Source organism: Ptychodera flava, chromosome 15 (assembly GCF_041260155.1).
Source record: "Ptychodera flava strain L36383 chromosome 15, AS_Pfla_20210202, whole genome shotgun sequence".
NCBI classification, from domain to species: domain Eukaryota; kingdom Metazoa; phylum Hemichordata; class Enteropneusta; family Ptychoderidae; genus Ptychodera; species Ptychodera flava.
The window spans coordinates 39,220,456-39,364,634 of NC_091942.1; the positions used below are offsets into that span (position 1 = coordinate 39,220,456).

Consider the following 144,179-nt stretch of genomic DNA (forward strand, 5'->3'; position numbering starts at 1 on the left):
CTGTATATCAATTATAAAAGCTATCTGACCAGCGGTTATGAAGATTTCTTACTGTAAATAGCTTTTTTGAGCTAATTTTGCATATTTTTAACAATATCAAAAAACGAAAAACGTACAGTTTGTATTAATCATATTTTACATCTACACATCAAATATCACGTCTATAAGTACTGCCGTGCTCAAAATATTTGAGTGGACAGACCTCCTCACAAATGGACATACATACATATATACATACATACAGACTGACACCGGATGGATACCCATCCCAATAGTTTCTATAGGCTATACTCTATAGTAGCTAAAATCTGTTGACAACATGAAGCTCCACCTTAAATTAAAAAAGATATACTAGTATACAACAGCTTGGTTGTTGATTTACACGACACTTTATTAATAAAAAATTACTGAATATACTACAGTTTGTTTGTTGATTTAACAGAAGTTGGATTTTAATAATACTATGACAGAACCCCATGGCCGGTTAGTGCAAGCGCTCCGTACTAGCGGTATTTGCACGAGTGCTGCGGTGTATTCGGCGGCAGTCCTTTCACGAGCGAAGCGCAGCATCATTTATTTCACATTTTGAGTTTGAAATTCTTCTGAATGATCGATACAAATAACAGTTCGAAGATTTTTACAGGAAATTTAAGAGTAAGATACGGCAAACGTAACTTGTCGAACGATCAAATTTCACAGCGATCACTGTTATCATTAGCGTGTAGGACACACAAGCACAGAGTAAACTGCATGCAAAAGTGACTTTCTATTGTAAACAGGAAATGTCCGGTGAGAAAACTACTGGCAAAAACGTCTCTGAAAATGATAACTGTTTAATTGGCTCCGCTGCGTCCGCAGTTACGTGTGTTACGATGTATGATGGCCGCTGTTGTACGGCGGCCACCGTGTATCCATGGAACTTTTTACTATAACTAGCATTGAACCAAAGTGAAATGAAATCTTCTAGACGACATTTTTTGTGTTTACAAACAAAAATAGTTCCGGGTCAAAATTGGTAAATACTCATTAACATAAAGGAATGGCATAATGTTTTTGGTATTGCACTGCAGTGCAAATACCGGTAGTACGCGCGCGCTTCAATGCGAAGAAACTGTGGTACATATGTAATAAAACACTTTATTACATCCTTAGCTCGGTTATTGAACCAATCTTTTTGAGATTGGGGATTTGGCCGAGCGGTTTTGTCTGTGGCCTCTGCGCTAGGTTATTGGGTACTGTGCGTTGTGGGTTCGGGTCCGGTTGAAACCATCGTATTTATTAATAGAAAAATTCACATTATTTGTAATATATATACACCAAACCACAACTATGAATTAAAATACATTCTCATATTTCTTTCCCAGTTTTTTGTTTTCTTGTCTTGCCTTACTCTGGCTTGTTTACTTATTTTTCCAATTCTCAGATATTTTTCTTGCTTTGGCTTCTGCACTGCATTAACATCATTGGGTTTGAAATGTGTAACCCTTGCCTTTTTTCTGTCAGAACCAAGACAATGTCTGTCTCTCTTTAAGACAGTTTTGATAGGATATTTATGCCCTACGCCTTTTGGACCCAATCCTTTCTCTCTGTCCCAGCCCTTTTTTATCATCATCTGAAATCCAACATTATTTTCTGGAATAAAATATTGAGTTGGCAGTTTTGTATGTTTGCTGTTGAAAAGGTGGACTGTTGAGTGCTTATGTTCTGTCCTATTGACCTCAGGAAAATCTATCTTGCAAATTTCACACCAAAAATGTCTTTGGTCTGTTGCACTATCCCCAGCTTCACAATGCTTTTCCTGTGTCAGTTCTTGGCCTCTGTCATAGAATTTTAAAAGATGTACAACATTATGATGTCCTGCCATTTCAGCCAAATCAACAGCAGTTTGTCCCTGTGAATTTATTAGACTTCTGTCAGCACCATGCAGCAGCAGATGATGAACTATCCCACTTTGTCCACTATGTGAAGCACACATTAACGCTGTCCATGAAAAACTGTCATATGCATTGATATCACATCCTTTCTCTAAACATTTCATAAGTTCACTTAAATCTCCATTTTGTGCATTCCGAAGGAAAGCATTCACAAGTCTCTCGCTACGTCGGCCAGCTCCAAGATCATGCTTCGTGGCTCCTCGTCTTTCATGCTGCTTGCACTCTCTAACAGACGCAGATGGGCGTTGATGGTAAACAGATTGAATGTTGTCTGATGTTGCCATAGACGGTTCTGAAATTAAACTGTCATAGAAAGATTTGGCATCACATCCACTTAGGGGACTTGCTGTAAGGATATGACTGTTGTTCACATAGTTGTCTTCTGTTGTGTCTTTCTTTTCGCTAGCACTGAGAAACTGTACTGGTCTTATGTTGCTGTCTGTGAAGTTGACAATGTGAGATGCCATTCTGTATACCGTAGCTCCAAGCATTGACTGATTGTAGCACCGTCTATGATGTAAAAGGAAAAAAATACCGCAATTATATGGTGTCGCTCAAATTTGGTCAGAATTGGTGTATACCAGTATGGTTACCAAAGATCAACAATAAATATTGTTTCTATCTGTTCAGTGCAGGAAAATTCTATGTTAATGTTATGACAATGATTTCTGCACAGTACAATCAGAAAAACAACAAGAAATATTTAAACCATAAAAAAAGGACAAAAGTAAATAAGGTCTGAAACATTAGGTTCGGGAGGTCAACTTTAGCAACATGCATAGCAGAAACAGCTAGCCCCTCTTAGTTTGAGCATAGTCTTCCCCCTACCCTCTACTGTCTGTGGTTTGAGCAGGTATGTTAATAAACGATGACAGGAAATGACTCAAGGTCAGTGGAGTTAGACTGTTTCAGTCACAGGCTCTTGAGTCAATGCAGGCGAACCGCTAGCCGCCACTGATACAAAAAATTGATTTTTATTGTATCAGTGGCGGCTAGCGGTTCGCCTGCATTGACTCAAGAGCCTATGGAGTTAGACTGTTTCAGTAACTGGCATTCCATCACTCCTGCACATTTGCAGGATTTCCCTTTTTTTACCTCTTACCTCATTAGCACATTTTTGACGCTGACGTCTTCCAGAAATTATGTGTTGTCCATGCGAAGTAATATACTTGGGCTTGCTTCGTAAGCAACTGGTACACGGGGTATGCCCACCGCTTGTTGGAGTATTGGTTTCTGTTAGGGAAGTCTTCCAGAATTATGTATTGTTCATGCGAAGTTATATACATGTAGTTTGACTTGCTTCGTAAGCATCCGGTAAGGGGTACCGTGAATGTGGAGGTATTCTAATAATGTCCTGCGTTTCGGTCTATCGAACGTTGAAGATACGGACATCGAGGAGTAGCCTTGTTTCCTGGTAAGGCAGCCACGGGCTCGGTACGGCGAGACTTTGCGAGAACTGTAAGGTCAAACAAACAAACGCGATATTAGTACAATAATAAATCTATTTATAGATATATAATTAAAAAAATAGAATTTTTGGTCTCTTGCAAATAAACTTAAAGTAAATGTAACAAATTTTGCTTATGTTTTATGATTGCGCATGCGCAGTGGTTGTCAAGGGACGCTGCAGCTGGGGAAACAAAATGGACTTCAAAGAAGATTCTATGTTTGAATCTGCCCGCCTGAATTTGCTCGAGGTGATCGAAGACAGAAACAGAGCTCTGAACAAGGTGTGTAGTTCTAGCTTTCAATGCAGATGGTTTGAAGACTCTCAGAGTTGCGACTTGGTTGTACGTTATATTGCACTGCAATATCACGTGTGACCCGCACTCTATTATTAAATTTTATAAACAAACTGTTACCGTCCCTCCGTGGTGGAGGGACTGTGATACCATTTAAAATATAAACATTCATTGTATGCTTTGGTCTGGAGAGAATGTCTAGAGTGCCATGCATTGACATAGTATAGAAACATAACGAGTGTCGATCCTTTTTTAGCTCCGTGGTAGTACTCTGTAGGCGTGATGCAGTACAGTAGCTCGAGGTTTTGCCTGGGTATTTGGGTCGGACGGCAAAACCAGAGCTACAGATCCAACCATCCAGAGAGAGTGCAGGTGCCGAACGTCTGGACGTTCGGCGCGCCTTGCAAAGTTATTCGGCGAATCCGGCGTTCTTCTCCTTACCGGTTTACCTTCTAATACTATTTTGCACCTACCCGCTCAAGGATGTCTCGCTATTTATCCAAAGTACTGCCGTTCGGCAGGATTTTGTGTGCCGATCGCGGGTTACTCACTGAATGGGACGCCATGTTTGAAAGGGATGACGTCACAGTCTCGCACATCCACGTTCCTATCCTATTAGCATAACAATGCACACATTTACGTTGTACGTGTACGCTGCAGCGCTGCGCTGGTTCTTTCAGTTTTCATAACTACTGACCGGCCGAACTCCGAAATGAAGACGATTGATATTATATGATAATTTTTTATGAACAAAATTACAGAGAAATGTTATAATGTGCAAATACGTACGTGCATGTTATTCATGAAAGTGATTGTAAATGATTATTTGATCACGCTATTAAAGCCACAATACAAACGACAGCATCGACGAAACAGCAAAAGCAGACGGAAAACGAAAAGCAAACAAGGTTTTCATAAAAGTGAGGGAAGCTGCCAAGAACAAGGTAAGCAACTTTTCAAAGGCAAAAAAATAAAGTCATCTGTTGTTTCCTAAGTGGTGTTGTGTGTGATATTTCTTATCGATGTCCGAGGAGGCAAGAACGAAACCCTCCGACAACCTTTGTGTGCGATAAAGAAATCGAAATTGTCTCTAAGTGTACCCACCTTTGGTTGAATACTTTCTAAAAAATTTAAATGGGATTTAAACACTGATGCTATCTGAAGGAAGGGCGACAGCGATTTATTTTTAAGGAAACTGCTTTCCTTCATGTTTGATAGATAATCTTATCCATTACAGTGAAAGCGTTGTTTCATTCTCGCTCATCTGGTGGCTTCATCTGACAATCAAAGACATATTAACTTTACAGAATTTTATCACTTACCTTAAAATTAGAATATCAGAGAAGTCTGTCACTTTATGATCAGCTAGTACTTAGGAAAAGCCCGAGCAATTGTTAACTGTAGTAATAATATTCTGTCATATTCATCATATTCTGTTCGGAGCGACCCTCCGGTCGGCGTTTTACACTCGGGAACCTGCTTGCAGGTTAAACCGGCGCAAGTTTTTATTCATTTCCTCCATTACTTTACGGCTTTTAAATGATTTGTAAACTGTTTCATGTGTATGTTTTTGGTCACCGCTCTGTATCTATGTACTTTTTGTATATTTAATATTTTGATGTATTGTGTTTTATTCGCACTTTTTTATTGCCCATGTTTAGGATGAATAAAGCTGTACTGAGTTGAATTGAACTGAATAAACCAAAACCCGACGGCCTTTTTCCAAGGCCACCACGTCATATTAAAAGCGAACTACCGTTGAATAAACCCATTGTCCATCACCGCACACAAGACGACGTAAAGACCAACACAAACAGAAAATTTCAACAGATGAAAAAAACTGAAGTTTCTCAAACGAAGAATGAAAGAAAACCTAAACAACGTATTAAACGACACGGAACACGTAAAAGCTAATGGAAGATTAAACACAAACAAGAAAAACAAAAAAACCTTCAATATAGGAAGAGGCATAGCAATTATGAATACGAAAGATTACATTCTAAGAAAATAATAGACCGCTGAAAATTCAAACTACACATGTATTAATGTAAACCACCGTCCCTCCATTGAGGGACGGTGTGTAAACCAACGCAGCGCGACTTAAGTACACGATGGATATGGGGACAAAATTATGAGGAGGTAACTTACAGTTTCCCCGACCCCGTAACGAAAATAATACGTTCATACTCTTGTATACAAATAACGGAATGATCGGACACTCTATTATCAAAACGTTCCCAAGTTACGTGTTGTTCCAGTCAAGCATATCAAATCCTGGTATTTTTTCTATATTTTTTTTTAATTCAACGGACAATACAGTATAAACAAATCTGTGAATGGAACGTGGGCTCACCAGCAGCCTCAACAGAAATAGCTGGCATATGATTCCGTGAAACGGAGAAAATTATGTTAAATCTCCACTCCGGTCAAATATTCCGATGGAAACGTTTCAGACACGACATTTCCATGGTTTACGCTGGAAAGGGCCATGTACCTTACTTCAAATTCACATTTGAACATTCTATCGACAAAATCTCGTACCTTGACTCAGTGGTCGGACATATGACCGAGAAAGAAGGCCCGACATTAATTTTCGGTGTATTTTTTAATGATTTTGCTTCAGTGTATTTCATTTGTTTAACTTCGTTTTATTATACGCGGAGTTTTATTTCCCGAAAATTAAGTCCTCGCGTAACTTTCCATTGCACAAAATTAAATGCTTGTCCGCATTTTCCGCAAAAACTGCAACAGCGACCAGGCGAGCATGCATCAATAAAAATTGTTATAATTTCAGGCAGCAGTGTGCGATATCGCGTGTGCAGCTATATTTAGTAACAATGAAGTTACATTTATTTCCTTTCTATTGTGTACATAAAAGCAACTATGTATTAAAGAGATGCACTACCGAGCCGTCCGGTATTTATTTCGTTTAATTTTTACTTGAGTTTTGTTTAATTTTTATTTGTTTAGCTTCGTTTTAATTATACACGTACAAAGATTTTTAATTCCCGAACATGAAGTCAATCTGGCGTAACTTTTTTACATAGCGCAGCAAATATCCGATGGCGTTTTGTTGATATCGCTACAATAATGCTAATAGGATAGGAACGTGGATCTTCATTTCGGAGTTCGGCCGTCAGTAGTTATGAAAACTGAAAGAACCAGCGCAGCGCTGCAGCGTACACGTACAACGTAAATGTGTGCATTGTTATGCTAATAGGATAGGAACGTGGATGTGCGAGACTGTGACGTCATCCCTTTCAAACATGGCGTCCCATTCAGTGAGTAACCCGCGATCGGCACACAAAATCCTGCCGAACGGCAGTACTTTGGATAAATAGCGAGACATCCTTGAGCGGGTAGGTGCAAAATAGTATTAGAAGGTAAACCGGTAAGGAGAAGAACGCCGGATTCGCCGAATAACTTTGCAAGGCGCGCCGAACGTCCAGACGTTCGGCACCTGCACTCTCTCTGGATGGTTGGATCTGTAGCGCTGGTTTTGCCGTCCGACCCAAATACCCAGGCAAAACCTCGAGCTACTGTACTGCAGCAATCTGTAGGCGTGATTGTGATCGCAGTGTGTTAATCAAGCGCAACACTGTTCCGGGCCAACACAAATTCAGACAATTTTTGTCTGTACATGTGCAACTTTTTTTTTCTTCACTGCAGCATGTGGTCGAATCCCGTCATATGTGATTTCTACACATGCAGTCTCAATAAGAACATTGGTTGTAAGAAAGTAACAAGTTACCCGTTCCTGTATGAGTATGGTAATTTCTTTAAAGTCTTGTCAAAAGTTTAGAGTTAGACAAACATTTATTTTTCACTTTTGCATATCAATCATGGAACGAAGACGTCCTCATGAATCAGCCCTATTTAAACATGCACGTTTGGTATGCCTTCTGTAGATTCTGAACGCTGGCAGTAGGTGCCGCTACGCTCAGCTCTAGACCACAGTCACTCGTGAGCTATTCAGCTCTGGGACTATTCGCCCTATAGATGAGTGTACAGAAGCGAGAAACAACCCAAGTCAGGAAACCAAATTGCTATTTCCTATAGGGATTATGCCACAATGTCATCTTTGACGTTTGATTTTACTGTGAAAAGTAGCAAGTTCGTCTATCATGTAACCGTCGATCGTTCCGTATCATTCTCAAAATTCATACCTGGTACTTAATTTGCTTCAAAAACGCTCGTTTCGTGTGATTTTCGGTTGAATTTGACGGACACATCACTAAAACATAAGTGTGAGCAACATTCCGGTCACCTCTACTTTACTGACGTTGGCACCGCCTACCCATGGGGGGTGACTGGAATGTTGCTCACGCTTATGTTTTGGTGAGGTGTCTCTCGACTCTGGCCGAAAATCACACGAAACGAGCATTTTGTTAGCAGATGAAGTATCAGGTATGAATTTTCGTGTGATTTTCGGCCGATTTAGAAGACACCTCGCCAAAACATAAGGCTTGAACAACCTTCCAGTCACCCCTCATGGGTACGTGGCACTGACGTTAGTAAAGTGGAGGTGCCCAACGTTTACTGTGAGGTGACCGGAATGTTGCTCACACTTATGTTTTAGCGATGTGTATGTCAAATTCGGCCGAAAATCACACGAAACAGGCGTTTTTGAAGCAAATTAAGTACCAGGTATGAATTTTGAGAATGATAGGGAACGATCGACAGTTACATGATACATGTAGACGAACTTGCTACTTTTCACAGTAAAATCGAACGTCGAAGATGACATGGTGGCATAATCCCTATAGGAAATAGCCATTTGGTTTCCTGACTTGGGTTTTTCTCGCTTATGTACACTCGTCTATGGGGTAAATAGTCCAAGCGCTGAATAGCTCTCGAGTGACTGTGCTCTAGAATATGTGAAGTTGGGGTATAGATTTGCCATTTCTGGTTTTTGTGATAAAGGGTTCATTATAGTTGTACTTCATGGGTTGGTCCAGCTAAAATCTGTCAAGTTGGTTTTTAAATGAGTTCACTGAAACGGCTCTGACTGTAGTAGAATCAGGCAGTGTATTCCATATGTTGATGATGCGTTGAGTGAAGAAGATTCGTCTGATCTCTAGCTAGCAATGGTGTTTAACTAATTTTAGTGAGTGTCTGGTTTGATTACAGTAGCTACATGTAGATTAATTAATTTACCAGGAGACCATATTTTGAAAAATGCACTTAGAAAAAATATACAAATCAGTTCTCCATGGGCAAAATTTGTCACCTCCCATCACGTTTTGGGAAGTTACAATCACAGTCATGTTTTCAGTGCATTTAGAGTAAATTCTTATTCTCAGTTATATGTAAGAAGTTAAAACATGAGTATGAAAATCAATACTTAGAAACTTGGAAGAGAACCCTTGTCAATGATTCAAGGAAGAATGGAAGTGGTAACAAATTGCGCACTTATAGAATCTTCAAGACCAAGTTTGGTTTTGAAAAATATTTAAGAAATATTTCAGATTTCTGGTAATACGTAGAAGTTTGACAAAATATAGACTGAGTTATAATAATTTGCATGTTGAAATGGGTAGGAAATGTAAACCTCATTTACCTTTAAATGAGAGAATTTGCTTGAGATGTGATAGTAATAATAGATGATGAGTTTCACTTTTTATTCACATGCAAGTGTCATATTTCTGAGAGATCAATTTTGTGCCAGAAAAGTAGAACAGATTTCTCTATCACTATGAGTGTTGAAGAAAAAGTAGAAAACATGAAAAAGATTATGGAACAGAATTTTCTGAACCTTGCTATATTTATAAGGAATTCTGGTGTTTGCTCCAGTAGCTACCTACAGTTAGCTGGTTACAGTTAGAGTTATATGTGTACTTCAATTCAATTTACTTGGATTTTAATATCCATTTGATGGTGTTCAGTTTTGGACATGTTGTTTTTTCATCTGAAATGTACTCTACCACACTCTCTGTCAGTGTTTGTTGAGTAATAAAAGATTGATTGATTGATTAATGTACATGTAAGGGTGAAGATTTCAACTGTTATAACTTTTGTGTCATAAAGAACAGTCATAATTTTGTATAACTCCATTAAGTCACCGCGTATTCTGCAAATTCTGAGTTTGGGTAGATGTACACATGTAGACAACTTTTTAAGACAATCCTCGTAAGATAATTGGGCTAATCCAGGTTACATTTTTTGTGGCTCTACATTAGACATTTTCATGACAGTCAATGTCTTACTACCGGTAGTGTATGGGTTCCAAACACTATTGCAATACTCCAGCATATATTTAGGACGTACCAAAGCCTCGAATAGTAACTTGAATGTCTCTACATCGAGAAAACTGAAGGATTGTCTTATTATACCCACTGTTTTGTTTGCTGTATTTTTATGGTTCTGTATGTGGCTATCAACAGTTGGATTGTTGCCATTACACCAATGAGGGTGAATGTCTTTCTCATTTGCAACAACTTCTAATACAGTATTAGACCCATCCTATTGAAGCATGGTATATGGCTGTGGCTGGATACTTTATTCTTATTGTGGATTAATAAAGCTTTGCATTTGTCTGGATAAAATCTTAGCAGCCAGTCATTGCTCCAATCTACAAGACTCTCAAGGTCACATTGAATCAACTCTGAATCTGCAGACTTCTTTGATATCATGGTAAATTTTTTGTTTCATCAGCAAATAAGAAGACATTTGATGAGACAGACAGGAAGATCATGTATGAATATACATTGTAACAAATAAGATGGGGCCTAGGACAGAACCTTTAGGGATGCCACTACTAGAGTAGCTACCACTTACACAGACTCGTTGTTGGTGGTCCTTTAATAAGTCCTCAATTCATGTGCATGTATGAAGTTTGCTGATGAGATGTCTGTGAGGAACTTTGTCAAATGCCTTCATGAAGTATATAAACATGTAAACTGTATTTATTGCTCCTCCATCATCTAGAATTTTCGTCCTGTGATCTAACACTTTCATTAATTGCAACGTTGTAGATCGGCCGCTGATAAAACCAAATTGTTGGTCAGTGAATAAGTTACATTTGTTCATATGGGAAACAATCCTGCGTAGTGTGTGAAATTAACATCGGTCCGACAGTCCGAGACCAGTAGATTTCTGGTCAGACCAAGAGTTTTAGCAACATGTCTTTCCTTATGACCGACAGGGATTTGGAATAGGCCTAAATGATGAAAAGTTCTCAGTCAAGACCTGTAACAGCTTATAATGCAGATGATGACTATGAATCTGACAGGGAGAGCAAATCCACTCGCCTGATCTCACGGTTAGCAGCAGTATTTACCGCTGGCCAACAAGTATCCTGATGGGCTAGCATAAATTAGGAGATTAGCAAAGTCAATCAGCATCACACGACATGGAGAACCACAGATTGCCTGTGACAAATGTCATCAAAGCGAACACAGGGACAGTTTCTGAGCCTTAATGACATACAATTCTTCAACCAGATTCAAATTTAAAGAACATATGCAATTCTTGGCTGAAAAAAATGTAGAACTGATAAATTACGGCTGTGATTTAATTTTGAAAAAAAAAACAAAAGTTATACATGAAATAGTCAAGCATCTACGTAAAAATTCTACTGATGTGAATTCAGTACATATACTTTGTGAGTAAAAGCCTTTGCAGCATACAGAAACACAGACATTTCAAAGATCAAAAGAAAAATAATTTGGCTGTGAAATTTGTTGTAGTCACAAGTGAAATTCTTATAATAAAAAGATAATTCATTGTGACTGTGCCGTGAGAGATAAAATAGCCCATCGTTTGCCGGACTTGGGCATGGCAGCCATGGTGGATATGACAAAGAACTCTTCTATTAGGAAGAGGGGCCTAGGATTAAAAGTTAGGGAAAGAAGTTTGGCTTCACTTTCAGTTTGATCACTTAAACTTTGATTCTACATTTTTTTATCATCCTTTATTGCTGTCTTTCTTCAATAAACGTAATGAGTTTGTAAACCTTAATGAAATTTGCTCATCCCTTTCAACAAATACATGTACATGTAGTTTCCTCATCATAACATGCCATGCTTACATACAACACATGTCATCATATATTAGGCCCCCCCAAAAATTATTTGTTTCTGGTCACTGCCCGTATCACTTCAAAGTGTGTACGTCAACTCTTTTTTTTCTCCGTTTTTCATTTGCCCCTATGGAAAAAAGATAAAAATGCATCAAATTCTACCAAAAATGAAAAAATGAAAAAAAAAATTGTGTCGCCGCATCATTTTTGCCACATGTAAATGACCAGAACAAACCTATTATTTTTTGGGGGGCCTTAGTACACTGTCAACTGGAGGTGGAGTGCTGTCATCTTCAAATTGTGAAAACGCTACATAAGTATTACCAATAATCTGCTTCCCATTCTCAGTCACATGGAGTTTAGCAATTCCTGATTTAACTTTTCTTTTGGATTTCAAGTACTGCCACAAAGTTTTGCAGGTAGACTTATTTGCATATGCTACGATATCTTTGTCTCTAGCTTTTATCATATGGGGTACATGTATATTGCGAACTCATTGCAGTAAAACCCCTCTCCCTCCCCCTTCCTCTACGGAACAATAACAAAATGATGATTGTAACATGCTCCAAGCATGATAAATCACCAAAAGAGGTTGTTGAAAGTTTAACTCTTGACAGACTGTTGAACAGCAAAACATTTCATAAAATCTTAATGGTAATTGAGTGTAATGCATAGTCTATGTACAGTTTCTGCATGCCATAACCATGGCACATAATAAACAAAATACTAAATAATTAAATATTGAAATATTGAATATTGATTGTCATGTGTGTGTTTTTAATTACCCATGGTCTCTTTGGAGAGAGTGTTACACCATGGGATGCACAGAGGCACATACATGCACATGTATCCAGAGTTTTTCTCCTGGTGGTGCACTTGAATGAAAGCATAACAAGTCTCATACTTGTATGTGTATTGAGCTGGCAGAGCAAACATAGCAAACCAGGATTTAAATATTTTTCATTTTTTGGGATTGAACACACTAAATGCTAATTTCCTTCCATAGCATTTATACATTCAGATTTTAATCAGATGTATGGTAAACCATAGACTCAAAAAGTGGGTCTATGGGAAAAATTTACTGTAGAAGGTTGTAAAATCCTGTAAGAATCAATGACACTACCTTTAATATTGTAGGCCTTAATTTTGCAGACACCTCAAGTACACACACTCCAAAATGATGGTGTGAAGTTGGCATCAACTAAAGTGATGCCTGTATGTATCTCTGAGCTAATATGCTATTTACTTGTTCACACTGCGAATGACCAGACTTTCATAAAAAGAATTTGCCTTTGGTTTTGATAGCATTAGCCAGAGTAGCACTGGAAACAGTTTTGTCTCTTAATGTTTTATTTTATGACAAGCTACTGAAAATGTGTGAGCAGTCACCATAGTCAGAATATCGGTAGTGGGGTGGTGGGTGGTGGAGGCTACTCTGCACTTTGAGTAGTACCATAAATGTTGTTGCATTTGTTTAACAAATCAAATTTTTCATATTACATGTACGCCTGTCCTCTGTTGTTGACATGTAATGATGTATGATAAAACTTTCTTGCATGTTTATGCAAACCTGAGCAAGCATCATTGTCTGATACTTTGCATCCTATAACCATAGATCATACACTACCGACTTTGGTTTTTGTTTGTACAAACAAATTGAATTTTTGGTCAGGAACAACATATCTTTACATGGATGTTATTCATGATACATTTAGGATAATTGCTACAGTAATAGAATTGAAATACTTCAAGCCTTGTTTTACCAAAAATGACCCAGTTCTTGACACTCCCTGAAAATGATTCAACTGCTTTTATATCAACCTTTGCATAAATTACCCAGCTGGTGACAGGTGAAAACTACCGCACCCAAAATGCCTGTGCATAAATTACCCAGCTGGTGACAGGTGAAAACTACCGCACCCAACCTTTGCATAAATTACCCAGCTGGTGACAGGTGAAAACTACCGCACCCAAAATGGCTGTGTTCAATTTTACCTACATGTACTTCTGTGACTTGGCCTTTTACTGTCCTTAGCAATTTCTACAAACCTAGATATTGTTTAGAAACACAGTACTCTATAATGCTCTCTGTTCTGTATATTAAACACTTTCGATTGCTCTTGAATGAACCATTCCTTTTAATGTGTTTCAGAAATAAAGTTCCCAAACAAAGGAATTTTCAATCACTCAGGTTACATATCAAAATGAAAAGCTTACTGTGACTAAAAGGAAAAGTTATCGTCTGAGACAAACATACAATATGATCCATGTAATGCTAATTCATTGAGTTGCCTTTGTGTTTTATTGAGGGCCTGATGCAGAATCTCTGTAATTGTCTGTTCTGCTTTATTTTTGAACACAAGTTCTGAATACAAAAGTTTGTTGCTTTTCTGCTGTAGAGGGCGCATTTAGATTGTGACACTGTACGTGTACATGTATGTATTGCTATAGTTGTATGTGGTTGCTGAAGGTACTGAAGCAAGATTCTATATCCAAACCATACTGTATATGTACATGATACATGTCACATCTTGATACATCTCAGTAAAATACATACTCATGGTTCATCATAATGAAATTGTCAATGCTTGGCAGCTAGTCAGCATGATCATTTGCATATTATTTAATTTAAAAGTCTGCAGAAGCTTATACCATAAAAATTGCAATGTACTTTCTAAAGCCCTCCCCCACCCCCCCCCCCTACACCCCCCCCCCCCCCCCCCATCATTCAAATCTGTGGTGAGAACTTTCACATGTAACAGCCTGTGGGCATGTGAATTAAATTGTTACATGTATGCATGTCTATTAGACATCTTGTTTAGGTAAACTGTTACGCCATATATATAGAGCACATTATTCACTCTTGTGGGATATACTTTGTGTATGTGGATTGAGGATCATTTCAGAACAATGTATAACTATGATGTCATAGGTTATAAAAACCAATGAAGCAACTTGCCCGATAAAGTGTTTTGGTTGACTGGACATGTCCCATATGATGTATTTGACACAACCTGATTGTTTTGAGACTGCTGAATTCAAAACAAGCAGAAGCATCAGGATTTTTCACGAGCTTGTCAAACTAAGACATCCATAATAATTCTGATATGACATGACCTGATGACATTTGTCACAAGCAATCTTCATTGTACATGGATTTTTGGTAGTTTTTACTTGCAATGGTACAATGGTACAGTTTGGTGCTATCTGAGAGGTGTTTTCAATTTGTTTTTTAACTCCTATTTGTCCATATAAATGACAATGGGGAGTTATAGGTTGGAAAAAAGTCTGTATGTATGTATGTATGTATGTATGTATGTATGTACATGTATGTATGTACCGTATGTATGTATGTATGTATGTATGTATGTCCGTCCACTCAACAAATAGGGTGAAACAATAGGGTGAAATTTTTAAGATAGGATTTTGGGACATTCTTTCCAATTTTTGGTCAAAATATTTTCCTTTGAAAATATGTGTCTTTCCATCTTTAAAGTTGACATACAGGTCCCTTGAGATGATACCAATTCATTTTTAAAGTTGACATATACAGTAGATCCCTTTTAGGATGATACCAATTTGGTGTTTTTTGAAATATATGATGATATTGGCAAAATTGTAATTTTAGGGCAACTTTGAGTATTTTTTGTAAAGAAATCATTGTAGTCTTAATCATCCTATCTGATTGCTGTGGATTTGGTCAACAGATTCCCAAACGAGATGGGGAATGAAATTGTACGAATGTTACATGTAACATTTTTTATTTTTAGACAATACCAGTACTCAAGATGATAATTACTGTCAGACTTTCTGTAAAGGACAATATAGAAATGCTGGAATTGAGCATGTTTGGTGCTAGAGGGTGGACCATTTGTTATCTTGTGTGTGGGGGGGGGGGGGGGGAAGGTGTCCAGAAGATTTTTGAAAAAAAATTCCCAGCAAATGTCAATGAAAAAATTCAGCCAGAGAAGGCTTGACATAAAAAAGGTGGGAGAGTGGGAAAAAATAATGTACAACGGATCATGTGAAAAAATAATGCTACCTCATTAATCTTCCAGACACCCCTACATGTAAGTATATCAAATGGTCCACCCCTAGTTACAAAAAGAGTTTGCTTTACTTTGCCTCAAGTTTTATTGAGGGATATAATACTTGGGATCCCTGCTATGAAAATGAATTCTCATTTGTTTAGTGTCTATGACAACAAGGAGTTATATGTATAGTCTAGTTCTGAGATATCTGAGACTGTATTTATGCATTTACATATGAAAGTATACTTTGATATTTAGAGTGAAGATGTGTTATGAGTCGAAGATCGAACTTTGTTCTTTTGTCTTAGAAAACACTTGCCCTATTGCTTGGAAATTTTGGTATACAAATAATGATCTGACCCTTTGAGCGCCAAAGTCAGTTTTTATCACCTTTATAAAATATATCCTAGTCAATTTTTTTCAGAATTTTGCCAAAATTTTGATAAAAATCTGTAGCCTATGAAATATGATGTCCATTTTCTCAAAATTATCAAAAAAAATTACAGAAAAATTCTTAAAAAATTGGTAAAATGTTGCACTATAATTTTGGCGGGAAAGATTACAGCACTGAAAGGGTTAATACATGTAGGCATCTAAATTGATGTAAAATGCAAAATGCAAATGCCTATGTCATCATTAATCCTGTAACTGGTCCTGTAACTTCCTGTTTTAACTGATTTTGTAGTGAATAATCTCTGCCAAAAAATGCTTTGAATGGAAAGCAAGAAATGGATCTATTTAAACTGATTTTATAGCTGCAAAATTTTTCTGTCAGAAAGTACCTGCATGTATTATGATTTTCAAGAAATCTGTGATAATGAACTTTATCACTGTTGCGATCTGTTTGTAAATTCACCACTCAGCACATCACCTACACTGAAAGTAATGCTACACACACCCTCTATATTAACAATATGCAACACATGATAAACTTTTGGCCAGTTATTTCAACTTTCAGTGACAGCAACAATCTATGAAACAGAGTATATTAGAAAATACAAGCAGCTATAAAAGAACACTCAGAGAAGACAACTCGTTTAAGAGCACTGAAAGAACACAGCAAAATGTAAAAAGGCAACAAAATAACAATTGTGAAATGAAAAGGCAACATGAAAGAAAAGTACAAAAAAGCTACAAGCAAATTGTATGACAAAACACTGACTTAAGATAGCAAGACCTGGCCTGTTTTAAGAAATTTGAAAAAGCCAAGCTAAGGACACACATTATGAAATTAAGAAAAGATCAAGATTTCAGGGAAAAAAATCTATCTAGGTCTTTCTTAGGTCACACAACAAAATCCTGAGTTTTGGGAAAAGAGAAAGTGCAAAGCACATGTTTACTTGAAAACATTGAGACATAATTCACAATACAGAGTCTGAATGTGCAAAACTAAGAACACGTACACACATAAAGACATTTTGTCAAAATCCATATTTAGACATAGGGAGAAAAGAAAGTAACAGGCCTACTGTCAAAGTTTATGAAACAATTCACAGTACAAAAATGCTGAGACTATAAAGTTACAGAAATGTATTAAATTTCTGTGAAATTCCAGAATTTCGAGATAATGAAAAAAAAAGCAAATAAAGGCTTTATCGAAAATCACAGAGAGAGCATAAAATTAACAACAACAGAAAACTGAAGAGAAGTACAAAGTATGCAAGACTGGATAGAGCAACAAAAAATAATACTGCATGCAGCAGTGCTAAAAACATTATTAGTCTACATTCTACAGTAATGTAGTGGCCACAATGAATCACTGCAATACTGCATTGCTCCCTTTAGCAGGCAAACAACATCAGAAGGGCCTATTTATGTGTGTACAATATGTTACCAAATTCGTTTAGCAAGTCAATCAGGAAAGCTGTAAATATGGCCAAACAATTTTCTGATGTTGTATCTCAGTGTTTGACTTGGTTTATTTCTGTCAATGACATCGAATGGGCATGAAATACTTGTTATATTTCTATATCTGATGGTAAAATTCCTGAATTTGCTATTGCAAACAACATGAATTTCCCTGTAATACCACAACAATTATACCAGCATCAATTGGAAGAGATTGATTCCATTAAGGATTCCATTTATGCAATTTTTTTGCCATTTGCCTCAGGGAGGTTAAAGGTCACTATCAGGTCCGTTGTGAATATTCTGATAGATCTTACTCCTACAGTGAATGCACATACCAAGAATGTTAGATGACTCTGTGACTACGCCTGTAAAACTGGCTCTGAAAACGGGGAAAAATATGGAATGTTGATGTGGAAGATAATTGTATTCGTAATACGGTAGTGTGTGTTTTCCCCAGTCATAGTTCAATGCAAATCTCAGCCCAAAATATATCCCAGTCTTTACATCAACAACCAGCAAAACATGTGACATGCAAGAACAGCCATTTTCCCATGGCATGATGCATCTGTTAGCAATGTATAATATTTATCATTATGTGACTTATACTATGTGGTGTATATACCGGTATATATATATATATATATATATATATATATATATATATATATATATATATATATATATATATATATATATATATATATATATATATATATATATATATATATATAAACACACACACACACACACATATATATGAGTAACCCCCTTCTTTCTCTCCATATTTTGAGCACCCCTTGTAGCTTTCAGTGTTTTGAGTTACCCCCTCAGATTCCTCCGACCCCCCTCCATGACTGAATTTGTTTTTTGTTTGAAGTTCTTTGTATTAACCCTCATTACTCAGAACAATTTGACAGTTACCCCTTTGCAATGTATCGGCCATTCCAATAATATACCAATACACTTACCATGGCAACTATTGTCAAATCTTCGGTTAGGTTACTGTGTCTTTATAACTCATCCTTTTTCATGTGTATTGTGTTGACATCTTTGTACGATGACAAAAGAGATTCTTACATTGTACGTTTTGTCAATTGCAAGCAACTTACAGTTACTGAGTAGAATTTTTAGAATCTGTTCTCAGCCCCTGACATTATCAGTTAAACTAAAAGAAGAAGATTTATATTTGTACACTTGTATGTTTTTAATTCACTTTCATGATTACTACTGTGTTCTTTCTGTGCATATGAGTTGTCAAACATTGTGTGCATGTGAGTTGTCAAACATTGTGTGCATATGAGTTGTCAAACATTGTGTGCATGTGAGTTGTCAAACATTCAGCATCAGTGTATAACACAGTTGATCATTCAATCTCATTTTAGAAGAATTTCTAAATTACCATAAATAGAAAATGCTATCCCAATATACTTCATAAAACATAGGTCTGTTCTGTCATACCATAGTAATGTTTAAAAGATAATGATATGGATTACATGTGTTTTTCATGTCAATGCAGGTTCTAATGAATGATGAAGATCGGTGTAATTACTAACTGGTCAGATATGTGCAGTATTGTAATTTTGTATTTTCATTGAGCTATCTACACAGTTACAAGAAGTTCATGTGCAGTTACGTCTGCTCATTATTTGACAGTAAATGTATGCAACAAGCCAACATGTATTCAAAGTGACAGTTTTCCTTGACAACCAAGGCAGGGTATCAGAATCATTGCCACCATTCAAAAAACCTCTTTCTGGATTTAAGCTTAAACATGTTATTCTACTTTAGATCCGATGGTACATGTATTTATGAAGGATACCAATATCAATAATATCAGTAACAAATTTACAGCACTAAAGGAAGCTGCAAACGTATTCTACGGTATTTACTGCACATAGTGGTACACTGTATGTACTAGTACTATATTTCTGGTAACATTTTTAGTACAAAGACAGTGACAGCCTTGACTTTGAAGTGGATCGGATTATAAATGTTTTTCTTACACAATATCAAACATTACAATAAGAATACCTTTACTACTGAGATCAAAAATACTTTGACACAAAAAATATTATTCCCTGGATGGTTGAAATTCTAAGCTTTGTTGGATTAACACTGACATACTGCCCTTTCAAATGTGCTTGAACAATGCCAAATCTGACTTGATAATCAACTCAAGTCAAATAGAAAACACCTGCCAGCTTGAAGCAAACAAATCAGCTGAAAAAATATTTCTGTAGAAGCCATGTTTTACCTGACAAAGCTCTGTTGGCATTTTTGGCACATGTTAAAAACACCATAATATGGGTGTATGAGTAACAGTGTGTTAAACGTTTCTAGATACTAATTGAGAGCTACATCTACTAATGACAACCTACATTTGCTCTGAATCAACAACTTAAATTCCCACTTACCTGGTTTTTTTTTCAGTATATCTCATTTAAAAAGTACGCTCACTTGTCATAATGCTAGAAACGTTGCACTAAAAGTGTTGCCTCCAAACATGCAGGGAGCTTTCAGAATAAGACGGATAAGAACACAACGACAACCAAACACCTGGATGTAGGTATTATACTAAAATGACACTCTAATTTGAATGCAGGGCATATTCAGATTACTGGATTATTAAATACGATGGGGAATTTGGAATTTTAAACATATGCAGAAACCCTACCTGCATTGGATGTACAATGTAGGTTCAAAACAAGTCTTCTTTTGTCAATCACTTTCACAAAAAAACCGTTGTATTCCATTTGAATGAGCTTTGGAGACCTCTCAATTTTATAGTAGGGTTGTTAAGATATTCTTTTTCATATAAGTGAGTGGGGTATTTTAAGTGTCTTTATTCAGAGTCCAAGGCTTTTGTGTTGGTGATGTCAGTATTTGTTCCATGCCTAGCCAATCAGGGAATGTCTTTGTTGTTTGCATAGCAACCAGGCTAGACTCATTGCAAATTACTGAAAAGGGTAGATCATAGTGTCATTGATGTCATGAGTACTGTATTCAAATTGACTTCAGAGGTGACAGTCTGGTAAGCAATACAAACTAGACTGATCTGTTGTGTTACTCTCTGAGTCTGTTACGAAGACTACCAAATAAAGACTTGGATCAGAACGATATTGTACAAAGGGAACGTTGATTCTGAGTGAGTGCCTGTACTGGAATTATTCATCAGAAGACATATTTTTTCTGTGGACACTGTAAGCTATGGATTACTATGCAGACACAAATGATGACACAGTTAAGAAAAAACGTTCCAACTGGAAACCTATCAGCGGACTGGAATGGCCTGGTGATAATATGCTAGAGTTAGCATTGAAGAAAATACAACATCTGGATCCTGATCGGGTATACCTTCATTTTGTATGATTTAGAAAATATAGTAGAGCTCATTGCCAATGTTCCACTTTAAACTGCTGTTACACCATTTAAATATTGCAACTTATGCCCGCTAATGAATTGCACTACCACTAATGATGTCATAATGTACACAGATCAATAATGATATTTAATGATATTGATATTTTGTTTGTTCTGAAAACAAAGTCATTTATCAGTTTCTTTGCCTTTTATCTTTTGAACAGTTCTTGAGCCACGTAATGGAATTGACATGCATTAATAAAACAATAATTCCTTGTCAGAAAATTCAGATTATTGCATAGAATTTGCATATCTACATGATAGAATAAAAAATCTAGTAATTAATACATTTGGTAAATTTAAAGAGACTCATAGTTTTATTACATGTACCTGTAGATAAGAGTTATCTACATGTATAAGAGTTTTAGGAATACTAGTTCAGTCTCTCATTTTATGGAAAAGTAACAAAACTTACTTTTAACTGCTTTGTGGTCTCACCATCATTAACAAAATGTGTATAGTATTTGAACTGTAAACAGTAATGTACATTGTAATTCGACTGAAGGCCAACTCTTTCAAAGATATGTCACATTTTATGATCTAATAGGAGTTCAAATATACAATATACTTCAATTGGTATTAATTTGTAACCTAAGTATAATGGTGATAAGATAGCGTAACATGAAATATTAGCTGACATATACTGTGAATACATAATTAGCAATGATGTCTTATGTTGTATATCATAACAATTCCAGATCCTCAAATCAGTCATTTAATGAAAACAGTAGTCCTTACAAAGGTAAATGTATATTAATGTAGAGTGATCCTTGGAGATAGATATTCAGGAGCTCAAACTTTTGCAAGTATTTTGATTTATCACTTGTGAGGATTCATTTAGAACCTCATTGAGTATGTATTTTTCACCAGCTTGATTATTTTTCATTATTTTTATTTTGTATGCAAGTTGCAGGTTATTCTACTCCCAAGAGAATGTAGATACATGCACCCAATATTTAACTTGTTAACATAGCATCTATATGTGAAAATGAACTGTTGTTGTTTACATTTGAATTCTAGTCATGACCAGAATTTATTTATCGACAATATCAACACAGTTTACAGTACATGTATGTACAGGCTGAGTTGACAAGCTGAATACTGTGTTATATCAACATGCTTTTGGGAGTAGAACAAGGAATTACAGTGGACATTAAAAAACAGAAGTATGTAATGATCATCAAAAGTTAGCATTACTGGCCCATTAATGAAAATGGAAAATTTCATTTTTTCCTTAAAGTGTTGACACAAGATGGGCAGCCATTTTTATTTCAAGTGTCAGTAAATAGTGGATAATTTGTTTCTTAAATTTTGCAGGGTGACTCCTGATTTTTTATTCCTGATTATGAAAAGAAAAGGTGTAAGTTTCCTAACAGAAAGTTTGAGCAAAAATTGTTCTTGCAATTTCGAGGTGCATACTTCCTTTATTACAACAATGTTTATGGTTAAGTATTGCTAGCAAGGTACATGTTTGCAATAAATGATACTTTGTGACAGCTTATTACATGAATTTTAAAAATGTCAGCATTTAATTATTCACCTATATTCTCCACCTTAGTCATTGCATCATTTAATGAGTAATTAATGTTTGGCGGTTCAGATTTATTGGTGATGTTTTCATGAGGTGTTTTTGTTGTACATTGTGATTCATGACAAGACCATAGTAATAAGACAATATATACTGTACATGTAGATGTGACATTCACAAGACATGAAACATGCATTAATAACTATAGAGACATCAGTCACTCATATTTTGCTTCAAACATTTTTCATCAAACAACACTTCCTGCTGGTCATTTATCAATGTGTGTTACCATGACAATGCATTGTCATGATATACATGTAAAATGTATGGCTGTTCTATAATAAAATCCCATTTTGTGTGCCGGCAAATTGCCTAATCCCAGAAAATACAGGAACAATGGCCATGTTTGTTACAGATATTTCATTTGTTATGGCAACAGAAACTATGGGGATTACATATAAGAACAAATATTTGCACTTGTCAAAGGTCACTTGAGGACATACATGGCATAGATTATCATTCATGACCTTGACATTTGTGTTTTGTAATTGTATCTCAGGACAAGACATGTTACTTTGATTGATAGATAATTTCATATCACATCAAATTTCATAACCAAGTATAGCTTTAGGATTGCTGCTGTTGACAGTGCACAATAAAATTTAAGAAAAGAGTAGAACAATCCAACCTTTATATAAATATTTTATATGCAAGTGAAATAGAATGGTTTCTGGGAAGGTTTCTGCAACATTACCCACTCTGTGTCATTAACACAACTGTCCTGTTTGTTTTATTCACCTATACACCTAATTTTTTATCTCTCAAATTATGAGATTTTGTAACATACTAATACTTTATTCAGCTGTTGTGCAATAAACAATGCCAGTAAACAATGTCAGAATTGAATTGCATTTAAACATGGACATTATAGGTGAACATTTTAAATTGAAAAATTCAGGAACTTCTTTGACCATTTTATCCCCTGTGTAGCGGTCCAACTTTACCATAGAAAACAATGGGGTTGGGTAAAACTATGGTTGAGAAATGGTTAAACTGAAAACTGTGTTTCCTTTCCTTATAAAGTAAACTGATAGATACCTGTACACATTTTTGAATCATGGTGAATACTATTAACATGTACAAGCCTGCTTGTTGTATTTGTACAGTCATATGAATTACCTTTGTATAATATTGTGACAATGACATTTCTCTTGTTTGCTGTATTCAAGAACTGTATTTATGTTGCTAGAGACATATCCTCTTACTGGCACTGTAAGCCCCAATCCTACAGCATATTGACTTTCTGATATGTAAATTTCAGCTTTGTACTAAAAATCCTACATTTTTTCATCTGCTTTATTTATCTGCATAGCAATACCTCCCTAAGACTCTGTAAGCACTGTTAAACAAAACCTTTGACCTGCTATGTGATATATGCTCTTGAAAAAGGTCTACAATGTAGTGTCTGTTTCCCTAGCAACAGAATCATTTATAATAAGATCATTTGTGTACAGGACAGCCATTTTGTACATTTTAAGTATAATGTGATATGTAATTGCTTTTAATTGCTCAGTAATATTAAATGGCAGACTTTGTCAAGAGTACTATTGAAGCACATTTCCTACACACAGTGCAGAACAGCAGGCAATTTAGTTTATAGCCTTTGTTCAGTACATGTGAGTTAGGACTTAAAAAGTCATACTCTTGTATCTCAGTTTTTCATGCCATCTTAATAATTTCCATGATTTTGTCAAAGGGCCACTAAGCTGACGACTTTATGTGTAAAGTGACACCTTGCACAGAAGTAAGATTGAATTATTAAAACCAGGAATTTCCCTCAGTGTGTTTTACAAAGTATCATTGCTTTGAAATATGATAGTTTTGTTAAAGACAAGGAAACAGTCTTATAATTTGATAATTGAAAATATTTAATGTAGTCATTTGTCATGGTCAAAGAATGGAATATTAATATATGTATGACCTATGACTGAGATATATTTTTATAAATACTAATCATATGCCGCAATTTGTTTTCAAACAAGTATTTTCACAAAAAATCTCATATTAACTGATTTGATATCATGAATGATACAACAGAATAGACTTATATTCACAGAATGTTCTTATAGTCACATTTCTTAAACTATTGCAGCAGTTATGCAGTCATGCCACTTAGGGAAAATTCCTTTACTGGAACCCTGTCAATATGGGGTATTATCATATACCTCAAGCCACATTCCTATGTAACACTACATGGGGAAAAAAGCCCTTACATTTGTGTAATAATTTGTCATATTATGCCCAGGCATACTTTTTCCAAATATGAACAAGTATGTGCATTTCAGAACTTAGATTTATTCTGTTACTACATGCATTGCAATAAACAAAGCCAGAGCATATTTAACAATGTGTCCTCATTCTGATTGTAGGCCTGACAGTGTAGTAAGTGAAATCAGCTGATATTCCTATTGAAATGAGTGTTAACTGAGCATGTTTTACCTTGAAATTATTTACATAGGTAGCATACTTCCAACCATAACACAATTCAAAACCTTTGAAGACTGACACTTAAAACTTTTGTGGTCTGTACATAAAAGGTGACTTTTGGAATCGTGCAATCCATATTCTGTATAGAAAGTGTTTTGTACTGATGAATTGTACTTTGGAAAGATAATATATCAGATAAGTACTAAGGAACGTTTGAGTGTCACATTTAAAAGCTAAAATTGCTAAAAATGAAAACATTCTGTTTCATTGACATAATAACACCATAGAGATATGTGTTCCTAATATTCTCATTTCTTTGTGTGAATTACATGCAACAGAACTGTTCTGATAAATATTTAATGAAGCAGGCTGACATATATTCTTTTCACATCATAGCAACATGCCTTTGGATTCTTGAATATTTAATGTATGTCAGATAATTGAAATGTGTGACTATAACCAATGTTGATGTTGGTGACTTTAGTTCCTCATCAACTTACATGTGCACATTCATGACTGGAAGAGAACAAAAATTAGGTTTAACCCTTTGCACCCGGACCCCCTGGTACTCTATGACGTCATCGGACATTTCTGTCCGAGCCAGGTTCATTGTATAATATTGTATTGAGTAGTCTAAATTCCTATGCTGAATTATCATTTTTTGTTTTATTTTGTTTTTCAGAAAGCATTACTGCACAGATTAGTGTATATTGCCAAACTTGGACCTGAATTAAATGATAAAAGAGACCTAGGAAGTAAGTGTCATCTTAGTTGTCTCCTCATTTGGTACAAAGTGTAAAAATGGCTAACTTCAGTAAAACATAGTGAAAGCTTGTAAACATCGTGTTCAGTATCTTTATCTTTAATAACAATCATTTACTTCAGAAAATTTAATCAAAATTACCTTTCACAACCAATTCTTTCATCTTGTGCTGGTAAAATCTATTTCTTAATATATTATACATGGACTGAAAGGTAAAAAATAATGAACAATCTTCTAAAGTTAGAATATACTAACTGTAGAGGAACTTTCTATCAAACTGTTGGTGTAAATTATTCCTGTATCTGATATTCAAATGATATCATGTTTGATGTTGTTGTAAAGTGGCTTCATCTTTTTAGCTCCCAATATGTGACTGTATACATACAATTGGGAACTGACGGAATCAGGGGTGTCTTATACTTGATATTGTGGTCTACAGCATGTCCAATATAGTATAGTTATATGAAAAGGGAAGGCAGCCAGCTTCCTTTCATGTCTGTGAAAACCTTTTGTTTCACTTGCTGTCATGAACTTGTTCGCTGAATCTCCAACACAGGACTGATGGTTGATTACATGGACGTCCAATCTACTGTACCTTTGATCCTTCTTGAAAGCTGCCCTGTCACTGTTGAAATGTAGTGCTGAGTCTTAAAATTCAGTTTCTTAAATGAATGGCAGCTAATGGGGCATCTGGAAATCTCAGTAAAACTTCAAATTTTTCCGCTTCCATTTGCATATTAATGTGAATTGTTACAGGCTGACACCAAAGAACTGTAAAACAGTTAGGGTCCATTAATGTCTGACGTGACCTTATTGATTTTAGACATGGGAGAGGTAAATATTTCCATCCTCCCACATACAGGTTGTATGTAGAATATTAAAATAGTAATTCAATGTCATTTATTGATAATATTGATATTTCATAATTATAAAATTAATGTTATATTTCTTAGACTATCTATTCCTAGTTCACATATGTAGTAATCAGTTCTATATGAATGATTCATTTGTTCATTCATTTGTCCTCAACTTTTCTTGTCGATGTCATCTGACGATCATTCCATCATGTGTTTTATGACCAGGTTATTATGAGAAGCAGTTCAAACAATGGCAGAACCAACACCAAGGTGAAGGAGTTACAGGAATGCTGCTTGTTTATCCAAGTTATTATGTTCATCTTGTAGAAGTAAGTATCAGATTCTTATGAAAGTGAATAAGTATTGCTTGGATAATATCATGATGTAATTGGAGATAGAAAAGTGCAAGAGTTGTTATTTCTAAAAATGCTGCATTGAGAAGTATATGCAACACAATATGTCTAATATTTGATCTACCAAAGTCTCAGATCTACACATGCTGTAATGGCAGAGAATCTGGGTCAAAATAATTGTTATAATCATCATATATAATCTATTGATTGTAGCTACAAGTCAAATGACCATGTATTGTGCTGGATGGAAGAGGATCTTGCTTTTCCAACTAATTAAAAAATGTTTTTCCACATATTTTGTTTAAATACACGGGATGAAAGTTTTATTTTCAGTTAGCTGACATTGCATTTGCATGTTGTTACTTCTTTTATAAGTGCATGTGGTTACAGTAGACTGAAAGATTCCGTCGCGTGCGGGCGCTCCGGCGCACAGCGACCTATGACCTACGACCCTTTAAAAAGGGTCGTAGGTCACTGTGCGCCGGAGCGCCCGCACGCGACGGAATCTTTCAGTCAAGTGTTACAGTTTCAGTGAGGAAAGCAGGAATTAGCCTTTTGTTGACTGTGTATAAACCAACTAATATTAAAATGCATACGTTGAGGAGTTACTTCAGTGAAAGACTACATACTACAAATGAAGGAACATCTTAAGTGGCTGTATTGAGTTGTATTTGCTGATACAGATGAAATGTTCCATGTGTTATAGCGCCCTCGCTAGTTCATTTTCAAACTTTACATCGGTTGAAGTACTTGCACATGCACAGGATACTCTAAATAGAGTGTATATTCTATTGTTGAGTATATATTATTAACCTTAAAGTTCACCACTTTGTTTTCTATGATCTCATAAATATCCTGATGAGAATCTTGTTACAAGGGTTGCTAAAGTGAGGAGCAGTGTCTTATTATATAAACAATGAAAATCATAAGGTTTGTTGCTGCCTACAAAGGCACTGTTGATTTTGCTCTAGGAACACTACATGGACATAACATTCAAAGTAAATCACAGCAAATGAAATGAACTTTGAGCAAAGTATTTATCAAAATTTGTTTTGCTGTGAATGGTGATGTACAGTGCATGCTGTTTTAACAATGATGCTCGTGGGCAATGAGTCAAGACAATTCAAAATGATGAATTATGCTTACTTTACTGATAATCTTATTCCCTAACAGAGAGAGTTACCATTGCCATCTTATATAGAAAGCAGATTTTATTGCATGTAATATGTAACAATGCAAGTGTTAAACCTTCTTGTTTACGTCAGTTCAGTCACATTTTGATCTGACCCAAGGCCAATTCCAACCTTACCTTAATTCTTACCTTACTTTGTGCATGGTGATAGGACTGTGCCTTATGCCATGTATACATCTACATCTATAAAGTCCTATCATTTGCACTACCAATTTCCGTTCATTTTATTTTCTGAACAACAATTGTCAGAATCTTGAACTAGCATTATACATACCAGAACAAATTTGCAAGAAATATTTGTATGTTGTGAAATATGATAAATCTTCAGATTCATGATAATTCTAATTTTGAGAATTATACATTATTCACGCTCTGTAAGAGAAATGTCAAATATTGATTGCTGGAAATATTAAGGTACTTTTACATACAGTGTTTGTTACAGGTAAAGTTATAAGGTCTTAGGAGTCTGTCTTTGTTGAGCATGCTCCGTGCCCCAGATACTACATTCTCTTATGTTGGGGGCAGTGGATGAAGTATTGAAGATGCTTTGCTGGCAAAAAACCTGATGTGTAATTTTTAGTAAGCTGTGCTACTCCCAGATTACATGATTTACATGTCAAACATGAACACCGATGAGTGTCTACTTCATTTCATTTGATAAAATGATGAAAGACAAGATTGCAAACTATATCACTGTATTGCAACTATATCACTGTATTGCAACTATATCACTGTATTGCAACTATATCACTGTATTGCAACTATATCACTGTACTGCAACTATATCACTGTACTGCAACTATATCACTGTACTGCAACTATATCACTGTACTGCAACTATATCACTGTATTGCATACTGCAACTATATCACTGTACTGCAACTATATCACTGTATTGCAACTATATCACTGTATTGCAACTATATCACTGTATTGCAACTATATCACTGTACTGCAACTATATCACTGTACTGCAACTATATCACTGTATTGCAACTATATCACTGTATTGCAACTATATCACTGTACTGCAACTATATCACTGTATTGCATACTGCAACTATATCACTGTATTGCAACTATATCACTGTATTGCAACTATATCACTGTACTGCAACTATATCACTGTATTGCAACTATATCACTGTACTGCAACTATATCACTGTACTGCAACTATATCACTGTACTGCAACTATATCACTGTACTGCAACTATATCACTGTATTGCAACTATATCACTGTATTGCAACTATATCACTGTATTGCAACTATATCACTGTATTGCAACTATATCACTGTACTGCAACTATATCACTGTACTGCAACTATATCACTGTATTACAACTATATCACTGTATTGAATGAAATGTAACTTTTCATCATAAAAACACCGAAACTATTACTGTTTTGCTGAATAATTAATTTGTTTTGTATCTGATAGTCCTCACAGGAAGTGTTGATGGCACTCATCCGTGATTTGAAGAGTATGGAAGAGACAAGTGACACCCTGATCACTCTGTCTAAGATCCTGGTAGTATCAGGAAATGTACCAACCAGGCTTTTCAATCAGTGGAATTCAAGAGTATTGAATCTTCCAGCATCAAGGTTGGAGTTGTATGAGACAAATGAAGCAGTGGAAAATCTTGTAAGTAGTAGTGTCAGCAGGAAGACTTATTGATATCGCATTCTACAAGTGTCATTCACTCATCGGACATTGCATCATACATGTGATATCGCATTCTACAAGTGTCATTCACTCATCAGACATTGCATCATACATGTGATATCGCATTCTACAAGTCTCATTCACTCATCAGACATTGCATCATACATGTGATATCGCATTCTACAAGTGTCATTCACTCATCAGACATTGCATCATACATGTGATATCGCATTCTACAAGTGTCATTCACTCATCAGACATTGCATCATACATGTGATATCGCATTCTACAAGTGTCATTCACTCATCGGACATTGCATCATACATGTGATATCGCATTCTACAAGTGTCATTCACTCATCGGACATTGCATCATACATGTGATATCGCATTCTACAAGTGTCATTCACTCATCGGACATTGCATCATACATGTGATATCGCATTCTACAAGTGTCATTCACTCATCGGACATTGCATCATACATGTGATATCGCATTCTACAAGTGTCATTCACTCATCAGACATTGCATCATACATGTGATATCGCATTCTACAAGTGTCATTCACTCATCAGACATTGCATCATACATGTGATATCGCATTCTACAAGTCTCATTCACTCATCAGACATTGCATCATACATGTGATATCGCATTCTACAAGTGTCATTCACTCATCAGACATTGCATCATACATGTGATATCGCATTCTACAAGTGTCATTCACTCATCAGACATTGCATCATACATGTGATATCGCATTCTACAAGTGTCATTCACTCATCAGACATTGCATCATACATATGATATTGCATTCTACAAGTGTCATTCACTCATCAGACATTGCATCATACATGTGATATCGCATTCTACATACATGTGATATCGCATTCTACAAGTGTCATTCACTCATCGGACATTGCATCATACATGTGATATCGCATTCTACAAGTGTCATTCACTCATCGGACATTGCATCATACATGTGATATCGCATTCTACAAGTGTCATTCACTCATCAGACATTGCATCATACATGTGATATCGCATTCTACAAGTGTCATGTGATATCGCATTCTACAAGTATCATTCACTCATCAGACATTGCATCATACATGTGATATCGCATTCTACAAGTGTCATTCACTCATCAGACATTGCATCATACATGTGATATCGCATTCTACAAGTGTCATTCACTCATCAGACATTGCATCATACATGTGATATCGCATTCTACAAGTGTCATTCACTCATCAGACATTGCATCATACATGTGATATCGCATTCTACAAGTGTCCATCACTCATCAGACATTGCATCATACATGTGATATCGCATTCTACAAGTCTCACACACTCATCAGACATTGCATCATACATGTGATATCGCATTCTACAAGTCTCACACACTCATCAGACATTGCATCATACATGTGATATCGCATTCTACAAGTGTCATTCACTCATCAGACATTGCATCATACATGTGATATCGCATTCTACAAGTGTCATTCACTCATCAGACATTGCATCATACATGTGATATCGCATTCTACAAGTCTCATTCACTCATCTGACAGACATTGCATCATACATGTGATATCGCATTCTACAAGTCTCATACACTCATCAGACATTGCATCATACATGTTATATTTTACTCTATACAATTTAAAGTGACCAATGCCTTACCACATATATATCCTACATTTTCACTTATTTTGTCAAATGTCTTTATTTAGATATATATTTATCTGATGTGAAACTTTAAATTATGTTTCCAAGCTTTCAAACAAAACTCACTTAAATACATGTGGTCTGTTTGGAGATTAAGGTAACACAGTTTCTGTTTCAGTCTATATTGGAACACCAGAGGAATTTCCCAGTCTGTATATTATATAGTTACATTAACATCATACTTACCATCCTCAGCAAATGATACTTCCACACAAATTATTGACATTATTCCTAATTTGATTGATCCACAGGTTTCAGAATCTTTAACACAGCTGCTAAAACTGGGTGCATATCTGGCAAAACAACCAAAGGTTAGTGAAAAAAACCACTGCACTGTCTGCCCTAGGGGCCGTGGATAATTAAAACCTGCGCATGGCAAACACAATTAATTGTGTTTGGCTTCAACCCTCCCCTCTTAAAGGGTTAAGTTTGGAAGTGTGAAAATCTAACCAAGCCTCATTCTGTATCAGCATACCTACAGTTATGTGGCTATGAAATCACGCATACACGACCACTGCCCCTGGTATACCCCCTGGCATCCAATCAATCTTTCTTCAGCCCCAGCTGGACAATAATGCAGCCACTAGAAAGAAATGAATTATAACAGTGTATCCAAAATGATTGTTACTTTCTTTTACATGTGTACCAAACCACATGTATGTCAAAAGAATGCTGGTGTACAGCTGGTGCCGCAATGGCCTGGTACACACCAAACATTAATAGCAATACTTTGTGATTTAAAAAATGTGTAGCGAGATGTTGCGATATAAAAACATGTAGTGCGATAAATGTACACAATAATCAAAATAAAGCCAAACCCCCTTCCCCACTAAGAGCAGAAATTGTGTTTATTGTGTCCATGTTTTAATTATCCACAGCCCCTCAGCTCATCAAATTTCATCTATAAAATCTGAGATTTTACAACAACAATGCAGTTTTTTTGAAAATAGATTCACATCTGTATACCATTGACTATGTGTTCAAAGGTGATAATCCTAGAACATCATAGGATCATAAAGTTCCAGTGAAGATTTAGTATTTGCAATCGAAAAATTTTTCCATGTATGGTATAGAGTAACAGTAGCAGCAAGATTCCATGAAACCTGTCTGTAGCATTTAGAAGACAATTCCAAGTATCCTTCTTACACAGGTACTTTTCTATTAATACTGACTGTGCAACATGGTTTCTAAAATCTTTCACAAATAGACAAGAATCTATAAAGAGTTATCTTAAAAGTTACAGGATTTTTATCATTTAGGCCAAGTATGTGAAGGGAACATGGTCAAACTGCTTTTTTTGGTCATTTCTGGTCATCGGTATGTGACAAAATAGTCATTACACAATATGGCCTGTTTTTATATGACATATCAGCACTTGTGTCATTTGTACATACACTGCGAGACAAACACAGCACAAATGATACTCACTAGAATATCTTGTCAAAACCTATAATTATCAACAAATGAAAAGTTTAAACTATTTTATTGAGTCAATTAAGGCATGAGAAAGTTATTGTTGTGATCTTTAATGATATGCAGAAATGAATTGACAAAATCAATCTGAAATCTGATTTGTTTGATTTCTAGTTAAGTCTCAAGAATGTTATGGACACATTACATGATAAAGTTCCTGAGTTGTTGATACCACAAGGTGAGTCAGAAATTAATATGCAAAAATATAGTACAGCAACTGTATAATCAGCTTCTACTTCATGTATCATGGATACATGTACACACCTACACATATACATGTACTATACTCATCGATCATAACATGCTGCTTGATTGTGAGGACCTCCGTCAAATACCAAGAGATACCTTTTTGCTCTTCTCTCATTTGGCTGTCCGATGAGAAAATTCTGCATCAAAATGTTCTTAGCTTTTAATGATCATGTTTTTTCTCTTATTTATCTTCTGTACCGTCTCACTTACTTTGGACTAAACTGAGAGAATCTTTGCAAAAGGAGAAAAACTGGCAGTAGTATTTGATGACTATGGCATTACTCAGCTGAATTATATGAATTTTGTTACAGATGGATCAGTGTAAAAAGTCAGCTTTATTTTTCATAATGTAATGTGTATCATAACATTTCTATATTGTTTTCATTTCTTTCCTTTCCTTTCCCCCAGACTTGATTGGTTATCTTCTCCAATCTCCTGAGCTTCTCTCTCCACAGATGTACCTTGAACAATATGACAAACCATTTGATGTCGTCTTGGATAATGGTAAGTCAATAGTCGTTAGAGACTTTTCAGTTTCAAATCCCCCCTCCCCCACCTCTGGGAATTTTTTGTGGACATCAAAAAGTGGCTTAACAACACCCCTACCCCGTTCACTACTATAGAGAGAACAGCAGTATTAGACTGTTGTGCCAGCCATCAAGTTAATTGGTCATGAAACCATGCTTTGCTCACTGAAAGTCTGTTAAATTAAACACACATCGCTCATGATAGTTTTTTTCCTCTGTATAAATTTTACTACAATATTTCCAGAGTTCAATGACACACATATCAATGCTTGAATTGCCACTCTGCACAAAACAAACCAAGGATATGTGTATTCATTGGATATAGTATGAAATGAAGATTTGTCTTTTTCAATTTTTTTTTATCTTTAACCATATATTGTAGCATGCCAATGAATGTCTTGGTTTATACTTAGTTCAAAATATTTAGATTTACAAACTATATCTACAGTTCTTTTCTGTTTACCCTTGATTCAAGTTTTTCTCTTTCATTTCAGAATTGGTGTGGCCATTACCGACAAAAACATTCCCATTGAGCTAAAAATTGATCAATCAATGACATGATGAAGACTAAGAAGACAAAGGCTTCATATCACATACATTCACTCTGCAGTACCACCGACTGTGAATTTTTAATGAACGCAGCATAAATAAATTATGTATGCTGAGTATTGGCCTCCAATACACAGAAAAACTGTCATTTATATTTTAGCAAGTATCCTGTTTACAAACTTCAAACTTTCTCTGCATTGTTAGGATCTATCTTACAAATTATTATCTTATAAATTGAAACATATTTTTTGAATTTTTAAGATACTGTGAAAATTGTCATTTGCATTTGAATCTATCATTTGTTTGAACAGAGATTCAATAGATGGTTTTGCAGCAATAAGTCTTCATATCTCACTCAGTGTGCTTTGCTCATTCAAACATTGATAGTTACATTGCTGATGATTTACGGTCACACGGTATGCACTGTTTTGATGCTGATATATGCAAATAGCCAGTTTAATACTGTTCAACAGTTTAGACCACTGTTAACTGGGTAAGTTTGAATGTGTCATGTGCTCATTTTAGAGTGTGTAACAGAATATGGCCTTGTTGTCTGCCACCAAGTGTGTGTGGTAGCCATATTTGAATAACAGCATATGGTTTTTTTCTTTGGCCTTAGAGCTGCACTAAATACCAGAAGTCTGTTTCCTTAGACGGATAGCTTCATGAAATAGACTGATTTAGGACAACTGCTAAGCCCCCAAGGAAATAAATGTATGCTGTAACCGGAATATGGCCAGTCTATGTGTAGATATTATAATTTTCATGTTCTATTCAGTTGCAGATGTCACCTGTCATCTTAAATTTATGTAAATTATCAGTCAAATTTTAATATTTTTTTGGCAAGGAAGTAAATTTAGATAAAATGAAATTGAGAAGTCTAGTTGAGGGAAACAACTGAAACTTTCATGTCTTCTAATTGAATAAACTTTCCACATAAAAACGATCAAAGGTTAAATACAGTTAGGTTGATGTAGTTCTAACAATGCAGAAAGCAAAAAAGGCATATGTTAATCAGAGTGTGCGCATACAGAAATACCATTCTTAAACATGACTCATTTCAAACAAAGTTTTAATATAACCTATCCTGCTGGTGTTTATAAATTTCACTTTCATTCGCATAGTTTTATTCCTAAAGAACTATTAAACCATATTTATCAATTGTCATTGGAACCCGTCCAAATTTTGTACAATTTATAAGTCTTAATTTTAATTTGTATATATACATTTGAAGTTAAAGTCAATAAAGGTTTGTTTCTCTTAAAATATTGTATGTATTTTCCCCTGGTGTTTCTTATCATATTTACACATATACATAGATATTATGTCTTCAACTGACAAAGCAAAGTGCAGAGTTGTAAATAACCATTCCCCAACACAGAGCTACTGTAGTTATTTCTACTCCATGATGTGACACGCAATAGGGCCGTTCACATTTACGTCACTGTTCTCTCATTAATATGCAAAAATAAATATTTGTCCGCATTTTTAGATTACGCCTTGAAAATTACACATGCAAGAACGACGAAAATACATCTCAGTGGGCGACTGCTAGTGTAACAGTGAATACTAAAAAACATATTCACGACTCAGAGTACAAGCTGCAAAAACAGCCACGCATGCAACATTGATAAAATTTGTCCGCATTTCAAGCTGCGTGTCCGATGTCGCGCGCGTACAGCTATATTTAGTAACAAACCTGTAACCGTGAATAGCGCAATTTGTGGTAATGCCTTCAACCGTTGCCATGGAGAGGTAGCGGTTTACTTTAATGTGACAATGTTACTGATAGTGCAAGTCATCAATGAAACATGGGGTGACTGTACTCCGTACCCAACAACTGTAGACAGTGCATGAGTAATGGCATCAAAATATGCGTTCTGAGCAAATTTAGTATTTTGACATGATACATGAAAAATCAATGAGACTCAAGTTTTGAACTTACCTCAATTCAATACCTGCTAAGGATGTTTAACATCAATACCTCAGTCACACTGACTGGCCTCAAACGAATTATGTTATAGGTCTATTAGCCGAAATAGATAATTAGCAAGGACAGTGTTGAAGTCTTTATATGAGCCAATTATTGCTTTTATGTAGTAAACATCTTCAGAAGAATAAGGGAATTATCATTGTGAATGGCCTAGTGTATATGTTCACGCGCACACACACACACACATATACACTGCTGCAGAACAGGCTGTCTTTCTTGTAACTTCTTTCCATTCATTCATTCATTCATTCATGTCTTATGCTATCTTTATATTGATTTCATTGATCATTTGGTCATCATCTTTTTTGTGTGAATTGCTATGTGAAATACTTCTAGCAGTACTCCCTGTAGCTTTGTGTTGTATCCCCTCCCCCCCAACAGTATAAAAAGACCAATTCCTTAAAATGATTGGCAGATCATAATGGAATCCATATAAAATTCTACTGGCCACCCATATAGCACTTGTAAGCGTCAATGGTTACCCCTGTCCTATCCTTTGTTCATTTGGCATCATTGCTGGCTATATCACAGATATTGGTCAACAGTTCAATCTACATATTTCACAGGTATTGTGCCAGGTGAGTATTACATATATCTATAGGATACAATGATTACTTTGATTACATTTTCTAATATCAAAGGCGTAATCTCCAAGATGTGTAGAGTTTTTGTGGCAAATTTTGAAATCTTCTCACTGCACATCTGTGGTGAGACTACGAGCTAAATAGGACAATTTGATAACAAATAGTTGACAATATGTATTGGATTTCATGTTACATGTTTTTAAAGCTGATTTTACTGATGTTAATACACAACCATTTGATGTTGGCCTCTGGAGTCAAAGTCCTGTAAAATGTTTTAGTTTTTTAATGCGCATCATTGTGAAGGGGTGAAACGAAAACTCCATGATTTGGTGTGATCCATTATATCGATGAAGTTTTTGGTCTGCAATTTACACACCTACACAAAGGTAAAAGTTAGGATATTGATCATTTTTTAAAATGTTCATTTTAAACCTTGAATTCCATGGAATGTTTACCAATCATACTCCTCTTCAATGAAAATAAAGTAGCTGTTATATTCCACATTGATTTTGTAGTGTACAACAAGAATTACTTTGGATGTTTACCTAAGAGTCTACAGCGATAGAAGGACAATCCAATAGCCCTAGCTGTGTCAACGGCCAGAAAAAAAGTTTACTTTGGTCACAGTCCATCATGGTAAACGACGTGCCTCTTTACGGCAACAGCTTAGCGCTTGATTTTTGCATAGGTCAGCGGAGCGGAAATTATGCTCTGGCTCTCGAGAATGGTCACTGTCATGACAGTCCCTCCATCACGGAGAAACTGTGCTCAGGTGTTGGCAAACATGATTCAGTAAACATTAAGATGCTAGCTCTGATTTTGAGATCCGAGCAGAATATAAAATCGCAAGTCAACAAAAATATTTCCGTTGAAAAGATTGATAAAAATGAAATGCATTAAAAGATACGTCGTACATTAATCTTTGTGCATTATGTACATTTAGCTATTAACACGATTGGAACTAATTTGGGATAATTGGATAGTGTATTAATGTAAGCTCATCTGCTTTTCTTTTCTTGCAATTCACTTGCTTTTATGGGTTATTTGGAATATTGCAACTTTCAGCTTTAGGTCATCTAAAACACTTTTGATAAATCTGAACAATTAAACTATCCAATTATCCCAAATGAGTTCCGATGGTGTTTATTTGTGTATGCGTCTGCTTACCCATTGCAAGACATGATATCATCATCGGAATAGTTGGTTTTTACAATGCTCGATAATATATAGGAAAAGTCGTCTACCATTGATCGTGAATCTTGAACATCGTGATATCAAATTTTCGAGCGTACAGACCCATCTGTGGCGATTGACAACACATGACTCATAACTGTAGATCGATGACGGCCTTTGCAACAATCGTGATCAATCACTATAACTGTAGTAATACATGTATAGATTTTGCCTTGCCGACGCAGTTCCGATGATCAGAGCATTATTAAACATTGGAAGTATGTACTGAACTCACATTTTAACTCAAATTTTCTATGGACAAAAGCACCAATTGTCTTAAAATAAGGTGTTACAACCAAACACAGTCCCTCTACTATAAAAGAGGGACCGTGAACTAAACAATGTTAAATGAAATGTGAAATAAACTGTTTGCATAGTTTTATGAACATGAAATTGGAAGAGAAGGGTTTGATGAAAAATTCAGCGTCTAACCCTTACTGATGGGATAAATTCAACGGATCACTTCATAGTAACTGTACATCACAAGAAAGTGCAAATTATATTGATTTAAAATCAAAGACAATCTTTAGGTTGAGCTTGATATAAATTTGACCGACAAGAAATAGCGAATATCCAGGAGAAGAAAGAAACCAGCGTGAAACATGAAATGGCAAATACAGAAGGAATTTAAAATATAGTGTCATCTTTTTGAAAAATTTCATTCGCAAATACAGATTTGAGTATTACATCAAGTTGCTTTATATCTGCTGCATCTCTTTCACTCAGAGGCACTGAAGACCACCGTTCGTTTTGTTCTGGTTAATTCGACTCGCATACATCGGTAACTTCAAATGTAAAGTTTGCATTCACGAAATGATTCTCACGTTTGCTGCAACCGTTACTAGCTGTATAGATAATAGCACACACAGACACATATGTATATAGAAGTATGTATACACACACACACACACACACATATATATATATATATATATATATATATATATATATATATATATATATTGCCTATATATATATATATATATATATATATATATATATATATATATATATATATATATATATATATATATATATATATATATATATATATATATATATATAGTGCGTATTACAAGTTCTCCGGAAAGTACTCAATATATTCAGTAGAAATAGAAATAAAAAGACTCCGAAGATGTACGATATCATTTTCTCGAGTTCCCGTTATAATCGCTTGTGAGTTTATTATTAAACTGGATTAATGGGCCTATCAATAATTTCTTGAGCTGAATTTTGAAAGTCTCGAAAGGTAAATGATGTCTCAATTGCGAGACTTTCTGAACTGTCTGGAAATCTGTTCTCCATCATCAGCCTGTGAAAATCGACATCCAGTAGTATAGGTCCTACACCAGAAATGAAATCCTCCAACAAAAGTGTAGCTCATGCTGTCCTTATAAACTGAGGACAGAGAGAGTGCCGTAGAATTGTGATGTATACTACCATATATATTTGGCATGCATACAATGAAATAAAGGAAAGCAATGTCTCGAGACTTGTCAAAGAGTTTGTAAACAAACACCTGATTCTCAATGGTGACATCAATCACAAGAATTGCAGCATCTGTACATTTTTACTCACTTTTTTAAAATGAGAGACTCCGAGTCAATATCAAGGTGATATCTTACAAACGCACGGCCATCGTTAGAACAACACGTGTCATCTATGAACCTGTAGCAATCATGGAATCTTTGGGCTCTTTATAACTATTAGTGAACCTATCTACCAACAAAGTACCGTTCATAATTATACTACTACAGATTAATTGGCCCAAAACGATGCAGGCTTTATACTAAATAGAATATCAATTATTTGATTGGGCAATGTGTTGCCAACCTATCTTCAAAATGAAATGTCTTGGTGAAATTAAGTCGCTGTGTCTCGTTTCTTCATCCAGAATTCCCTTAAGGAGGATACACTTATGGTTTTCTTTTAGTACCACCTTTGAATACAATATGTGACACACACACTGTGCTGTGTTCTTATTAATCTATATGTACATTTTTGTCATCTGCAACTCAAGTTTGACGCATTCATGCGATATCAGGTAGTGCCTGTCAGAGCATGAAACTTCAGCTAAGGAAATTAAGATTCAAAGATTTGAATTTCCCCCCTGCAGTTTTGCTAGTGATTTGATATTTCCTCCGGCACCCAATGAAACAGAAACATGAATTTACGGAGTCACCTGCTGCATTTGATTGTCAACTGTATCATCACTCACAAGGAACAGAAGGATCCACTTTGAGCTATTTGAAGCTTCAAAGCATGGTTTTAAGACCTTTCCTGAACAATACAAGGGGACCCGGTGTTGAATCAAGTGATGGGTTTTTTGTGATTATGCTGAATGTCATCACTATCCATAAAGACTGACGCAGATGTGCCATGTCACTATTTACCTTTGTTTATTTTATTATCCCTTGTCTTGTTTATATCAGTGATCTTATGTGCGATTAATGCAGCAGCTTTAACTGTTTATCTAACTTCTTCAATGTCTAGATGTCTAGGGACACTAATAGATATTCCATAGGTCAGTGTGAGATATTCCATACATGTAACAACAGGAAAGTTTTTAGTCAATATTTTCTCTCTTCTTGTATTTTTAGAGATTATATTTTCATTTGACAACATGGGAATCGGGAGTAGCTGTATGCAATGTGATATAAAGCATTATTACGGCAGGGAACGAGAAGAGAGCATTTTTGACACCAGGAAATTACTTTCGGAGCTGATAACTTTACAAACCGCCGTTTTGCTTAAGGAGAATGTTGACTCCCCCTTGGCATACTCCAACTCCGGAAAAAGTATTGACCAGCAAAATGTAGGATTTGGACAAATTTTTGATGTCACACGTATAACAAGAACTGTTCGGTCCTCCCATGGCAGTGATGGTCCGCTAGATGCTGTTACAGTGTCTCATCGACACTATTCATCTGCTAATGCGAAAAGACCCTGGCCAATGCCGAGTATACCTGAAATGTCTGATTGTCATAGTACAGAATAATAGCGTGATATGGACTGAGAATGAAGATCTCAAGAAACTTCTTTACCATATATGCCTGAAACTATTGTACTCTTTTAAAAGTTGTGTACTTTTCGTGAAAATCTATTTTCTTTTATTTTTTCACAAACCTGTCCATCGGGAGATTCCCAACTGGACTTGATGATTATGGTCATCTGGATCACATTATGCTGAAACATTCTCGCCTAGTATTGGTGAAATATTTTTACCATGCCAGTTTATAGCAATTAGCTAATAGAAAAAAAAAACTAATAGTCTTCTAGACACAATGCAAAGTAATCTGAACTGTCGGTTTCAGTTCTTTAGATACATCATGATTGTCCGTGCCATCAAAAGGATAATGATAATATCGATACCTTTAGACTGTGGAGGTTTACTCAAATTCCTGAAGTGAAACAATGTTGTTGTGTTACCTGGACAGTGCCTATGGGTGTTTTGACAGACCTTTCCTTTTCACAGTGTTATAATAAATTCATACCTGGAATGCCGATAATTATGTACAGTCGCAGATACCTTCAGATGCAGCTGAGTACGAAAAAAAATGAAAATTGAATTCAAACACCAATTAGATCAACAATAAATACACTGGCAGCTAATGTGTCAAATCAGAGTGAGAATTCTGTGTGATATTTTTATTTTGGTATGGTGAAATTCAATGATGAGGTGGAACGCATATTTTGACTATGCCGAGGAAACTTCTTTCAGAGGAAAAGAGTTTAAAATGTCACCTTCATAGAAATATAAGACTTGATAAATAAAGAAAATGACGTTCGACCATATCAACCCTTTATCAATGTAATTATCCAGCCACTCCGATAATATGTACAACAAACTTTGACGAGACAGGTGAGAAAGCCGATTAAATTAGCAGGCAACAACAACCTTGTAGTGTAGACAATTTTATGAGATGTTAAGGGAGCATTCGTTTTTTACAGGGAGGGTCGGGTCGGTGGAACTTGAGCAACAAATGAAATATAAAAAGCGACCCCCCTCCAAATCAAATTTCTAAAATTTGACCCCCCTCCCAAATTCATCAAACGTAAAATGTGACCCCCTCCCCCCCCAAAAATCATCAGATTTGATTCATTAACCCTTCGCACCGTATGGCCCTGGGCTGAAAAATTAGGCCCTTCAAAAGTGTTTGCAAGAAAAAGAGTTACCCACCCCAATTTTCATGCTCAAAAAACAGCGACCCTCCCCCAGATGTCACAGTCCGTATCAATAATATCTTAATTGACTTATAATTTCCCATTAGACCTTTGAACTTTCAAAGAATCCTTTTTGAACTTTACAAATAATCACTGGGTGAAATTCCAATATCATATTGTTTTTTCAGATCTGCTCTTTCAAATATAATATTCCCGTCATGTACATTACTATCAATTGTCAAACTTTTTAAAAGCACAGATTTTAATAGCTAGTTTTGTATTGTAAAAATATATTCAAAGTTACCTCACATACCACAATGTATTCCAAAATCAAATTTCTTTCACACACATGCACCGGTAACTACCTTAGTCTGATCAAGTACATTAATATCAATAATCAAGAGTCTATAAATACACAGATTTAGCTAGTTTTGTATTTAAAAGAAATTATTCATAGCTTCTTATAGACTACTCATAGATTATGTATGGAGGACCAAGCAACATTTCAGTGAAATTCCAAAGTCAATTTTTTTTCCATATCTCCATACAAACCTTTGTAAAATTTGACCCCCCTTCCAATCATTGATTGTAAAATTTGACCCCCTTAAAAAGACGGTTTCGTAAAAGTCACCCCCCCCTGATTTCCACCGACCCCCCTCCCTGTAAATAGCGAATGCTCCCTAAAACCAACACTTTATTAGCAATGCAAAACCATGAAAACTGTAATGTAAACCGATCCATCTAAATAAATGCCTTTCCTACAAGTGTGTTTACTGATAAAGATTAACTTTGCCTCATTCTACATTTGATATGCATTTGTTCATTTGTTCTAGTTTTGGCAGACTAATTCTTTAGCCAGCAAGCATCTCAACTGGTGTACAAGTACACATTCGTTTGGAGAGCTATTCAGCGCTGGGACTATTCGCCCCATAGACGAGTGTGCAGAAGCGAGAAATACTCGCTTCTGCACACTCGTCTATGGGGCGAATAGTCCCAGCGCTGAATAGCTCTCCAAGCGACTGGTGTACAAGTACACATTCGTTCAGATTTGGTTGTGGTGCATATCGATACAATTTTATAGTTTTGGTTGCTTCATCCTAGTTATTGCTAAATTGTGACGAATAATTACAGTATGTGTGGTGGTGCCGTTACTTTGGGATAAGATTATTTATTATTGGAATAGTTCAGGGTTAAGGCTGAAAATTTATTCCTTCAGATTGTCATTCCAAGAATAATGGTCACTCTGAGTCCGGGCTCTGAGTGGCCAGCAGTGAAGGACGCTGGACCACAGGCGTGATGTTTTCTTGGTAGTTTCTATTCTTGACCGCGGACATCCGGGAACTTGCGGATTTTTACGTCATTTTTGCGTCACACTGCCGTGAGAACAAAATATGAAGTGTGGATTTTTCAACATTTACAACAGTATTCAAAGTTTCAACATTATGTCGGTAATAAACACTAAGTTCTGTACTTAGTCACATAATTTCTGCATTGTTCACTGTCCTGTATAGTCAAATCCCAATTCACCTCACTCGCGTGCGTGAGGTGAAAGTGGACGTCACTCCGCGGTCAAGAATAAGTGTAGTTTATGCTACGTTCCGACGTTCTCTTCCGTAGCCTAATCACTGATTAGGTGATTAGGCTACGGAAGAGAGCGTCGGAACGTAGCATAAACTACACTTATACTACTACCCAGAAAACATCACGCCTGTGCGCTGGACCTGCAAAAAGTCAAGCACACCCTCGAGCACAGGTGTCCGGAGTTGCCGGTGTACATGCATAGAGAGAATGGCCCATTCTGTCTATGCATGTACACCGGCAACTCCGGACACCTGTGCCCTCGAGCCTCTTCATGCTTGTGAATATTGGTGTTGACATTGAAAGTTGGGTTGATATGATAACTTTTGAAGTGTTTTCCCCGGGTATTCTCAAGTTTCGTCTACCCGAAAGGGTTATAAATGTCCATTTTGAAGTTCTGACTGTGATATTCATTCGAATCCGAAAGAGTATCCTATGCTGAAACCACGTACGTGTTCACAACGAATGTTGTAGTAGTGCTACACACACGTGCACGCGATCGGGATCCCACGTTTCAAGTGCTCGTGAAAATGTCACATCAGAGAATCCGGCGAATGAAACCTCAGAGGGGAGGGCGTGAGGAGTAAAGAAGAATGGCAGTTTATTGGGAGTAGCGGCAGTGAAAGTATCACAAGATGTCGAACGAACAAAATGGAAACGTGTGTCACGGAGGTGACTCTGTTGAGCTCGCAAATGCACTGCAACAACTTCAAGTAGAAGAGTTGATGTTGAACCAAAACAGTCATGACAGCGCGCAGCATTCTGAGTGCACTCAATATAAAATGGGGTCGTGCAATCTCTCTGAACCGTGCGGCCAGGGTCACCATCATCGGCACATTGAATATCCCTCTGGATCAAAGTGGGAAACGCATCATATTCAAAGGCTTCGCTTCGAGTGTTATCACTTCAACATGCAAGTGTTGCATAGACCTCAGCATCGGAGTGGTTTGTGTGATGATGATCAGGTTGAGATAATTTCAAATTGGCTTTTTTCCAGTGAAGAGCAAATGGACCGTCGCATGATCACCAATAAATCCCAGTTTTCTGTAGATGAATATGCAGCTCTGTTGCGCATAGCATTTGGACGTCACGACAACATCCCTACTGCGGTGAAGAGCGATTTAAAAGGTGAGTTCTCGCGTTTCCGCTTTTAATATACAAACACATTGAAGGTAGCACAGACACTTTTTGTCGCATTTTAATATAAACTGGACATGTAGCGATGGTTGCACAGGGGATACTAGACAGGAAACATCTCTTTTAGGGTTATTAGGGACGAAACCAAATATGTGATATTTACAATGCTTGTTTTAGTAATAGTAATAATAATATTGCTTGCTTGTAAATATAGCATTTACAATACATTTGTGGCAGTAAAAGTGTGATATAAAAATAAGTTCAAATATTTCTCCAATAAAGATAAAGTAATACAGTATAATAATAGCAGCTAATAATAAATATAATGAGGTATTTCTTTGTTTATATTAAGTAAAAATATAATCTGCAAGCTAATAATAAATATAATGAGGTATTTCTTTGTTTATATTAAGTAAAAATATAATCTGCAAGTTGTTCATTAAAAGATAACTCTTGTTTTGTTAGTAGAGAAATAAACTGATTTTCAGTTGTATGGTTCGGAAAATTTATTTTACTGAAAAAGTTCTTTCTTTGGACTTTGTATTTCTGACAGTCTAATAAAATGTGTGTTTCATCTTCAATACTGTTGGTGTTACACTGATCTTTCAGTAATTGGGGTTTTTGGAACAGTGTGTCTCCCTTTTTCAATTGCTAGATCATGATTGCTAATGCGAAGTTTGGTGAGTAATTTTCTTTTCTCATCTTGTAACTGTGTTAAGTAGGGTTCTAATCTATTGTTTTATTTTGGCGTACATTCTTAGTTTACTTTTCATCAGTGATCAAATTTTTCCAAAAGACTTCATAATTGTTTGTTAAATTTGTTTTCATTAATCCAGTTATAACTTAAGTGTTTAAGTGATGGAGCTTTATCAAGGAGAAAGTCCATTCCATTTTCTTTAATTAAAGCACTTAAACAGTTAAACCAGGATCTATTGTTAGTGTTGTTTAACTCCATTTGCTCCAGAAACGCTTTTTTAGCAAGATTACAATGTGGAAGTTGTACAGTGAAGCCAGTATATTTAACAATATTAAGTTTTATCTCAAGTAGAAGTGGGAATTGTCCTAGTTCACCCCTCACAGTGGCATTACAAGCTTGTCTATCACGCTATAAAGTGTTCTTACAAAATTTGAGGCGAGTTTTTTCAATTGCTGATTTATCCCACTTCAAATTAGAGCAAAATGTGCAAACCTTCTGTTGAAGTAGAGATTAAGACAAGGTCATCAGCGTAAAATAATGAGTTAATTGGAGTCTTATTCAACACTAGTGGTTCATTATTTACTTTGTCTAGGCTTGTTTTCAAGTCATTGACATATAGATTGAACAGACTAGGACTTAGAACGTGTGACAGCCCTGTTTTTCTCCTTTTTCAACTTTCAGGCTGGGTGAGACAAAATTATTTGTTAAATGTTGTTTAACGAAGGAGGTTCATCGGATTGCCCAGGCCTGGCGGCCAGGGAGGCAACGCCTGCTGATTCCTTCAGTGTAGTGCGTGTGAGGCCCCGGACATCTAAGGCATCACATACCTGTTATTGCTAAATCTCATGTGGCTAAACGCCACTTGTCCCTCTAAGAAAGTTGGACGCCAACCCGGTGGGTCGCGTAACTATTTAGCAAGCGAGAGTCTCGATCGTTATCAAATAATATTGTTGTTTTATGATTATTCAATCAATGATATAGAGAATGTTGTATTTGCACGTGTACTAGCTGTGGGTCCATAGCTGTGGTGTTTTCAGACGGGATTCCTGCCTTTTACGGGCTGGTTTTGACTTTTGCGATTTTAAAAGTCAAAACTAGCCCGTAAAAAGCAGGAATCCCGTCTGAAAACACCACAGCTATGGACCCACAGCTACACGCGTACATACTATTTTATATCATGATACATGTAGATGGTTGTGTTTCCATGTATGCCCGAAACAGTTTCTGGCGACAAGTTCCAAACTGTTACCGATCAAAAGTAGCTGACAAAGCTTAGAATATCTGATCACAGCTGACAGATAGAATTAAGTAGAAGGTAAATTCCGAAAAACCTGCAAATGAAGGGTTCTGTAAGTACTTAGTAGTAATTGAGGATTAATTTCACTTTTTCATGGCATGTCCAAAATGCAATACTAACAGAGAAATTCTTTTTCTTTCATTAGTTTGAATGACTCTAGTTTTGATCATGATTTGAATGAAACAGAGAAGTTCATCTACATCTTACTCAGAGTCAGAATAGTATCTTGTACTTTCTTTCCCAATAGTATTTCATACAGCTTTGAGCTGTGCAATTTTTGCTTTACCACACTCCCTAAGTGTTGTTGAGTGTTAAAGTGATTGATTGATTGATTGATTAATTTTTCATCAAGAAATGGAAAATTCCTTCTCCAGGAATAGGGAAGGTATCTTTTATTGTGATTATGGGGTCATGGTTCCGTCAAGATCTGGAAGAAAAGTATGACTGGACAAGAAAAGGTTATACAAAACAAAATGAGCAAAAAAGTAAAATGATAATGTATTGAAGCAAAATCAATATCAAATAAAATGAAGAAAATGGAAAATGAAATGAAAATGAAACAAAAATTAATCTAATCAAAACTCAATTTCCGCCCTTTTGTGCCAATGTTATATCTTACCATTTGTTGTCAAATCATATCGTCAAACTTTTGTGACAGAACTTCCACTTTGAGGTGTCAGTTATATTTTCATTTTGTTAGAACTACAGATCATGTAAAAGCAATATTCATATAAAAACAATATTCATCTGACAGCATTGCAAGGCTAGGCTACTAGTCTATTCCATGCATCCAAACTGAAAGTCTGAATTTTTCTCACATTCATGTCATTTAGTGAGATGAGAAAGTCTGTTAGACACTGTGCAATATAGGGAACCTTTCTTTTCTATTTCTGTCTGACTCCCAACTTTGGTTTGGTGGTTGGTGACAAAACATGAATTTGGAAAGACTGATTTCTGATCTAGCTATAATTTGTAAGGCATTTTTGTGTTTGCAATAGTTGTACAGGTTTGTATTATACTGTATTGTGATGCACATATCAACTTAAATCCATGGTTTTTGATAGACTTATCAGTTACAGAGGCTGTTGTCACTTGATCAATGCTAAAATTGTACCATTCAGCTTAGCTGTAGATGGCGCTGTTCGGGAGACAAAGTTCTTGCCTATAAGTGTTCAATGGCATGTCACTATGGCTGAGAATATTGCCTATTGTTTTTATAGGCTTTTGCCAAGGATTTTAGTTGCTAGCCAAAATCCAAGCTTCTCTCCTTGTCTACCTCTTTCATAACAAGTCTAGTTCTCCTCCCGATCCTCAAGACTGCCACCTTGGACACGAGCTCTCACACCAAACACCTAGGTTGTGTTTTAGTGAGAGTATCGACAGAGGATAATATGGGTGTCATAAAGTCACAACTCTGTATTTTGTAGCACTGTATATCCTTGTGTCTTTTGTATCAGGTAAATGTTCTATAATTTACAGTCAATGTAAAGTATAGTTTAATCTGTTCACAGTTGTCTTGTCAAACTGTCACCAGCTTATGAATCATTCATCATTCATTCATGATTTTCTCTATACCCCCCTCCCCCACCCCTACCCCCCTCTTAGTCCTATTAGTGCAAGATGCGAGTATATAATGATATTCAAATATGCAGATTACACTAATGAGCATTGTTTCGGTATTAAAATTCTATGCTAATGACCCTTAATCAATGCGGAATATTCATGTACCTCGGATCTTGCATTGTATATCTTAGTCCATTAAAAGCTCTAGGGAACCAGTCAAGATATTTAAGTTTCCAAATATAGTTGTAGTTTGTTAACTTCCTCTAGCTTAACATGATTACTATGGTTGCCAAGGCTTCACATCCTATCACCTTTGCCAAGTACATTGACCTATTGTAGTGGTTATAAGTGTCTCTTTCTCTCTTAACAAACATGGGACAAGAGCCTCAATTAGTTAGAACTCACCAATTATGGCCGAAGAAATTGCACATGCACGTAATCTATGTCAGGTTTCCCTAGTGCCAATGCCAATTACTTAAACCTACAATAATCAAATTGTGATGAGAAATTAAGGTTTGTACTTTATTGTTCCCTGAGTTAGTCAGGCAGAAGTGGAAACCAGAAGTTAGGCCAATATTTAGGTCAAGGCAACTCAAAATAAATGTCCAAAGTGATAACAGGGCTTTTCAAAATGTTAGAGCCTTGATCAGTTCATCCAATTTAAAATGTATGAATATACCAGTGATTTGATATTCAGGAGGGGGTAGGGTCTAGAAGATTGATGAGGTAACATTACTTTTTACCAGATCCCTTATACATTTTTTTCCCATTCTTTATTTTTTCCCCACTCTTCCAACCTTTTCTTTTTGTCAAGCCTTCTCTGGCTAATTTTTTTGTTGACATTTGCTTATGTATGTAGGATCTGCTTGTCCTATTGCTATAGAAGTTGATGTGCATGTTCCTAAAGATGACCTCGCGTACCTAAGTTGCAGACCTTATTTGCTTTTGTCATTTTGTTTTAAATTTCTGGTTTAAATATTTCTTGAATGGACCAATTCAAACCGAATGTGAGCACACTGTCCTTGACGGTATTTTTACATATGAGGATTTTTATTTACTTTCAGGGGAAATTGACATCAAAGGGAAAAAATTTCTACAACTATTGCAGTCCCTTACTGATAAGTACAACATTGAAGATGATAAACATGAGGAACTCAGTTGGGCTATTACAAAAGTAAGTGTGTAATACACTCAGTGATGATCGGAGTGTGTTGCTGTTTCTTATCGTGAAATGATGGTTTGAAGAGCTCACTTAATTTATGTACAACAACAACAACAACAACAACAACAATAGTAATTGTAGCAACACTAACAATAATGATGAAGATGATGATGCAGATAATAATCGACTTTGTTATAATCAGTCCAATATCATCCGGCGTATTCCAAAATTGGATTGCTGCCTCAAAACCACCGGTCAGAATCCATTCATTCAGATTACAATGCCTGAGAATGATCTGATTTGTATTAAGTCAAATGATGATGAAATTTGCATTTGCCCAGTTTTGAAGAGTTAACTTTGTTTGATGTTTTGTAACTTTATTGATTAACAGGAAATATATTCATGTTTTCATTTGATTTCATTCTTGTTGTCTGGTAACTTAATTAAGTTTCAATATTTGGAACCAAAATGTGTGTCAGGATTAAGGACTATTGTCCACAGTCAAAAGTTTTTTTTCCTAAATGGTCTTCCAGTCTACTGTGCAGAGAACCTATGGGTGAATAATAAACAACCCCCTCTACTTCTATAAACACTGATTGCACTTAGTTTAATCAATTCTAATGGCAAGGCGATCCAATATTTATGTTATGATGGTGTTGCTTAGAATTTGTAGGGACCGTCCACGATTTGACCATTTTGTGGTGTGAAAGGCATGATAAGAGCATTCACTCAATTCAGGGTACAGTTGAAGAAACTCTGTTCATATGCTTAATGTTGATTTATTGTGAGGTTCACTTCATCATGAATGTCAAGTTTGTTTAATTTTGGTGTAGTAGTACATATTTAGTGATTTAAACAGTGTTTAAAAGGAAAACATGATTGGATGGATCCCAGAAATTAAGTTTGTACATTGTAATATGTTGACAGGGTCAAGAGTGAATTTTCATCCTGGCTTGAACTCGGTAAAACTGGGAATCATATAGACCATAGTATTCACAAAACCTTAAACATATAGAAAAATGCATATTCCTGTGCATGCATTTATCCACAAGTGTTTATTTGTACTGCTATAATATAACTCATTCAGTGGTCATTTAGATCACTGAATTAGTTAACCAGATTGTAACAATTTATTCTGAAGTAGGCATATTCATGACTTTGTGCAGCAAGCTAATTTCCATGTAACATCTTATGCTGACTTTCTTGCTGTCTCAGAATACCAAAGCTGCAAAGTTTTGTTCTCAAATACAATGTATGGTTCATCATAGCAATTACAGTACATAATTAAAAGTTCAATCATGTCAATTTAAATCTCACAGAATTATACCAAAGCAATTGTCAGTATATAGATCATAAAAGGGTTGTACAGTGTTGAGTTGCGTGATTACAATAAATGACCTTTGACACCATTGACACCATGTCTCTTCTCATTTGACTTTGTTCATTTGTAGCATGTGAAAGATCATTGTCCAGCACACATCACCACACTGTTAACATGGATTGATATATGCAAGCACCATGCAAGAGGTGAACTTAACAGCCATATGTTGGATGATTTATTCATGAATGTGGTATTCTCTGCAGCACATGAAACCAATATGGGAATCAGAGTTAGGTATGTCAAATAATGTTTTACAGAGAAGAGAGTGAAAGAAACATTTTCCAGAATGGATGATCTCTTTGAACCTGTCAGGTACTGTGACTCTGTCAAATCTGTGTGTTGGGTCTGCCATGCATAGAGACAGGGTCCAATGCTAAATCTACTTCACTGAACATTACAGAGCAAATCTTGTTGTAAATTATAGCAATAATTCTTATCAAAATTTTCGCTATATAAATTTACATGTCATGAAACAGAAAGATAATACATTTCAGGTGTGATTGAGCAACCTCTGACATCATCTTTTTTATTATCATTTTCTCTCAAAAACATTAATAACAGTACAAAGAGTGGATAAATTTTATATTTTAAGTGTAAAATTGATGATACACTGATAGTTAAGTTGATAAAAACACAGTTGTTAGTACTTGCTGTACAGAGCTAACAAGCTTTGTTTTACGAATGGAATGAATTGATACAGTTAAGCTTGTACAGATAACATTTGCCATTGTTCAATGCTCATTTGCTATTACAACACAATTATTAACTTTTGCAAAATAATCAGTGTGGTGAGAGTAGAAAATGATTTCATGAAATGTAACAGATTGAATGTGCCGATATCTACCATCCATTACTCTTGCCTTAGACCAATGATGATAACCGTTAGATATTAGTTGATTACCAGTATTCCCTTTCATACCACAAATCATCTGTTGAGTTGATTGTGAGTTTTCTGTCGAGCAAGTTGTATCATATTTGTGTAGGATGTGTACATTTTCATTGCATTATGTGATCAAAACTCTTTGAAAACTTCCTCTGCAACTTCATGACTGAATCATTGTGTTGCGGTTGCATATTTGAATTGGGCACTGAAAACAAACTTTATAATGTTACTCTACCTAAGGTAGATGGAATTGATGAAGATAACAAGAACAGCAGGCCTTGTAGTACTGTTGGCTACACTTGTGGTTTAGGTGCACATTTTTGAATGCGTGTACTAATTACATGTCTAGCAGTAGGCTTGATTCAGATGAGATCGCCAAAAAACAAACACCTACAGCTTGAAACTCAATGCCTGCTAATGTTTAATTCAATTCAATTCTGATAAGTTACCTTAATCATAAGGTACAAATGATGATATTTCATGCAATTTTGCTGACTAATTGTACTTAGTTGGCCATGCTCTATTTTCATTCTCTGTACACAACAATGAGAGCGCATCTGTACGTCTCAAATCTTCCAGTTACGACATATGCCTAAAAGTCCCTCCCTACATCCCTAACATAACCCCTTGTCAATAATGATCATTTGCTGGCAAAGGTGAGTGCTTTGTGGTTTAAAATGAACAACTCAGGAAACTTTTTACCTGAGCACTCCATTCATATGAAAACACTGTAAGTCTCGGTGCAAGTGTTCTGAATGCATTGCTATACATATGTTATTTACTTGATAATAGCACTTATAAATGTAATAATGTTTTTGCAATTTCAAACATGATCTCAATAACATGAAACTGGTTACACTATAATCAATTCTGTCTGCTGTAATGTCACGTTATCAATTGTCTGCATGTCTTAAAAAAGCCAATTGTAATATATAATATCACAGGAAAATGTCTGTGTGTATCCATTGTGTTGCAGGGTTCGAGAGACGACTGCCCGAAGAATAACAGTGTGTGGCTATAATTTCAGCATTGAAAGTAACATAGAAGTTATATGCTTACATGGTTTTGTCTTAGTGCAGATAGTGACATCAACAGAAGTAGGTATCTGAATGCTAATGGGTTTATAATAAAATGTTACAATTGACACTCTGTATGCCAGATGACTCTATAGCCGTACTGGTGTTAATAATCAGGTCGGCAGGTTTTGGCCGCTTATTAAGCCTCTGTCTTATGAATTTTGACAAATTTTGACGGTCAACATAATCCACGTGTTCTGCAGAATATCATGGCCGACAACGAGTCTGATATGTGAAAAAATATTCAAAATATTTATGATTCATTTCTACCCCCAGTTTATCGATTTCTCTCAAGTACCGAGAATCATTTTGTAGATGTTTGTCATGTCTATTAGAAATACTGTTTTCAAGATTATTCGTGTTGGTACGTGTATGGCATTTTGCAACAAGTAAGGGCAATGTCAGAGCTTTAAAGTGATACCTATGTTGTGGTTGTCTGAGCAAGACTGAAAATGGTACGCGATTTTGAAAATATGTTGCGTAGAGTGGCCACACAACTGTTTGACATTATGACAGATTAGGTAGAATTTTTGATCGCTGTCATCAACAATAAAAATAGGATTTTCTGAACAATCTGTGAAGGTACACAATTTATATTTCGCAGGACTTCAGGCCAGACTCCAGGGATCACAGCAATATATGGGGTTAGGTTGTCTGAGCCAGACTTAAAAATGGTACGCGATTTTGAAAATGTATGTTGACAGAATGGCCACACAACTGTTTGACATCATGACAGATTAGGTAGAATTTTTTATCGCTGCCATCTCCGATGCAAATGGGGTTTTCTGAACACAACTGTTTGACATTATGACAGATTAGGTAGAATTTTTGATCGCTGCCATCAACAATAAAAATAGGGTTTTCTGAACGATCTGTGAAGGTACACAATTTATATTTCGCAGGACTTCAAGCCAGACTCTGGGATCACAGCAGTATATAGGGTTCGGTTGTCTGAGCCAGACTTAAAAATGGTACGCGATTTTGAATATGTGTGTTGACAGAGTGGCCACACAACCGTTCTACATTATGGCAGAATACAGCGTGATTAATTGTTATTTCACAAACAACATCCGTATTCCCATGAAATGTGCAACGCCAAATGTTTTGCCAAAACCCCTCTATCACAACTTATAATATTTTTGACACAGATCAACGACAATACACGAAAAAGTTATGTGAATGGTGCAGCAGAAGAGTATACAGCAATATAGTGTTCAACACAGTATGGCGTACGTAACAATGGACGCATGCGGGGGTTGCCAGGAAATGCAGTTTTTACCTTCTCGACACGAAATCTATTTATAGATTTGAAAACCAGTATGCTGGTGTCAACTTCTACTTCTGTCTGTCAACTTCTACTTCCGTCTGTCAAGATCCGTTGAGGTCATGCCATTGTGATGGGTCATATCATAAACTGGTGGGGGTGTTCATGGTTCAGGTTGAGATGTAGGAGAACGATTTTGAGCTGTGACAAAAATCAAGGGACTTAGCGGCATAGCCACAGTGTTAAGCCTTTCTCCAAGGTTTCTTAGCAGACTACGATCTATTACAGACTACTGAGCTGATGTTAGGGGTACTCACTTTGTGTTTGCTCACTCTGTGTGCGCTAGTGTTTGGTACCATAGGGGATAGCCTATGTGTCCGTCCCCAGGGGTGGGTAGGTGTTTTGTTGTATTGCTAATAAAGGTTTATTCTACCAAACTTTGGTGTTTTGGTCTTGCACTGCCCTTGACAATCTTGCGTAAACGTTTAATCAGCATGCTGCATCTAGTATCTGACCAGTTTGATTACCTAATTCGCCAAAGCAAGCAAGGTGGTAATTTAGTCTATTATCTGATGAGGTTTAGTGCCTAATTTGCCAAAGTTAGCAAGGGTAAATTACTAATCTGTGGACGCTGTCACGAGATTATCACTGGATTAACTTTGACAAAGTCAACAACGAGCGCACCAGCAAGGTATAACTGAATAAAGGGGAGAAACTCTCAAAAGCCGTGTCCACCGAAACCTATTTTATAATAATCACTTCCCAATTTTACGAAGGCCAGCGCGTGTTTGTCAAACTGCGACCTGCGTCCTGCGTAGGGTTAGTGTTAGGGTTAGGGTTTAAGTTAGGGTTAGGGAAGTCGGACCCCCAACCAGAAGACAAGTTTTGAGCCTTGCCTCTCCCCAACGCCGCCGGCCAGGGCAACGTTAGGCCGCTGGGAGCCGACGCATCTCTGCGGCCCAACACTTAAACAATTAACACTTAAAAGTTAACTTAAACACTTTTTGCATATATTCTTTACACGGTCATGTATTTCAAGGAAAATATGCCTATTAAAAACAGCAATTTCTTCACTTTTAATTTTTTTTCAATACTATGACAATTATCAGCCACGAGGTTTTACAAACACAAGACCAGATAAGCGTTTTTCATCATTTCCATAGGACTCTTTGGAAATTCCATTAAAAACAGTTAAAAGTGACTTAAAATGTTCACTTGGTATACATTTAATTTACAGACAGCAGGTTGTGTATTTCACGTACACTCAGGTCAGCAGGGAAGTGCGTCATTACTATTTTGGACTCTTAATTCTTATTTCTGAATTGTTTAACTTTTTTTCCACATTGAACTATCTTTAGGCAGTTTATACTGTAGCTTAGAATTTCAATCATCTTTTGGGTTCTTTGGGTCCATATCCCACCTCATGCTCCTACATCATCAACCATTTGCCAACAACTCCATGCCAACAACCAATTACCTGACCTGGCCACACATTAGTGAAGGTACAGCGTCATTGACGGTATTTTTACTGATGGCGCGCTGGCCACTGATTGGCTAATGATAGGAAAAAATATAATGGTATAGCGACGCCAATTTTGGAGATGACCGGGACAGATCATGAGTTGGTATGATGGTGTCAGCTGTCTTCACAGAATCATGATGCATGTAGTGTTCTCTTCGGGATGATGAAAAGAAACTCACAAGAGAATATTCATTGCAGATACATAAATTGGAACAGTTTAGTATTGTTTAAAATCCTAAACAGAGGACAGTATTCACTAACATTGAAATATTTTAATCATGAGTTACAAGAAGAGACATGTTATTGTAACCTTTTTTGATATTTCTGTAAACTGTTTTGTCAAATATAAATACGTTTGATGTGCTTGGTGCATACGTGTACTAAAATTGCATTAAAAATGCTAATAATGAACATCTTATTTTTCCACTTTCCTAGACGAAGACACTGGGAAGTCCTCAAGATACAGAGCAATTGTTACCTCAAATAGCAAGTAGAGCTGTTGCTTGTGGAGTTTCAAGTCCATTTGGTGACAAATGTTACAAGACAGTATATCAAATATCAGTACACGTCACAAAACATCCCAATCAGAAGAATGATGAAGTGAATGTTTTTCTTGTTCGATGCCACATCTCACGCAATACTCTGAAAAATATGTCAAAGTGTCCTGTTCCTAATCCCCTCGAAAGGTCATATTTACTGCATGAAAAAATTACTTTCTGTGGAAGTATTTATGACAAAGATATCATTGCATTTGCTTACCGTGCTATAAAGAGTGTTTTTGTGCTTTTCAAAGTTGGTTTCATGTAACTTGTGCTCATCAGGCCTTTTTCATGTCAGTACAAATTACATGAATAGGTATGCCAATAATTAAATTCCTAAAATGACAGAGTATTGAAATACTGTTACAGTCCTTATTTGATTAAGGGCATTATAATATGTTTACAAGAGTGTACATTCTACACGTCGTATCTTTAAACTTTATGACTCAATTTTCACAGATAACCAAGTTCAAAGTTTTGCAAAACCAAAGATATTTATCATTTCAGCTTTGCTTCCGGTAACACATTGATTGTCACAAGTGTCGGACCCTTCAAGTAGTTTTAGGTGTATTAATGACACGTGGATTTCTGAATGATAGTGCTAGAATCATTAGACTTTACAATGAAGAGTGGAAAGCTTGAACTTGTTGTGAAACATTGCATACTGGAATAATGATGTGTATGGTGGAGAATGAAAACGTAGAAGGCATGGAGTTATCAAAACTCCACCAAGGCCAATACTTTTATTCTAGCTCAAAATTACGATGCACTTGCATACATTCAATATTAATCAGTTCTCAAACTAACCTTGTTCTAAAAATTTTCTAAAATGAAAATATTTAGCTCAATTGTACACTTTAGTCTCCCATGGGGCATTTGTACTGGTGAACTTACATGTCTTACAAAATCAAGCTCTCTTTTCAACTTTTCTGTTAGAAACACAAATTTTATGTTGTCATATACATTTATGCAACCTCCTGCTATCATGGATGATTTTAAGAGTTGTGGCCAATATTTCAAATGCTGGCCTCTTTTGCACCTCTAAGTTTGTATTTCTTAGAACATTTCGTGATATTTACAAAAAATTCTAAAAAAACATTCTTCTCAAACAGTCTTTGTATTTTTATACTGATATTCATAGAGACATTTATTTACAGTTACTTTTGTGTTTAAAGTACACTGAATACAGTTTTCAAAAAAATAGTGATAATATTTTCTCTAGTAACATTTACCTTGCTCTTTCCAATTTGATATCAAGCCTTTAAAGGAATGGATGGCATTAAACGCTATTCAGTACATGCTGATGTCCATATCTGCAGTATGTTCTCATTTATGAAATATGGCAGGTACACCGTCCCTCCACCCACGAGGGACGGTGATAGTATGTCATTTTTAACCACCATTATCATTTACCCATGCCCATATCACTCTATTCTGGTGACGTTTACCAGAAAATATCAGGCGTAGTTAACGGTAAACACATGGATATGCAGAATAAACATCAGTTTTGGAATCTTGATTCCCGAACTACATATGCAATTTGATAGTAATCAAAGGAAACAAACAAAATGGCTGCCGCTCTTCACACATAATGCGATGTTGCCAACATAAAAAATTGTTTGTTTAAAGGCATTAAGGAACAAAGATATGCCAGGTAATAAATAAATATGGGAATGATAAGTTGAATCTTGTAATGTTATCCTTGGTTATTCCATTGAAGTTCTTGAAATTTTTTGACAAACTCTAGGAAACATTCTACCATTCACACAGCAAATGTCTATATCTTTAAACAAGGCAGTGAGCTTGTGGTGTGAAAACGATGTCGCACGTGTGACACCTGTCGGCATGGCAACTCAGTGTAAATGTAAGATATTGCCGCCTCTCTCCGATCCATACGATGATCAAGTGCAATTGAAATTGGAAGAGATTTACAGCAAAGAATAGTTTTTTATTGGTTATGATTGTAATAATAACATAGTGCACCTTAAAAGTTCATCTCATGTGACTGTTTTTGTATCTCGGTATCTATCTTTCTAGTGTTCACTGAGGTACCAAGGATTTGTCGCACGTGGTATTGACATCTGCGAACACGTCATATAGCTTATGAATAAAGTCTTTTCACACAAATATTTCCATACTTATGCACAAAGCAGAATAAAAGTAAAGCCTCAAAATTTAAGATCTTTCCTTTCCTATGTAAAATTCTAAGCGGTGGTATATGATAAATTGGTTATTACCTGATGTTGCTAGTTCCTTTAGTCATACCAGCACTAGTGTCATGTGTGCTTCTGTCACACATGAGATAAAGTTGAGTGTCTGATGCAGCGCAAATGACACTCATGCTGATACGATGCAGGAACAGGCAATTCTGTCAACATTATGTGGTGCAAAGTTTGCTTTCGTCCATGATGGACCGTGAAGGGGGTACATTATTGCTATTATTTTATAGTTTTAGCAATACCAGTGAATTTGTAGATGTAGAAAATGAATATAAAAAGAAAATGTAAACTAAGTTTGAAGCCGTGCAGTGAACATCGTCTGGCATGATCAGCCCTGAATCTGTATACTATATACATTTAGGCTACACACTCTCCACACTGCACTGTACTTGCACATCTATTACATAAAAATAAGCGTTACATTCATAGACCAATTTGGAAATTAAAAGTGATGTATTTTCGAAGGAAATGAATATCAATAGCATTTCATTCAAAAAGCTGAAACACATAAAATTCCAGGCTTAAAGAAAACAATGTACATGTATCAACATCAATATTAATGCCTATTGCACATTGCGGCGGGCTGCATGGTATCAGTTGATCGATACAATCGGTGTATGATGCTTGCAGTATAACATTCAGTTAAAAACTATCAACAGATTTCAACAGTGTCATTTAATTGTCTAAATTTAATTAATAATTGTGTCTATAAATTTAAATTTTGATTGAGGAGAGCTATTGTACTTTGGGAAACGGGAAATCTCAATGTAAACGGGTGCTTGAAAGGTAAAGTTGACAAACATACTGGAAAGGCTTTGCTGGGAACTATTTGAGACCGATGATGAAAGCTGTTACAAATGATGCATCAGAAATGGGTAGCCAAGATGTTAGATCAGCGGAGAGCCCATGGTCATCATGATTGTTGGTTGTAGCTGACTGTGGACTGAGACTGAATGGTTCTGGAGTGATTCTGTAGATGCTACAGGACAATGTTGATGACAGCTGTGCTTTGTTGGCCCATTAATGGCTGGTTCAAGTAGCTTATAACGCTTGCCTCATTTACATGGCCACTAACTTACATTATACCGGTAATATGCTGTATGTCAAACCCAGCATCATCTAGGGGATTGCAAGTGTATTGAGTTGTTTCACCTATACATCAACGGAGCAGATGATGAGTGCATCTGGGAGGACTGAGCCTCAAAAAATTTGAGAAATCATACAGCAAGGCATTGTTATCAATATTGTGCACCATAATCAAGATTTATGATTTAATGTATTTCATGGTATCCCCTATAATTTCCCTCTCCTTTATTTCTTTAAAAACAAAAACCTTGTATTGTTATACTTGCTGTGGGGCCACAATGCTGCAAAACCGGATACATTATCAGTCATAGTCAGGGGATATGATGTCACAAAATTCACTGGTATTGACAAAGCTGTAATATAATATAGAAATAACGGACGACGTGCTGACCATTAACGTTTATTTATGGGCAAGGGCGAGAGGAAAGCCAAAATTAATGGGCGAGGCTTGTCAACAGCATAGAATTTACAACTGCAGCACTTTCAACTGTAGTTTACGGTGTGTAGACGTAGATAATCATTCTGAAGATGATGGTGGGAAGGAAAGACTTGTGAAGATGAAATACACTGATGATAGACCAGGAGCACCCAACCATTGGATTTCCAGAAGTTGTAACTAGTGGTGTTATAAGATGTAATAGCAATGTAAATAACAAGGATGCACGAACTGTGTGCTGTTTATTGCATTCAAGGCCCTCTAGCACTCTTTGCAAGTAGGTTACCACTGGTAATACTTAATATACATATCTTGACAAATACAAGCATTGGTAACTTACATCGTAAGTTATGCTGAAATAATCATAAAAACATAAAACCTACAGAGGTTTTACAGAGATTTTGTTATGACATATAAATTTATTAGTTTAACCCTTTACTAGCCAGACAGTATCACTTTCCCATCTTCCAAGTCCGTAAAAAGTGGTATTGAGTCAAAACCATGTGTCTTTTGTTACCCACTTGGCTTGGTATGTTATAGCATGTTTAGTCTGTAAAAATCTTGTTTAGAGTATCTCTGTTTTCATGGACCTTCAAATCTTCAAGTCTTTGTTAAAATGTACCATATGAGATATGTTTTGCTTCACTAGTTTTAACCAACTTGACATGATGGTGAAATATGACCTTTGCAGGCAAAAGGGTAGATATGTAGTACACATTAAAATTTGGAGGTGAGATTGACAACTGCTTCCACTACAATTAAACAAGTTTCCTATCAGCCTACCTTTTCTCATCTGCCTGTTAGTCACCAAGGAAACCACCCACTGGCCTTTTCCCATCCTCATCATAAAAGCTTTCCAATAACACAATTTGCCTATAGCCCCACTCCCTGACACATAATTATATCTTACCCCTTAATAAATTGCAACAAAAAACCACAGCCCACTTTGTTTTCTGCCTTTAAACCATTGAATATAACCTCTTTTTAAACAAATCAAATTCAGTTAGTACTAAATAGCATTGTCGTGATTATATTATTTATCTTCTCTTCATAGCATCATGCTTAACTTTGACCCTTTTCATTTCAGTTGTGTTGCTCCTGTTTGAAAGTAATTGATAATTATTGTCATTACAGTAATGTGCATAGCATATCAAATGAAATGAAACTTAGTCAAAAATCAAAATTTGTCCATATCAAAAGTTCATATTTGTAAGAAGAGATATCGGTCGGCATTTGCACAGAGAAATATCTTCACAGTAACACATGCAGCTATTGCTGTAAAGATACCTGTGGTTAATCTAAAGAGCTAAACTTCACAATTTCTTAAAGTGGAATGAATGCAGGACAAATAGAATGCAGTGGGCTTTTTGAACACTTTATGTATCAGTGTATGACTATGTGATGCACGAACTTGTAAAGAACCTATAATTTAGGATTCAACTTTGACCTTTATGGTTTGACAAGAATAACGCCTGTTTGATTATTTGCATTTCTATGATCATTGATGTGACCTGAATGAAAAACGGGGTTAGCTAACACATTTGAATTTATGGGCTAATTTGCATCTTATATACAGGCAAAATTTAGTTGGTTTCCAAAAACTGGCATGACGAGCATCAGAAAAGATTGAGGAAAACCTTCATCATAATCTGCAAGTTCTTTCTCTTTACTTTTGATTTGGGGAACTTGTGGAATAAAATTGAAATATTAGTTTGAAACTTAAAATTACTTCAGTAATGCACATATTGTATCAAATGAAACAGAACTTTGACAATTCTGACTTGCACTTGGCACAGCGTATAAAAATGGAAATGTATTGGCAACATAAATTCTTAATTGTATGAGGTGAAATTAGCATTTAGACTCAGTTTTCCAATGCCCTCCTAAAAGATAAACGATTTCCCTTTAAACTGACATATTAAGTTTTTCTGTCAAAAACCCTTTCACTGGCCAAAACGGAGTCAATTTTGACCATTAAGCCAAAAGAGGATAAGATGCCAGTTTTCGTCTCCTGATATAGAATTTCAGAACAGTCAAAAGGCAGATACCTTACAGATTATTTCATTTCTACCTTGTTAACCAATCTGTAGAGTTTGATTGATCTGGGCTTGTATTTTGTAGAGAAATCAGCAAAATATTGACAGCATTTTGTGATGTTGAGGGCACCCTTTCAGCTGCAGGGAGCTCAGGAACCAGCCGGTGAATCCAAATGAGAGGGTACCCAAAGTAAGGGACCGTTGATAATAAAAAGCTGACGCACAATAAACGCAATTTACTTTGTTTTACTTGAAACCCCCTTCCTCCCCCCCTCAAAACGAAAGTATAATATGCAAAATCAATTTCGTATTATCATGCCCTTTCTGACAAATCCACACGCACCTATCCGATCTGCATGGCCATGAAAAAATACCGGAAGTGCACGTTAATTAATAAACCTCCACTTAACGCATTTCACGGCAATTTACTTTGTTCTACTTGAAACCCCCTTCCTCCCCCCTCAAAACGAAAGTATAATATGCAAAATCAATTTCGTATTATCATGCCCTTTCTGACAAATCCACACGCACCTATCCGATCCGCATGGCCATGAAAAAATACCGGAAGTGCACATTAATTAATAAACCTCCACTTAACGCATTTCACTTTTTAAGACACAGAACATTTTAATGTATTTCGCACATAGGAAAATGTTTCACGTACATGTTTCACGTTGAAAAAGCATACAAGTTTTTATTTCATACGTCTTTTTGTTGTCTTTTTTGTCTCCGCATATTGTGGTCATTTTGTTCTCGATGAACGCGAAGGTACTATTACGTTCTCGCAGCAAAGTTGCACTTCAAAAATCATAGACAAAAATCCTTATGCGATTTTGACGGACACAAAACGAAAGAATTACTTTTGTCATGTGTCAGCTTTTATTATCGACGGCCCCTAAGGGAGACAGAATGTTATAAAAGCGGGATTCTCTTGTTACATAATCATGCAAGGTTGACACTCAAATTGCATGTTGAATTTTTCCTTTTTATATCGTAATAGGACTTAGTGGACAGAGGTTGGGCAGATCTGATAAATGACTTGATATGACTTGCTAGATTCATTGGCCAAAATACTCTGCGTATTTCATGTCATCTTCCACGTTTGATTTTACTGAAAATGAGCAAGTTCATTTATCACTTAATTGTCAATCCTTCGCCTTCATACTCAAAATTCACACCTCATACTTCATTTGCTTCAAAATTACTTGTTTCATGTAATCTTTGGCTGTATTCGACAGACACATTGCCAAAACATAACCATGAGCAACATTCTAGTCACCTCTACTTTATTGACGTTGGTGCCACCTACTATGTAGGGTGACCAGAATGTTGCTTACACTATGTTTTGGCAGTGTGTATCTCTAACTCGGCCGAAAATCATCACAGAAGTAAGCTTGCAGGGAATTTTATTAGATTGGTAAATTGAATATAGTTTGATAAAGAATATATCTATGACTAAATATGACTATGGTTGGAATTGGTCTTCTAGCAATTCTTGGCTATAGCATAGGACCAAACATACAGAGCACATACAGCAATACTGTGGCTATCAAAGCTTGTCTGAACTTTATTTTTTGATACAACATAAAACGGTTACACTTTAATTTGGATTATTAAACTAAGGGTGACAATACAAAGCTTCTCATTTCCATATGTTACATATAAGTATTAATTTATTTGTTAATGTAAGTCTAGCTGTCTTTAGTGATGGGAATCTACAGCTAGTTGTGAAACGCCTCTCATGATGATGAAAGCCTCAAGATACTAGTGTACCTGCTAGGATGGATTCTATGAATTATGCTAATACATAAGTCAATGACTCAAATATAAAAATTTATGCTAATGGTTTGCAATCCATAAAGATGCTTGCATCAGCTAACTTCATTGAGTTGAGGAGAGTGCATCATGTGCAATCATGCTATCCAAATCTATTTTGCATCAAATATCCAATCTGAAAATTAGATCTTACAACAGTGGGTGTGAAATTCTATGAAAAGATATTCACTAAAACTATGGTAATTTGACTTATGACATCTTTTGATAGTGATAATTTCAGTAAAGTGTACGGTGAAACCATATTGATAACTCTGTTGTATTCTAGGCTATACTCAGGTTGATACAATCCTTCATCAATATACAATTAAAATCTATGAACAAGATATCTATACTATCCATGGTATATGACGCATCAACAGACATAATTACTGATGATCATATGACAAAAGAAAGTCAAAAAATATACTGACCTAAAAGAAGGCCACTGTTAGTTAAGGTTGCATGAATTGTACAATCTAAAATTATCAGGAAAAGTTCTTTCAATACCATCAACTCAGTGTCAACGAGTATTCTAGGACAGAATACAAACTGTTTTAAAATGTCAAAATGAAACAAATGCAGAAATTTCCACCTGGGTTGAAGGGGTATCAGTAAAAGCAATTACATAAACATTTTAACAGATGCATAATTACCTATGATGAAGTTTCAGAGCATCAACATATTTATCATTTCTGTACACTGTATCTTAGATAGCAATTTGAAATGGAATTTTTCATTTCACAAATGAGTGGTAAAGAACAAATAAAGCACAGAAATTCTTGGATAACTAAATGGAAGAACAAATGTTAAGGATAGGATTCACTTGGTGACTTAACTCTGCAAAAGTTCACTGCCAACTGGCTCCACCTATTCCTCCACTTTCTGTTTTCCAACTTTTCCGTTCAGCTACAGTTTTTGAAACAACCAGTAAAAGTTCACAGTCTTTAGCTCTGATCTGGGCTTTCAGGAAAGATTTCAGTGCTTCCTTGTCTCCAATGACTTCTGGATTTTTGAATTTTGAATCCAGGTTGTAGAAAACATTGTCCAATTCTCTCACTGCTACCCAATGTTTTCTTTTGATAGGTAGACTGACAGGACCCCACTGAAGAGGTGACGGCATATTCAGTATAAATCCAAGTACATTGTCTGCATTCAACATGTCAAGATTTCTGGAAAGGAAGGAAGGAGGTATGAAAAGGATTTAGCAATATTCATTTGTACCATGACTTGCAACATTAGAAAGCAATATCTTACAATCCCAATAACTGACATAACTGAATCATAATTGATAATCCTTCAAGAATTCAATAAAATACTGATAATATTCCGTGACTACCATGTGATATTTACTCTTAGTGTAAACTCTATCAATCACCGCTAGATTTATTTTTGAGTCAAGTTGGTAAACTGTGTGTTACAGTAATATTGATAACATACTTTCTCTTGTCCCACCAGATTGCTTCACAGTCTTTGAGCTGGAGTGCCGCCATGATAACATTGACATCATAGTTACCCAATCCAAGTACACTTCTGTGAGGGTTAACCATGGAACTGGGTGCTAGGCTAGTCAAATAAAAATTAACAAAGAGAAAGTCAATAATGTGAACATTCAGAAATCTAACCTACCGGTACAATGTAAAAGTTATCAGCAGTTGGTTTTGTGTGATACCAAATCCTTGATCATTGAAAGGTGTTTTTGAACTAATCATATGGATTAGACTAATAGTATAATAAATTCAGAGATCGCAAAAGCTAACTACTGGTTTGGCAAATGTTATTGTCAAGGCGCTAAAAAGTGAAATGACTAGTCATGAATGCAAAATGTGTCCTCTTGGTGGAAACTCTCCAAGCAAATTGGCTAGATCACTTCAAAACGCTACTGGCTTAACGATACTTCATCTGCAACTCAAGGCAAAACTTATACATATTTTATTCAAGATAACCTTTTGACTGAAATACAAGTGATTTGGAATTCTATCAATCTCAAATAAAGATTGGCCATGCCATTTTCTGATCTTTGCATTTGTTAATGCATCTTTTTACCTCATAAACATGTATTTTTGGTAAAATGCAAGAGATCCAAGAACACATCTTTGCTTTCTTTGACTGTTCTTTCTGTAAGCATTGCTGACAGTATTTATTCATGACAACTTTTTCAAAGTAGTTTTTATGGCTCTGACTTATATAACTAATGAAGTATTATGGGACAAAGTATACACAGCCAGTTTTTGGTCAACAAAGGAAGATAATTCACACGGATGGATAGGTCAATAGCTTGCAAATGATTGCAAATGATTGTCTGATTTTTTTAGCTACTATAGACTACAGTCTATAGAAGCTATTGAATGGGTATCCGTCCGGCGTCAGTCTGTATGTATGTATGTATGTATGTACATGTATGTATGTATGTATGTATGTCCGTTTGTGAGGCATCCGTCCACTCAAATATCTTGAGAACCGCAGTACTTACTGATTTGATATTTGTTGTGTAGATGAAAAATATGATTTTGAGACACTATTTTTTTTTAATTTTTTGATATTGTTGAAAATATGCAAAATTGTGTCAAAAAAAGGCATTTTTGGTAAAAAATCTTCTTCATAACCGTTGGTCAGACAGCTTTGATATTTGGTATACAGGTCCCTAGGGATAACCCGACTTGGATTTGTTAAAATTGTGATGAAATATGCAAATCTGTATTTTTAAGGAATTTTTTTGTCATTTTTGTTCAAAAATTTATTTCCGAAACCGCTCGTCTGACAGCTTTGATATTTGGGATGGAGGTTCCTACAGATAAACTAAATGGTCAGAAATGTTAAAATTGTGGTGATGTATGCCTTGTATTATTATTTTTAAATAATAGTTTTATCCATATTTACTTTATAATCAGTTGATTTTTAGTCGATTTTGCTAAAGCTACCGTCTGCCCATGCGCACAATTGAAAGACGAAAATGAGAGTTGAAGAATGGAAATAGACACCATCTTGTTTCTCAGACTAGTCCGATTTTTATGTTGTAAACGTTTCAGTGTGTATTTGAATATGTTTCATAAATGTGTAGTTGACAGTGATGGTACTTTTGCTGACGTCATGTAGTTTTTGGTTCGAAAGGTACCTTCGATCGACTGAACAATAATGGCCTCCGTAGGCAATAATCAATGGGTAACGGCGAATCTGTTATTGGCAGCAGTTGTATCAGTCTTACCGAGGAAGGCAACCACTGGCTCGTAGTAGGTTAGGCTACGGTTAGTATGCGCATGCACATATAACAAGTTTGCCTTGGTTTGCAAGGACTACGGATACAAAACGGACACCATTTTGTTTCTCAGTCTGGTGGGATTTTTTATGATTTAAACTTTTTAGCGTGTATTTGATGATGTCTCGTGGATATGAAGTTGACAGTGATGGTACTTTTGTTGCTGTCGCGTAGTTTTTGGCGCGAAAGGCTTGTTCGATCGTCTGAAGAATTATGGCCTCCGTATGGGGAACTCACCCGGTACCGGCAAATATTGATTTTGTTGCCAGCAAACCTGTAAGTTCTACCGAGGAAGGCAATCCACCGGTCCGTAGTACATGTAGTATGGAGCTGGGTCCAGAGCAAGGCCACGCGCATGTGCATATAACTAGTTTGCGTCATTGTGGAGTTGAAGATATGCCGTCCTCTCGACACGACGATAACTTTTGCATATTCTGTCGCATATTTTGGGTAATTTCATCAGTTATGTGTTGATTTTGACATCATTGTTGACTTCCATTGCTAAAGACAGTGTGTGCTTATATGTTGATCGATTTACTTAAGAAGTACGCGCATTGGAGACTCATGGCATGATCCGACATGGCATGATCGTACATGATCAAGATTGCATTCAGCACAATCACGGTCTGATTCTAGCTCCATGCGATAGTTATTTTGTTTGTTACACTGTTGCTACCTATATTTCCACGAAAATACCATCAGAATTTCCTCGTTGCTACTTGAAATCGTGCACTTGCATGCATATAATTGTCAACATCACTATGCTTGAATATAGTTACTCTTATTACATCGAATGCAGAGTGCACATATGTGTACGTGTGCAAGTCACCGCGTATCATAATCAAAACATTTTAGTATTGCAACGTTTGAGCTGCCCGAAGCCAGAATTTACGAGAAATTTATCTCACATGTAAAACTGAGTTCTACTGTGAACAAATGCAAGCTATCTTAAATAACTATCGTGAATAGCAGCATATTATAAATATTTTGTACCTACCACTGTATCACTATCAGAAAATCAGAAGGAAACAAACCAGTCAGAGCATGGAGCTACACTCTATGGTCAGAGAAACTGTAGTCAGGATGATGCTGTCCAATTTTAACATTTGTCTCTTAGCACACACCAGATACTTATGACTGTCTCACAACATTTCCATATCATTTTATATTCAGTTTTTATGATATTTAGTTTGCTTTTCACCATATTGTATGTCCTTCCCTGCATTACGTAATTCAAAATTAAATTTGGTTTTTGCCTACACACACTTGAGGGGTAAACTTATTTAGTCTCATAGATTAAGATGCATGGTTGACTTCACATGATGGTGTGGTGAGTGTAACAAGCAAATGTTTTTTAATCAATGGCCCAAATTTATTTTCTATTTGATTGACAATAGATACATGTGTAATCAATGCCAACAATCCAATTTAAGTAATTTGGTTTAGATTAACCATTGTCCACTTATGGTACAATAGTTTGTTGCTAAATTTTTCTCCCGTTCTGCATTATATAAGTTCACCATTTCCTGTTTTACATATTTTTTATCCTATTTGCCATTTTTGGTGAGGCCATCCTGAAATGAGCTATCAAAGATATCCACCTTCCTCATCAACACATGTATCACAAAAAGTTATTCTCTACATAACATAGCAGAGCTCTGTCGACTGTTGGGTCACTCGTTTTTGCAAAACCACTGGTCAGACAGCTTTAATATTTGGTTTACATGTCCCTAGGATGACCTTAGTGAGATAATTTCATACAGTTAGGAAATGCTTAATTTTGTATCCATGTCTATAGTAGCTTCAGGGACTTTGGCCCTATGTTTTTGTGTCCAGTATTCCTGTCCTTTAACAGTTTAAGAAACAAATTAATTTGTATTAAATTTGTAAATTCTATAGACTATAGAAATACCATAAAGTTAGCAAACATGGGGCTGTAAATACACCTTTTCACAGGCATGTATATCCCTTTTCTTGCCAGACAGTCGCACTTCCCCAACTGCCAAGTCAGTAAAAAGTGGTATTGAGCAAAAATACCGTCAATGACGCTGTACCTTCTCTAATGTGTGGCCAGGTCAGGTAATTGGTTGTTTGCATGAAGTTGTTGGTAAATAGTTGATGATGTCGGGGCATGAGGTGGGATATGGACCCAAAGAACCCAAAAGATGATAAAATACATCAATCAAAAAAATTCTAAGCTACAGTATAAACTGCCTAAAGATAGTTCAATGTGGAAAAAAGTTAAATAATTCAGAAATAAGAATTAACAGTCTAAAATAGTAATGACGCACTTCCCTACTGACCTGAGTGCATGTGATATACACAACCTGGCATCTGTAAATTAAATGTATACCAAGTGATCATTTTAAGTCACTTTTAACTGTTTTTAATGGATTTTCCAAAGAGTCCTGTGGAAATGATGAAAAACGCTTATCTGGTCTTGTGTTTGTAAAACCTCATGGCTGATAATTGTCATAGTATTGAAAAAAATTGAAAGTGAAGAAATTACTGTTTTTAATAGGCATATTTTCCTTGAAATACATGACCGTGTAAAGAATATATGCTAAAAATGTTTAAGAGTAAATTTCTTTTCAAATAAATAATTTAATCTGTGACCAAAGGATTTTTATTCTTTGAGTTTACAAATTCACACATTGCAATTTGTTCAATCATCTTGTGCAGTGCAAAATTTATAAAATGACTGAAAAACAAAAAAAATTGGCAGAATTACTGTCTTCGTGATGTAAAATTATGAGTTGACATCACGATAATTGTTAATCTGTTCGAAGTACTACTATACTTTAATAAAAAATGAAAAGTTCATGCAGAAACGGTAACATATATTGTCAGCAATGTAGTGTTAATTTTGACTTTACATCAAAATATGCCTTTGCGGGATACCAAATATATAGGGCGAATATTAAAATCAGCCATGTTCAGCAAAATCCACACAACAGCATTGATCCTTTTCTAATTTGATTTGATTTGCTTATGTTATCCTTGTATGACAGTCAGTACAATATGGAACTTGAACACAACACAGTGAATAAGTATGCTGTAAATGAAATGGTGTGGCTGCATCCACATGCAGCAATAGAAGTGCCTTTGTCTCTCACCCCTCATTTCCAACCTGTCCCATCCCTGAAAAAATAGTTTGGTCTTATATTTATAATGTTAATAATTTCTGTATTTGTTAAAATGTGCGCATCTCAAAAACTTTTGATCATAAACATTTTTGTTTTTTATAGCTGACCAGTCAGTTAACCTGTTTATTTTGAATATTTGCGCATTTTCCTCAGTATTTGACATTTTCAGAATACCTTCAATCTGTCATTTTCTAAATGTTTAAATGCTCCTTTGTGTGGTCAAGCTTTCCACAAGCATCAAATGTGGTACTTCATATAGGAAGGTCTGCCTCTAGAGGGCGGGCATCATGAACAGTGTTTGTTAGTTATTTCCTCCACATAAACTTCTGATTGTACTGTAAACAATGAACATGGCCGACGTCCGATTTTCCTGTCTAAAACTTTCACTCATTTTCGTTCATATGACTCTGAAACTCCAGGAAACGATTGGGAAGAAAGAGTTATCTTGAAATATTGAGGTACTCGCCGATATTTTGCAAAATTAAATGAGAAAAAAATGCAAGGAAAATGCCGACAGGCTTACACAATGACAGTTTCCAGACCAGATCACGTGAGGCCATGAGGGGATATCCACGCAACTCAGTACCAAACACTAGCGCTCACAGAGTGAGCAAACACAAAGTGAGTACCCCTAACGTAAGCTCAGTAGTCTGTAATAGATTGTAGTCAACTAAGAAACCTTGGAGAAAGGCTTAAAGGTCTGGTGAAATGGTCCCGGTCGTGTGACAGAATATCTTCCAGGAGGTCAATACTATTACACTCGCAACAAAATTGCAACCTAAAAGTACGCGCAAGTGTTAATTTTTTTGATATTTCTATGCGCGGCTTTCATGGGGTCATTTTGCGACACTCAGGTCACGCCCATAGCGGGGATAATAGTTGGCCGTCTGTGACGTCACAGGTGTGTTCATTTACATCGAATAGCGGTCCAACGCCGCCTTATCTCTGCCCGGTATCCGCTAACAAAACAGGCTCCAGTGTTCGCGCTGCCCATTTGCCACGTTCGCCAATGCGAATCGAAATCCGAAGTGGCGAAAAAAAATCGATCCTAATCCATGCGAAACTGATTTTGTTTAAAAAATATGGTAAAATAAAGAAAAAACGTTGGTTTTTTAGTCTTTTGTTTAATCTGCGCTTCTCTCTCGGCGATTCGCAAAAACTGTGTCTACTTCCGTATTATTGCGTTCTTTCCGTCGTACGTATTTGCAATCGAGCCAAGTCTCGCGAGAGATTTGACGTCATCTAGTCTAGTGTACAGCATGCATAAATGGCTCTCGCGAGAATTGAAACTTAGACACACGCAATCGAGCCCTCGCGATAAATTTGACGTCATTTTGTCTAGTGCATGTACAGCGGGCATAGGAACGCTCGCTCGCGAGAATTGAAACTTTTGCTATACATAGCAGACATACGCATTTTAATCGAGGCAACAAGGATCGGTGTTGCAGTTGATTTACATGTCTGTGTTGTGCATTTTAATCACAGTCTTCAACATTCCATGTTGCGGCCGATTTGCATCGCGGTCCTCGTGGCCCGGTATTCCCGTTGTTCTTCAATTGCCGTCCCAACGACGCGTTCCGTGTTGCTGTCGATTTGTATCATGAAGGACTCTACCTCCATGATTTGTATCGCGATCTCTACGTTCCGTATTGTTGTTCGTTTTAATGGTAGTCTATTCAGTGTTGCTGTTCATGCAGCTGATTTGTAGTTATAGTGCATTTTAATCACGGTCCCATTTACGTTTTAAGTTACTGTCGATTTGCATTGCGTTCCCGACGTTCCGTGTTGTAGACAAGTGCATTTTAATGGCAGTCACAACGTTCAGTGTTGGTGTTCATGCTGTTGATTTGCATTGCGGTCCCAACCTTCTGTGTAGCGAGTAGCGAGGCAGGCTCAGCCGAGGGACCGTGGCCGATCGTACGAACCAGCAGAGACAAGCACATTATGGTTCAAACACTCAACACTTGACGGGACTTGAAAAAGTTTACAGTTGAGCCGTTCATGTTCTTGCCGCTGTCACAGGCACCAAAAGAACAACGTTCTCCAATAGTGAAGGAGGACACTGTCCTGATCATGTAAGCGGAAACCCTAGAAGTTACCCCCCGTAGGGAGCTTACGGAGGTGTGAAATACTTTAATTCCCGTTATGAGATACGGCGTCGGGCAAACTTCGGAAAGCCGAAAAAAGTCGACTGGAGAGGCTCGGGGGACACGCCCACATTGCATTTTTCTTTTGCCATATTTCATAATCGCGCGCGCTAAACGAAAAAAGAAATGAATGTAACTGTTTTATAGACCATCAACTGTATTTCTGTGATTTTGCAACATGGGCATTTCACCAGACCTTTAACACTGTGGCTATGCCGCTAAGTCCCTTTTGATTTTTGTCACAGCTCAAAATCTTTCTCCTATACCTCAACCTGAGCCATAAACACCCCCCCAGTTTATGATATGACCCATCACGATAGCATGACGTCAACGGATCTTGACAGACGGAAGTCTTGACAGACGGAAGAAGTTGACACCAGCATACTGGTTTTCAACTCCAATACCTTCTCTGTCTATAAATAGACACGAGAAGGTAAAAAACCATATTTATTTTCACCCATTTGGCTTGGCATGTTATAGCAGCTTTAGTCTGTAAAAATCATGTTTACAGTATCTCTGTCTCCAGGGACCTTCAAATCTTCAAGTCTTTGTTAAAATGCACCATATGAGATATGTTTTGCTTTACTAGTTTTAACCAACTTAACGTGATGCTGAAATATGAACTTGGCAGGAAAACAAAAGTTTTTGATTACAAGTAATGGCTCTCAACAAGTGAAAATTTGAAACCCAATGACGTAAGTCCTTGCATATCTCTGACATTGTACATTTTAGATGTCTTGGTGTCAAATTTGAACAAACTCTGTCAAGGCATGTTAATGCCTCAATGTATAAAAACAATTTGAAACATATTGAACCCTGCAGGTCATATTGGATTTCCTCCCAAAATAAACTGACAAGAGTATGTACCACTATGACATAATAAATCATCATACTTGAACCATTTTTGAATGAAATCAAAATGTCTGAGTAATTGCCTCTGGATTGATGAATTAACAGATGGAGTGAAAAGCTATCAATCATTCATACGTCAACCCTAAGAACCTTCAACATCTGAAAAACATGTAAGGTTAATTTACTCACGGTATACATGTATTAGCCTTACCTTTGGCAAATATCATCTAACATTTGCTTGTTATAGGCTTGTCCATCTTGGAATACATTATTCAATGCATGCAATGCACAGAGTTCACGTTTCTGTTTTTCATGGTAAATTGGCATTTTGTCGACCTGTTGACGTGTATGACCAACTTCCAACTTCTGAAATCCTGTCCTTACAGTTCAATGTGTTGATAAATTACAACTACAGTATTATCACCACGTATATTTAACAAATTGTCGGTATTCCTTAACCGTTTTCAACATGTGCCCTTCTGTTTCGGTCAGCTTACACTGAATGCAATTTCCCATAGGAAGTTCTTTGAACTGTATCAGCTATACTTGAAAGTTTCATATTTCAGCATATACTAGCATGTCCATACAGACACCAATTCTTGCAAATATAGCTTCGGTGAGTGGCTATTCTGAAATAAAAGCATAAATAGTTACCTTCACACAGAACAACAATGTTACAGAAAAGCAACCGACCACCAAAAAAATGAAAGTAAGAAATTATATTCACTAGTAAAATCATAACCCGTTGCCATACAGTAACAATTATTGAATGTGTCACTCTGTTTTAGGAATATTGCTAGCATTATACTCTTCAGCATCAGAAAGCTAAATTTTTATCTAGTTAATTGAAGTCATCTTGTGTATGTTGTTCAGATGTTCTTCTTAGTCTAGATTGTCACCATTCACCATAGACTTGACAAGATAGAACCTACTTAAAGGCGGAGCCTCCCTTTAAAAGGACGCCAAGGTATGGCGGCGTTCATTGTGTAAGTGGACACCAAACAGGCAACACGCGGGCACACGCTCCAGAAAATGCCACTTTTTAGTTTTCCCCGGCCGCAAAAACACAGACAGACTGCCAAGCGGTCAGCGTGAAGCTGCTGCCGATCGAACTCTGTGGTTATATTCAAAGTTTAACGCGACTGGAAGACAATTTTTTAGGAAATATAAACGTTGTGTGGTGGGAATCAATGACCGTTGGCGATTTGAACCGACCGTCAATCAAAAGCTTGCATAAACTCTGTTTGCAGGATTAGCAAAATGTGACAAAAGGTTGAGATCTGTTTGTGTAATTAATGTTATAGAAATCAAACATCATACTGGCCATGCGTTTGACTGGGAGGAGAACTCCACTAATGCGAGAACCTGGGATTGAAAAGTGCGGCTTTAAGGTATCTCAATAGACAGCTATGTGAGACTAAGAGTCTGTTGGCAAGTGCATGTACATAAATATCCTGTCATATTGAAGGATTTTCTTTCAGAAATTGGAAGTGCTACATTAATTGGCTCAGAGAAACAGTATGTGTGAGGCCAATGGCCAAACCTCGGTAGTAGCGTAAAGAACAGAAGGTATGACATAATAAATTTGCGAGAAGTCTGTGCAGAATCTGTGTGAAAATCATCATACGATCATGAATTCGACCATGGAGCCTAGGAGGCAGAAGCGGGCTAACCTATTACCTGGTGATTTTGGAATGGGCTTCACTCGGTTGTTACTCTACCCATGGAGGTAGTAGGAGCTCTCTACTACATGTATGAGGTACCTCCATGCTCTACCCCACAACCGTAGTTAATTGTGGATCGGGCTGAAATGTGTTAGCTTTGTTAAAAAGAGATTTCGAGCCATTCCCATCTTGCAATTTCTATAAGTCTGAGATGATTATGAAGATGCTTCGCTCTGGGCATAATACTATTGTCATTTTTAGTTTCAAAGGACGTTCCGTTCGGACTTCCTTGGAAAGTCCAAGCAATAACAACGCCAATATGATAATGAAAGCACCTGTGCTGTGGCACTAATTTTATTTTTTTATCCGCCATTCTCGGAACCATAAACGCGAAACGAAATATACAATTCTGGAAAGAGGCATTTTTTGGCCTCTCATATATGTAGTTATTTCAGAAAATGATGGTCGTGGCAAGAAAAGGGCTATGATTATGATCATGAACACGGACACGTCGCATTACGTACACAACCACAACGACTGTGAGTGACACAGCCCCATATTCTGTATTAATTGTTACGTGCCACAAATAAACCGTTCCTACGCAGACTTGACTAAAACAAGGAAGAAACAGGAATAAGCATGACCGAACCAACCTAATTCACGATATGGCAACGAGGAAGTCGATGTTATTATGCAATATTACTGCCTTCGGAGCGTACAACAGTCAACAAGATCAGGAGAATAGCCCTGCTTGAGTAGTGTAGTGGATTATCCAGTCCAAGTAACTGACGTGAAGTAAACATTTCAAGCAGCGAATAGCGTAATATTAGAGGTCAACATAAATGAGGTGCATGTGGTCATGGTTATGAGAAATATTTTTCAAAATAGCTAATGTACCTTTTGTAATTTCTAAAGGAAATATTTGCGAAACGCAGTTCCGATTTCTTGGTGTTTTGGATGAAAATTAAATTATTTAACTGGAGGAGAGAAATATCAACAAATGATATTCTACAGCCTAGGATGTGAGGCGTGGATGTGACGATGCTGAAGTTATTTTCGTATTCGTTTTCGTATTCGTTTTCGTATTCGTATTCGTATTCGTATTGGAGTCACTGACAGAAAATGTTATTTTTAGTCCAGGTTTCAGGTATGAAACGTGCAATATACGATATTTACTGAGGTTTAAATATTGTGATAATTTGATTCGTAATTTCATCTGCCAAATTTGGTTAAATTTACATAATTTGCATTTGTAGATTTTAAAGAATTTGTTCACCTCATTTTATTTGAAAAAAAACATACTTAAAATCGGTTTGGATCTGGTGAGGCAGCATCTTCGCTTGCCATGTCTCTTGACCGGGCAGCTGGATGCACCCTAAATCAGGTGGTCAGTGCCAAGTAATGGGACTCGTGAGAGCGGATGCAAAGGAGCTGCCCTGGACTGTACCATTCGTTTTGCGGGGAGGGCAGATTTTTGTGAGGCGCTGCAAAACGGGTGACTGTTGAAAGCTATGATGAACGGGGGACTTGTCCAGGACAACCATCTAAATAAAAAATGTGAAAACTGTTATATCCGGTCATCCTTTTGGGACTCACTTTAGAATACTAATATCCATTTACAATTTGTATTTCAAGTATTTTACTTCATTTTGACATGGCTCTACGTAGACCTGAAATAAATTTATAATAACAATACAATACAATACTTTACAAAACTCAGTGAGTGCGGTAAGGCAAAAATTACAAAATTGCAAGTTACGACAAAGTTGTACGTGCTGCTACAGTTGTACGTGCTGTACAGGGTAGAAAGTAACAGAAATCAATCACAATAGGTAGTTTAACTTTCAGAGTAAAGATGTGAGCAATAATAACATAAAACCGGACCGACCGATAATTCATGTATTACATTCAATCAGGGCTCAAAGTAGCGACCATTTTCAGTCGCATAGGCGACCAAATTTTATGAGATTGCGACTGAATTTTTTTCAAGACATTTCTCCATACCGTATACGTGATCAAATTGTATTCGCTCAGTGTTCACAGAGCATTGTCCCGAAAGGCCGCGACCCCAAAATACGCATTGAATAAGCATAGCCGTTGAGCGGAGTTACTCAAAGGTTTGAGCGCGTTCTCTCCACTGCACAGCGCTGCCAATGTGTCTGCTGATGTTATCTTGAATGATCTGTCAAAATATCCCAATCCAATCAAGTATCAGAAGCAGTTTTAGTGCTGTCACATCATTTCAACTGAACCAATCATAATCCCAGCATAAAATGTCATCAAAATATAGCTGACAAGGGAAAACAAGCAACCAGTAACTGCAACATGTTTCATGCGTTCACGTGCGTAATGAATATTTGCGTTAGTGGCATGTGACCGGCTAGACCATTTCCGGAAATCGTCCTTTGGAAAGCAGATGAAAGCATCGATTTCATCAAGCTTGGACTAGATTAGCATGTTTCATAAAGGTTCTTGTTTTCAGCTAGATCTAAATAGCAAGCAACTTTGTTGAAATATCATGGCAAATCTGCCTGGTAGCGACTGCAATTATGTAGAACAGACCATGGATGTAAAAACTTCCATGAACAGACCATGGATGGGACTGTGGCGATGACCTCAATGACCTGAGCGAGTTCGATACACGCCACAAGTACCGCTGCGATATCACAGCTAGGATTCAATGCGCATATACGTTTGAGTTTTGTTCTCTTGCCTACAAAATATCTATCGAAAGTTGATAGCTGCTGCATTTCTATTCAGAGTTTTGTTGAAAAAAGTAGCTATCTACGGCTAGCGGCTTGATTGGTCCCCCAAAATAGTACTGCTGAAAGTTTTTGGAGTGACCTGCAGAACGGAGTTGTAGAGCAGGGCAAACTGCGTAACACTAAAACTGGATCGCACAGTAACAAATGACGGAAACCGATTGAGCCAGTTGCGACAGCTACTAGACTAGCTGAAGCCTATTTATCATAGAATACAGGTGTTTCTCGATATTTCGCGATACAAATTAATTTCCATGCATTCTGGTGTATCTTATCATAACGCAAGTTGATTAACATGTTCTGGCAATGACAGTTGACGCAAACGCAAGGAAAGAAAAAGAGATGGGCCGTACTCAAGTAAAGAATCTGACAACAGCTCACACATTAATTTAATCTTTATTAGGGAAACTAATGTACCGATCGGGACATAGGCCTATGATGCCATTTTATTCATCTCGTTTTCCTTTGCGACAGCAGTCTAAATATAGCATGTCATATATATATATAATTTTCAAGGTTTTCGTGACACTACAAAAGCCTCTGATATTTTCAAGGTCCAAGGTTTGCCCCTAAAATTTCGACTTACGGGCATGCGATAACGTTGAGCCCTGCATTCACTGTCGTTATGACGATCACTTTCTCAGAGATATCAGTTTAAAACAAGAAATTACCTTTTAAGTTTACAACTCGTCAAATGGGCGGGTCAGCTAAATTTCCATTATCGATACTAATGATGTCACAGAATGTTGAAGTTGGTTGTTGTGATAGAAGTTAATACGAAAACGAATACGAATACGAATACGAAAATGATGTTTGTTTAAAAAATCTTTCCTCCAAAGATACTGGCCCACAGGCGCTAATAGTTTGGTAGATTGCTAAATAGATCGATTTTCGGCTCGATCTATCGATCCCGTGGCCAGTATGCCCGCCACTGTAACCAAGTGAGTATTTAGGTTACAATGGCGCGCATATCGACTACGGGATCGATAGATCGAGCCGAAATCGATCTATTCAACAGACTACCCAGCTAAGGGGCGCCTGTGTACTGGCCGTTTGTTTTTAAAATCTCTCCTCTAATGATAGCAACGATATCTTTCAATCTAGGGCCTAAAAAGATTGGATCTTTTTCAACTTACATTCTCAAATATTTAAGTATTGATATATTGTCATATAAAAAGCACTTAAAGTTCTGTAAAGACAGAAGTTTTATATAAAACGTACGAAATTTGGACTAAAAATAAAAAATTTTGTCAGTGACTCCAATACGAATACGAATACGAATACGAAAACGAATACGAAAACGAATACGAAAATAACTTCAGCATCGTGTGGATGTGAGGGATGTTGATCCTAAATATAATATCTAGACATCAATTGGAACATGCCTCTCACTAGGGTCGCTGGTACTGGGGCACAGCTCTCTTTAGGGAATGGTTTCAGAAAACGATAATACGATAAGTAAATATCGTATTATAAGTAAGGCGGTGTGATGGCATTAAGAACTTTGCCCTGGTTGGTTGAAAATACGAGCAGACCTCCCAACTCACTTAAAAAATGATCGCTGGGTTAAATCCCTATGTACGAAAGACCGGTCATGAACTGCGACATGCGACCTGCGTCTTTAAGGGAGCGTTCAGTTATTATGGCCGGGGTGAGCCGGCAAATTCTTCCTGCGCATCTGTCAAAGTAAGTGAACCCCTACCCATTGCACCACAAAAATGATGACCCCCCCTTTGAAGATGACAAAAATTTCAAGACCCCTCCCCCCCCTCCCATCGCTTAAGTAAAGCTGCACACACAAACACCTCGGGGGTCAAAAAAAAAAAAAAAATCAAAATCAAAAAAACAGATTCTCAGATTTTTTCAAATGACCCTCCTTACAAGCTCACAAGTTGTTGATGTTCAAATTCCCCCTTCTGACTTGCTATAATTTTGAAATTACCCCTCTGAGGGCTTGGACAGAAATTACAGGTGGAACGCATTATATTTTTGCGCAAGCATATATATACAAAATTTTGATATTTGGATTTAATTGATAATCAGCTGTTGACAATGTTGATTCACTATACATGGTAGTCTATGAGAAAACTAAGTAATACTTTTTCAATACAAAATTATATCTATGTACCATTTATAGATATTTGATAATTGACCTAATTGTACTTATTGATAATTGGAATAGGGTTGTTACAACTGGTATGTGGACAAAAAATTGCTGTTGACTTTAGAATTTCACAAACAATGTTCATCCACTATACATGGGAGTCTATGATAAAATTGTGAATAATTTTTTCGAATGAAAGACTTGCTATAGTTGTGCATATACAGATGTTCAATAGTTAACTAAATTTTACTTGATTAGAACATGATGGTGCATTTTATGTGTACAAGAAATCTAAATTTGGAATTTCACTGAAAAGTTCATCCACTATGTTAAGGATTCAATGAGGAAACTATGAACAATTGTTTTCCAATACAAAAATAGGTAAACCTGTGTATGTATGTATGTACTCTCCATTATTAATATTAATGTACTTGATTAGACTAGGGTGGTTTGATTTGTTCGTCAGAAATTGGATTTTGGAATTTCACCGAAATGTAGATTCACTAGACATTGGAGTCTATGAGAAAACTATGAATATTTGTTTACAATGCTAAACTAAATTAATTTGTGCATTTATAGATGTTTGATAATTAATAGGAATTATTCATTGCCCTCAGTGAGCTTGATTTACGATGAGACAAGCCTCGGAATTGCCAAGTCAAGATGTTCATGTGACAGATAATTATACTTTTGTTCAGATTTAGTTATCTGACTTCAGAGAATGAAATCATGCAGCAAATCATTTTTATCTCCCAGAATATTTTTGAACACTGAAACTGCTTTTTGATGGGACGGATACTTATGAAAATTAAGTGACCCCCCTCTGAGCTGTTTGAAAAATACATGACCCCCCTTTGCAGTTTTCAAATTTAAGGTGACCCCCCCTGGATTTTGCCGGCCCACCCCCGGCCGTAATAACTGAACGCTCCCTAAACTGTGATCTGCGACCTAACCCTGACCCTAACCGCAGATCGCAGTTTAAAAAACTCGCATATCGCATGTCGTGACCGGTCTTCCATACCATTATGTGAGCTAGTTTCTAGACGTAGCATTTTCATATCCACATCATTAAGGTTCTTAGCTTGCATACCCATATAGTCAAATAACCTTGAGGATCTTGGTTTCTCTTTGCAAAATATGGTCAACATTATCATTATTAATCATTAAATCACTGTCATTTTTACCTCCCTAATAGCATTATGGTTCTTTTAATTTACTGATTTTCATGCCCAACGTTAAGGTAACAGTGCATTTAGGCCCTATGTATAGTTTCTCGCTTTCTGTGTTTACAATATGGTCTGCAATATCAAATTTAATTATAAGTAATAATGGATTATTATAATTAATTTCCTTTTAAAGCATAAAGGTTCTTAACGTACCGATTTTCATACCCCACATCAAGGTTCTTCACCCACAGCAAGGTTAATAATTTTAACTCATCGAGGTTCTTAACCACATAGCGGGATTAAGCCGAGGTTCCTGGCTTCATTTATGTTCAAAGTTGGTGAATATCACCATATCCTATCATTTTTAATAATGAATTATCATTTTTAACCTCCCCTAAGGTATCAAGGTTCTTAACATAGCGATTTTCACACCCCACATTAAGGCTCTTACTTCATCCATAGCGCCATATAGGTTTTCACTTTCAACTCATCGAGGTTCTTATCCACATGGTGAGATAAATTCGAGGTTCCTGGTTTTGATATTCAAAATATGGTGAATATCACCATATCGCATATCATTTTTAATTATGAATTATAATATTTAACCTAACCAAAGGCATTAAGGTTCTTATCATAACGATTTTCGTACCTTATATCTAGGTTCTTAAGCTTACTTCACTGAGCAATATGGTCAAATTATTGGTATATAGATTCTATCTTTATTCGTTCGAAATATAGCAACATTACCGCATCATATGAATAAGCATAATTAACTCACATTTACCGTGAAGGTTCTTAATTTTCATACCAACACAAAGGTTCTTATCACTTCACTGTTAGCATGGTTCTCACTTTCAACTATCGAGGTTCTTGTCTCGAGGTTCCTGGCTTCCTGTTTAAATTATGGCGAATATCACCATATCCTATCATTTTAATAATGAATTATCATACTTTCCCTCCCTAAATGCATAAATGTTCTTAACATACCGATTTTACATGTAATACAGCCAGGAACCTCGGGTTTATCCCATTATGAGGATAAGAACCTCGATGAGTAGAAAGTTAACCTCAATGTGGGGTATGAAAATCAGTATGTTAAGAACATTCATGGAATGAGGGAGGTTAATTATGATTAATCATCATTTAAATCCTTTAAAAATGATATCATATTTTAAACATAGAATGCACAAATAAATGGACTATACTGCATTATTGCATTTTGGGGAGGGGGGTGTAAGAGAGCGCCCTCGAGCCGCTGGACGGATCTTCCTGTCTATTGTGTCAATGACTTAGACAAGAATATGAAGACGAAAATCATCCTGAAACGCGTCACTGGGGCTAACGCGAATGTGAATGCGAAAATAATCCGAATAACTGTTGACACCTCAAATCATGCAAATGGCTGCGCCCAATGAGCTGATGTGACTGTGCTTTCCACGCAAGTAAGTAGCTCAGTGGTAGGAGGTTATTCAGTCTTAGTGACTTTACCAGCAGTAGATGTGATGAAAGAATCGATAGCAAATGGCCGCACTTTGTCGTGGCCGTGTGTAACTGCACGAAGATGCTTTTGAAAAGCTACCATCTGTCTTGCCGTACGCTCAGTGTGACAGTTTTCGGACAGGGTAGTGAATTTCGCCCAAAGTCGTTTCGTAAATGACCAGCAATACGAAATCTTATTACCATACCTTTCGAAACTTTATTGTGGTTATCCTCAAACTCAGTTGACACGACGGGAGTGGTATTTCGGGGTCAAAGTTGCCAAAGTTTTGACCCCAAGTTGAGGGCGTAGTAATCGGACTGCAATCCCAGAAATCGGACGTCGCGTTTGGAATGTGATTAGGAGCTAAGTATTGATAACTTGAAACTTCAAACCACCGATTTTTAATTTCGATGTGTTTAGAAAACTGTATATAAAAATATTTCATGATAATTAGTTATGTTTAATCCATGGACGACTCAACTATATTTCGACGTGTATAGCGCTTAGATATCGGACACGGGCTGTCTCTCTGTGTGTTGCTTTCGGCACCTTGTATCGTACGATGTGGCTATCCTTTCGCGGATCTGTACAAGTATGCTGCCACGGAAGTGCCCGGCGGACTGTAACATTATATTTTAGGGGTGGCCGACTGTTGTGAGGGGCTGAATACATTGGCAGGAGTGGCTGAATAAATTACTACTAATTGAAGGGCGTGACTTTTTTTTTTGTTTTTTTTAACGGTATATCTCTTTTTTGAGGATTAAAAATGGTCCTGAAAGGACCGTTTGGTTTGGTTTGGTATATCTCTTTTCAACTTACTTTAGTGGATACTGCTCTGCAATATTCTTCAAAATATTGCAAACAGCTTCCTCATCTGTCCTAAAGTGACAAGTTTGTCATTTTTGACACCCCACTTCGCACATTCTACCCACAAAGAACACTTTGTTAAAAAAGCTGTCAGCATGTTGCGGGTACTTCGACAAGCTTGTCGTTTTGGCACCCCACTTCACACATTCTATTACTGCGGCATCTTTTTGATAGTGTAGTTGAACAAAGTTGAGAAAGTTGAACTTGTCCGCAGTTTAACTTTGCAAATGCGTCCGAACAACGTGCATGAATTTCCACCAAAAAAGGGAGACCAGCTTTAAGTGTAAATCACGTGTTTGTGTGTATGATTTATTGAACTAAGACGTGGATGAAGTGGAATAGACAGAACGAATGGTTTATTGAAATAGCTGGTTGAAGAGACAGAACAGAACTTACGGTTTCTTCACAAATTTATTGAACTGGACTGGAACTCGACTAATCGAGAAAAACTGAGAAAGAACGTACGATTGATTACCTGAGCTTGTATGGTTTTTTCGCCGATTTATAGAACACGAACTGAAAACTAGAAATGGCCTGTGCGTAGGTGATCTTGGGTGAAGAGACAAAACGTTTGCTTTTTTTCGCAGATTTGTAGAACAAAAACTGAAAACTGGAAATAGAACTGAAAACTAGGATTGAACTTGGGACTTTACGTAGCTGATCTGGTACGTTTATGCAAGAGGCAGAACGTACGTTGTACATTTATGCAACGCTCAGGCTATAAATAGCTCGTTGCTATGTAGATTCCCGCGGGGAATTGTGGCGTTTTTCGGCGACCAAAAGCGTTATCGTTTTAATTCATGTCAGCTATTTCTTCTGTTTCATTTGTCGGCTACCGAAAAAGGATACCGTTTTATAGTCATGACTATCACCCGCCCTTTTGTCCCTCCCACAAAGATACCCAATTAACGAGCCAATGTATTAAGCCCCTCACAACAGTCGGCCACAACTAAAAAATAATGGTACAGTCCACCGGGCACTTCCGTGGCGTCATACTTGAACAGATCCAACTTCGCTAAGTTTGTTCAGTGAGTATTACTTATAATTGTTTCCATTGCATATTTTGTTTGTATTAGAATCGCACAGGCATTATTTAATGAAAATAGCGAGTATATTTCATCGTATGGAATTATTTAGCTGTCAAGTTTTTACGCAGTAAGTCACTACGTTTACACAATTATGCTAAATATTGTCTGTCCGAAAACTTGTACACTTCTTACGTTCATTAAATGTACTTTTTTTTCTTGAAACAACTGCGCATTTTTCGTTAAAACTACATGCACTCGTAGCAAACAATGGAAAGAATATTTTCAAAATCATTATTCTCCCCCACATTCAAAATTCAATGCTAAATCAGGACTTTAGTCAAAATTTCAGTTACTTTGACCTGACGGCAGTATGTTGACAGTATCACTGACGCGATGTCAGACGACAATTTGTGACCGCCGTTCGTAGCGAACTCAATAGCTTCTACCAAAAAAACTATCGAAAACGGAACAACAGTGTCACCTGACTTAATATGAGGTCACATGACCTGTAAAACGCTATCGATACTGAGCAAAGTGAGTGTAACTAACAGTATGTCCGAAAACTGAGGTCGTCCGAAAACTGTCACACTGAGTGTACTGTCGGTCCTAATTGTATGTACTCCCTGTCGCTGCCCGTCTTGAAATTAACGTTCGCATTTCTGTAATCAGTCAATATCTCAATACGAAAGACCACTACTATATGTTGAAACCTGAAAAACAAGAGTCTGGTAAAGTAATTGGAAGGCTTCCCGACTGGCAGTGTTCGGACGATACTACATGTACACTCAGTGTGACAGTTTTCGGTCAGGGTAGTGAATTTCGCCCAAAGCCGTTTCATAAATGACAAACAGTCCGAAATCTTATTACCATACCTTTCGAAACTTTATTTTGTTTATCCTCAAACTGTTAACACGACGGAAGTGGCATTTAGGGGGTCAAAGTTGCCAAAATTTTGACCCCATATTGAGTGCGTAGTAATCGGACTGCTATCGCAGTAATTGGACGTCGTATTTGGAATATGATTATAGGTGCTAAATACTGATATTTTGAAACTTCAAACACCCGATTTTCAATTTCGATGTGTTTAGAAAACCATATGTAAGTATTTCGTGATGATTAGTCACGTTTAATCCATGGACGACGCAACTATATTTCGACATGTATGGCGCTTACATATTTATTTTATTTATTTATTTGAATCAGGCTCTAGGCCCATAGAGAAATAAAAAACATATATAACATAGATATAAAAATAACCTACCAGTAAAAATTCAGTATAAAATATTCCTCCAGTGCCTGCACTGTAATGAATCCATGTATGTACATGCATAGATAGTCTTCATATAAAAATTCTGAGATCTCTTAATTCTGTTTAAAAGGTTAAAAACACTTTTACGTAATAACTCTCCAAAAGACAATACATCATATGCAACAAACATGATACTAATACTACAGCGCCTGGAAAGATTAAAAAGTTGTCTGAAACAATAATTGTACGCCACCCGAATTTTTGTAAAAGAGTACTTTGTAAAGTTGGACCAAAGCTGGCAGCAGTATAAATTTGTGCAAAATGACTTAAATAATCTAGTTTCACCTGGCTAGGACAGTAAGCAAACTTTCTGAAATAAAACTTACCACAAGCCGCACTTTTCAATCCCAGGTTCTCGCATTAGTGGAGTTCTCCTCCCAGTCAAACACATGGCCAGTACGATGTTTGACTTCTATTACATTAATTACACAAACTGATTTCAATCTTTTGTCACCTTTTGCTAATCCTGCAAATAGAGCTTATATAACCGTTTGATTGACGGTCGGTTCAAATTGCCAACGGTCATTTATTCCCCAGCACCACACTCGAGTTTCCTTAAAAAACGCCTTCTAGTCACGTTAGAATTTGAAAATACCATAGGGTTCGATCGACAGCAGCTTCGTGCTGACCGCTTGGCAGTCTGTCAGCGTTTTTGCAGTCGGGAAAAACTAAAAAGTGGCATTTTCTGGAGCGTGTGCCCTCATGTTGCCTGTTTGGTGTCCACTTACACAATGAACGCCGCCATAGGTTGGTGCCCTTTTAAAGGGAGGCTCCGCCTTTAATGTCATCATCATCAGTGAAAGAGCTAAGTATAAAAACACCCAAATACTTGTACGAGTGAACAAAAGAAAGTTTCATACCACTAAGATGGATGTCAGGCATATTTATAAGTTTAAAACTATTGGCATTACTGCCATACACACTGTTTTCTTTTGATTATAAAGGATATCATGTTCAGCACCGTAAAACTCACAAACAAGAATGAGCTTTTGCAGGCCTTTGCGTGTCGGGCTAACAGACAGCTAAATCATCAGCATAACAAAGCTAAGATCGTCAAATATGATTTAGTCTTCTAGCACCAAACAGACAGCCAACATTACAAGTGGATAGATGAGAGCTAACATTGAACATAAGTGGTGAGAGAATACCCCCGATGAACGCCGTTAAGAACATTAAACGCAGGAGACAGTATAGATCCCCACTTAACACACACTTGCTGAGATCTATACCAAAATACAATCAGTCGTACAAACCTTACAGGAACTCCTCTCGATATAAGCTGAAAAAGTGTCCAATGATTGACACGGTCAAATGCCTTAGATGCATCCATAAAACATAAAAACATGGGAGTTTTATGTGTCTTGTAAAACTGAATAACTTCCTTCAAGAGATAGATACATTGGTCTGTAGAATGCTTAGCCTTAAATCCAAACTGGTTATCTGAGGTATATAAATATGACTCAATATAAGTTAACAAGACATGTTCAAAAATCTTAGAAAATACAGATGATAACGCAATGGGTCGGTAATTGCTCTTATCAGCTACGTCACCAGCCTTGTCTTTGATAATGGGCACCAAGACAGTAGAAATCATACTGGGAGGTAAATAACCTATGATCAGCACAAAAAGACTTGAGTTCATTACCAAAGGAACTGTTTTTGTTAACACATGCATTCCAGTCTCCCAAAATATAAGCACATGGTGTATTACATTCAGTAACGATAGAATGCACAAGACCAAGATGACTTAGAAAGCATTCATAATTTTCACCAATACTTCTATCATCACATGGCATATATACCTTTAATGGTACGTTTAGAATAAGTATTTTTTGATCATTGCACTCAAACAACACGCCCATAATCCTGTCAGTTTCATTATCAAATTTCAAAATCTTTATAGTATTTCCAAATTTTTTTCTCCACAAGATACCAAGGCCACCATGTGGGCATCCAATAAGGATTTTCTTATCAACAGGTATGGCTGAAATACCATCAGCATAAAAAGAGTCATTTATATTCCTAAGAAAGCTAAGTTCATCGGTAGCTAACCAAGTCTCTTGAACTAAAACAATATCATTGGAATTACATAATAAATTGATTTCCTCGACCGACGTTTTCACATTCTTACAATTAAAACTTGCTATATTAAGGCCTCCGATCATGAATTCTGAAAGAGAACATAACTTCACATAGAAATACAGACACTAAAGCTGCTCAACCAAAATAATGCCAAGCCAACACATGCTAAGGCCAGAGGGAAGGTACTAACAATTTACATGTACTTAGTGATTATCATCTACAAGAATTCTAAATGATTTATAGGAGTCATGTTTTGATTTTAATTCAACGCACTTCACATGGACGTTAATCTTGTCAAACACGTAATCTTGTAGATCAGCAATGCGTGCTTGTAGTTGGCTGAAGTCGACATGGGCTGTCTCTGTGCGTTGCTTTTGACACCTTGTATCGTATGGTGTGGCGTAAAGCCGCACTTTTCAATCCAGGTTCTCGCATTAGTGGAGTTCTCCTCCCAGTCAAACACTTTGCCAGTACGATGTTTAATTTCTATAACATTAATTACACAAACTGATCTCAACCTTTTGTCACCATTTGCTAATCCTGCAAACAGAGTTTATACAAGCACTTGATTGACGGTCGGTTCAAATCGCCAACGGTCATTGATTACCCACCACAGACGCTCGAATTTCCTAAAAATTTGTCTTCCAGTTGCGTTAGACTTTGAATATAACCACAGAGTTCGATCGGCAGCAGCTTCGCGCTGATCGCTTGGCAGTCTGTCTGCGTTTTTGCGGCCGGGGAAAACTAAAAAGTGACATTTTCTTGAACCCGTGTGTTGCCTGTTTGGTGTCCACTTGCACAATGAACGCCGCCATAGCTTTGCGTCCTTTTAAAGGGAGGCTCCGCCTTTAACTTTGCCAAGTTTGTAGTGCCCAAAATAGCTTCTACTGAAAAAAAACTATTCGAAACGGGACAGAGCATCACCTGACTTAATATGCGGTAACATGACTTGTAAAACGCTATCAATGCAGAGCGAAGTGAGTACAACAAACAGCATGTCATTAAATGTCCGAAAACTGAGGTCGTCCGAGGTCGTCCGAAAACTGTCACACTGAGTGTAGTACACTACTGCCATTCGAAAATCAACGTCTTTGAGATCTTGGACCATTTAGTTGGCTTCTATAACTAGCAGTGATCTTTTATCGAGATATCAACTGATTACAGTAAATGTGGAGCTAGTTTTGCTAGTTTCGTGACGGGCAGTGGTCGGACATCTGAGCCGGTAAAATAGCCATGCCATGCCGTCCTACTAATTACTGCCCGTCAAGAAATGAACCTTCCAATTACTGAAATCAGTTGCTATCTCAATACCAAAGACTACTATTTATTGAAAGCTACAAAATAAGGGTCTGTTTTACTCACAATGCCTGAGTCCTCTCTCAGAGCTGTCATCAATATCTATGATTTGAGTGCAAATTTCTCTGCGGTGACAGGTGCAGTGACAGGCAGTGTTCAGACATCAAATACGATCAGCGTTGCTACTCATTTTTGGAGTCTTGGACGACTATTTTGTTTGGTTTTATAGAGAATAATGGTCTGTGGTTTTGAGATATCAACTAATATCTGAAGGCTAATTTCCTGATGGGCAGTGACGGGCAGTGGTTGGATGTCGATGGGCAGTTAGTGCAGTGGTACATGCGCGATCACATGATTAGCATTGCTACTCATTTGAAAATCAATATTTTTCAGGTCTAGGGCTATTATTTCATTTGTTTTTATAAAGAGTTTTGGTCTTTGGTGTTGAGATATAGACTGATTACAGTAATTGGAAGGTTGATTTCTTGATGGGCCATGGGCAGTGACGGGCAGTAATTAGTATGACCCATGCCATGCAGAGCTATCATCTGCACAGCTGCAGTGCTGTAGAAGTAACTGGTCGTTTCGGCACTAAGTCGTTTCAGCTCAAGTCATTTCGGCCTCTCAAAGTCTCCCTAAGTCATTTCAGCACCTCAACCCAAGATGTTTTGGCATCCCTGTTTCATTTTTTCAAACTAATTAGTAATTGACTGACCAGTCATATTCATAAGCATGACCTCTGCGTTCTGAGCTGTACTTTTATGTGTATTTTGTGTGAAATTTGCCATACCATTTCAGCACCGCTTTTGTCACACGACATAGTGTCACAGATTTGAAAATGATATGAAGACTTTTTCTTACAGTTTCTTACCATGTTCTCAGGGCTCGAAACACAAGTGCAAAGTTCATAAAGAAACTAAACTTTAATTGGAATAACATGGCACACTGACTTAACATGGTTGTACCTGGACAGTGGCTTAGATCGAGATTTGTTTGACAGTTGATTCCACAATCCTTGATGTTTACACTTTGTTTGCGTTAGTCATAATATAGAAGTTAATTTAGTGAGTTATTTTAAAGTTAAAGTATTTGTTAAAGTTACCTAAACTAAATGTAATGGTTTTTTTATATGTAAAACCCTTGATTTTCAAAAGTCTTTGTTGGCATGATAATAAATCCGTGGCACATTTCTGCCAGCCAATAAACCAATTTTCACCTTCAAAAACAAAAATCGAAATGGAGCTAATTTTCAATTTTTAAATGGTTTAATTATCTTGATTATTAACTTTTAGGCCTATTTTTAGATCTAAAATCTTTGGTCTTAGATTGATATATAGGAAACAGGTGTATACTGCCGTGACGATGGCACTTTGCTGCCATTCAAATTTTCCTCTAACAAATCCCACAATACATATTTCTGTTTTTCTAATATTCAATTCACCAAATATCTTATTCTCCTATTTTCTTTTGGGCATGGCAGCTGATAGTATCTATCGTTGTCCTATGAATGCATCAAATTGTGCCAGTTACTTGTGCGGGCAACTTGTTCAATGGATTGAGTAACAAACATACAAGGAACAGTGGCGCAGCCGCCGGAAAAGAAAGTCCGATATAATCAGTTTGACCTGAGCTGCTGAAGTTTTGCGCGCTTCCCATCAATGTCGCGAACTGGAACGTTGTGAAAAATTGTGACAGCCATCAGCCCAATCAGAGTGCGGCATCCACATTTAATTTTATCTGATTAATTTATTCAGCTGTCAATCTTTGTACTCAATGATGCTCTCCTCATAATGATCTAAGTACCCCCTCATAGTTTTTAACCCGTATGCCGGCTCACTTTATGAACGGCACCTGTTACAACCCGATCCAAATCTTGACCTTGAAGGCTTTTGATATCATGTTTCGTCTTACAGTTCATGTAGAGATACCACTTGCCCTGGGCAAAACATTTTTGAGATGAACACCTATTTCGCGGTGACTTCCTTTATCAACCATTTCTTGAATTTCTTGCAGCTGAACACACCAACTTAAATTCATTGCCTGTAGTGCACGCGCACTCTACCAACCAAAAAACAGTTTTTAGCTCATATTTGGTTTTGTATATTTTTCTAGTCTTCCAGTATGTGAGATGATGTTAGGGACTGGTCATATTTGTTCAGCCTCACGCTCTGTACGTACATGTGTAGTACACATACTCCAGACCTTGCAGAAGCCGTCTGAGATAGCGTTCTACATTTGCACTATAAATCGGAAGAAAAAATATTGACATTGCACTAAAACAGTCACAACTCTGACAATTTGATGCCCCAGTCAAGAATGTAAGCGGTATAATAATAAGATTATCACGAAAATACTGCAAAGGATGCACTAGGACATTGGCGCCGGGGCATTGGCGCTGTGCATCTCCCTCTGCTTCGCGTCGAGCGATACGCTGTGCCGATGTCCTCGTGCAATGTGGTATTTTCGTGATAACCTCATATTATTAAAGTTAAACGCCTGAAGGGGCACAGAAAAATGAAACTGAATGATGAAATTCATGGCTAGCACGATGCATTTAATGCATTTTAGGCAAGTATGAGCCCGTATCAAAATTTAAAAACACATTGACCCCCCCAATTGGGCATTTCAAAATAAGTGACCCCATCACCAAAGTACAAAACAGGGTGACCCCCATGAATCCACTGGCCTCCTAGGCCGAAGACACTGACCAGTCCCTCATTCCCACTAAATTTTAAAAGTATCTTGTGCGAATTATTGTAACCAAGCCCTCCCCCAGTATATTTGGTCTCACTGAAATAAATGTTACACCTTAATTCCAATTCGATACAGTACAACCACATGGTAATGAAAAGATAATGGGCCACGCCCCAATGAAATGGGAAAAATTGGACATTTGGTATATTGGAAATTGAAAAAAACGGAAATGTGCATTGTGGGAAATAGAGTTTGTCAGAGGGAAATTTGAATGGCCGCAAAGTGCCATCCTCACGGCAGTATACACCTGTTTCCTATATTTCAATCTCAGCCCAAAGATTTTAAATTTAGAAATAGGCCTAAAAGTTAATTATCAGGATGATAAAACCATTTGAAAATTGAAAAATAGTTCCATTTGGATTTTCTTTTTGAAAATGCAAATTGATTTATTGGTTGGCCAAGATGTGCCACGGATTACAATACGTGATGATGACAGTTTGTTTTAACATCTTCTGAAATTCTGTCATTTGACTTGTCAGTGCAATCTGTCCATGTCGCAATCATACCAGAGAACAATATTATTTATTGGTCAACACACAGGAGATGATATGCATATATCTACAGAGTGTGTTTACTTATCTAGATTCAGTGAACAATTCAAAAAGCCAAATGTAACTGAAAATTAATTTCAAGAGGCTTTTGAAAGACAAGAAAGGTGCACGGCAATGAAAAAGTTACATTCCAAAAGGTTCTTGCTGATACTGTGATAGATTTTTGTTTTCTTCCACATTAGCTGCCAGTATTTTTTTCATAAGTCATCTAAGGCAGAATTTTTTTCCCTTGTATCTGCTGGGAATTTTTTTTTCGAAGATCTTCCAGACCCCCTCCCCAGGATATCAAATGGTCCACCCCTAAAAGCAGTCAATCCCAGCCTGACGCAGTAAGGCCAGACTATGACTTGTTTTGCAAATTGTAAAGACGACCTTGGGATGGAACTTTGTGACAACGTTTCAATATCTCAACTGATGTACTTTGATGACAGGCAAAGAAAATGATGGCCAATGAAAATGTATTCTCATTGCATTTTCATCAAAATGTATCAATCACAAACTCCTCCCTACTACAGAAAGCCCATGGTCTGTTTTTAGCCCTGCTGAGAAGGTGGTGGACATTGCCATGACGACTATCAAAATTGGCATGCAACTCTGAGAATGAAACGGGTTGTCAATACAATGATAGGTCACCAAACTTTTTAGTGTCACTGTCTCAATTATACCAGTTTCCTTTGGGTAATAGTCGCGCCAGGGCTTACTGACTACGCATGCGCATATTCATAATATACTATGCGAGCAACCGGAAGTGTACCCTTCTTTCATGGGCGCCGCCATGTTTTTTTTTGTTTTTTTTTTGAGTACTCGTAAATAAACAAATATGAAACAAATTACTATTATATAACATGCCATTTATAAAATATACCTCTTTTATTAGCCAGTAAATGTTATTATGAACCTTGTCGCTGATACAAAATATCGTTAATATAGATAAAGGGAGAAAACTGTCGTGCATATGAACGGGGGCATACGCAAAGAATGCTGGGATTGATTTTTAGAAAAGCGCCCACTGTGTCAATAATTAGATTCAAAAATTGCCAGTTTTTAGACGGAATGCTATAGTTTTCAGCTTGCAAGTGGAAGGTGGGCAGTGCGGTTACCATTGCAATGATAATGATTGCATAATACGTCCCTTGTTTAACGCAATAGGCTGTTATCATTGTAAAAATTGCCAATTTTTGTCCAAAATTTTTACACGTTACAGAAAATCTATACCTGCACTGCTGCAGGGTTTGACGTCGTGTACGTACGTGAACTGTTTTCATCAGAGGGAAACTGGGCATAGTTGTCATGTAAACGTTTATGAAGTAACAATTAATTACATTTTATCATGAATCAATACAAATAACATTGCCAATCTTAACCCCTGGCGCGACACCAAGGGCTGAGCCCTATATAATATTAAAGGTGTGAAAGTATTCACATCAAATGACTAAGAAATTCTCTTCATAGCTTTTTTTCTCTTGTTAATGATAAAAAAATTCCTAAATTAAAATATGCATGGGCATTGTCACTGGACTACCAACTTCAGAAAATGGTAACCCAAGTGGACTACCAGGGAAAAAAGTTAATTTCGAGCCATGTTCTCACAAAGATTAAAGCATGTACGTGAATGTTGACACTATATTTTTAGCTCACATGAGTAAACACGTGGGCTAATGTCATAGCGATGTCTGTCTGTCTGTCCGTGTGTGTCTGTCTGTCTGTCTGTCTGTCTGTCTGTCTGTCTGTCTGTTTACACGATAACTCAAAAACGCCTGAACGGATTCAAGTCAGATTTGGTACACAGGTACCATATGCTACTTGCAAGAACTGATTAGATTTTGGTTAGTGTGGCTTGCATATTAATGAAGTTATGCAATATCATTTTTTTCCGAACAATGGTTTCCCTATGGAGACGGTAATGACAGTGTAGACATATATCAAGAAATACTGCACAAAATTTCATGAAACTTTTCACAGATGACAATCTAAGAACATTATGATGATACTGTGAGTGTCATGTCAATTATCTTCTCATTTGCATATTTAATGAACTTTTATTATTAGTGAGATAACTCTGAAATTCCTGCACCAAACTTGATGATACTTGCAACAAATATTGATCTGATATATATCTAATTATACTTAGAAGCATTAGGCAGTGTCAAGTTAATAAATAGCTCATTTGCATATTTTATGAAGGTTTGTAATTAGTCATATAACTCCGATATAACTTCACCAAATGTGATGAAATCTGCTGCAGATACTGATCCAACTGATATCTAACTGTAGTGCAAAGCATTTAGTGGTGTGAAATTAATTAAGGGTTCATTTGCATATTTAATGAACTTTGTAATTAGGTATATAACTCTGAAATTACGGCACCAAAGTAAGTGAAATTGGGTACAGATATTGTTTTGATAAATATCTAATTGTACTGAGAAGCATTTGGCAGTGTCAAGTTAACAAATAGGTAATTTGCATATTTTATGAAGTTTTGTAATTAGCAATATAACTCCAAAATAACTGCACCAAATGTGATGAAATCTGCTGCAGATACTGATCCGACAGATATCTAATTGTGGTGTAGAGCATTTAGTTGTGTGAAGTTAATTAAGGGTTCATTTGCATATTTAATGAACTTTGTAATTAGTGATATTACTCCAAAATTACAGCATTAAATTTGATGAAACTTGCTACAGATGTTGATCTGATAAATATCCAATTGTACTGAGAAGTATTGAGCAGTGTCAAGTTAGTGTCAAGTTAATAATTAGCTCATTTGCATATTTCATGAAGTCTTATAATTAGTCATATAACTCCGAAATAACTGCATCAAATGTGATGAAAACTGCTGCACATACCGATACGACAGATATCTAACTGTGTTGTAAAGCATTTAGTAGTGTAAAGTTAATTAAGGGTTCATTTGCATATTTAATAAACTTTGTAATTAGGTATATAACTCTGAAATTTCGGCACCAAAATTTTGTGAAACGTGCTACAGATATTGATTTGATAAATATTTAATTGTGCTATGAATCATTGAACAGTGTCAAGTTAATTTAGGGTTTATGTGCATATTTAATGAACTTTGTAATTAGTGACATTACTCTAAAATTACAGCATTAAATTAAATAAAACGTGCTACAAATGTTGATCTGATGGATATCTAATTGTCCCATACAGCATTGAGCAGTGTCAAGTTAATGAACAGCTCATTTGCATATTAAATAAAGTTTTGTAATTAGTGATTAAACTCTGAGAGTACTGTGCGAAGTTGAAAAAAACCTGCTACATATAGTGATAACATATATCTCATTGTTCTGTGAAGCGCACTACTATTAATGAACCTGTTGTAAAACACGTGAGCATATTCAGTTCATATCTGGTTTATAGTGTTTTGATTTGTAACATTACACTCTAGCACTAGTTCCCCCAGGTAGCCTAGAGCGGTGCTGAAATGACTTGGGGGTTGGAATTGGGAGGCTGAAACGTCTTGGGCCGAAACAACTTGGTGCCAAAACATCTACAAACCCTGTATCTTGAGTTTTTGATGGGTGTGTGGGTCAGATGGCATCCCCGGCCATCCGACCTGTATATTCAGCCAAAACCTTGAGCTGCAGCACTGCAGCTAAGCTGCCATCTCATGATCTGCCAAGCAATAAAACCAGGATCACAGATGGCATTCAAAATCGTCTCGTCTTAAGCTAGCAGCCAAAAGCTGTGATCAAACTATGGTGTGGAAGTACAGCTATCACCCATCTTTTTAGCTCCCCTGTCAGCGACGAGGAGCATATCAAATAGGTTGATTTTCCTTCGTCGTCCGTCATCCTCCATCGTCCGTCAACAATGGCCTTCTCCTCTGAAACGCAAGTCCAATTGCTTTGAAATTTTATATGCAGTTCACTTCGGGTAACCTCACTAAAGTTTGTTCAAATCGTGGTGAAATTTGCATATTTGTATTTTTGGGACATTTTTTGGTTATTTTGGCAAAAATATTTTCTTCTCTGAAACCGCTTGTCCGATTGCTTTGAAATTTGATATGCAGTTTACTTAGGGTGACTTCAGTCAGCTTTCTTCAAATCGTGGTGAAATTGCATATTTGTATTTTTAAGGCAATTTTGTCATTTTTGGTAAAAATATCTTAAAAATGTTCTTCTTCAAAACTACCGGTCAGATAGCTTTGATATTTGGTACACATGTCCCGAGGGATGATCTATTTCAGATTTGTTCAAATTGTGCAGAAATATGCAAATTTTCATTTTAAGGCAATTTTTGCCATTTTTGGTCAAAAAATGTATTTCTCAAAAAGTACTGGTCTGATAGTTTTGAAATTTGGTGTACAGGTTTGTATAGATGAATTTAGTTATATATATATTGAATTTCTGATGAAATCTGTAATTTTGTATTTTTGGGGCAATTTTTGCCATTTTTGGTCAAAAAATGTGTATTTCCAAAACTACTCATCTGATAGCTTTGCAATTTGGTATACAGGTTCCTACAGATGATTTAAATGATATTTATTGAAATTATGATGAAATCTGCAATTTTGTATTTTGGGGGCAATTTTTGCCATTTTTTGGTCAAAAATGTGTATTTCCAAAACTACTCATCAGATAACTTTGCAATTGGGTATACAGGTTCCTACAGATCCCCTTAACAATATTTATTGAAATTATGATGAAATCTGCAATTTGAATTTTTGGGGCAATTTTTGCCAATTTTGGTCAAAAAATGTTTCTCAAAAAGTACTGGTCTGATAGCTTTGAAATTTGGTATACTGGTTTTTACAGATGAGCTAAGTAATATATATTTAATTTCTCATGAAATCTGTAGTTTTGTATTTTTGGGGCAATTTTAGCCATTTTTGGTCAAAAAATGTGTATTTCCAAAACTACTCATCTGATAGCTTTGAAATTTGGTATACAGGTTTCTCTAGATAAACTAAATGATATTTATTGAAATTATGATGAAATCTGGAATTTTGAATTTTTGGGGCAATTTTTTCCATTTTTGGTCAAAAAATGTGTTTCTCAAAAAGTACTGGTCTAACAGCTTTGAAATTTGGTATACAGGTTTCTATAGATGAACTAAATTTGATCTTTTGAAATTATGATGAAATCTGCAATTTTTATTTTGGGGGGCAATTGTTGCCATTTTGGTCAGAAAATTTTATTCTCAAAAAACTACTCATCAGATAGCTTTGGTTGCTGTGTTCGCGCTGCCCATTTGCCACGTTCGCAAATGCGAATTGAAATCAGCAGTGGCGAAGAAAAATCGATCCTAATTCGCCACAGTGGCGAAAGTGATTTTTGTTGAAAAAATCCACAAAATGAGCAAAAACGTGGGGTTTTTTAGTATTTTGTTGATCTGCGTTTCTCTTTCGGCGATTCGCGAAAAAACTATATCTACTTCCGTATTGTTCTCTCCGACGTACGCAATTGCAATCGAGCCAAGTCTCGCGAGAGATTTGACGTCAATTTGTATAGTGTACAGCAGCATGCACATAAATGACTATCGCGAGAATTGAAAAGCAGGCAGACGCAATCGGCCCTATGGCCCTAGTCATGCTAGTCTCGCGATAAATTTGACGTCATTTTGTCTAGTGTACAGTAAGCAAAGCGAACACTCGCGAGAATTGAAACTTTTGCTACAGCAGACATACGCATTTTAATCGTGGTCACAACGTTCGGTGTTGAAATTTATTTGCATCGTGGTCTAGACGTTCCGTGTTGCGCATTTTAATCGAGGTCTTATTTAATGTGGGTCGATTTGCATCGCGGTCCTCATGGTCCTGTATTGATGTTCATTAAAATCGCCATCCCAACGACGCATTCCGTGTTGTTGTCGATTTGCATCGCGGTCTCAACGTTCCGTGTTGTTGTTCATTAGAGAGGTTATAATCTAATTACATGTACGTCTGAAGGCACACAGTGGCGTACGCGTATCCATGCTCAGTTGTGATTTTTTTGGTTGATTTTGCAGTATTTTTCAGAAACATACGAAATCCGTCTAAGTTTTAAGAAATTAATTTTGTCTACGCGAGGACTATTCAAGCTCGTTGTATCCTCGCATTAAATTTACCGATTTTCTGTAATACAGTTATTTATGTGGTTTAGGGAAATCTTTGTGACAGCTTCAGGTAAAAAGGTGAATTAGACGACAACATTTCATTTATGTCAGGAAATCATAGCACGTACGTCTTGTACAGGTGAACTCTACGGAATTTTCTGATATCAAAGATGTTTGCTAATTTACAATGATACTCATACTTAACGAGATTTCCTGTCTAAATTCCCGCAAATCACCAAGAAAATCTAAAAATTACTACACGTATTAAATTAAGACTACGTGTAGAAGTGTCGTTTGATGACGTTCCGAACGTCTGTGCCACATGTACGCGACGTCTTGTATGACGTGACAAAGACGCTACGTGTACTGATGGAACGTAATTCGCATAATTACGCGTAACCAAACTTCTATTTTAATCGCAGTCCGAACGTTCAGTGTTGCTGTCATGCTGTTGATTTGCATCGCGGTCCCAACCTTCCATGTTGCAGTTCATTTTAATCGTGGTCTCAACGTTGCGTGTTGCTGTCGATTTGCATCGCGGTCCAGAATCAAGCAATTTCCAGTGTTAAAATGAAGACAATTGGATACAAGGTTGATGTGTTGATAATTTATTCTAAGACTTGTGCATGCAACCGACATTGGAGATTATAGCATTATAGAAAGCTTTGTTTTTGTAAAAATGTGTGGCTAATAAAATTTGTCTGTGGCTAATAAAAATTTGAAACTATTCGCCACAGTGGCTAACAGCTTTCCAAACCCAGCGCTAACACAGGGTTGACATGTTCTTAGGGATGATCCGCTGTGATACTTTCAAAGTATGATGAAATCTTCAATTGTGTATTTTTGCAGCTATTTTTGCCACTTTTTTTCTGGCCACTGCATTAAGCTATCAAAGATTTCCACCTCCTTCATCAACATGTGTCAAAAATAGTTATTCTCTATAAAACACAGCGGAGCTATATCGGCCGCTAGGTCGCTTGTTGTACAACCACAGGGAACAGAGAAATCTGGGCGTTTAATGTTGTTGTTTATGTTATTGAATTGGGCAATAAAATTGACGAATACAAGCATTTCTCTTTGTTGATTTGTTTTTTATGTTAACCTAAATGCAACTGTAAAGTCTGTTCTTTCCTACATGTATATACACACAAGGGATGAAGCTTCTACTGGATAATGCTCATGTATTACATTTTCAAGGCACTGAAAAAACAACCATTCACCTTAAGCAATCAATTTAAAAATGTCGAGACCTGACATTAACGTAACTGATCTAGTTTGGGCTTCATTTTATAGCAAAGAGTAGAAAATGGCGATTGTAACGACTTACCACCATAAATTGAATTACAATCTCCTGGTTATAAATGCAGGCTCTATGTCACTAAGTCTTAAATGGACCAGCGTCATGGTCGTTACAAATGAGACAATCTGTACCAGCCACACAATAGGTCCATTTAAAGGTATCACTGTCACATTACTGTGAGAGTGTTTTGATAATCAATGTCAAAGCCCCAAATCTTATAAAATATTTAACAAATACCCAAGTCCCTCGGGCAAGGCAATCCATACCCTAAACAAGTAAACATTCTTTGAAGTTAATGATATATTTTTATGTTTTCCTTATCCAGTATTTGAATGTGGACACACAAGTACAAACTACAAATGAATGAGTTTAATTTGGCAACAGAAGTGCGAGGACTTGTGAGAGAAGCACAGAACATTTTATCCACAACACAAGATGTAACACTTGCAATAAATACCCTAGACAGGATTTCATGTTTGTTACCAGAAATTCAATGTCGGCAAACTACTGATTTTCCTGAAACAGTAGTCACTCCTGTCAAAGAAGAATTTGCAAAACATCACTACACCAGATTCTGTGATTTCTTACTTCAAAATCTGACCTGTGATTGGTTCAAGAAACTTGCAAAAGTACAAAAGTATAGTTTTGATGTCTTCTTCATCAATGGAGTCCATCATGAAGCGTTTCTCTTGCTTTGCAAATATGTCCAACAAAGCAGGTAAATATTTCTATATAACTGTTCCTGAGTTAGAACTTTATGTATTATTATACATGTAAACTGTTTTTTTGCAACATTTAAGGAAGGATGACTTCAAATTTCTACTCATCTTAAGGTGCTATTTCTGTTTATGTAGCTGTTCATGCAGAAATTTTTCTACAAGGTAATTTCTTTGCTATCATTAATAATTGTACCCAACAAAGAATACATTAGATGATATCATTAAAGAGGCACTCCCATTTGGTAACATTTTTAAAACACATTTTTTTAATGCCAACGGTCGATATTTGACGTGGCGACTCCGCGCGGATCGCGAGATATCGATAAAAACATGTCATTTCCCGAGCGTATTTTTCACATCCCGAAGTTTTATGATCGTTTCTGATTATGACGCGAAATCCCCCGAAGGTTTGTTGTTGTGCTGATTGACCATATTCTAGGGAGTTCATAATAAGTTCGAACGACGCAAATTTACCCCCCACTGCGAAGACTTTATATACAGCATTATGCCTTTACCACAGGTCAGTTTTTGAAAACTTCTTAGCTTTTGTCGTTTTCATTATTCTAAATCAGTTATATTATATTTTTAACCAATACCACATAAACATTAGTTTTTACGTGTAAAATATTAGCCGCCTCCGATGACTACATTTTGTCGTCTGCCATACAGTATGCGGTTCGCCGCGCGCGTGGTATGCGTCTATGTCTATGCATACCACGCGGTGGCCGCTATGTATCAACCGCACGTAACTGGGCTAGTCACCTATGAGAATTCTAGTGGAATCTGCAAAAATTGTTTTTCGTTTTGTCACCAAGTCAGTAAGACTCAGCTTTCTCCCAGGGGCCATGACCGATCACTGAGGCAAGTAGTACTGTGGCGTACAGCAGTGTCAGCGTAGACTCGTACTCCGTAGCTTAGTTGACAATGGCCTCAGTGCCGAACGTTGGATGTTCGGAAGCTGAATTTATGTGGGCCACCGGAATTCAAACTTTTACTTTTTTGAGGACATGTTTTTATCGATATCTCGCGATCCGCGCGCAGTCGCCACGTCAAATATCGAACGTTAGCATAAAAAATGTGTTTTAAAAATGTTACCAAGTGGGAGTGCCACTTTAATCTTCAAAGTTACTTGAAATTTATGGATGACCGTAATTTTGATTTCTTGTTTATTCTTTGTAAAACCCAGCATTTATTGAATTATTGTCTGCGGCAAATTTTTATTTGTGGCTCATGTCATGACTTGTGTTCTTGTTTATTTCTGTATCATGCAGAATTGTTTCTAAACAGTCCATTTTATCCATTATGATTTTTTCTTGCAGTTCCAACTTTCAACTCGCCAAGTATACTTCACTATTAGAAGAGTTCATAGATGGGCACAAGATGGCCAAGCTGATCCTATCACAGTGTCACATTGACAAAACAATTGATACACTATCAAAAACAAGTCGTAATCTGGTTTGGGACCACCTTATTACAGTTATAGCTACTTTTCCGGATAGAATGGCAAATAAATTACAAAGAGAAACAAAGTAAGTGGAATCATCTGTGACAATTTCTATTTGCTGCATCTAAAACAGTTTTTGAAGGAAACTTGGGCAACAAATATGTACACAATATTTTGATAGCGTCTTTTAGTATGAGAGCATTCACAACATGGATAATTGTTCATACATAAATGTTTAGACAAAAGATAACATTGTTTACCATTGACAACCACTTTAAATGGCACGCATTTTGAGACTGACATATCAATGCTAACTTTATTTTGCAAGTTATTCAAACACTGCTGAGATTGATCGTTTTACTCGGTGTCAAAGCAAGTTTCAATGGAGAATGAGGTAATTTGATTGTCTGTGGCCAATACATGCATTGATTTACCGTAAACATGGACTGGCATCTGTATTTCATACGGATCTAGTGGGATGAATGTTTCATAGGATGTACTAGAATCTATGTTTCATAGGATGTACTGGGAATATATGTTTCATAGGATGTACTGGGAATCTATGTTTCATAGGATGTACTGGGAATATATGTTTCATAGGATGTACTGGGAATATATGTTTCATAGGATGTACTGGAATCTTATGTTTCAAATGGATATCTTGCTTCATGTGTGTTATCTGCAGATCCAGTAAGAAATTTTAATTTAAAGGATTTTTCCAGCCCTGGTGGAAATGATACAGAAGGAACTGTGAAGTAATCAGTGAATTTCTAAGATGAAGTGGCCCTACCATTAAGGATGTATCTTACTCAGGAAACGCTGTAGACTCTCAACAAGGGCACTATTGCTATTACTTCACAATGGAGCGTGACTTAGCCAAATGTTCAAGGCAGTACAAACAAATCAAATAATGAATAAACTAATTGGGATATTGCATCATCTATCATTTTGAAAGTGCAAACAATAACTATGGAGTTAGTCCCATGTTATACTTGTAAATTTTGTCACAAAACAAAAGCGGATTTTGAATTGGGTGAGTGTTCAACTGTAGACGACTGAGCTTGAGAGTGATACCAAAAAAATTGTGCTTGGATAGTAGGACACTTCTCCCACATCATTACAAAAATGAGGATATAAATCTAAGTGTATAAGAAGCTGTAGGTTAGATGTTCTGGAAATTGTTCAAATTGTGGTGAAATTTTCATATTTATATTTTTGGGACAATTTTTCCCATTTTTGGTCAAAAAATGATTTTCTCCAAAAGTTCTTGTTTGATTGCTTTAAAACTTGATACTCTTTATCCTAGGGTTGTCTTCTATTGGATTTGTTAAATTTTATTGTGAAATTTTCATATTTGTATTTTTGGGGCAATTTTTTGCATTTTTCATAAAAAAATCATTTTCTCTAAATTAGATTGCTTTGAAACTTGGTATATATGTACCTTGAGGCAACTTAGTTTAGCGTCTTCAAATTCTGGTGAAATTTTCATATTTATATTTTATTATATTTTTGGGGCATTTCCCATATTTTGTCAAAAAATCACTTTCTTCTGAAATTGCTTGTCCGATTGCTTTGCAATTTGGTATGCATGTTCCTAGGGATAAAGTTAGTTAAGTATACTCACTCTTCCCTGCCAAGGGGAACCAAATGTGAGCCAAGTATCATTGATGCTATGTTTTATTTACATTGACAGAAAACTGTTCTATCCAGAAAACTATTTCAAGATATTGGCAAAGGATACTCTTCAAGTTTTGTACGTACTTTATGGAGAAATGAAAGGTTAGTAGCGATTGACAAGGGCAACAGGAAAGTTGTATTTATGGCTGCAAAAAAAAATATTGATTTCCATCATTCCATCTGCAACCATTGCTCAGCCATGTTAGGACTGATTTCATTCATACTTGGAACAATGTACTGTGAGATACATATGCATGCCTGTTTATTTTGTGATGTGATCCTATATAGCTGTGAGATTGTAATTTTGTTACAATATATTTATGTGCACAGCCATTATGCAAATGTGCTTGAACTGATCTCATTCAAAGTTTCTATAGAAACGGCAATGTAAACTCACACGCATTTGCATGTCAATTATGTTTTGATACAATCACATACAGCTTCTTGGCGACCATTTTGTTGTGATTTTTTCCATGTTTGGACCCACTGCATATGCTATGTCATAACTTATCTCAGTTAGTATAACAGCAATGTACTGTGACACACATATGTATGTCAATATGTTGTCGTGATAGGATCCACTATGGTGCCCATTTTGATGAAATCTTTTTAGCTAGTATTATAGACTATAGTCTATAGAAGCTATTGGGATGGGTATCCATCCGGCGTCAGTCTGTATGTATGTATGTATGTATGTCCGTTTGTGAGGCGTCCGTCCACTCAAATATCTTGAGAACCGCAGTACTTACTGATTTGATATTTGTTGTGTAGATGAAAAATATGATTTTGAGAAACTATTTTTGTTAATTTTTTGATATTGTTGAAAATATGCAAATTGGTGCCAAAAAAGGCGTTTTTGGTAAAAAATATTCTTCTTCATAACTGCTGGTCAGACAGCTTTGTTATTTGGTATACAGGTCCCTAGGGATAACCAAACTTAGATTTGTTCAAATTGTGATGAAATATGCAAATCTGTATTTTTAAGGAATTTTTTGTCATTTTTGGTCAAAACTTTATTTCTTCAAAACCGCTCGTCTGACAGCTTTGATATTTGGTTTAAAGGTTCCTACAGATGAACTTAATATGAAATATTGAATATATGATGAAATCTGCAATTTTGTATTTTTGGGTCAATTTTTGCCATTTTCGGTCAAAATATTTGTTTCTCAAAAGTTACTCATCTGATAGCTTTGATATGTGGTATACAGGTTCCTAGGCTTTATCTTAATGTAATATATTGAAATTATGATGAAATCATCAATTTTGTATTTTTGCAGCTAATTTTGCCATTTTTGGTCGGGCCATCCTCAAATGAGCTATCAAACAAACCGGTAGACGTGTCACAAAAAGTTATTCTCTACATAACACAGCAGAGCTCTGTCAACTGTTGGGTCTCTTGTTTTTTCAAAACTGCTGGTCAGACAGCTTTTAATTTAATATTTGGTTTACAGGTCCCTAGGATGACCTTAGTGAGATAATTTCATACAGTCAGAAAATACTTAATTTTGTATCCATGTCTATAGTAGCTTCAGGGACTTTGGCCCTATGTTTTCATATTTGGAACCATTGCTCAGACAATCTGGATCAGATTCCTTAAAAACTTAGTATAGGGACTATGCATAATGTATTTATATATGTAATTTTGTGGTGTAGTGCCGTCTTACATGGTCGCTGGGTATGGGTGGCTATTCTGTGATGATTTTTCATACTTAACCCACTTTATATAGAAGATATACCAGCAAAGCTCACTCAGTCAGATTTGACAATCTTCCCAATGTGCACATAGCGTACATTCTGGACATGAAATACATGTCTTGTTTGCACCAAGAAAGCAGAGTTTTCAGTTATTTTCAAATGTAGCAGAGTACATTTGGCTGAGAAAAATATAGGGCAAAGGCCCAAAGGAGCATATGAAAAAGGGGTGTTCCCTGTATCATACAACAATTAAAAAAGTTGCAAATTTTCATGCCCTTGGGTGCAATCTAGGAAAGACAGTTGCTGTAAATATGTACTCTTTTCAAAGACAAAGTTAAAAGCAACAGTACATACTGGAGGGGGAGGGTACAAGAGAGGTAATTTCCCCTTGTGTGCAGCAATTTGGAAAAAATTATAATCACTTGATGCCTGTAGGTGCAATCTGATAAGAACGATTTGATGGCCCAGTGCAAGAGGGGTGTATTGCCTATGTTAAAGCATAGGAGATATGCCAGTCTTGCTCTTGGCCATCAAATTGCTCTAATATTTGCTTTTTTTCAGAAAATGCGGTATCTTCCTGTTTTACAGTGATGTTAAAACAAATTTGACACCCTTTGTGCAATTTGAAAATGACAAACTACTGACAAAAGGTTATGTTTCTAGATATAAAAACAAGAATAATTTACTTATATTTTCAAATCAACTACTGTTAACATGTTTTGATGATTGAATTATGATGCAAGCGATTGCCAAACTCGGACTGTTACTGCCACAATGCTAATTGCCCAGATTTCCAAACTCAGACTGGTACTGCCACTATGCTAATTTCTTAGATTTGGATAGTACAGGTTGATTGATTGATTGATTGATTGATTGATTGATTGATTGTTGAAGAGATAACTAATCAAATTATGGCATACCAATAAATGGAACTTTAGGAAGATAGTTTAATGTACAAGTTCATCAGAAAAAAATCATGAAAACTTTTATCCTTGTGGATGATGACTCCATGCGAAGAGAAGAGAATTTTTTTAAATTTTTTCACAAAGGGTATCAAATTAACAAAATGTTACGGTTTTCAGTTTGAACAAAGCGTGAGCAGTTTAGCAGTGTTTTTTATTTATACATTAGGCGCTTTAAATAAAATTATTTGTTTGTCATCCGCTTGCTGGTAGGTTTTCAGAGAAAATTAAGAAAACAAACACAATGTTAACACTATTACAAATAAATAATTATTTTTCCATATTTTCCAAATGAAAATGAGCTTTTGTTAATACACTTGTGTTTTTTGTCCATGTTTGTTTTTTTCCCTGGCTGGCTGGTAGGTTTTCAAAAATCCAAGGATGGCGAACAAAGAATTTTCTTTAAATGGCCTTTACATGAGTTTTCATAAATTGTACTTGTATTATTATTCAGTAGTGTTTTGTGTCTATTTCAGAATCAAGAGATTGTGTCATTTCCTTCATAAGTCAACTTCTTGGCAAAATCTGTATTCAGGGATACACAGATACTTACATGGGTATCTTGCTGCCAAGATTTATCCAACTAACACAAGATGATTTCATTTGGCAAAGACTGTGTTGCAATATTATCACAAGAGTTCCAGAGATTTACCTTGATTGCCTTATGGAGTATCTTCTACAAAATTTACCATGGTAAGTTTCAGAATTAGAAATTACAAACTCTGCAAACCTGACTTTCATAAAGGTTATGCAAGTTATCAACTCGACATACGGTAACCTGTCTTTCACAGAGGTTATAGTCTCTATCAACTCTGCAAATTGCAATGAGAAGTCATGGATAGTGCAAAGTGTACTCCAGTACAGTGCTAATGAAAATATTCAGTTTCTCTGTACTAAAGCAGTGAATTCACAGAGTGATGTAGAAATACCCAAAAGTCCACCAAAATTTATGTCAATAGAAAGCAAAACGGTCAACAGGAAAGCTGAAAAACATTGTAAAAGAATACACAAAATTATCAACATTTCATGGTTAACTGTAAGCAATTAAAACATGATCAGCATCAGCATCCCAGTCAACATTGAATCATTTGATATTTAATGGTTATTACCCAATAGTCCCTGTTCCTGTGTCCTATCAGCATGGGTATCATTTGTGCTATGTCAGCACAAATGATATAAATGTTGATATGATTTATAGTCAAAAATATTATTTCTCAAAAAGTACTCATCTGATGCCTTTCATATTTGGTATACAGGTTCCTACAGATGAACTAAATATGGTATATTGAAATTATGATGAAATCTGCAATTTTGTATTTTTGGTGCAATTTTTGCCATTTTTGGTTAAAAAGTTTGTTTGTCAAAAACTACTTGTCTGGTACATTTGGTGTTTGGTATACAGGTTCCTAGGAGTTGTCTTTGTGTAATATATTATTAATATATTATATTTAAATTTGATGAAATCTTCAATTTTGTATTTCTAGATCATTTTTTGCCTGTCTCATATAAGTTTACAAAGACACTTAGCTATGTCATGCTAATTAGTTGCTAATTTGCATATGTAATGAACTTTCCTAATTAGTGAGCTATCTCCAGAACCACTGCACCAAATTTGATGAAACATGGTACAGATGTTGATTTCTCAGTACTGTAATGCATGCAGACTTTCCACAATGCCACTCACTGAACTAAACATTGTAGAATAGGTTTAGTAAAAGTCCCATTTTTTTATGCTAATTTTCGCTACGAGATTTTATTTTTGTATTGTATAAACCGTGTATAAAAGCACAAAAACCTCAGTTTGTCTCTGTTTTTGATCGTACAGACATATTATGTGACACTGTAACCTTGTCTACTGAGGGCAAGGAACTCTGTGGACGTTGTCTCAACCAGCGAAAACAGCTTTTAATATGCAAAATCAGCATACAGTAATTAAATGGTGGTATTGCTTATTGAAAAGGATCATGCAATTTTGTGAAAATCCTTATGCTAATTCTCAAAATGACATAAAATGTTTATTACTAATGTTGTTTAAGTCTGTGTTCCCATACCAGAAAAGTGCTCTCATAGATTTGATTATTATAATTATTTTTTCACTTGACCCGTTGGGCAAGTGGCATCGGGGTTTCACTTGCCCGAATGTGACTTTCACTTGCCCCGGGCAATCAAGCAACTGTTAGTGTCTTTCCCTGTCTTCCAGTAGTGATATGGCATGCAAAGATATACATAGTATGATGTTAATTAACTGCTGATTTGCACATTGAATGAATATTTGTAATTAGGCTGATATCTCGAGAAACAGTTCATCAAATTTCTTGAAACTTGTACAGATGTTGAGCTCACATTGCTTTAACACTGAACAAAGACTATGCAGTGTCATGTTAATTAATTGTTAATTTACATATTTACTGATCTTTCCTAATTAGAGTGATATGTCCAGAAACACCTCATCAAATTTGATGAAACTTTGTACAGATATTGATCTCATAGTGCTGTAATACAATTAATTGACACTTTGTGGTATTGTGTATGAAATGTGGTACACGTGATAATCTGTCAGTGTCATAATAGAATGCAAAAATGTTTGGCAGCATCGAGTCGATTTATTACTAAGTTCACTTATTTAATGACTTTTTGTAATTAGGGTAGCAGCCCACATCGTCTTTACATTTTCACCTCCATGGAACTCATCTTTAATTACAAACCCAATTAATGAATAGGACTCTATCCTCTCTAAGGACATATAATCAAAGTACCCATTAAACAAGTGGGGACTGTGTCATCAACGATGACTTGTTTAATTCTTATATGTGTTGGAGGATTCAGCCCAAATTTTGGTCAAAACGAATGATTTAATAGTCACCAATCTAATTAAAATCAGATTTAGAGATGGCAACCTTTCTATGATTGCTTGTTCCAATGGCTGTTCTTGTTAGCTGCTGGTCACATCACTGAATCTGAACCACTGCCATAACAGATTGTGTTCAAATCTTATGATTTGGACAGAACAGCCAACCAATAGGAAAGAGGTTTAAACTGCCTCTTGTTGTAGATTGCAGCATTGTATTAAAAACTGCAACCCAATCGGCTCCTGCAAAGCACAAGATTGGTACGTGGTATCTCATGGGATTGGGTCAGATGTAGTAAGGCAACTAGCAGATAATGAGAACGGTAAACAACAAAAGTGGAAATGTCACAATCTCTTGATCTTATTTTAATCAGATTGGATAGTCACTATATCATCGACAATCTTCAATTGAAAAGAACAAAAGGTAAGATGTTCAATTTAGGAGTCCTGCAGCAGGATATGAGTCTGAATGTTGTGTCATTGTCAATTTATATTCATATTTGCCATTGCAGGTATGGTACAGTCTCAAAACTCATTGGTGACAGTGTACTGACCAATCAGAAATTAACTTACATCATGACGCAAAAGTGTTTACTTCTAAGACATTATCAGAAGGTAAGGAAACATAAAATAACTGCAAATTGTCAAAAACTGTAGAGAGTAGTAATGGAGAAGAACTGATGTGATCCTATTTTTGTTTTTTCATCTATTGATGGTATTTATGGTAATCATGGTTGCAGAATGAATAAGAACAAGTATTACCAAAGCAGTGGAAGTTTCTTCATTGAGTTTGCATTGCAGGGACAATACTGTCTGAACTGTACAAAAAATAATCTTGTATTTCATGATGAGTTTTTCCAATTCTCAAATAAGTCATCCAGCACTGATGGAATAGAAATTTGTCATTTGGATGTTTTGTCATTATTAGTGTACATATCGATGCAATTGTTTTAAAATTTAGGATCATTAACACAGCAAAGAGGGCTTAGATCAAACAAATCTTTTCTTAAATGACTTTTAGTGGTCTTTTATTTATTATTTTGTTATCATTTTCCCATTGATCTTTTTAATTGCTGGCCAAGTATTTTGCTCAATTATGGGCACTTGAGATTGTATTGGTTGATTGGTTACTTATTATTAGTCCCCACGGATACCGTCCGGGGGACTTATAGGTTTGGTCATGTCCGTGCGTGTGTGCGTCCGTGCGTGCGTGCGTGCGTGCGTGCGTCCGTTCACGCAGATATCTCAGAGATGCAAGAAGCGATTTCATTCAAACTTGGTACAAGGATTACTTCATATGTCATACAGATGCACGTCGATTTGTTTTGTGATACGATCCAATATGGCCGCCAGGCGGCCATTTTATTACGATTTTTTCATGTACAGAGCCATAACTCAGACATGTTTCAACCGATTTTATTCAAAGTTGGTACAATGACATTGACAAATGTCATAGATATGCACGTCATTTTGTTTTGTGATACGATTCAATATGGCCGCCAGGCGGCCATTTTATTACGATTTTTTCATGTACAGAGCCATAACTCAGACATGTTTCAACCGATTTTATTCAAAGTTGGTACAAGGACATTGACCAATGTCATAGATATGCACGTCATTTTGTTTTGTGATACGATCCAATATGGCCGCCAGGCGGCCATTTTATTACGATTTTTTCATGTACAGAGCCAGATCTCAGACATGTTGCAACCGATTTTATTCAAAGTTGGTACAAGGACATTGACCAATGTCATAGATATGCACGTCATTTTGTTTTGTGATACGATCCAATATGGCCGCCAGGCGGCCATTTTATTACGATTTTTTCATGTACAGAGCCATAACTCAGACATGTTTCAACCGATTTTATTCAAAGTTGGTACAAGGACATTGACCAATGTCATAGATATGCATGTCGATTTGTTTTGTGATACGATCCAATAGGCCGCCAGGCGGCCATTTTATTACAATATTTTCATATACAGTGCCATAACTCAGACATGTTTTAACCGATTTTATTCAAAGTTGGTACAAGGACATTGACCAATGTCATAGAAATGCATGTCAATTTGTTTTGTGATACAATCCAATATGGCTGCTGTGTGGCCATTTTATTACGATTTTTTCATATGCAGAGGCATAACTCAGGCAAATCTCAACCGATTTTATTCAAAGTTGGTACAAGGACATTGACCTATGTCTTACATATGTACGTTAATTTATTATGTGATACGATCCAATATGGCCGCTAGGCAGCCATTTTATTACGATATTTTCATGTACAGAGCAATAACTCAGACATGTTTCAACGGATTTTATTCAAAGTTGGTACAAGGAGATTGACTAATGTCATACATATGCATGTCAATTTGTTATGTGATACGATCCAATATGGCTGCCTTGCGGCCATTTTATTACGATTTTTTCCTGTCGAGGGCCATAATACTCTAAGGCATATCTTAACCGATTTTATTCAAAGTTGGTACAAGGACATTAACCTATGTCATACATATGAATGTCAATTTGTTTTTTGATATGATCCAATATGGCTGCATGGCAGCCATTTTGTTACAATTTTTTAGTGTCCTTAGCCAAAACTTTGGCACGTCTCAATTAATGAAGAGGACTCTATCCTCTTAGGACATGTAATCAAAGTACCCATTAACAAGTGGGGACTGTGTCATCAACGATGACTTGTATTTTGTGTAAAGTGATAGGTAGACATGTAAGTACAGTGTTCTGCCAAGCTTTTGCATCAGTGGGGTCTGAGGGCCCATGGAAGCTCAAAAAGTGGGTCGCTGTTGAAAAAAGGGGGTCATTCTCAAGACAATTATACACTTTATTACGTGCCATACCCGTGTTGTTGTTTCGAAGTTCGAACTCGCAGATTCCATGAGTGCTGCGGTTTTATGGTCCTACCTACAGTCTACAAGGCGAGTAAGTGTAACTCGTTCGGAAATTCATGTTGTCTCGGGTCATCGTATTTCGTTTATTATTATGCTTTATGCATACTTTGCAAGTCATTTGGTTGTTTTTGGCATCGTAGTGGAGCCAGCTGAAATCACGTAACCATTTTTCATGAAGACGTCGAACATGCCTGCGTGACAATTTCAAAACTTGCGTATGATTTTACGAAACTGAGTTTTTATTTACATAAAATGTACTCAAAATGCGTACGGCTAAGGAATCAGTATCTGATGTGAGTTGGGCAGTCTTTTCTGTAGAACTTGGAGGGTTTCCTGTAATGCGCATGCTCTATTAATAAAAAACAACAACCTGGGGGGCTTCAAGGTGTAGCTGAACGCTTGCCATGCCGTGATGCAAGTCCCGTATATGATCGTTGAGCAGCCCAATGAGTTCATGTTCAAAGAAAAGACCTTCTGACTGTGAAATTAGTGTTTTCAAAGGGCCAACAAAAAGCAGATACTGTTCAAAGTCCAGCGTGACCTCTCAAGAATGCAACCCGACAGATTCTAAATGGTCATCCGTAAACACTTTCCAAATAACATGCGACGTAATGACCAATAACTGTATTGTGTTACCAACAACGTAGACTCGATCGATTCTCGAATTTTTTGCATCTGTAGTGCCATCGTCTGTACAGAACTGATTGACGTGACGTTTTGTGATGATGAAATACAATGTTGCATAAAGTGCTGCGGTCTGCTAAAATCTAAAATGTTGCAATATCATGATAAATGTCACTTGCAAGCAGGTGCATATGTTCTAATTTTGTCCTGCATTGAACCACATTCAGGCAATACAATGCAATACATGCAGTGCGGCAAGTACGTCGTGTCATGGGGCGGCATTTCTCAATGCGTATTAGTTTACGCAGTCATGAATTTTTTTGCGTATTTCAGAACAATTTTGCGTAAAATACGCAGGATTTTGCGTTAACGGAAACACTGGCCTGCCTCAATGAAGGCTGAGTTTCCGATGCATGGCTGCTCAATGTTTTGAGACTGCTCTGTTTCTGACTGATGCGTTTCCGATGTGGATGGCAGCGGCGTGCATTGGTTTTCAGTTTCCGAGGATGTAAACAGCTGAGACACGATGTCATGTTCGATCGTATTGTCTTCACTCGTCCGGTTGTTGGATTTGCCTTTTTAGGGCAGAATTGGTCCAAAAAAACTAAGAATTGTTCTGCCTCGGTGTTTTGATTTATTCACGGAAGCAATTTTCCTTTCCAGAGAGTACTGTGAGGCATTGAATTTAACAGAGACACTGACTGGCTGACTTGAATCTAGCCGATGAAAACCTAGTTCACGATTATGCAAATAAAAAATCACTGAAGGTTGCTATGGAAGCAACACGTCTCATGTTCTCACGAGCAGCATGCACGCATGAGCAGCGTGGAATGTCTACTTCCGCGTTTGGCCTTTCGCGTATAGTACGTAAATAAGTGTATTTTTTTTACCGAAAGTTTAGTGGGACTGATGGCGCGCTGCGCCTTGCGGACCCGATGATTGATTTTTTTGGGTCTTCAATTTTATTTTTGCGGCAATGGCGCAAGGCCGCGGCCTCGGCAGAACACTGTAAGTAGCTTACTAACATGGTAACGATTTCGACTGTCATTCTGCCCTTCCCCTATCCCATAATACTTTTAGAATTCCCAGCCAAACTCATTATAAATGATACAGAAACATTAAAATTTACTGCTTTCCCTTCTTTAACAAAAGCAATATTGATACCCTGACAAAGAGAAGGGTTATGTGTAGTAGCAATCATGGTAAACTCTTATCAACAAACCTTTTCATCAGTTTCATTATTATTTTTAGGAGCTCATTCTGCACAACATTATTGGCTACCTTGCTCACTCAACATCCAGACATGGACTCTTTATTGAGGTAAGAGTCTTTTCATCCGAACTATGAATCTGCTGATGATGTAAAACATAGATGTACCTGTATGGTTCCTGGTGGGTGTTTGTGTGGAACTTTGTCGGACACAGAAACCATGTGTATGCACTGTGTGCAATATGGGCAAACTCAGCTCTCCTGGGCAGTACACCCCTAGAAAGTAAAAGCTAAAATTTCAACTTTATAAATTTCATATTCCAATAGTTTTTGTTTGTGTTGAGACAGTGACTAGTGCTTTTGAATGTAAAATGGATGCCATAGCATACTGTAACAGTAAACTTTCTGTTATTATTTCATTTTAATATTAATGTCATTGGATAAGGACTCCAGAGAGTCACTATGATACCAAAGTGAGCAATACCGGTAACATTTTATCAGAGTTTCTACAGATGTTAACAATATCTGGGTATTTGCAACTTCATTAGACCTTTCGAAATGAACATCTTAATGTTGGAAACAGATTGTTACAATAATTAAGATAATAGGACCAGTGTTTACCTATTGTGTACGGACTATTCAGGGATCAGAAACACAGCAGGAACTAGCATCCTAAATCCTTGTGTGTCCATTTGTTACGATTGTAAAATTGATTTTTATTAGAATTGCGAAATCAAGAAAAATAAACAAATCTTTGTAAGATACTTTTTTAATGCGTGCTTTATCAAGTACTTTTATTTTGTTTTCATTTTGAAGACTCTGAAGATGCTGTTTGATGTATGGAGTGATAGCAGTGCGCTGAAACATACTTCATATGAACAACATTTATACATTACAAAGGCTATTCTCATTGCTCTTGGCCATGTCAATGAGGGAAAGATGAAAACTTACAAAGAAGGTACATTAAATTTGTGACCTCAAATTTTAGATTATTGTACAATATCAATAAACATAGGTGATTAGCCATCTGTCACAGATCTCAACCAAAGAAGAAATCTTTAAAGTTACCAGACACTAATTGTTACTATCTCTTCAAAACTCACCAAAATTGACCTGATAGTGCTATAGCATTATTTGTATTGAAATCTGTATATGATGAATATTGCAAACTTTGCAAGATGTGAGTCATTTCTACAGCATTTGATAACAAGATACAATGTAAATTAAAATCGGAAAAATTATCAATGCAGTGAAGTAAAATATTTCTACATGTTATGTGTGAGTGTGCAACATTTTGTGAAGATATTTTTGCTTTCATATTGACTTTGACAGTGTTCATGACAAAGATGATGAACGGAATGCAGTGTCACTTAGACAGTCCACTTATGAAGATCAGAAGACTTGGAATGATAGTTGCAGAGTCTCTAACCCAAATTATTGATTCAAATTCATCACCGTTAAAATTTGAATATCAATCTGATGATGAAAGTGATCATCTTATTTCACTGCTGAAACCACCAGAAGATCCAGGAATAGAAGATGTTACAAAGTAAGGAATGGGGCAGGCTGTGGTGTTTATATATTGCAATCAGTGGAGAATTCACCACAAATGTCAATGTGCTGCAATGTTCATATATTGCAATCAGTGGAGAATTAACCACAAATTTCAATGTGCTGCAATGTTCATATGTTGCAATCAGTGGAGAATTAACCACAAATGTTGACGTGCTGCAATGTTTATGTTGCAATCAGTGGAGAATTCACCTCAAATGTCAATGTGCTGCAATATTCATATGTTGCAATCAGTGGGGAATTCACTACAAATGTCAGTGTGCTGCAATGTTCATATGTTGCAATCAATGGAGAATTCACCACAAATGTCAATGTGCTGTGGTGTTTATATATTGCAATCAGTGGAGAATTCACCACAAATGTCAATGTGCTGTGATGTTCATATGTTGCAATCAGTGGAGAATTCACTGCAAATGTTGATGTGCTGCAATGTTCATATATTGCAATCAGTGGAGAATTCACTGCAAATGTCAATGTGCTGCAATGTTCATATATTGCAATCAGTGGAGAATTCACCACAAATGTCAATGTGCTGCAATGTTCATATATTGCAATCAGTGGAGAATTAACCACAAATTTCAATGTGCTGCAATGTTCATATGTTGCAATCAGTGGAGAATTAACCACAAATGTTGACGTGCTGCAATGTTTATGTTGCAATCAGTGGAGAATTCACCTCAAATGTCAATGTGCTGCAATATTCATATGTTGCAATCAGTGGAGAATTCACCATAAATGTCAATGTGCTGCAATGTTCATATATTGCAATCAGTGAAGAATTCACTACAAATGTCAATGTGCTGCAATGTTCATATATTGCAATCAGTGAAGAATTCACTACAAATGTCAATGTGCTGCAATGTTCATATGTTGCAATCAGTGGAGAATTCACCACAAATGTCAATGTGCTGCAATGTTCATATGTTGCAATCAGTGGAGAATTCACCACAAATGTCAATGTGCTGCAATGTTCATATGTTGCAATCAGTGAAGAATTAACTGCAAATGTCAATGTGCTGCAATGTTCATATGTTACAATCAGTGGAGAATTCACCACAAATGTCAATGTGCTGCAATGTTCATATGTTGCAATCAGTGAAGAATTCACTGCAAATGTCAGTGTGCTGCAATGTTCATATATTGCAATCAGTGAAGAATTCACTACAAATGTCAATGTGCTGCAATGTTCATATGTTGCAATCAGTGAAGAATTCACTGCAAATGTCAATGTGCTGCAATGTTCATATGTTACAATCAGTGGAGAATTCACCACAAATGTCAATGTGCTGCAATGTTCATATGTTACAATCAGTGAAGAATTCACTGCAAATGTCAATGTGCTGCAATGTTCATATGTTGCAATCAGTGGAGAATTCACTACAAATGTCAATGTGCTGCAATGTTCATATGTTGCAATCAGTGGAGAATTCACCATAAATGTCAATGTGCTGTAATGTTCATATGTTGCAATCAGTGAAGAATTCACTGCAAATGTCAATGTGCTGCAATGTTCATATGTTACAATCAGTGGAGAATTCACCATAATGTCAATGTGCTGCAATGTTCATATGTTGCAATCAGTGAAGAATTCACTGCAAATGTCAATGTGCTGCAATGTTCATATATTGCAATCAGTGAAGAATTCACTACAAATGTCAATGTGCTGCAATGTTCATATATTGCAATCAGTGAAGAATTCACTACAAATGTCAATGTGCTGCAATGTTCATATGTTACAATCAGTGGAGAATTCACCACAAATGTCAATGTGCTGCAATGTTCATATGTTGCAATCAGTGAAGAATTAACTGCAAATGTCAATGTGCTGCAATGTTCATATGTTGCAATCAGTGAAGAATTAACTGCAAATGTCAATGTGCTGCAATGTTCATATGTTGCAATCAGTGGAGAATTCACCACAAATGTCAATGTGCTGCAATGTTCATATGTTGCAATCAGTGAAGAATTCACCACAAATGTCAATGTGCTGCAATGTTCATATGTTACAATCAGTGGAGAATTCACCACAAATGTCAATGTGCTGCAATGTTCATATGTTGCAATCAGTGAAGAATTCACTACAAATGTCAATGTGCTGCAATGTTCATATGTTACAATCAGTGGAGAATTCACCACAAATGTCAATGTGCTGCAATGTTCATATGTTGCAATCAGTGGAGAATTCACCACAAATGTCAATGTGCTGCAATGTTCATATGTTGCAATCAGTGGAGAATTCACCACAAATGTCAATGTGCTGCAATGTTCATATGTTACAATCAGTGGAGAATTCACCATAAATGTCAATGTGCTGCAATGTTCATATGTTGCAATCAGTGAAGAATTAACTGCAAATGTCAATGTGCTGCAATGTTCATATATTGCAATCAGTGAAGAATTCACTACAAATGTCAATGTGCTGCAATGTTCATATGTTGCAATCAGTGGAGAATTCACTACAAATGTCAATGTGCTGCAATGTTCATATGTTGCAATCAGTGGAGAATTCACCACAAATGTCAATGTGCTGCAATGTTCATATATTGCAATCAGTGAAGAATTCACTACAAATGTCAATGTGCTGCAATGTTCATATGTTGCAATCAGTGGAGAATTCACCACAAATGTCAATGTGCTGCAATGTTCATATATTGCAATCAGTGAAGAATTTACTGCAAATGTCAATGTGCTGCAATGTTCACATGTTGCAATCAGTGAACAATTCACTGAAAATGTCATTGTGATCATACTATTCAAAGAAATCTTATATTACTAGGAATTACATGTATTCTTGTATTACAAATAACATATTGTAAAAGGAACAACAAGCTGTATATTAGGAATAGTATTATTATAGAGTTATTCACATAATACCAAAATTTGTGTCCGGGTGTATCATGCAGAGATATTGTCCGAGACATACAGTGTCAAGAGCAATACCACAGCGCACAATGTACAAGGTTATTTTGTTGACTTTTATTTTGTAAGTAACCTTATATTATACTCGTTTTTTGTCCAATTTTACCAGAAAAAAGTCGAAATTAAAGTGTTTTTAAGATACCCATCACATGATTTTGAGGATACTGGCATAGCCATCAGCATGTCCGCTAAGCACACAGAATGAAACTTCAACTTGCGCAGCACAGTGCACATGGTGAAAATTGTAGTTTGGCAATATGGTTTTACTAAAATTCTTGGGTTTTGGACTGACCATTATTCACTATGTGAATTACTGAATGTTAAGACATATATTTTTTGTAAAAACATGTAAAATCTTCTCTTGTTTGTAACTCCATAGGACAGGTTACAGATGCTGGTGTGTAATATATTGTATTATTAGGAATAACATTGTAAGAGGAATAATATATATTGCATTCAGCAATTGCATTCAGCAAATGTTTTTGTTCTTTCAGCAATTTCTCCCATTGTAACTTAGAGGAAGAAGATTCTGCCTGTAAAGCGGGTGTTGAGCAACCGACAATTTCTGACAAAATGATCAACATGGATGATGAATTAGATAGGTGAGGATTTGTGTTCTAAATCAACAAAATATGGTTCAGTGCATGAATTATATTAAAACTATAACCGTACAAGGTTAGAGACTCCGAAACTTACTTTGTTTTTTTCACAATTTTGTTTCAAACTGGAAGGTGTGGTAAATGGCTCATGATAGAGCTTTCATACGGCTTTGATGTTCAAAAAAGTGTCAGTTATGTGGTATTTTGCTTCAGTTTACTTGCCTTGTGAAATATAAAATCAAAGTGAAAGTCATATTAATACCAGGATGATGACTTGTTGTTCCAAAGATTGATACTTTAAAGCAGATTGTTTGTTGAAAGAGAAAGAAAAAAAGAAGAGTTTATGGTATCAATATTTGTATTTTTGTATATGTTTGTCGATCAAGTGTTACATTTACTGTTATTTTAAGGTACCGGTAGTATGCACTTTGAATGTGACAGACTTTCCTCAATGAAACTTTCAACTACTGTCTTACAAAGTAAAACATAAAAATCAGGGATCACCACACAAAGTTTGATACAAGAGTCATAAATTACCTAACAATAAGTGACACCTACAGATATTTGTAAACTCTTTGGGGGAAAAATTACATTTTTGATTGCCAAAAAACAGCGAAAAATTGTTCTTCCCCAAGAGTTTTAAAATGAGCCCCAACACTTGGTAGACTGGAAAAGTTTTGTAAGAATTTGAGATTCTGATAACTGTCTCTGAGGCACAGTCTGCCTGTATTTCTATTCAATATAATCACGGAGAAGCATTTTATGACATGTTGGCAGTTTTCTTCAAACCAGCACATCTCTTCACTGTATCCAGAACAAGATACAACCAACTTGCTGTAAACTTTCTCAGCATGAATATGACAATTTTCCAATGCCCTTGACACAATGCAAGTCATACCTTTGATAATTATGAATTAATATTGTTTCTTTGATAGTGATGATGACATTGAACCCTACGATATGTCAGCAGACACCAAAGATAGCAACACAAAGCAACCCATGTACATAAGAGATTGCATGCAAGGTAATCTTATAAATCATTATTTTTATGAAAATTGTCAAGAAAGTCATTCAGTATTATGTCAAGTTACCTTTTCTATTGTTGCTTGGATATGAATTTGTCAAACTATATTTTTTAATGCTTGTGAAAACACAGAGTCCAAGATTTTCAAAGTGTTACCCACATAATTTTACAACAAGAATCTCCACTGAAATCACAAGTCCAATAACTTTCAAACTCAACTTGCAGCATCCTTTGTATAACTTTGTTCAGAATTCATCAAATGATCATGAAATGTGCGTTTTTGTATTTTTCAGAAATTTTTTCTTCATTTTTAGTAAAACTAGCTTCTCTAAAACTGCTTATGGGATAGTTTTCAAAGTTGGTTTGTAGAATAAGATGCGTAGGGAAAACTTTGTTCAGATTTGTTGAAAGGATGGTTAAATTTATACGTCTTTTATGATCAATATTTATCCAACATTTTGCCATATGTATATGATCATTGGAACTTATCTGATAGATGGAAAATTCCAGTGTCTGTCTGTATATATGTATATGTGTGCATAAAGAATTTAAGTTCCACTTTCTGGCTGTTAAACATATTCCTGTCTTACAGTTCCTAGCTCTATCACCTTTCGAAGAACAGCATGCAATGTAAGAGGTTTTGTTAGGGTGGTACCTTTGTAAATTTTACCGCGGTTCCCCTGTCATGCTACCAGGGTTCCCTGAGAATATCAATGCAATGAGATTAGGGACTACAGAAATGGTACCAGGGTTCCCTGAGAATATCAATGCACTGAGATTAGGGACTACAGAAATGGTACCAGGGCTCCCTCAGAATATCAATGCAATGAGATTAGAGACTACAGAAATGGTACCAGGGTTCCCTGAGAATATCGATGAATGCACTGAGATTAGGGACTACAGAAATGGTACCAGGGTTCCCTGAGAATATCAATGCAATGAGATTAGGGACTACAGAAATGGTACCAGGGTTCCCTGAGAATATCAATGCAATGAGATTAGGGACTACAGAAATGGTACCAGGGTTCCCTCAGAATATCAATGAATGCACTGAGATTAGGGTCTATATTACAAAAATTGGTACCTGGGTTCCCAAACCATTTACCTTTGTACCCAAACCTTAGCAATAAAGACTGAATGTACAGCATGCATACTGCTCCCATGAGTTTTTTGCAGAAATTGTTTTTGGCTTGTTTTTTTGGAATTATAAGAGCTAGCTACTTTGGAGATAGATTGGTTGAATTTAGGTGGAGTTTCATGTTGCCAACATAGGTTTTTCAAAGGAATATTTCTCATCCAAGACGACAAGGAAACCCCTTCATACCATATATTTTCAAAAAGCAGAGAATCTTAAGTTTACTACGGTAGCAATAGTTTACTCAAAGGATGACGGGGGTTTATATTTGAGGTAAAAAACCACAACTTTGCTGTTAAGGATGAAAATTAATTTAAGTAATAAACTTGATAATATTTTCTGAAATGTAATATTTCACTTGAAAGAAGAGTATATGTAGAAAAAAAAAACTATTTTATTTTGCATTGACTATCCTCATTCTGCAATGCAAAATTAAAATGCCTTTTATTCAAAATGTAAGAAATTAAGTGCCAAACAAACTAGTCATTCGGTATATAGTATTTAAAGAACATTAGTGTGGAAATTTCAGAAAATTTGACCCAGTCAGAGTGGAGTGAAATCTTGAAATTGAAATTGGGAGCAAAATACGCTGTGTTGGGTGCAGCGCCCCCGTAATAGGGTTTTCAATGGATGTGAAGAATAACAAAACTAAAAGATTTACAGTGGCTTGTGCAATACCAGGTTTGTTAATGTTCATCTTTCACTCCCTTGACATGATGAATTTCTGATAAACACAGTAATAATGTGTGACATTGTGTGAAAGTATGTGTTAAGCAATGCTTCATTCAAAGAGAACTGATGTTGAATGTGTGGTAGGGGTACTTGTACAGTTTGTGAAAACAATTGGAATTGGAATTGAAAAGCCTCATTACAAAGATGTCAAGAGGACTTATCTATTGCATTTGTTTTAATTTCTGAAAAGCAATGCTCATAAAGAGTGCAACTTCTGCAACTTTTTATGGTATCCATACTGTACCCCCTTCCCCATGAGTGGCACCACACAAGTATCTCCCCCATGAGTGGCACCACACAAGTATCTCCCCCATGAGTGGCACCACACAAGTGTCTCCCCATGAGTGGCACCATACAAGTATCTCCCCCATGAGTGGCACCACACAAGTGTCTCCCATGAGTGGCACCACACAAGTATCTCCCCCATGAGTGGCACCACACAAGTATCTCCCCCATGAGTGGCACCACACAAGTGTCTCCCCATGAGTGGCACCATACAAGTATCTCCCCCATGAGTGGCACCACACAAGTGTCTCCCCATGAGTGGCACCACACAAGTGTCTCCTCATGAGTGGCACCACACAAGTGTCTCCCCATGAGTGGTGCCATACAAGTGTCTCCCCATGAGTGGCACCACACAAGTGTCCTACAGTGATATTTGAAGTATACATTTTGTAGACTTCCCAAAAACAATTAACAACACACGTTAGTTGAAGGTGCTAGGTTAGATCAAGAGATTTGAAAGGTTATGTTTATTTCCACAATAGCTGATCTCAGTGTTATCACACTTGTAAAATAAGTTTGTCAAGTTATTCCGAAGGCGCTGTAACAGCGCTATAACTAGAACAGTTCTGGTTTCACATTTTATTGAAGGAGAAGACAGAATAAAAACAGATGATGTCTATCTTTTTCAATAGGGTTTCTAAGTGACCATTTTTCTTGTTTATTGGTTACCATTGTTACAGCATGTGGTGTGTATTTCCATCATTGATATCTACTGTTCATGAAAAATATGGTAAAGACTTGCTCTATGCATGAAAAATGATTTGTTTTAGAACACAGAATCTAGTTTTAGGCAGGATGATCATCTCAAATTTGCCCAAAGAAGACTTGGACCTAATCAAAGTGAGGTAGCCCAATCATCTTGAGAGTCAGGGGTTTGGTCCAAATAAACATTTTAATGCCAAAATATATGCAAGTGAGATTGAAAAACTGAAAATGGGTAAAAATCAAAAGATACAGAACAATCAGTTTTCTGACTGGATTGTGTTGAAATTTAATTTGCAGGTTCTTACAGGTCTTGTTTCATTATTAGTGTTATTAAAGTTTTTAAAATAGTGAATTCTTATGTTTAGAACAGCAAGTACAGTACCTAATAAGTTTGTGTGTAGATGAAATCGTCCATGTATAGAACCAACATAGCAATCGTCATCTACAAGTTCTGATTCGATCCTGTAGGACACTCAAAGTTCAATGCATGAAGCATAAAATAATGGCCAGTATGAGATGTGCTTGATATAGATATAGATATATAGATATATAGATATGAATATCAATAGATCGTTATCGACGAAAAATGGGAGCCAGTGTCATTGACACCATAATAGTTTTGATAGCGATTATATTTTTTACTCCTACAATCAAGTTGGCATGATGTTTTGGCAAAACCTGAACAGTGATATATTTGACAAGTTTGCCACATGATATGAATGTGACATGATGTTGGCACAATGTTGAGTAATTGTTGATGATTCATGAAATATAGACAAACTATAGCATTGCTGATATCAAAGATTCAATCTTCTACTGTGGTTAAAAGAAAGACATACTATCATTGATCACAATGGTACAGAATCAGGGATACGGATAGTTTTCAATCGGATTCGAACCCACAACATACGGCATCAGTCGCCTAGCTGAGAGGCCACAGACAGAACCACTCAGCTAAATCTCCACTCCCAAAAAAGAGTGGTTCAATAGCCGGCGAAGTTGTATGTTAGAATTACCAAGGATATTACATATCCTACTGAAGTTAATTCTCTATTCGACGAAGCAAGCCACAGTGAAACAGACTTTCTGCCGTCATGTGAACACATGGAATAGTTGTCTCACCCGTTGTCAGGACATTCTGATATGAACAGCTTTATGTTTCACAGGTCTTGTAACCCAAGATGACCCAGAAAGAGTGCAAGCCTGTTTGACAGTTGCCGAAAAACTTGTGCGAGCCAATCCTGATAATCTATCTGAGGTGAATAATATTCATTAAAATGATGAGTGTCTTGCATGATAATGAGTAAGGGTAGGGAGAAGGTGCAGAGATTGGCTGATGCCAATCATAGCAAATGATGATGTGGAGCAGTGGTGTGATGGCCTGCATGAATCAGTGGTCTTTGCCATAATGGTCTCTGTGTCTTTCCAACACTAACCATGATTGTAGCAAAGCTGTAATCACCCATTTTATAGTCACCCATTTATATTGTATTTTTCTTGCCTTATATATGACACTATATGACACAAGTTTTAGTTTTTTTCCTTTTTTGGACTATTTAGATTTGTGTAGAATTTGTAAAGTTGCTGTTACATACACAAGACAGTTATGGTATGAACAACTTTACTCATTTGAGGCATTCGGCAATGGTTGCAATAACTGTGCATTGTCCAATACAGGTAAGTACTGTTTATGTCATAATAATATGTCAGCCATTGCGTTCACCAAACTCTATGTAGTGTAGAAATCATTTCAGATGGTGATGATAGAAAATTATTTGTCAGCTTATTCATTCCTGTGTCTTCTGTGTACATTGAACAGACATACATGAGGGGATACACTTCTTTCACTTCTTTACTTTTAGGGTTTTTAAGGTAGAACGCACCTCGGGGACAGACATTTGGACTCTCAAACTTTTACAATTCTCTTCTGATATACCACTTGTAGGGGTTCATTTTAAAGCTGTTGCTGTAAGGAAACTTTTCACTGGCTTCGTTTTTCGAAAATTGAAAATTTTATTTTTTCTCCATAGAGTTAACACAGGGATGTTGGCCATTTTGAATTTTAAATATCGGTAAATCACGGGCTATTTGTTTCTTTAATACCAAAATTGGCATGGTGACCACCGATTTTATTCTTGATTTAGTAAGAGCACGGCTGAAAGTTTCATTAAGAAAATTTTTAGCAAAAGTTTAAGTCTTTCACTTTCGAGGTACATACTACCTTAAAACAGACAAGTTGTCCCAGATGTTCTAGTTCCCTTCTCTCTCATATCTAATTTCTTTGAACTTTTTATTGTCCAGGTTGCTGTTTATCTGACAGAAGAATTTTTCAGCAGAAATTATAACATTAGACAGAGAATGGATATTTTAGAGGTATATGAATATTGGTCATTAGTACTCTTTTTCATTCAAGTACTGTTTACCAATTTCAAAATGAATAATTTTGTATCAAATAATGAATATGTTTGCAGCATTTTATAGGGGAATGTTCATAATATTCAACGGCAGTATATAAATACATGCAGTACTTTGTAAAGTCTTCATTCCAAAAAACCTGTAACTCATTTGAAAGTTCCCATGGATATCTCTATGGATCTTATTTGAGGATTCTTCAAGTCTTTTGTGTAATATATCACGGTACAAATTCTGTTTTTATTGCCAACAAAATTGTTTGTATTTATCAAGGAAAGCAGCTCAAAATGAGGTATGTAATGACAACTTTTACTGGACTTTTCAGGTTTTAGCAAGTGCTTCACAGGAATTATCTCAACCAGATAAAGTTCTTCAATCTGAAGCTAAAACCTCAATAGAAAGCTGGACATCCCAGTACAAAGATGCCCCTACCAATCTTGTAAAAAATTGGAGAGAAATCGTGCAAGAAAGAATTGAAAGTAAAACAAGAAGGTTTTCACAGGTAAGGCTTTAATTTGTACCTGATTTTGGTAATCCACATTTTTTTGTTAAAATGTACAGCTTGTCCTTGCACAATCTCCAATGGAAATGACACAGGATTAACAATCTCCAATTGAAGTCAGACAGGAACTCTCTTGGCACTGATGACATATTCACTTTGCTCACAGTACTGTGACTAGTTGGTTTCTGTACCTGCTCTGTATAGTCAACAATTGCCATCCAACTGTATAAAAAGAGAGCCTCATAAAAATACTTATCAGTGTAAAATGCTTATAATTGTCACAAAAGAGCAATGAGGCATCCTCATTAATTATGATGATTGTATTTTTAGAAGTCACACAAACAGAAAGCAACACCAGTACCCAACAGATTTGCACCGGTCGCAGGATATTTCTTTTTCCCATTGCTGAAGAAATATGATATGTAAGTCTGTGAGTTTTCCAGTATTCTCATCCCATCAGTATCCATACTTATTCTCATACACTTCAATGACGTAGACATTTGTAGCATCTATCATACAAGACTAATTGGTGAAATCTTCCATTTTAAGTATCTGTTCATGTCTTGTATGTTTCATCTCACTGTAACATTACGGGAAAGCTCCATTAACTTAGGAATACCCTACTTCCTACTTAGTTATCAGAGGATCAATTTCACAGACCTGCCTTGTCTACAATGGCACTACAATGGCACCAGCTGGATAAGATAAACAAAACAATGGAACATTCACACCTTGGGGGATTAAAAGTCTTCTGTTTGTCACCCGAGTTGGTCAGGCAAGGACCTGGGTTTCAGGTACCATGCAAGTTAATGCAGTCTTTCCCTAATGAGTTTTTAGTCCCTGCGGACGAAGTCCGGCGGGGATTTATAGATTGGGTCCTGTCTGTCTGTCCGTCCATCTGTCAGCAGCCGTTTCTCTGTCACCCCTGAGCCGATTTTTTTTTCAAACTTTGTGCAAGGATATTAAGCGCAGTGGTCGTCGCGCTGCGTGTGCGTGATTTTTTTGTTGATAAACATGAATTTTTGTAAACATAAGTCTTCTCAACTTCAATCTGAGTGAGATGGGAGCGGTCTTCCACTTTGTTAACGCCTTTGTAAGACTCAACATCATGCAATAGTAAAATATTAAGATCGGAAACGAACTTCAGTGGTGTATTTCTATTTATAAACTCATGTAAGGCTACGAACATTGAGACACTACACTCGGCACATTATGTCGCTGAGTTTACTGCATGCAGTCACAGTGAACAAATGGGTTTGATCGCGCGCGGTCACGCTGGTTGTACACAATGCTATGTACAGTACAGTAAAAATACATCACTAAAATGATCAACATTGTATATATATGTAGACTAGCAACAAGCACAATGCCTAACACAAAAATTACACTCAAGACCATGATCGGCAAGCCAGAGCAGGACACGGGAGATGCTGTTGCTTCGATAAGGGAGACGGTCACCGCGTTGACGTACACGGATATAAGAGAATCCGGTCCCACAACCTACGACGACTTGGCCCACGACCCACTGTTGATCACCATTTCTAACTTCTTCTAGTAATACGTGGCAAGAAATAGTCAAATGACAGGAAACAATAGACAAAACGAGCGGGTTTTCACGGCATTTGGCAGGAAAATTGCACGGCTACACATAGGGACGTATCGAGAGATCCTGTGCACGGTCATGGCAGTGATCCCACAGCTAGCTAATGTTGGCCTACCGGTGCTACGGAAACTTTGTTGTTGTACCTCCTGATTGCCGGGTAGGTCTGAATCCCCTTTCAAATGAGATAACCGCCACATAGCAAGAAGACCTATGAAAGGTTTTTGCTTGACTTGATACCTGTGCTCGGAATTCTCGTTTGCATTCCCCAACGGGGTAAATTCGTAGTGGAGTTGGATTCTCCACAGCTGAGTGTAGCGCGCCGTATACCCGGTTCTCTTGACACGGACGTTCATGCTGACCACGGAACATATGCTTCTTGCTGCAGCGGGCATTGTTCTGTGAGCTGTAGATTTCTGTTTCTTGCGTAATTGTCAATTGTACTCCTGTTGGGCCTCTTGAAATGAAACACTCTCGTTCTTGCTAGCGATGTCGTAGACTACAGCCCGGTCATTGATAGTCTGTTGGCATATAAACGCATACAGTTAATATAAATATAAATTTTTACTATAACCCAAACGGGATTCGAACCCACACACTCACGGCAACATCGCCTAGCTGCTAGGCCCCACACAAAACCAGTCGGCCACTGCTTGTGTTTAGCTCCATGGCTCGAGCGATAACAGTAGCCGAGCCCCATTCAACTGATTCAAGAAAATCATGATCAAATGTGATCTCAATCCAGCGTGTAATTACTAGATTTGGTAAGTTGGTATGCTTGTGACAGATCAGCCGCCATTTTACCAAGCGGCAATATTGCAAACATTATAATCAACCCGTAACATATAGTGCAGCATTCTTGGATATGTTGACAACAGGGGGGACCCCCTCAGGAGCATGCGCAGCGCAACGACCACTGCGCTTTAAGTACTGGGGCATACATATGCACGTCACTTTATTTTGCGATATGATCCAATATGGCCACAGGGCGGCCATTTTGTTGCAATTTTTTTCTTGTTTTTGAACCATAAGTCAATTATCCCTGAACCAATTTCATTCAGTGTTGGTACACAAATTATGTTTATGGAATATATATGTACGTCAATTTATTTCGTGATACCATCCAATATGGCCATGGGGCAGCCATTTTGTTGCAATTTTTTCATGTTTTTGAACCATAACTCAAGTATCCCTGAACTGATTTTGTTTAATGTTGGTACACAGATAAAGTACTGTAGCATATATATGCACATCAATTTATTTCGTGATACGATCCAATATGGCTGCCAGGTGGCCATTTTGTTGCGATTTTTTCATGTTTTTGAACCATAATTCAACTATCCCTGAACCGATTTTGTTCAATGTTGGTACATAGATAATGTACTATAGCCTATATGTGCACATCAATTTATTTTGCGATACAATCCAATATGGCCACCAGGTAGCTATTTTTTTTCAATTTTTTCATGTTTTTGAACCATAACCCAACTATGCCTGAACAGATTTCGTTCAAGCTTTGCACACAGACATTGTATTGTAGTGTGCATGTGCATGTCAATTAATGGTGTGAGCCGGACTGTGTCATCAGTGATGACTTGTTCCAGATAACTTTAAGTATTCTAATCTTTTCACCCCATTTTCATGTTAACAGGTCCACAATTACCACCGATAACAATAGGGTTGGGCCAAACCTTGGATTCAAAGTTTCAGGGTTAAATCCATCTCAGTGGATGATGTTACATTGGGCTGTTCACATGTATGGTCTTGAGAAGGCTGAATGTAGGCCAAAACTGCACATCAAGACATTTCCTTGAATCTCTTATTTTGTAGACATGGGTGACAATGACATCTAGTGGGCACATTAATTCTTATTTTTCGATGTTGTATATTGTACTTGGATAACAGATACAGTTTGTATGACATAATGGTGGATGTTTTATGAGATGAGTATTTCCAACGAGGATTTGAAAGGGTATCTCCAACAGTGATTTGAAAGGGTATCTCCAACAGTGATTTGAAAGGGTATCTCCAACAGTGATTTGAAAGGGTATCTCCAACAGTGATTTGAAAGGGTATCTCCAACAGTGATTTGAAAGGGTATCTCCAACAGTGATTTGAAAGGGTATCTCCAACAGTGATTTGAAAGGGTATCTCCAACAGTGATTTGAAAGGGTATCTCCAACAGTGATTTGAAAGGGTATCTCCAACAGTGATTTGAAAGGGTATCTCCAACAGTGATTTGAAAGGGTATCTCCAAAAGTGATTTGGAATGGTATCTCCAACAGTGATTTGAAAGGTATCTCCAACAGTGATTTGAAAGGGTATCTCCAACAGTGATTTGAAAGGGTATCTCCAACAGTGATTTGAAAGGGTATCTCCAACAGTGATTTGAAAGGGTATCTCCAACAGTGATTTGAAAGGGTATCTCCAACAGTGATTTGAAAGGGTATCTTCAACAGTGATTTGGAAGGGTATCTCCAACAGGGATTTGAAAGGGTATCTCCAACAGGGATTTGAAGGGATTTGAAAGGGTATGTCCAACAGTGATTTGGAAGGGTACGTGTATCTTTAACAGGGATTTGAAAGGGTATCTCCAACAGAGATTTGGAAGGGTACATGTATCTTCAACAGTGATTTGAAAGGGTATCTCCAACAGAGATTTGTAAGGGTACATGTATCTTCAACAGGGATTTGAAAGGGTATCTCCAACAGGGATTTGAAAGGGTATCTCCAACAGTGATTTGAAAGGGTATCTTCAACAGTGATTTGGAAGGGTATCTCCAACAGGGATTTGAAAGGGTATCTCCAACAGGGATTTGAAGGGATTTGAAAGGGTATCTCCAACAGAGATTTGGAAGGGTACATGTATCTTCAACAGTGATTTGAAAGGGTATCTCCAACAGAGATTTGTAAGGGTACATGTATCTTCAACAGGGATTTGAAAGGGTATCTCCAACAGGGATTTGAAACAAAATGATACAAAGAAGTCAATGCTACTGTTGGAGGAACTAAGCGGTGTCTGTAGCTAACTCAAAATGCATTCCAAATTAAAGTGCAATGATACCATAATTCACCTAAAATCCACCTTTTGGACAGTTTATACAGTTACACTCAAAACATGCCAAGTGAATACTCAATACACTGTACCTTGTCTTTAGACGGTCATAATTTCTCAGGTTACCACTCTTATATGCTTATCTTTCATTGTGTTTGTCCATTAATCTACAGAAATACATTAATGATTTCATGCATTGAGATCCATATTGCCTACCACAACCAGTTCCCTAGGATGCAATTTGGTCCCCAAGTGCCACATTACAATGTGCAGTAGCTAGTATAAACAAAACATTTACCATGTGTTCCACTGCAAATCCATTGTGAGCCCAAAGACCGATGATTTATTCCTGCTAACTTCTGTTTATGGACCACTGTTTCCAAGGATAAGTTTAGGATAACATTCCAAGGGTAACTTTGGGATAACATTCTATAACCTACCTTGTACATTTATTTTAGGAAATATTTGTCCATTTTTAATCCAATTTTTCATGATTTCATTGATTATATAGAGAGATGCATGGACAACTGATTACGATATAAATTTTTTTATTGTTTGTTTATTGTTTGGATCATCTACTTGGTTTCTGTTTTGCTCAAATTTCCGTATATCTGGTTGTGTTACCATCTGCCTGATTTCATCCAGACATTTCCCTTACATATCACTCTGTGACACATTTTCATGTACGCTAAGATAATTTATCTATGTGATGTTCTAATATGACTATCAGACACCAACATCCACAGACCCGACACCATAGTTGCAATATAGTCTCCCACAACAAGCTGTTACAGAAAATTAATGTGCACACCTTGTCATTTCCCAGCACATCCTGTTAGACAGTGATTCAACCAAGGGTGAACGTCACAGATAAGTGACTTGTTCAAGTTTCAAGTAATTTTCACTTGTCCTGTATATGCAGTGTTTATGCTGAGGTTTTAGTAAAATGGTTTGGGAACCCTGTGTTATTCTTGTGGTCCCTTTTATAGGATTGCATTTATGTATCAACAGGAATTCAAGTAATATGATAGAGGAATCTTGTAACATTACTGGGGAAACCCTGTAACATTACATAGGGAACCCTGTAACATGACTGCATGACCCTATAACATTACTGTGGAACACTAGTAAAATTTACCAGAATAAAACCTTTCACAAAAACACTAGCATAAAGCATGAACCATTCTTCAAAATTTCAGACAAATAAAGAAAATATTAGGAGGTGTTAGATTTTTCAGTGGACCGGCAATAGTTTCTCTGAGTTGGTTTGATGTTAAACTTGAACTTCAGAAATAATAGCAATAAACATCTCTTTCAATGTCTGCCATTAAATCTTATCCCATCTATTGCACAACATAACTGTACAGTTCAGGAATTTTCCATTCAAATGAAAATATTTTCATTCTCTTTCCTTGTAGGAGCATGAGCACGTTAAATCTGTTGAATCAAGATTATCTCCTCCTTGGCAGACTTATCTACACACTTGGAGTAATTATGCATGCAGCTATAAACACCACAGTGAGTTTACCATGACTATGATTTGTGGGAAAAGTTTGATGTTTAAGCAATAATGTACCTCCTCCTGGAGGTACATTATAATGGATGAAAGCAAACATTGCATGAAATACTGTATATGTTGAAGCCCAGAGCATTATTTTGTGCAAAGTTTCTTTGAGTTCATTATTGGCGGGGAGGAGTATATTATTGCTTTATTTTATTGGTTTTGCAAAGCCTGTGAATTTGCAGAAAACATCTGTAGCAACAATAGTACAATACTGGATAATCAGACACATTATCAGTAATAATCTTGGGGGATGACATCATAAAATTATAATTAACATCTGAGTATGCATGATCATACTCTTCAATGCGGTCCAGTTACGTTTGCTATCATACATACAGAGCATGTACTATATGATTGTCTATCATTAAATATGTCTTCTCAAAAATCACGGGTTGAAACAATTTTACAGAATTTTATGAATGGTTTTAATATCAGCCAAATTTCAAACTAATTTGTTTGTCAGGTTTCTGAGTCACTGTAGGCAAGGTCAAGAGTACTTATAGAGTGAGCCATGTCTGTCTGCCAGCATGTGTGCATGTGCATGTTTTTGTCCAAAGTCATATCTCAGACATGCCAGGTCTGATTTCAGCATATACATACACTCAACACTTGTTCTATCTGGTTGTGTTTCATGACGTGATCCTGTATGGCTGCCTGATGACCATAGTCAGAAAAGTTTTCATGTCTGGAGCCATTACACAGACATAATACAGTTCTGTACAACAAAATGGATAGACACTGTAAATACTATGCATATCCAGATCTAAATTACCTCAAAATTGATTATAACAATGTGTTCTATGTCGCTGCACAACAAACACTTGCAGTAAAAAGGCATTGACTTGATTTCCATCAGCTATTATTAACAGGGCTCGAACTTAGTGTTTGCCTGTTTGCCCAGGGTAAGTAAAACTTGGCATCTGGCAAGTAAAAATAAATTGCGCTTTCCTGTTGGGGCAAGTGACAGATTTTGATCAAATTTATTTCTGGAAATAAAGGATTCAAGAAATTTTGTTGCACAGTGCTCACTGTTATTGAGTTTCAAGTCACTGAAGTGGGCATTACACCGACAAGCTAACAACTAATCTGCGAGATGTCAACATGCAGCGATTCACAGTGTCTTTCCTCCCTCCGGAAATCTAATCTCATTAACGTAAACTTGCACTTGTTGCAACTGACTCCAAAGATCCTGGATATGCTTATGCGAGTATCTATTGATGGACCTCACCTTCACCTCTATGACTCAACCCTGCACTGGAATATTGGTGGATGAGTGGGCAGAGATCACAAAGACTAACACTTATTGATCGTGACATTGACATGAACATCAATGAAAATCAAACAAAAAATGTAAACAGACAAAAATTAGGGCAAGCAGGTTTAATCATTTGACAAGTAAAATTTCTGGATACTTGTCCGTTGGGCAAATAGGTCAAAAAGTTAAGTTTGAGCCCTGTATTAAACTAGGAGACTACTGGTACATCTATTTTACAATGTAGTGATACTATCATCAGTAGTTCGCTAGATCACACAGTTAAATCTTCATTATCATCTCAATCCTTGTTGAAAAAAACAGCACTACAATTTTACCAAATACACAATAAAAAATTGTTATGTTTCTCTCATATTTGTGCATGTTGACCTAAGCTTGTAAACTATGCGCCTTTCTCAGGCGGTTTTCCTTTGACTGTCATTGATATGTGCCCCAATTATGTATTTTTGTCTTAATGTAGTGTTGTCATCAAATGGCATCAAGTCTTCTGGAGTTCCTTTGGGTCGTTCGTTACCATAGTGAAGCGTAAGTTTTATTACTCATTCATGTTCATCTTACACTCTATTGGAGCAAGAAATGTTCCCATCATATTGACATGTATTCATCAGGTTGCCAGTACAAAGCCAGGGTGATGAAATCTGAAATTGGTACTTTTAGATTGGCTCAGTGTATGTACAATTCTGATTTATGTCATGATTTATACTAGTGCAGCTCTGTAGTAAACAACAAACATAGAACTAGTAGATTTGATTTTAGGAATACTGAATATCTATCACACTCCTGCTGTGAATGACTCTCTCAACAGAAATAAGTCAAGTCAGCCAGGCTTTCTAACTTTTCCAGCAGGATATCAGATTTAGGCTCTACACAGCAATTGAACGACAAAATTCATCATGAGATTATGTCAACTGGGTCCATCAAATTTCATTAGGACTAGACCGTGGTATAATCAAACAATTAGATTATGGAAAGAATGTCCTGTTCAGACTTTTCATCAAATTTTGTCCTTTTTTGGGAAATAATATTTGATTATTGATTTAAGAGTTACCTTAGTATTGCAATGCATATCTGATACAGAAGCTGTTTAGTGACAACGCCTTTCATAGTATAACCACACCATAAACTTTTTGAAAGACAATGTAATGAAACTAATTGTTCTTCAAAATTTAACCCTTTGAGCGCCAAAGTCTATTTTTGTCCCCTACATAAAATAAACCCCAGTCAATTTTTCTCAGATTTTTGCCAAAATTTTGAGAAAAAACTGTAGCCAATTAAATGTGATGTCCATTTGGTCCAAAATTATCAAAAAATTACAGAAAAATTCATAAAAATTGGTAAAATTTTGCACTTAAATTTTGGCGGGAGAAAATTACAGAGCTCAAGGGGTTAATATCAGTGATCAGGCCAGAAATAGACTGCAAGATCTGTCGCTCGAAGGCGCTCTCTATGTTCTCCCCCCTCCCCCCCCCCTCTTGAGAGGAGGGGAGTGTAGGGAGTGTCCTCGAGTGACGTATCTTTTAGTCTAGTCAGAAATATGTCATGGAAAATAGATTAAACCTGGAATTCAAATGGATCATGGTAAAAACAAACCCACATGTGCATACGTGCATAGAAATATGTGTGTTTCTATATGCGTTTTGTACACATTGGTTTATTTGTAAGGCCATCACAAGATCTTTTAGGCATGCTGGGTCTGCATAACATATCGTGTCCATTCTGGGGTAGAACCATTACTGTACAACATGTAAGATTTTGACATACAGTAAGTTTTCAAAGAATTTGATGTACAAAATAACACAAAAAAATCTAATGAACTCTCTTTCTCTGTCTGTCTGTCTGTCTGTCTGTCTGTGTCTTTCTCTCTGTGTCTCTCTTTGTAGGTTTGTGAGACAGGCTATTTTATTTTCATTATCCATGGTTGTCTTGACGATACCATCATACTCTCTGGTGACTACCTTACAAAGTGATGTTATAGAGTTTAAACAATGGTTGCAAGGTAACTACAGTTTCCAACTACAACTCTCTAAGTAGTGAAATTTATAGTTATAAAAATTTTGAAAATGGAAATGATAGAATGTGAGTGTGATGTATCACACAATTTATACAATGAAGTAATTAAAGTACTGCTTCAGGGTGGAGATCCATTCACAGTTCCACTAAGTTAAGCTGTATTACGTCATCAGCAAATTGATAAACTATGACCCTAACATACTTGTATCGTATGAAATGAGTTTTGTGTTGAATGCTTGCTACCTTGAATAGCTTTTGTTTCATGCTAAGGAGACAAACTACATGATAGTGCAATGCATTGTGGTTAAAATTCAACATCTCACCACAGCAAGCATTTGAGATAGTGATCTAATTAGACCAAGAAAACTAAAAAGTTTGTTTCTTATCCTAAACATATTGTAAAAATGATGTGGTGATGCACTTTTTATTTATCTTCTCAATTTTTTTATTCTTCGACCATTGAACAAGAACTTGCAAAAGACATGAAAACGGCATAGGAATGCATGCAGAGATAAATGCACAGCAGTGTTGCTTTAGTATTTTTGTACAGCAACAGTTCTGCAGTTTGACTTTTAGTGCAGCAATGCACAGTTTTGACAGCTTAATATAACAGTGACATATGTGTACAGTTCTGAATGGAATGTTAGTGTTAGTTATTTTGTTTACAGTTCTGTTTTATACAGCACTGTGTTTTGCACTATTGTCGTGTATTTATGTGGTTTTTTTTAACTTTATTTCCTAATGAGCAGAAAAAAAAGTTGACACGGCGGGTCTGAATTAACGCGCGGGAGGATGAGAAACAAACATTTTATTTTTCTTGGCCTTAGTACGTTAAACACTAATATAATCATCATGGCAAAAAGTTCTGTTTGTTGGTGAAATTATTAAACTTTTGTGTAATATCAATTTTTTAGCCATTTCTGGTAGGAGTTCCTCCACAACCTACAATTTTACTTTGGCTTCTTTAGGTTAATGTGTTTTACCTGTAGAAATCTGCCATTGAAAATAGGTTTGACGGCCTTAACCCTTTCACTGCAAGATAGTATCACTTCCCCATTTGCCAACTCAGTGAAAAGCGGTATTGAGCCAAAACATATTTTCAGCAATATGGCTTGGTCTGTTCCAACAGCTTTTGTCCATAAAAATCATGTTTATAGTATCTGTGATTTCAGGGGCCTTTAAATGTTCAATTTTTTGTTAAAATGCACCAAATGGGACATATTAAAATATGAACTTGGCAGGAAAAGGGTTAAACTTTTATGACTCTCTTATGTGGCAAAATTGAATTTAAGGTGCTAAGAATTACTTTGATCTGCTGATGATGTTATAAAACTGTTCATCAAATTTGTTAAACTGTTTCAAACCATAAAATGTGCATGGACATGTAGCTTTTTAAATCTGAAAATACAATATGGCCATTCAAGATTGAATTACAATCTGACAGCCATATTTGTGTCATGTGATCCAGACAAAATATTGACAGAATTAGATATTAATCCCTAATATTGTCCTTCGTTCAGCGAAGGAAAATACGACTGACGTAATGACCGTGTCACCACCCGTCTTGGACTCGTAGTCATTACAAAATAAAAGGAGTTTCCCACAACAATTTACATGAGCAAGGAACACGCTTATTTACGTTTGTGTACAGAGCAAATGCCAGATGACCAGTGTACGAAACTAAAGCAAAATCTCTACTGGCCAAGCGGGCCAGCAATTTAAAAAAATCACTGGCCCTGAAGGAAATCAACTGGTCCGATCATCAGGTCAAATCCAAATAAAGTGGAGATTTTTTACCCACACTCAGTATAGGGGCCAAGAAGATGCGATTGAAAAAATAAAAAAAACACCACTTCAAAATCCTAACATCAAACTGTTTTTGTGTGTGTGTCTTTTAATTCTTATATCCAAATGAAGATGAATATCAAAACCAAAAGTTGGGGCAACTGATCTCAGTGTATACTTTGCAAAATGTTTAAATATGGGACATTTACTTTCTAGTATCGAAGTTTGACGTCCAACATATATCCGTCATAACAGTCTCTTGTCTAATATTGATACTAGGCAATACAAGAATGACTTGCCTTCTATTGCGGCACGCGGGTTTGAGAAATCAATTACCGATATTTACCCAGGCTAATACATGTCGGCGATTTTGGGACTCTTTATAGTAAACGATACCAGGCAAGTCAGTTTATAGCTACCTCTAAAGGGTATTATTGCAGTTTATAGCATACCTCTAAAGGGTAATATTGCAGTTTATAGCCTACCTCTAAAGGGTAATATTGCAGTTTATAGCCTACCTCTAAAGGGATGGAAACCATAAAACGTTTTATGTTTACTTGTTTATTTGTCAATTTCTCTGTTCAGCAGCCAGCATCTCCTTTGTTTCAGTATGTAGAATTTGTTTAATTTGTAAACAGTCAAAACAATTTCAAAGTGTCCATCACAAACCAGCAATCTTGGTGTTTGTTCATTGTCCTTGAATAGTTTCCTTGAGGGATATCATGGAAATTGGGCATTTGAAATTCAGTGTTCTGCTGTGTGTAGATCAAAGTATACAATTAATTATGCTTTTCTTCCAGATATCATTGAGAAAGATCCTGATACAGAATGTAAGAAACTTGCCATTCAGACATGATGATTCTTGAAACTGCATTCAAAAAGGTATGTAGTAGGTTGACTGCTTGTAAGATAACCAATATTAAATGCAAACTATTGTGCTTTTGGTGTGTAGAAATGCTATATCATTGCAAGTTGATTTGCATACTGAGATCGACCAACATGGTTTTGCAAATTCTCTTTCATAATTAGCACTGGGTGATATTACAAATGTGTGTATACCTGTGCAAATTCAGATAACTTTGTTTTTGAGATCTAAACTGAAAGCAGAGAAGGATTTTTTTACTGAGTGCAACCTATATAATTTTACTTTCTGTATTTTACAACTTTTAAGTCCACATTGCACAGGGAAGAGAAGCAAAGGGAAGCAAACCACAAGATCATTAAAAGGATACATGCATTAAACATATGTATCCCTCTTTTGCAGGAATTGCTCCGGGACAGATCAATATGATATAATATTTTTTCCTATGGCATGTGATGGAAGAATGTGATCCTTTGGGGAAGACAGTACAAAGACACAGTGGAAAAGCCTCAGTGAAAATATTTTCAGTGATTTTTCCAATTTCCTGATACAGTAAATTATCATGAATAAAAATTAAACTAAAATAAGATTTGAAAATTTCAATGTTATTCATTGATCATAATTTGCAGAAAACGAATTCTGATGCCTATAAATAAAATCGGTAGCACACTCTGTTTTACTCCTCTTTCATCTGATTTCCACTTAAAGTCACTTTGTATAGTTAGATACATTTCATTTCTTGTTCCTTTCACAAGAAAGTTACCCAAACTTGTGTTCCCAAAAAGTTGGCGTTGAGGATGAGTCCTTGGAAAGTGTCTGTCAGATAATTGATACAGTAGGATAATCTTGCCATTGAGTAGCAGTGCTTTAAAGAAATATTTTCCCAAAATACAGCATATTGTCAAGAAGGTTTGTAAATAATGTTTTTACACAGTCATTGACTGGTAAGCATGCAAAAGAAGTAGTATATCAAATGGGCTTTCTGGAAAACCTAACCCAAGATGACCAAGACCCCTTATGACGATGATTGGAAAATCACTTTTTGCACCCTAATGGTCACACACTCACAGAACGTGCAGAAAAGGTGTTTAGTTCTTTGCACTTATATCAAATCAATATGACATAATATGTTCCAAAACTTGTGTCAAACAAGTAGTGCATATCTAAGACCTCACCAGGAAACTACCTGTACAATGTATATGGAGTAATGCATAGTACTCTGGGCTAGTCAGTCTGCGGTATGGTCATCGTATAGAAGAGGTGGAGTAATGTATAGTACTCTGGGCTAATCAGTCTGTGGTGTGGTTATCATATAGAAGAGGTGGAGTAATGCATAGTACTCTGGGCTAGTCAGTCTGTGGTGTGGTTACATATAGAAGAGGTGGAGTAATGCATAGTACTCTGGGCTAGTCAGTATGTGGTGTGGTTATCGTATAGAAGAGGTGGAGTAATGCATAGTACTCTGGGCTAGTCAGTCTGCGGTATGGTCATCGTATAGAAGAGGTGGAGTAATGCATAGTACTCTGGGCTAATCAGTCTGTGGTGTGGTTATCATATAGAAGAGGTGGAGTAATGCATAGTACTCTGGGCTAGTCAGTCTGTGGTGTGGTTACATATAGAAGAGGTGGTGGCTGTGTGGGTCCAAATAGTTTGAATTTCACGCCAGGCACACTTAGAAGTAGATATATATATAACCGTAGATATATAACCGTACTCTCTGTGCCCAAGTTCAGAGGTTGCCATAAAGCCATTATGGTGATAACCGGGAGGGCACATTGTATACATTTTGTGTATATATATATATATATATATATATATATATATATATATATATATATATATATATATATATATATATATATATATATATATATATATATATATATATATATATATATATATATATATACTACAATCTATAAAACTTTTTAGATAATATCTTGACTGGATGAAAATATTTACATCTAGGTAGCAGTAAAGTTCATGTCCAACATGACACTGGTGAAAAGAGATGTGTTTTATGAGCTTTTGATTCTCTTAATGTGATGATATAAAAGACAGGTCAGTTTCTTCGGCCTGGGGGGTGGTGAATTCATGGGGGGGGAGGTCACCCTGTTTTTGACTTTGGTGATGGGGGGTCACCATGTTTTTGAAATGCCCAATAGGAGGGGGGGGGTCAGTGTGTTTTTGAATTTCGACACAGGCTCATCATTGCCTAAAATGCATATTGTCAGCCACAAATTTCATCATTCAGTTGCATTTTTTGGCGCGCCCTTCGGGCGCGTAACTTATGTTCAACATTTTTCAGCGTGCTCTTCAAGTGCATTACTGTAATATATCAGACATTTTTCAGCACACCCTTCCTGTGCATGACTTATACAAGACATATATATCAGAGATATCAGGATGTTTCATATTTTTCTCTGCACCCTTCGGGCGCCATACTTTAATAAATCAGAGATATATGCCAGAGATATCTTGATGTTTGCTAAGTGAAAGTGTACCATTATGAAATCAGCATTTCATATGAAGAGGATGACAAATTCCTGATTCTTTATGTTTTCTCTATGAGAATTCAGTATGTACAATAAATTTTTATATATATATATATATATATATATATATATATATATATATATTTGATACAGTGACTTATTTTAGAGATAGAAAAATGACAAGATATCTTTCATTCTCATTGATGCAACTGTTTTCCTTTGTGTCTCAGGTTTTCTTTAGAATGATGCTTTTTTATGACCAAAATAACAGTTAAAAAAGACAGTTTTTGTCTTTATTAGCTGTGCTTTTATGGTTTCAATGTTACAAGAAAAAGTCATCTCAGACACTGCACACATCAGATTTGGCTAAAATGCCTCTCTATGGCTCCTCAGGAGATTTAATTGGATGGCTGGCAAGTCTTAATACCCATCAAAATTTTTGATTTACTACTTTTTCCTGTTTAATATTAATGATTGACATCCATTTCTGTACAACAGTTCAGGACATCTGGTTAAGCATAGAAAGTATGAAATACATTCACAGCTCATTCAAAATGTACTGTATTCAAACTTTAAGATTGACACTTTGAAATTCCTATCGTACAACTGACATGTCAACAATTTCATTAAAACACAGAATGACTGTTAAAATATAAATCTATGTAAAATATTATATATATATAGATATAGATATATAGATATATAGATATATATATATAATTTATATCCACCTTTTGTTTTACAGTTGTCACGTGCAGGTGGGGGGGGGGGGTCACCCTGTTTTCGAAATTTGGAATAGGGGGGATCACCCTGTTTTCAAAATTTGGAATAGGGGGGGTCAGCCACTTTTTGACGTCGGCAAAAAATAATCCACCCCCCCCCCCCCCCCCCCCCCCCCCGACCGAAGAAACTGACCAGTCCCTAAGTCCATTGAAATCACCTGTTGACTGGACTACCTCAAAGGCAGTACCCTGGCTCTCATCACTTATGTTTCATCACTGGTTTCATCAATTTGCTCATCATCAACATGATCCCTCAGTTCACAGAGGCAAATTTTTGAGGATCAGTTTGAAAGCATTTCTATCTATCAAACTGAGCTGGTACATGGGAAGGAGACAGAGTGAGTATGTTTCTGACAGCGCCACCAGTGTCTTGACATATTTTGGAAGCACTATTATAGCCGAACCTGGCATACAAGTGTCATCCTCATGACCCAGGGCTTATTTTTTGAAAATGGCAGGAGAGCTAAAATTCACTCTCCTGAAACAATCCAGGCGAGTGGTAGGCGAGTGATTTAGGAGCTCCCTGAAAAAAGTCAGGCGAGTGAAATATAATTGTATCATCTCTTGTGATTTGAATATGGTACTGCTGACATTAGGAGAGTGACTGAACAGGTCCCCTCAAAACAGTATGAAGAGTGCATGAATAAAATTTATTACGAAAACAATGCACTAGCTGTCCTTTTAGCTCACGTGTGTAAACACGTGGGCTATTGTCATAGCGATGTCTGTCTGTCTGTCCGTGGTGTGTGTGTGTGTGTCTGTCTGTCTGTCTGTTTACACGATAACTCAAAAACGCCTAAACAGATTCAAGTCAGATTTGGTACACAGGTACCATATGATACTTGCAAGAACTGATTAGATTTTGGTTAGTGTGGCTTGCATATTAATGAAGTTATGCAATATCGAATTTTTCCATACAATGGTTACCCTATGGAGACGGTAATGACAGTGTAGACATATATCAAGAAATACTGCACAAAATTTCATGAAACTTTTCACAGATGACAATCTAAGAACATTATGATGATACTGTGAGTGTCATGTCAATTATCTTCTCATTTGCATATTAATGAACTTTTGTTATTAGTGAGATAACTCTGAAATTCCTGCACTAAACTTGATGATACTTGCAACAAATATTGATCTGATATATATCTAATTATAGTTAGAAGCATTAGGCAGTGTCAAGTTATTAAATAGCTTATTTGCATATTTTATGAAGGTTTGTAATTAGTCATATAACTCCGATATAACTTCACCAAATGTGATGAAATTTGCTGCAGATACTGATCCGACTGATATCTAACTGTAGTGTAAAGCATTTAGTAGTGTAGAATTAATTAAGGGTTCATTTGCATATTTAATGAACTTTGTAATAAGGTATATAACTCTGAAATTACAGCACCCAAGTCAGTGAAATTGGGTACAGATATTGTTTTGATAAATATCTAATTGTACTGAGAAGCATTTGGCAGTGTCAAGTTAACAAATAGGTCATTTGCATATTTTATGAAGTTTAGTAATTAGTGGTATAACTCCAAAATAACTGCACACAAATTTGCTGAAACCTGCTGCAGATACTGATCCGACAGATATCTAATTGTGGTGTAGAGCATTTAGTTGTGTGAAGTTAATTAAGGGTTCATTTGCATATTTAATGAACTTTGTAATTAGTGATTTTACTCCAAAATTAAAGCATTAAATTTGATGAAACTTGCTGCAGATGTTGATCTGATAAATATCCAATTGTACTGAGAAGCATTGAGCAGTGTCAAGTTAATAATTAGCTCATTTGCATATTCCATGAAGTCTTATAATTAGTCATATAACTCCGAAATAACTGCATCAAATGTGATACGACAGATATCTAACTGTGTTGTAAAGCATTTAGTAGTATAAAGTTAATAAAGGGTTCATTTGCATATTTAATAAACTTTGTAATTAGGTATATAACTCTGAAATTTCGGCACTAAAATTTGGTGAAACTTGCTACAGATATTGACTTGATAAATATTTAATTGTGCTATGAATCATTGAACAGTGTCAAGTTAATGTAGGGTTTATTTGCGTATTTAATGAACTTTGTAATAAGTGATATTACTCTAAAATTACAGCATTAAATTAAATAAAACGTGCTACAAATGTTGATCTGATGGATATCTAATTGTCCCATAAAGCATTGAGCAGTGTCAAGTTAATTGACAGCTCATTCGCATATTAAATAAAGTTTTGTAATTAGTGATTAAACTCTGAGAGTACTGTGCGAAGTTTAAAAAAAAACCTGCTACATATAGTGATAAGATATATATCATTGTTCTGTGAAGCGTATTACTATTAATGAACCTGTTGTAAAACACGTGAGCATATTCTGTTCATATCTGTCCTTTTTATTGTTATGTAATAGAGAAGGGAGAAAATACAGGTTATGTATTTTGATAGATGGAACAGGATAAGCAGTGTTCTCCCACCCAAATGTTCATAGCATATTGGCTAACTTTCAACATTTTTCGAATAGTAAATATGCAGAAATGTGGCCTCTGTTTCATTCATGGACAAACAGATGAAGTTATACCGGTACCTTTTAGGCCTAAAAGGACATGTAACTTTTCATGATTTTTTTCATACAAGCCTTTATACTATATGGTATGCACATTAGATAGATGATTATACATTTTCTAAAACGATACACCGGTGCGAGTTAGTTATACTTTATAAAACTTTGCCATTATCATTTTGTGGAACTGTTGGCTGATGAGAGCCTCTTATAATATGACAGTAAACTATCGCATAATACCTTTTCTGTAACTTTACGCAGGTGCGAGGTAAATACGTCGACAATTGAACTATCGCATAATACGTTTTCTGTAACGGTACACAGGTGCGAGGTGGTTATACGACAATTGAACTATCGTATAGTAC

At 36.5% G+C, this 144,179-nt stretch overlaps 5 protein-coding genes across 17 annotated transcripts; 3 read left to right on the forward strand and 2 right to left on the reverse strand.

Moving 5' to 3' along the window:
- Positions 1–1,233: 1,233 nt before the first annotated feature.
- LOC139152154 (G patch domain and ankyrin repeat-containing protein 1 homolog) lies at positions 1,234–20,282 on the reverse strand. Of its 2 annotated transcripts, XM_070725258.1 has the most exons (3): positions 19,993–20,282; positions 3,037–3,390; positions 1,234–2,444 (listed from the first exon to the last, which is right to left on the reverse strand). In XM_070725258.1, the coding sequence occupies exons 2-3, from the start codon at positions 3,039–3,041 to the stop codon at positions 1,328–1,330; spliced, it is 1,122 nt and encodes a 373-aa protein (XP_070581359.1). In that variant the 5' UTR covers positions 3,042–3,390; positions 19,993–20,282; the 3' UTR covers positions 1,234–1,327. The 2 variants fall into 2 exon arrangements, with proteins under 2 accessions (XP_070581359.1, XP_070581360.1); XM_070725259.1 differs by lacking the exon at positions 19,993–20,282 and having other exon boundaries at positions 1,234–2,237; positions 3,037–3,172.
- Positions 20,283–20,518: 236 nt separating this feature from the next.
- LOC139152155 (testis-expressed protein 47-like) lies at positions 20,519–35,655 on the forward strand. Its single transcript, XM_070725260.1, has 8 exons — positions 20,519–20,926; positions 25,696–25,768; positions 26,859–26,962; positions 29,621–29,824; positions 31,836–31,895; positions 33,172–33,235; positions 33,715–33,810; positions 34,328–35,655. Exons 1-8 carry the CDS (start codon positions 20,786–20,788, stop codon positions 34,369–34,371), a joined length of 786 nt encoding a protein of 261 aa, XP_070581361.1. The 5' UTR covers positions 20,519–20,785; the 3' UTR covers positions 34,372–35,655.
- Positions 35,656–44,251: 8,596 nt separating this feature from the next.
- LOC139152160 (uncharacterized) lies at positions 44,252–58,141 on the forward strand. Of its 6 annotated transcripts, XM_070725274.1 has the most exons (7): positions 44,256–45,062; positions 49,693–49,802; positions 51,242–51,405; positions 53,031–53,151; positions 53,735–53,804; positions 54,279–56,019; positions 56,352–58,141. In XM_070725274.1, the coding sequence occupies exons 1-5, from the start codon at positions 44,570–44,572 to the stop codon at positions 53,777–53,779; spliced, it is 933 nt and encodes a 310-aa protein (XP_070581375.1). In that variant the 5' UTR covers positions 44,256–44,569; the 3' UTR covers positions 53,780–53,804; positions 54,279–56,019; positions 56,352–58,141. The 6 variants fall into 6 exon arrangements, with proteins under 6 accessions (XP_070581370.1, XP_070581375.1, XP_070581374.1 ...); XM_070725269.1 differs by lacking the exons at positions 53,735–53,804; positions 54,279–56,019 and adding an exon at positions 54,033–54,101 and having other exon boundaries at positions 44,252–45,062; XM_070725273.1 differs by lacking the exon at positions 54,279–56,019 and having other exon boundaries at positions 53,735–54,101.
- Positions 58,142–63,773: 5,632 nt separating this feature from the next.
- On the reverse strand, positions 63,774–76,088 carry LOC139152161 (josephin-1-like). Of its 4 annotated transcripts, none has more exons than XM_070725278.1 (4): positions 76,007–76,088; positions 73,657–74,069; positions 65,485–65,610; positions 63,774–65,216 (listed from the first exon to the last, which is right to left on the reverse strand). In XM_070725278.1, the coding sequence occupies exons 2-4, from the start codon at positions 73,770–73,772 to the stop codon at positions 64,895–64,897; spliced, it is 564 nt and encodes a 187-aa protein (XP_070581379.1). In that variant the 5' UTR covers positions 73,773–74,069; positions 76,007–76,088; the 3' UTR covers positions 63,774–64,894. The 4 variants fall into 4 exon arrangements, with proteins under 4 accessions (XP_070581379.1, XP_070581377.1, XP_070581376.1 ...); XM_070725276.1 differs by having other exon boundaries at positions 73,657–74,074; positions 76,007–76,026; XM_070725275.1 differs by lacking the exon at positions 76,007–76,088 and adding an exon at positions 75,763–75,923 and having other exon boundaries at positions 73,657–74,074.
- Positions 76,089–82,495: 6,407 nt separating this feature from the next.
- On the forward strand, positions 82,496–138,572 carry LOC139152163 (telomere length regulation protein TEL2 homolog). 4 transcript variants are annotated; one of them, XM_070725281.1, is made up of 22 exons: positions 82,537–82,583; positions 89,433–89,596; positions 100,191–100,583; positions 101,904–102,113; positions 103,722–103,807; positions 106,839–107,055; positions 109,723–109,825; positions 113,992–114,060; positions 114,766–114,907; positions 115,282–115,498; positions 118,935–119,042; positions 119,975–120,063; positions 124,087–124,178; positions 124,481–124,597; positions 125,222–125,293; positions 125,658–125,834; positions 126,165–126,256; positions 131,908–132,007; positions 133,787–133,851; positions 135,207–135,322; positions 137,922–138,003; positions 138,386–138,572. In XM_070725281.1, the coding sequence occupies exons 3-21, from the start codon at positions 100,198–100,200 to the stop codon at positions 137,975–137,977; spliced, it is 2,514 nt and encodes an 837-aa protein (XP_070581382.1). In that variant the 5' UTR covers positions 82,537–82,583; positions 89,433–89,596; positions 100,191–100,197; the 3' UTR covers positions 137,978–138,003; positions 138,386–138,572. The 4 variants fall into 4 exon arrangements, with proteins under 4 accessions (XP_070581380.1, XP_070581382.1, XP_070581384.1 ...); XM_070725279.1 differs by lacking the exon at positions 89,433–89,596 and having other exon boundaries at positions 82,496–82,583; XM_070725283.1 differs by lacking the exons at positions 89,433–89,596; positions 100,191–100,583; positions 101,904–102,113 and having other exon boundaries at positions 82,558–82,583.
- Positions 138,573–144,179: the final 5,607 nt, after the last annotated feature.

Coding starts and splice junctions, on each gene's coding strand:
- LOC139152155 (XM_070725260.1), top strand. CDS start 20,786: ATGGATTACTATGCAGACACAAATGATGACACAGTTAAGAAAAAACGT. Junction 29,825..31,835: donor ATGAAGCAGTGGAAAATCTT/GTAAGTAGTAGT, acceptor ATTGATCCACAG/GTTTCAGAATCTTTAACACA. Junction 31,896..33,171: donor ATCTGGCAAAACAACCAAAG/GTTAGTGAAAAA, acceptor TTTGATTTCTAG/TTAAGTCTCAAGAATGTTAT.
- LOC139152160 (XM_070725269.1), top strand. CDS start 44,570: ATGTCGAACGAACAAAATGGAAACGTGTGTCACGGAGGTGACTCTGTT. Junction 51,406..53,030: donor AATATGGGAATCAGAGTTAG/GTATGTCAAATA, acceptor ATTGTGTTGCAG/GGTTCGAGAGACGACTGCCC. Junction 54,102..56,351: donor CTGAGCCAGACTTAAAAATG/GTACGCGATTTT, acceptor CCACTTTCCTAG/ACGAAGACACTGGGAAGTCC.
- LOC139152161 (XM_070725278.1), bottom strand. CDS start 73,772: ATGCCAATTTACCATGAAAAACAGAAACGTGAACTCTGTGCATTGCAT. Junction 65,611..73,656: donor TTAGATGATATTTGCCAAAG/GTAAGGCTAATA, acceptor TTATTTGACTAG/CCTAGCACCCAGTTCCATGG. Junction 65,217..65,484: donor ATCTGGTGGGACAAGAGAAA/GTATGTTATCAA, acceptor CTTCCTTTCCAG/AAATCTTGACATGTTGAATG.
- LOC139152163 (XM_070725279.1), top strand. CDS start 100,198: ATGTGGACACACAAGTACAAACTACAAATGAATGAGTTTAATTTGGCA. Junction 109,826..113,991: donor TTCTAAGACATTATCAGAAG/GTAAGGAAACAT, acceptor TATTATTTTTAG/GAGCTCATTCTGCACAACAT. Junction 115,499..118,934: donor GGAATAGAAGATGTTACAAA/GTAAGGAATGGG, acceptor TTGTTCTTTCAG/CAATTTCTCCCATTGTAACT.